The sequence below is a fragment of the Dama dama genome, chromosome 5 (genome assembly GCF_033118175.1).
Source record: "Dama dama isolate Ldn47 chromosome 5, ASM3311817v1, whole genome shotgun sequence".
NCBI classification, from domain to species: Eukaryota; Metazoa; Chordata; class Mammalia; order Artiodactyla; family Cervidae; genus Dama; species Dama dama.
In genome coordinates, this window is record NC_083685.1 from 65834537 (window position 1) to 65978715 (window position 144179).

At 42.4% G+C, this 144179-nt stretch overlaps 2 protein-coding genes across 2 annotated transcripts; both read right to left on the reverse strand.

The window, feature by feature from the left end:
* Positions 1-774: 774 nt before the first annotated feature.
* Positions 775-54056, reverse strand: RNF175 (ring finger protein 175). The gene is made up of 7 exons (XM_061142540.1): positions 53599-54056; positions 31554-31708; positions 19251-19358; positions 15779-15899; positions 11314-11447; positions 3920-4021; positions 775-1741 (listed from the first exon to the last, which is right to left on the reverse strand). The coding sequence occupies exons 1-7, from the start codon at positions 53722-53724 to the stop codon at positions 1621-1623; spliced, it is 867 nt and encodes a 288-aa protein (XP_060998523.1). The 5' UTR covers positions 53725-54056; the 3' UTR covers positions 775-1620.
* A 41281-nt stretch (positions 54057-95337) lies between these two features.
* On the reverse strand, positions 95338-103780 carry SFRP2 (secreted frizzled related protein 2). The gene is made up of 3 exons (XM_061142541.1): positions 103168-103780; positions 100691-100771; positions 95338-96520 (listed from the first exon to the last, which is right to left on the reverse strand). The coding sequence occupies exons 1-3, from the start codon at positions 103664-103666 to the stop codon at positions 96216-96218; spliced, it is 885 nt and encodes a 294-aa protein (XP_060998524.1). The 5' UTR covers positions 103667-103780; the 3' UTR covers positions 95338-96215.
* Positions 103781-144179: the final 40399 nt, after the last annotated feature.

Sequence of the window (144179 nt, forward strand, 5' to 3'; positions counted from 1 at the left end):
TGTATAAAGCACATGGCCAAAAATTTTTTAAAATTTATTAAGTATAATTGATTTATAGTGTTAATGTCTGCTGCACAGCAAAGTGATTGAGTTATACATACATGTACATTCTTTTTCATGTTCTTTTCCATAATGATTTATCACAGAATATTGAATATAGTTCCCTGTCCTATACAGTAGGACCTTGTTTATCCTTTCTATACATAATAGTCTGCATCTGCTAATCCCAAACTCCCAATCCAACAGTTCCCTGGCCCTCATCCCCACTGGCAACTCCAAGTCTGTTCTCTGTGTCTGTGAGTGTTTCTGTTTCATAGTCGGTTCATTTGTGTCACATTTTAGATTCCACAGATAAGTGATATCATAGGACATTTGTCTTTCTGATTTACTTCACTCAGTAGGATAATCTAGGTCACCTATGTTGCTGCAATGCGTTGCCAGTGTTTTGGCAATAGATGTGTTTCCTTTTTACTTCATTCAAGTGTAATATCTTCAAGTGTTGCAGATGTCTGGTGTGATGTATATTGGTGACTATTTAGTAAATGACCAGTAATTTAAAATGAATTAATTTGAGGGAGTTCAACATGGTAATACCATTCTTAGGTTAATTTGTTCTGACTTGTCTTCTCAATTCTGTTAATTTTTTCTTTCTTGTTGGATTGATTCATTTGTTCAGCAGATATTTATTGGTGCCTCTTATGTGTCAGGTGCTGCCCAAGTGCTGCAAAGATAGTAGGGAACAAAACATAAAATCCTCTGTCTTCATGGAGAGGAAGACAGACAGCAGACAACTGAGCCTGTGATGTGATTTCAGGTGTCGGAAAGGGCTGGGATGGAAACAAAAACAGCACGGCCATGGAAAGAGTGTGTGTGTGTGTGAGTGTGAACAGAGTGGCCCAGGAGAAGAGAAGGATGCGCTCCCTCAGTCACCCGTGGGTGGGCTGAGCGGGCAGCAGCCCCAGGGCACCCGCGCGGCTCTGGCCCATTGTGTGGATGGCAGCACCCGGCGCTAGAGGTTTTGAGAGCGATCTCTAATGGAAGGGCTCTGTGGTACCAAAGCTGCCATGGGGTAACAAGAACAGAGAACAGAAAAGACCGTGTCCTTAAACCATAGATTTAATGACTCTACTTCTTTGAAGATGTTGAACTGATAAGAGGGCATTTGTTGTAACTCAATAAAATTGTATGTGAGAAGTACTTTGCAAACCTCTGAAACACATCTCAGGTGAGATCACTGTAAGCCAAACTCGAGATGGGATGTCCACGGTGAAAGTGAAGTAAAGTCGCTCAGTCGTGTCTGACTCTTTGCGACCCCATGGACTGTAGCCTACCAGGCTTCTCCATCCATGGGATTCTCCAAGCAAGAATACTGGAGTGGGTTGCCATTTCCGTGGGTGGTACCATATGCGTCACAAACGAGGATTAGAAAATGGTCGTAATCAGAAAGATCCAAGGCCTCTGTGTTTATTCCATTGCTCAGCTTCTGTTTAAATTCTCTCCACACAGACACAGTGTCAGTTTTTATTCAGTTCTCTAAGTTCTTGGGATCTCTAAAAATTAAAAGAGTATTAGAAAATATTTCAACATGCAGTACATTGCTTCTGGGCTAAGTGTGCCATGCTATTCCAGCCCTAGTGAATAGTTAATGCCTTGAACGATTCCTATTACCATGGGTTGCCAGGCCACCAGATAACGAAGCCAGTCCAGGATCTGTCCATATAAAAAGTGTGTGCGCTCCCAGCTGAATCTCAATTAAGGAGGTTATTCTACATCTAGCCATGTAGCAGAAATAGTCATTGTTATTTATACTACATCTAATTTCTAAAAGTAAAACAGTCTACAATAAAATCCCCAAATATAATCCCCAACAAGAATAAAAGGTGAGGGTCACATACTAAAAGAAATAGGAAGTGGGGAATGATGAACGTGGAAAACCAAGGATGATGAAAACTACCGTTAAGTGAGCATAAACAGCTCTGTTCTATTCTGCCATCAGTTCACCAGCGGGAAGACATTAGTTCACGATAATACATATCCTATGCTGGTCCCTCGGCTGGACTGTACTGAGAGAACTTCATACATAGTATTTCTATTAGCCATGTCATACACGGAAAGGCAGACTTTTCATACGTATCATTTATGTTACACTGAATCTCAATAAGGAGTGCATGTGTTTCTGTAGCTGCCTTAGAAGAATGATGCTTGTTGTTAGGATGTTCCATTCAGAAACACAGTTCTGTATTTCACAGGAAAAAAAAGTACATGTAATATTCAAAAGCTTATTCTCTCAAGACCATTTCATTCTGTCAAAGAAACCAATTGTCTTTTATTATTTAGATGATCATTAAGGTGACATTTATGATCATGTTATCACCATTTTATAACAAAGACCTATATACTGAGGTTTCAGAAGTGAGTTATTAACCAAAAGCTGTTCTGGCTTCAGCCTAGTGAGGAGAGAAGGTGCATGGCAGCCTTCAGCCGTGGCTGTTCTTGGCTGGGTTCTGAGAGAAAAGCCAGCTGGGAGGGGAGCTGGCGGCCAGGAGTGGGCTCTCTGTTGAGACCCAGGGCCCACCTACGCTGCTGCCCCTGCTGCTCTACTGGCAAGTCTTTCCTTGACTTGCAGTTCTCAGCCACGGGGGTGTTTCTGCAGATCGCCATTGGTAAAACTGCACAATTAGGGTTGGTGAAGAGTCAAGGGGGCAGGGACGGGGTATCTGCTTTAGCACTGTGAAATTCAGGTGACTGGAACTCAGAAGGAATATGGTAAGTCCCCTACATATGAGTGAGCTCCGTTCAGAGAGTGCTTTCATAGTCCAACAAAGTTATCTAGGTACCCAACTAACACCATCGTCTATATACTCTACTTTTCACACAAATAACACATAAAAATCAAGCAAACAAAAAATTGACACATTTTAAATCTTCTAGTACAGTACCATGAAAAGTACAGTAGTACAGTACAATAGCTGAACAGACACATGAATTAACTTACATGACTGAACGTGCAAATGCACGTTCCCATCTCTGAAAGTTCACGACTTGGAGGTCCATACGTAGGGGACTGACTGCAGGGAGGCTGCTACTGAGGAGCTAAGAGGGAGTACTTGGCAGGCTGTGGCCATCCCCTCAGGGCTCTTCTGCTTAAGGGGATGCGTTTTAGTTCTGTTTACTCCCCTGGAGGAGACACTGTTCTTGGGCTAGTGGGGTGGAGGGCCAAGGCTTTGCAGTCAGCGCTAGAGGGGGACACTCTCTTCCTGTGACCTTAATGAGAGTGAGTGTATTTGGTTGGGGGTCCCTGCTGTCTATAAAAGTCCTATTGTTGCCATTCACTGACCAAATCTGTAGTAGGTCTTCACTCCTTTCAATATTATTATTACTTAGGTTAGTCTAAGAAAAGATGAGATACAGCAAGGAATTAAAGAAGCCAAAGTTCAGGGGGAAAAATTCTACTCATTTCTGGAAATAATACAATTTGGTACACTTTAAAAATACTTTTCTATATTCTAGTTCACAGTTTGGACTTTTAAATTTTCTATTCTATTTTTTCCCCCATCCACTCATCTTATCCACCCGTTATTTGTCATCTGTCTGCCTATCTATCATCTATCTATCTGCCTACCTACTTATCCTTCCATATACTCATATTATCCATATTTGCAATGTCCCATCACATTTTCACTAGAGCCCTTATAGTGGAATAAGTGGAATACAAAGAGTAGACTGTATCTTTTATGGCATTTAACCTCTTAACTAGAATAGTAACGCAGACATGGATGAGAAAAGGGACAAGTCACTTTGAAATAGGTAGTTAGGGAAAACGGTGTTTTCTGCTGTACCTGTAGTGATGACAAAGAAAGTTTAGATTAAAGAATGTATCACCAGAAAATAATATTTCATAACTTCATAAAAAGGATACGGGTTATTGATCATCCTCTTCAAATCGACCTTCTCTTTGCAGTAAGGGCACGTCTGCTTTTTACCAACAATACACCAACCTCGGATGCAGAATTCATGAAAGCTTAGGGATCTTGTTACGGAAGCTTTGGACATTGAAGGGCAAGTCTACTTCATGATGATGTGATGGAAGTGACCCCACCTGTTGGGTGGAGTGGTGGAGGCAGGAATGGCTCTCAGTCATGACTTGGTTGTGTCCATTGCTTTCCTAGAGACTCTGCAGGACCATGGAGCCACCACGGACAGTGAGCTTGAAGTCAAAGCTTATGACCCTGAGGAGTTTACTGATCGTCTTAGCCTTACAGGGTCTGACCTCAGATTCTGTGATTAAATTAGACAAAGAATGTGGATGTGCTTTTTTACAGGATGTCTTATGTAAACATATCCTCACTTTTTGTGCATTTCTTTGCGTTTATCATAGCATCTCCCCATTTAGCTTTTTGGGCACCCACCCATTACAATCTATGTAATGAGATTAGACAAGTTCAAATTATTTGTGATCAAATATTTGTACAAATATTTCCATTAGCTTCATAAGTTTTTTCTCAAGTTTTTATTCCTGATAAGAAGCCAGTTATTTTGAAATAGAATATATAGAATCTAGGCATTTACAGATTCATTTGTACACAATCCCTTGTACAGAAAGATCGATGCTTTGTCCCCAGAGTTGACAATGAACCATGTTTTCCCTCAGCACCAGGGACTGAGTCTTACAGAGCCTGAGCCACTCTGTGTCATGACTTTTTGTGTATTTACCTATCTCTCCTGGGCAATATGCTTCCTGTGGGACAGTGACTCATTCATCTCGGTGCTCAGCACCTTACACAGTGCCTCAGTGCCTATCTGGGGGCTTCCCAGCCGGCGCTATGGCAAAGAATCCGCCTGCCAAGGCAGGAGATGCAAGAGACTCAAGTTGGACTCCTGGGACAGGAGGATCCCCTGGAGGAGGAATGGCAGTCCACTCCAGCATTCTTGCCTGGAGAACTCCATGGACAGAGGAGCCTGGTGGGCTACAGTCCATGGGGCCTCAGACAGTTGGACATGACTGAGCGAGTAAGCACGCGCGCGCGCACACACACACACACACACGTGCCTATTTATTGAACGAATATTTGAATGAATCATTCAAAACCAATTACTATTGCAAACTTACTTTCCTCAGGTTCCACAGCTTATAGATTTGAGTAAGATCATTAACTGCGGCTTCCCAGGTGGCTCTGTGGTGAAGAACCCCCCTGCCAATGCAGGAGATGCAGGTTCAATCCCTGGGTGGGGGAAGATCCCCTGGAGAAGGAAATGGCAATCCACTCCAGTATTCAGCCTGGGAAATCCCATGGACAGAGGAGCCTGGTGGGCTACAGTCCATGGGGTCACAAAAAGAGTCGGCTATGACTTAGCAACTAAACAACAAACACAATGATTAACTATGAGATTCATCATGTTGATTGACTTCTATAGTCACTGATCCCAGCGTGGCTTTCCCTGATCTGCTAAGCACCCATGTAGAAGTTCCCTCACTAACGGAGGGCATGGAGGTGGAGCCAATCAAGGTCACATAGATGATTCCTCGGTATTACATGTGTGTGCAACCAAGAGTTCCCATTCTTTTATGTTCTTGGAACTGGGGTCACTTTTGCATGTTTGGGTTAACATAAAGTGTATTATAACAAAGATACTGAGTCAAAACCTGCACAGTTCTTCGTTCAAAAGAGCTGGAGGATAGCCCATACCCTCCAGATAGGTATGGATGGAGTTCAGGGGTCATTGAGCAAACATTGAGATGTTCATCTCCTCTTTAATATCCCCTTTTATCTTCAAAATCTCATCTGAAAAGCCTTTATCCCAGCAGAATTTCTGCAGAGCAAGACTCAGATTCCCACCCCTTGTTAACATGATTTGTGTTTGCCCACTCCTTGCTAATATGACTCATGCTAAAATGGGCCATTAATAATGCTCCCTGCAAAGCAAATTTAAAGGTGACTACATTTTCGATTACAATATGCACACATGTACAACAATCCCTAAGGGCTTTTAAAGGTGGAGAGAGAAAATATTTCCACTTGCAAATGGCAGAAGGGGCTCTATTCCAACATTTGAAAACTAAATCATATTTAAAACTAGGACCAGACTTGGAAAATTTCTACTAAGAATGATAGGTTTTTGGGAAATGTATCACACTGAAAAACCACATAGAATCCCACATGGGATATCTTTGTGTTTCTTACCTTAAAATGTTAAGACTTAAGTGTTGGAGTAAAGGCTCCTATTACATTTCAGATGCATTTGGTCCAGTTTTTTACTCTCAGGATTGAATAAATGGAATCTGTCCAGATTAAACAGAATCAAATCATGAGTGCTGCACGTCTATGGTATTACTGACTGAGTTCGGTGGGCTTCAGAGGCAAGAAGCAGATGGTTTGATCAGCTTATAATGCCAGAGCTTTGAACTGACTGAGTGCACAGCAGTATTATAAAATTGATATTGTACTATAAAATAAAGATAAATGATGCCTTCTTTTCCCTGTATTAAGAGAAGAATTAAAATACTGATTGTTGGTCAATGCAAAGACAACTGTGGTATCCAGAGTTACGTGCTCAGGCAGTGCAGCCTGCTTGGCCCAGGGCTCTTGATGCCAGCATCTTTCGGCACATGGAGCCCTTTCTCACCAGCCAGTAAGGATGCTGGTTTCCAGGGCCAGGCTGGCCTGGTCCCTAAAGATCCCTCTGCTGGTGGATAGTGATTTGGGGCACAAACCATGGGCCAGGGAATCAAACGGTCCAGAACCACGTGCTCCTGTTTTGGTCCCTTCCTGTGTAATTTAAGGTGTCCTCTTTCCAAGACCAAAGCTGATACTTGGCTTTCCCCATCACCACTGTTGACACAAGCAGGTTCCTGAAAATTATTTCCAGGCAAAACACACCACCATTAATACCGTAGATGTGCAGCACTCATGATTTGACTCTGTTTAATCTGGACACATTCCATTTATTCAGTCCTGAGAGTAAAAACCTGGGCATTGTCGTTCTTGTTCTTGTGAGTTTCAGACATGGGCTCCGCCAGGCAAGTCCCGAGTCCTGCCCTGCAGCTGAAACTACACTCAGTTCTTCGCTCCCCACCCTGTCTCCCCTGGTCCTCACTGGCTACCTGTGTGCTTAAGGTTTTTTTTTTTTTTTTTTTTATTAGTTGGAGGCTAATTACTTCACAACATTTCAGTGGGTTTTGTCATACATTGATATGAATCAGCCATAGATTTACACGTATTCCCCATCCCGATCCCCCCTCCCACCTCCCTCTCCACCCGATTCCTCTGGGTCTTCCCAGTGCACCAGGCCCGAGCACTTGTCTCATGCATCCCACCTGGGCTGGTGATCTGTTTCCCTATAGATACTATACATGCTGTTCTTTTGAAATATCCCACCCTCACATTCTCCCACAGAGTTCAAAAGTCTGTTCTGTATTTCTGTGTCTCTTTTTCTGTTTTGCATATAGGGTTATCATTACCATCTTTCTAAATTCCATATATATGTGTTAGTATGCTGTAATGTTCTTTATCTTTCTGGCTTACTTCACTCTGTATAAGGGCCTCCAATTTCATCCATCTCATTAGGACTGATTCAAATGAATTCTTTTTAACGGCTGAGTAATATTCCATGGTGTATATGTACCACAGCTTCCTTATCCATTCATCTGCTGATGGGCATCTAGGTTGCTTCCATGTCCTGGCTATTATAAACAGTGCTGTGATGAACATTGGGGTGCACGTGTCTCTTTCAGATCTGGTTTCCTCAGTGTGTATGCCCAGAAGTGGGATTGCTGGGTTATATGGCAGTTCTATTTCCAGTTTTTTAAGAAATCTCCACACTGTTTTCCATAGCGGCTGTACTAGTTTGCATTCCCACCAACAGTGTAAGAGGGTTCCCTTTTCTTCACACCCTCTCCAGCATTTATTGCTTGTAGACTTTTGGATAGCAGCCATCCTGACTGGCGTGTAATGGTACCTCATTGTGGTTTTGATTTGCATTTCTCTGATAATGAGTGATGTTGAGCATCTTTTCATGTGTTTGTTAGCCATCTGTATGTCTTCTTTGCAGAAATGTCTGTTTAGTTCTTTGGCCCATTTTTTGACTGGGTCATTTATTTTTCTGGAATTGAGCTGCAGGAGTTGCTTGTATAGTTTTGAGATTAATCCTTTGTCTGTTTCTTCATTTGCTATTATTTTCTCCCAATCTGAGGGCTGTCTTTTCACCTTACTTATAGTTTCCTTTGTTGTGGAAAAGCTTTTAAGTTTCATTAGGTCCCATTTGTTTAGTTTTGCTTTTATTTCCAATATTCTGGGAGGTGGGTCATAGAGGATCTTGCTGTGATTTATGTCGGAGAGTGTTTTGCCTATGTTCTCCTCTAGGAGTTTTATAGTTTCTGGTCTTACATTTAGATCTTTAATCCATTTTGAGTTTATTTTTGTGTATGGTGTTAGAAAGTGTTCTAGTTTCATGCTTTTACAAGTGGTTGACCAGTTTTCCCAGCACCACTTGTTAAAGAGGTTGTCTTTTTTCCATTGTATATCCTTGCCTCCTTTGTCAAAGATAAGGTGTCCATAGGTTTGTGGATTTATCTCTGGGCTTTCTATTCTGTTCCATTGATCTATATTTCTGTCTTTGTGCCAGTACCATACTGTCTTGATGACTGTGGCTTTGTAGTAGAGTCTGAAGTCAGGCAGGTTGATTCCTCCAGTTCCATTCTTCTTTCTCAAGATTACTTTGGCTATTCGAGGTTTTTTGTATTTCCATACAAATTGTGAAATTCTTTGGTCTAGTTCTGTGAAAAATACCATTGGTAGCTTGATAGGGATTGCATTGAATCTATAGATTGCTTTGTGTAGAATAGCCATTTTGACAATATTGATTCTTCCAATCCATGAACACGGTATGTTTCTCCATCTGTTTGTGTCCTCTTTGATTTCTTTCATCAGTGTTTTATAGTTTTCTATGTATAGGTCTTTTGTTTCTTTAGGTAGATATACTCCTAAGTATTTTATTCTTTTTGTTGCAATGGTGAATGGTATTGTTTCCTTAATTTCTCTTTCCGTTTTTTCATTGTTAGTATATAGGAATGCAAGGGATTTCTGTGTGTTAATTTTATATCCTGCAACTTTACTATATTCATTGATTAGCTCTAGTAATTTTCTGGTAGAGTCTTTAGGGTTTTCTATGTAGAGGATCATGTCATCTGCAAACAGTGAGAGTTTCACTTCTTCTTTTCCTATCTGGATTCCTTTTACTTCTTTTTCTGCTCTGATTGCTGTGGCCAAAACTTCCAACACTATGTTGAATAGTAGTGGTGAGAGTGGGCACCCTTGTCTTTGTTCCTGATTTCAGGGGAAATGCTTTCAATTTTTCACCATTGAGGGTGATGCTTGCTGTGGGTTTGTCATATATAGCTTTTATTATGTTGAGGTATGTTCCTTCTATTCCTGCTTTTTGGAGAGTTTTAATCATAAATGAGTGTTGAATTTTGTCAAAGGCTTTCTCTGCATCTATTGAGATAATCATATGGTTTTTATCTTTCAATTTGTTAATGTGGTGTATTACATTGATTGATTTGTGGATATTAAAGAATCCTTGCATTCCTGGGATAAAGCCCACTTGGTCATGGTGTATGATTTTTTTTAATATGTTGTTGGATTCTGTTTGCTAGAATTTTGTTAAGGATTTTTGCATCTATTTTCATCAGTGATATTGGCCTGTAGTTTTCTTTTTCTGTGGCATCTTTGTCTGGTTTTGGAATTAGGGTGATGGTGGCCTCATAGAATGAGTTTGGAAGCTTACCTTCATCTGCAATTTTCTGGAAGAGTTTGAGTAAGATAGGTGTTAGCTCTTCTCTAAATTTTTGGTAGAATTCAGCTGTGAAGCCATCTGGTCCTGGGCTTTTGTTTGCTGGAAGATTTTTGATTACAGTTTCGATTTCCTTGCTTGTGATGGCTCTGTTAAGATCTTCTATTTCTTCCTGGTTCAGTTTTGGAAAGTTATACTTTTCTAAGAATTTGTCCATTTCTTCCAAGTTGTCCATTTTATTGGCATAGAGCTGCTGGTAGTAGTCTCTTATGATCCTTTGCATTTCAGTGTTGTCTGTTGTGATCTCTCCATTTTCATTTCTAATTTTGTTAATTTGGTTTTTCTCTCTTTGTTTCTTAATGAGTCTTGCTAATGGTTTGTCAATTTTGTTTATTTTTTCAAAAAACCAGCTTTTAGCTTTGTTGATTTTTGCTATGGTCTCTTTAGTTTCTTTTGCATTTATTTCTGCCCCGATTTTTAAGATTTCTTTCCTTCTGCTAACCCTGGGGTTCTTCATTTCTTCCTTCTCTAATTGCTTTAGGTGTAGAGTTAGGTTATTTATTTGGTTTTTTTCTTGTTTCTTGATGTAAGCCTGTAATGCTATGAACCTTCCCCTTAGCACTGCTTTTACAGTGTCCCATAGGTTTTGGGTTGTTGTGTTTTGATTTTCATTCATTTCTATGCATATTTTGATTTCTTTTTTGATTTCTTCTATGATTTGTTGGTTATTCAGAAGTGTGTTATTTAGCCTCCATATGTTTGAATTTTTAACAATTTTTTCCCTGTAATTGAGATCTAATCTTACTGCACTGTGGTCAGAAAAGATGACTGGGATGATTTCAATTTTTTTGAATTTTCCAAGACCAGATTTATGGCCCAGGATGTGATCTGTTCTGGAGAAGGTTCCGCACCCAACATAGGAGCACCGCAATATGTACGGCAAACACTAACGGGTATGAAAGAGGAAATTAATAGTAACACAATAATAATGGGAGACTTTAATACCCCACTCACAACTATGGATAGATCAACTAAACAGAAAATTAACAAGGAAACACAAACCTTAAATGACACAATGGATCAGCTAGACCTAATTGATATCTATAGGACATTTCACCCCAAAACAATCAACTTCACCTTTTTCTCATGTGCTTAAGGTTTTACCAGCTCTTCCAGCCAGCCTCTGCTCAGATGCTGCAGCCCTCCCGTCTGTGTGGCCTGAAGACTCCTTTTAAAAAAGAAATTACTGGGGGAGGAGGAGGTTGGGAGGAGGAGGAAAAGAGGTTTACCGCCTGCTAACTAAGAGGAGTTCATTATTCATCAGGGATTCGGAGAGAGTCTCAATAAGAAAATGGACAGAAGCATAAAGGCTTGGAGTTTGGGGAAGGGAGCTAAGCAAGGCAGAAGGAAGTGGGGAGAAGGAGGAGACAGAGGAGGAGGGAGGTGATGGGACAGTCCTCCCTGATTTTCCATCTCCCAGCACTGGCTTGAGGAGGGCCAAATGGCCTCCCATGAAAAGGATACACATGCTTGCATGAAAGCTGGTAGGTGTTTTCAATGAGCCCTTCTTCATCGAGTTCCACAATGATCTTCTGCCCACACACGGCACAGATGTCGTCCGACAGACTCCTGGTGGGCATCCCACTGACGCTGTAGAACTATGGGGGACAGGCAGAGAGCACACGTCATTCTCCAAACACAGGGAAGCCACTGCCAGCTTGAAGACACGGAGGCTTTACTGTTTCTCTGCTGGTTTTTCCCACAGGAACAATGCTACTGTGGGGTAAAGGTTTCCCAGGCAAAACCCCACTGAACCCCAAAGCACATCACTAATTATAACCATCTAACTTCTCCACTGAGGAATCCTTTAGGAGGAACAATTTTATCGAGGGCTGTCGTTCAGAATGACATGGGAAGCTTTTTAAATTCACCCAGAACCTGGCCCTTTCCCTTATTCTCCTGAGACTCTGATTCCCAGATCTCAAGTAATCCCAGACATCTATGTATCTTTTAATTAATTTTAATATAGTTAATATTTTAATCAATTTTAATAAAATCCCATCTGACTACAGGGAGTACAAAGACTAATCACATTAGAAAGCAGTGCATTTAGAATTCTAACTTGGGACATTGCATCTCCCCAGGGGTGTGGATGAGGAGCGATTCTCAACATTGGCAGCACATTAGAATGTCTAAGAAGCTTTTTTAAAAACAAAATATTTATTTTATAATTGTTTTAGATGTAAAAGATGCAAAGATAGAATAGAGTTCCCATATCAGGTTTCCCCTGTGATTAACATTTTACATTTAGGGTGGTACATTTGTTATGATTAATGAACCAACACTGATGCATTATTATGAAATAAAGTCTATACTTTGTTCAGATTGTTTGGTTTTTCTCAAATGTCCTTATTTTGTTCTAGAATCCCATCCAGGATACCATTAATTGTCTTATCTCTTTAGGCTTCTCTCTTTTTTTATTTTTTAGGCTTCTCTTGGCTTTGGCAGTCTCTCAGACTTTGTTTTTTTCTCTATGATTGACAGTTTGGGGGTGGGGACGGTGTTTGTAGCATGTCCCTCACTTGGATTTTAGCTAATGTTTTTTTCTCTTGATTATGCTGGGCTTATGAGTTTTAGGGAAGAAGAGAACAGAGGTGAAATGCCATTCTTACCACATCGTGGCAAGGGTACGTGCTGTCAACATGATCCATCATTGCTGATGTTGACCTTGATCACTGAGCTTGAGGTAGTGTTTGTCAACTTTCTCCACTCTAAAACTACCTTTTACTTCTGTCTACACTGTACTCTTTGGAAGGAAATCGCCATCACCACGAGCAGTTCACACTGAGGGAGTGGGGGGTTAGCAGTTATGGTCCACATCTGTATCGGTCAGAGTTCTCCAGGGGAGTGGAACAGAGGATATGCCTGTGTGGTCGGGGGAGAGCGGGTAGAGGAGAGGGAGAAAGGGGAAGGGAGAGAGACTCTTAAAGACCTGAGGCTGGCAAGTCTGGGACCTGGAGGGCAGGCTAGCAGGCTGTACTCCGGAAAGAGTTTTCAGACTTGAGGCAGAACCCCTTCTTCTCTGAAAAACTTCAGTTTTTGCCCTTAACATCTTTGACTGATTAGCTAAGATCTATCTATGTTTTCAAGGGTATTTGCTTTCCCTTAAAGTTAATTATAGCTACAAAATACATTCAAAGCAATATGTAGACTCATGTTTGGTCAAACAACTGGATACCAGAGCCTAATCAAGTTGACACATAAAAGTTAACCATGCAACCTTCTTAAAGGTGGAATATCTCCATAAATTATGTGGAATTTGTCTGAATAGGAGACGTGTCTATTCTCATTTATTTATATATCTATTCAATCATCCATTTATTTCACTGTGGACTCACGGGTATTTACTCTACACTTCAGGTTACGACCCAGTACTGTTCACCACTAATACTGCTGCTACTTGTGTTACTCAGCCTTGTGTTTCAGTCTTGGCTTCTACGTCTCTTTGACATACCCTCATCATTGTGGGTTTTTTCTTGTGTGGGCTTGTTTTTGAGAACTTCCTTACTTTCTGGCACTACAAAATACTCTAGGTTCATATTGTATGTTCCCTAACAAGACCCAGAATCAGCCGTTTTCCCAAGGAACAGTTTCCTTTTATTATAGACTGGTATTAGAAAACAAGATCGCAGTATTTCGTGTGCTCACTGCTACTGAGCTGCCATTGCTTCTAGGGCTTCTTAGTTGACAAAGCAAGGAAATAAATCTGTATATCCTAACCCATGTGTATACACATATCTATAAAATAGTTCTATATGCATCATCTACATTAAGATACATATAATCTATGTTAAGCGAAACACGAGCTCAGACTGATGTCTTTGACTCTGATCCGTTACTACACAGATCATTCTGGCCTTTCCTCTGTGCTTGCATGCAGCTTCCTGAGAGTAAGAAACACAGCTTCCATGACCGGTCTTCCATTCACTTGGAGTCCAGTTCCACACACATGCAGAGAGGTGTCAGGGTGTACCCATACACCTGAGGAAAACTTACTTAGTGGAGTGCAGTGCTTGCATATAGTTCCTTTTGCTTTTAATCTCAGATCTCCACTCATTGCAAAGAGACTTAGGTCAGCACTTTTCCCCCCACCCACTTCAGAGAGGTTATTTCACACATTTGTAATACAGCTGAATTCCCTTGTCACAGTCCACATTCTATCCTGGCATTCCCTGACATCCTACATGCCTTGCTTTAGATTTGCACACGTTAAGGTTTAACCTTTCTGCTAAAAAGTACTGCTGATTTTTACAAATGCATAGTGTCATGCATTCACCATTAGAGTATCATAGAGAATAATTTCACCACTCTAACAAATTCCCTGTGCTTCACACACTCAACCCTGCTCCCTCCGTAACCCTCTTGGCAACCACTGGTCTCTTTAGCATCTCCATAGTTGTACCTTTTCCAAATTGTCATATAAGTGGAATCATATAGTACAGACTGGCTTCTTTCACTTAGCACTATATATTTACGATTCATCCAGCTTTTTGCATGGCGTAATAGCTTATTCCTTTTCCTAGGGAGCTTTTAAAACAAAGCAGATGCATTGGCTCCACTCCCAGAGTCTGACTTAATTAGTGTGGGGCTCAGGCACTGGTGTGAGAATGGAGATTGTGTCTCCTTTGCTTCCTCTTGACCTCTGTCACAAGCACATGAACAAGTGCACACACACACACATATATACACACACACACCATCAGCTGAAGTCACTGGTGGTTGTGCTAATGGCTTGAGACAGTACTTGGTGGTTGGAATGAGGATGACAGGAGATGACAAGATATCATAGACTGGTGGGATGGAATCAGGTGAGGAATCTCTATAAAGCTGGGGCTTAAAGACTTGGTTGTTTTGCCAGGTTTTTTCTTTTTTTCCTGGTCCACTGGAGAACAGAGGACATTCAACTTTTCCGCTCCTGTCCATAAGCAGGCACAAGAGGCTTTGCGAATTTTTAAAGGGGGGATGGCTCTGGTTTCTGTTGGAGGAACTGGGAGTGAAAATGCTCCCTTCTGTGCTCACCTTAAACCTTACTAGAAAGGCAGCCATCTTAGAGATGACACATGGCTGCCCATCCCAGCATTCCACCACAGAAGTTAGATTCCAGGCTCTAGAGAAACAGTAAGATGGAGTCTACAGAGACGGGGAAGGGAGGTTGGGGGATGAAATCAAGGCCTTGTCTACTCAGTCCTGGCCCATAAGTGGAGAGGGAGAACAGCAGTCCAGAAGTCCAGTCTTCCCTTGCTACTCACAACGGTTTTTCCATTTCATATCTGGCTGTGTGCCAAGACACTGGTAGAGGACAGAGATGTGGAATTTCTGAAACCACTGAGTCATACCCGGAACCTTTGGTACGTAAGTTTTTAAGAGATACACATGTGTTAGACACAGATGGTTACTCCTAATATCTGAATCTGGAATCCATCTAACCAGAAAGTGTGTCCATTCTGAGTTTTAATTTTAAGAGCATTAAAAAAACTATTAGGGATTTTTTTAATTCCAGGGAATAATATACAGTCAGAATACATTTAGCACACTTTTTATCTCGTCTATTTCTTCAAATGCTGTATAATGATAACTGATCTTTATGATGATTATTACCCTGAGGTATTGATTGATTCTAAAGTGCTTTATGTGCATCAAATATGACTTTTATTTGCATCAGCAGATAAAGGGTTTTTGTTATTGTTGAATTTTTACTAATCCTTTATTTTTATTTTTTAGATTAATTTTTACTAAACCTTTAAATGTTGGCAATTGGAGTATGCTAGATATGGTTACTTCCAGATAATTTGATGCCTGGAGAACCCAGGGAGCAGTTGGGCTGACAGAACCAAAAAACACCTATTTCTGAAAATGGGCACAAATGTGTCAGATGAGACCATTTTTCTATATACCAAAAATGATTTCAAAGAATGAAAGTAACGCTTACCCCTAGAGTAGAAGCCATGTAGTCCGAACAGATCTCTGCGAAGTCTCTCCCCATTACTCCATAGTAGAGGCCATAGAACAAGGACACGATGCCAAAATCCATGGAATCTCTAGCTTTGATTCTATTGAGAACAACAGCCAAGGGAAGTAAGAGTGGGCATCTTGGGGTGGGGGGGTGGGTCTCGGGAAGGACTGCAGCTTAGAAAGTATTTCTTGCCATGGTATCTAACATAACTTTGAGTGTATTTCCCCCCATTTGTTTGTTTAATGTTTCTTCTTTTTTTTAATGAATTTAAAATTCTCTTCATTCCTTTAAATTTTACCACTCAGGGCTAAGTGGACAAAATAATTCTTGAAAGAGTGTTTAACGTCTTCTTTGGACTGCAGTGCTGAGACAGGCCAACTCTAACCAGAGGTTCTCAAGCTTGGCTGTAGGTGGGCAAACCTGGGCAGCTTGTAAAGAACCTCCATCTGCAGGCTGCACCGTGGGCCAATTACATCAGCTCTCTAGAGGTGGGGCCCACACAGCAATATTTTTGGAGGCTCTCCAGACAACGATGATTGCAGTGGGCAGCTAACATTATTAGGAACCTCTTTAACAGTGCAATGGTTCTCAGCCCTAACTGTATGTTAGGATTACGTGGGGGAGATGTAAAGTATATACTAATACATGAGCCTATCTTCCAGGGCTCTAATTTAAGTGGCTTGGGGTGGGGTCTGGACAGTAGCTTGGGCTAAGAAGTTTGATCCCTGTGATCAAACTTAGATTTTATAGAATGCTTTCAAATACTTAATCTTACCTAAAAATATTGGAGATAGATATCATTAGCCCTACTTTGGTTTGAAAAATGGAGACTTAGAAAAAATGATTGCTTAACCTGACAATTGGTACTAGGAATCAAGCTCACATTTTGAGGTCATTTGTTACTATGCCATAGTTGCCATGTGTTAATAAAAAATTTTTTTCTTTGCAAGTTGGATATTTCAAATACACCAGGATTCTCTACAACAACCCCTATTTCTTTTTTTATTTTTAAATTTATTTTTAATTGGAGGATAATTGCTTTACAATGTTGTGTTGGTTTCTGCCATATAACAAACGTGAATCAGCCCCTTCCCCCCTCCCCCACCTTCTTTTTTTAAAGGTAAAACTTTCTTTAAAAAGTGAATGATTAGCTCCTGATGTAATATCTGGATCTTAATGATCACACTTTCTATTTGCTCCCTCTGTAAAAGAGTCTCTAATACTAGCAATGGAAGTAGGTGGATCTGACTGAGTCAGGAAGGAAGTGGAGAGAGGAGAGGAGTTGGTAGTCTCTCTCTCTCTGAAACTTTCTACTGGTTGTTTTTGTACTCAGTTAATTTGAGGAGGAAATGGTAAAAGCTGTGTAGACCTGGAGGGCAGAGATCTTTTGGTGTTGTGAACTGGGAATTCCAACACAGTGGGCAGCTTCATCCATCCAAGATCTGAAAATTGGGGCAGTGACGAAGAATGAAGATGACCTTCCCTCCATGCCCAGGGGAGCATGGATTTATAATCTAAGTGATAAAAAGTGGAGCAACAAAGTTGTAGTTCCACAGAAAAGAATCTCAATACAATTGTGCTCAGTGACAATTAGTGGTGAAAAAAATAGTTCCTTCCCACCCGAGGGCTTCCCTGTTGGCTCAGCTGGTAAAGAATGCGCCTGCAGTGTGGGAGACCTGGGCCCTGGGTTGGGAAGGTCCCCTGGAGAAGGGAAAGGCTACCCACTCCAATATTCTGGCCTGGAGAATTCCATGGATAGAGGAGCCTGGCAGGCTACATACAGTCCATGGGTTCGCAAAGTCGGACACGACTGGCGATTCTCACTTCATTTCCCATCTGAAGGGTTATGTTCTTCATACACCTCATTATAGGAGAATTCCTGGATAAGGATCTTAAAATCATACAGATAATAATTTGGGGGTAACTACAGTCCCAAGTGACTTCATAAAAGTAAAAAAACATTTTACATACATTAAAGTAATATAGACAGTATGCTGAAAGAATAATTCAGTGTCTTTCTATAGCTTAAACAAATAATAATAGATCTTTTCAGTTATATTCTATCCCTTTCCTCCTAGGGAATGGCAGGAGTTCCCTCTCTGAAAATTGCATGAGATATTTATGAAATCAGATTTCTTTGTTGCCACAGGAAGAGCCCTCCCCCCAGGGCTGGGTCTCCATCCAGTTTTCTTCCTTATTTTATGACTTATGGGTAGCTAACTTCTGCCTTTCAAATTTCTACGGTTCCAGAGATTTAGAGTAATTTTTTTTTGTCATGTGGCCTGTGGGATCTTAGTTCACTGACCAGAGATCGAACTTGCACCCCCAGCTTGGGAGTCCCAACCACAGGGTCACCAAGGAGGTCCCAGAGTTTAGAGGAATTTTGACGTGAGAGACATTCCAGGGATTTTCATTTGAGCTGCTTTCCACGGCTGGTATGTCCACCGTCCATGAGAGATATTCCAGGGATTTTCATTTGAGCTGCTTTCCACGGCTGGTATGTCCACCATCCATGAGAGACATTCCAGGGATCTTCCTTTGAGCTGCTTTCCACAGATGGTATGTCCACCGTCCATGGGGGTGTGTCTCGCACTCCCCCTCCAACACACAGGCTGAGGACACAGCCTCCGCTCTGCCCCTGAGCACCTCACTCACAGCACATCTCAGCGGCCAGCTTCCCGATGGGAACATGATTCTGAGTCACGGATGTTATTATCCCAATATCCTTTGTTTCTCCCTAGACTTTCTTGCTCTGTTACTGCTTCACTTCTCTCTCAATGTCTAAGTGCTCAGTTTCCTCTGTTACTAAATGCCTCCAGCAGAAGAGATTTAGAGCAGAAATAAAATTCTAGAGCAGTGCTGTCCAATGGAAATACAGATTGGACATAATTAAAAATTTTCTTATAGCCACAAATAAAAGGTAAAAAGAAACAGAAAAAATAATTTCACTAAAACATCCAGAGTACTGTCATCTCATGTAATCATAAAATTATTTTCTTATGCTGTCTTTGAAACTCAATGTGTATTTTAGACTTACAGCACCTCTTATTTCATATTTTAAGTTACATGGGTTGGCAGCTACTGTATTGGATAGCATAGTTTTAGGGGTTTTAAAGAAGAAAGATATATAGAAGGATATGACACTTAAGAATTTTGTAGAAGGGAACTTTTTAGTTCAATAAGAATTGCTCTAATAAATATAGGCCAACGTTTAATGATGTTCTTCTATTTAAAGCTTATAATTTTTTAAAAACTTTTAAGTCTGAGTGTCCTCTTCCTTTTGCTAGTCTCCTGCAGTGGCATCTATGATACCAATGATAGTACTATAAACAATGTGTCCCTGGAAAACTGCAGGGCCAAATGTGGCTTCCAGACACTGAGAACTTGACTGGGTTAATGCTACAAGTAAGTGCTTAGAGATACCAATATCTTAATTGGAGATACTTACCTGAAAAATAAATTGAATCCACACATTGTAAATATGATAGCCAAATAACCCACAACACCAAATGCATAGCTGAGCTTGTAGATTAAAAGAAACCATTTGTAAACCAATCTGTGGAGTGAAAAATGGGGAGAAGCACCAAACATGATATATTAGAAAATATTTTCTCTTTTTCAAATGTTGTTATAAGTCAGTCTTTAGTTTCTAAAATGCTATTCATTTTGCAATACACAGAACATGAATGTATCATGTCAGCTAAACTCCATGTAATCTAGAGTTTTAATATATAATCAACAAGCAATATATAGACAGTACTATCATGCACATGTGTTTCTATGCATATATGCATATATAAATTCGTTGTGACTTACGTCCTCATATAAAGGTGACCTTCAGGACTGGTTATTCTACAGGGGGCCCTGTCTACCTTCCTCTCTTCCTTTTCTCATTTGGCCCTAGATTGGCTTACAGTGGTTTTTGGCAGGAGTCCCTTGGAGGCAAGCAAGAGATGGGAGATGTCCTCCCCGAGTTTCTCCCGTCCCGCTCCTGCTGCCCCGGCCCTCGGACGGCCTCTCACTGCCGCAGCCCCTGCTGCAGGCCTGGAGCAGAGTCCTGCAGACTTGCTTCCTGTGCTACATGGACGGGCCCTGTGTGTGTCCCACACTCACCACGATGGCTTTAGGGCCTTTCCTTCCGCCCACAGGGTCCACATGGAGAAGTGAGCGGGTGGGGATGCAGGGCGAGGATGGAGCTGATCTGGATGGAACCGTGGACCCTGTCTGCTTCCCTCATTCCAGGCAGTAAAAGCTCTTAGGAAAACCGCCGAAAGGCCGCATGGCTGCCTCCTGCCTGGGAGAGCCTGGGCCGGGGACGGGGTATGGCTCCACCCCTGATTCGGGGCAAGGGCCCCTTGGAAGACAGAGGGGTGGGAGGAGGGGGCCTGCGGGCCAGCCTTGGTGCCAAGGAGCAGAGGGGGTGAACCGCGGTCAGGCCCCCCGTTTGCCCTCAGCCCTTTCCCACCTCCTTCTCTGGACCCCCTCTCCTGCACGTCACCCCAAACTTCATTCAGAATCTCCCTCCGGAGACAGGGCCCCACGCTTCGCCTCTGACCCCTGGAGCCCTGTCCCCAAACCTCACCTTCCCTGGATTCCTCCCTGTTGGAGCCATTGCACCAAATGCTTATGTTCTATATTATTACTGGTGCGATGTTTCAGCGTTATTTTATTTACTTATGAGAATTTTTATTGAAGTATAGTTGACTTATGATATTATATTACTTTCAGGTGTACAACATATGATTTGATATTTCTATGTGTTACGAAATCACCACCACTGTGAATCTAGTTACCATCTATTACCATACAGTTATTATGATTTTATCAACCATACAGGCAGACCTAGCTTTATCACACTTTGCAAATACTGCATTATTATTATTAAATGGAAGGTTTGTGTTAACCCTTTGTGGAGCAAGTCTGTAGGCACCACTTTTTCCAGCAGCATTTACTCACTTTGTGTCTCTGTGTCCCATTTTGGTAATTCTTAGATTTCAGACTTTGGCGTTATGATCATATTTGTTTTGGTGACCTGTGATTAGTGATCTTTGGTGTTACTATTATAACTGTTTTGGGGCACCACACACCACACCCAGGGAACGTGGCAAACTTGACTATGAACGTTGTGTGTCCTGACTTCACCACTCTTGGTCTTTTGCCCACCTCTCTCCCACTTCTCAGGCCTCCTTATTCTCTGGGGGCACAGCAATATTGAAGTCAGGCCAGTTAATAATCCTACAGTGGCCCCATTGTTCAAGTGAAAGGAAGAGTTGCATCTCTCTCCCTTTAAATCAAAAGCTAGAAATGATTAAGCTTAGTGAGCAAGGCATGTCAAAAGCAGAAATTGGCTGAAAACGTAGGCCTCTTGCATCAGTGAGCCAAGTTATGGATGTGAAGGAAAGTGCTTGAAGGAAATGAAAAGTGCTGCTCCAGTGAATACACAAATGAAAGTGAAACAGTTTTACTGCTGATATGGAGAAAGCTGTAGTGGTCTGGATAGAAGGTCAAACCAGCCACAACATTCATTCTCTAAGCCAAAGCCTAATCCAGAGCAGGGCCCTAACTCTCTTCAATTCCCTGAAGGCTGAGAGGTGAGGAAGCTGCAGAAGAAAAGTTTGAAGCTAGCAGAGGTTGGTTCATGAGACATAAGGAAAGACCCTGTCTCCGTAACAAAAGTGCAAGGTGAAGCAGTCAGCGCTGATGTGGAAGCTGCAGAAAGTTGCCCAGAAGATCTAGCTAAGATAATTAACGATGGTGGCAGCAGGAAATTGGGGCTTCTCTAGTGGCTCTGTGGCAAAGAATCCACCTGCCAAGCAGGAGACAGGGGTTCAGTCCTTGGGTTGGGAACACCCCCTGGAGAAGGAAATGGGAATCCACTCCAGTATTCTTGTCTGGGAAATCCCATGGACAGAGGAGCCTGGTGGGCTACAGTCCATGGGGTCGCAAAGAGTCAGAAATGACTTAGTGACTAAACAACAGATTTCAACATAGACAAAACAGCCTTCTATTGGAAGATGTCATCTAGGACTTTCATACTTAGAGAGGAGAAGACAATGCCTGGCTTCAAAACTTCAAATGACAGGCTGACTCTCTTGTTAGGGTCTAATGTGGCTGGTGACTTTCAGTAGAAGCCTAAGATTTGAATATCTTAGGGTCCTGAAGAATTATGCTTGGTCTACTCTGCTTTTGCTATATAAATGGAACAACAAAGCCTGGATGGCAGCTCATCTGTTTGCAACATGGCTTACCGAATACTTACTAACCCTCAGGGAAAAAGATTCATGATACTGCTGCTCATTGACAGTGCCCCTGGTCATTCAAGAGCTCTGATGGAGATGTAAAATGAGATGAGTGCTTTTATGCCTGTAACACAACATCCATTCTTCAGCCCATGAATCAAGGACCGATTTTGAATTTCAATTCTTATTAGTTAAGAAGTACATTTCATAAGGCTACAGCTGTCATAAATAGTGATTCCTCTAATGGATCTGGGCAAAGTAAATAAAAAGCCTTCTGGGAAGGATTCACCATTCTAGATGCCATTAAGAACACTTGTGATTCATGGGAAGAGATCAGAATATCAACAATGACAGGGGTTTGGAAGAAGTTGATTCCATCCCTCATGAATGACTTGGAGGAATTTAAGCCTTTAGTGGAGGAAGGAGTTGCAGATGTGGTGGAAATAGCAAGGCAGCAAGAATTCAAAGTGGAGCCTGAAGAATTGCTGCAGTCTCATGATAAAACAAATGAGGAGTTGCTTCTTATGGATAAGTAAAGGAAGTGGTTTATTGGGATGGAATCTACTCCTGGTGAAGATGCTGTGAAGACTGTTGAAATAACAAAGGGTTTAGAATATTACATAAACTTAGTTGCTAAAGAAACAGCAGGGTGTGAGAAGACTGACTCCAATTTTGAAAGGAGTTCTATGTGGGTAAAATGCTATCAAACAGCACCACAGGCTACAGAGAAATCGTTCATGATAGAAAGAGTCAATCGATGCAGCAGACTTCACTGTCTTATTTGAAGAAATTGCCGCAGCCACCCCGACATTCAGCGACCACCAATCTGATCAGTCAGCAGCCACCAACTTGGAGGCAAGACCTTCCACCAGAAATAAGATTATAACTCCTTGAAGGCTCAGGTGATGGCTAGCATTTTTTAACAATAGATATTTTAAAATAAAGAAATGTACATCATTTCTTGGATATAATTCTGTCACACACTTAACAGGCTACAGTGTAGTATAAACATACATAGTATAAACTTTTATATGTACTGGGAAACCAAATAACTTGTGACTTGCTCTGTTGTGATAGTCACTTTATTACAGTGGTCTGGAACCTGACCCAAAAGGTATGCCTATATATTACATCCCTGAAACTTCCTTTTTTTGTAACTTGATGTTTGTGCTTCTTAATCCCTTTCACCTATTTCATTCCCCCACTCCCTTCCCCTGTGGCAACACCTGTTTTGTTCTCTGTATCTCTGACTCTGTTTCTATTCATTTGTTTGTCTTTTTTTTTATATTCCACATGCAAGTAGTGTATGATATTTGTCTTTGTCTGACTTCTAAACTTAGCATAACCTTCTAGGTCCATCCATGTCCTCAAGATATGCAAACTTTGGTTCTTTTAATGGCTGAGTAATATTCCATTTTACATATATACCCCATCTTCTTTATCCATTAATCTATTAAGGAACATCTAGGCTGCTTCCATATTTTGGCTATTGTAAATAATGCTGCAATGAACAGGGGGGTGCACACATGTTTTTAAGTTGGTGTTTTTACCCAAGCCATACCCTAAAGAAGAACTGCTAGATGGTAAGGTAATTGTATTTGAACACTGTTTTTCATTGTTTTTGTTGTTGCTGTTTTTTAGGAATCTCCATTCTGTTTTCCATAGTGGCTCCAACAATTTACAGTCCCATCTGCAGGGCACAAAGGCTCCCTTTTCTTCACATTCTTGCCAGCACTAATTATTTCTTGTCTTTTTGATAACCACAATTCTGACAGATGTGAGATAATATTTCATTGTGGTTTTGATTTCCCCGGATGACTGATGAGCATCCTTCATGTGCCTGTTGGCCATTTGTATGCCTTCTTTGGGAAAATGAGGACCTTCAGGTCCTTGGCCCATTTTTACAATGAATTGTTTGGTTTTTCAATATAGAGTTGTATGAGTTCTTCATATATTTGGAGATAAACCCCTTATTGAACATATCATTTTCAAATATCTTCTCCCATTCAGTCGGTTATATTTTCATTTTTGTTGATGGTTTCTACTGCCATGTAAAAACTTTTTAGCTTGATGTGGTCCCATTTGTTTATTTTTGCTTTTGTTGCCCTTGCCTGAGAAGACAGATCAAAAAATATTGCACAGACTGATGCCAAAGAGTGTCCTGACTATGTTTTCTCCTGGGATTTTTATGGTTTCAGGTCTTACACTTAAGCCGTCAATCCATTTTGAGTTTATTTTTGTATATAGTGTAAGAAAATGGTGTAGTTTCATGCTTTTATATGTAGCTGTCTGGTTTTCCCAACACCATTTACCAAAGAGACTGTCTTTTCTTCACTGTATTTTCTTGCCTCCTTTATTGTAGATTAATTGATCACATTAGTGTGGGTTTATTTCTGCACTCTCTATTTCATTGATCTAAATGTCTGTTTCTGCCAGTACCATACTGTTTTGATTACTATAGCTTTGTAGTATGGTTTGAAATCAGAGAGTGTGATACCTTCAGCTCTGTTCTTTCTCAAGACTTTTTTAGCTGTCTGGAGTCTTTTGTGGTTCCATACAAATTTTAGAACTATTTGTGAAAAATGCCATTGGTATTTTAATAGGGATTGCATTGAATCTGTGGGTTGCCTTGGCTAGTATCGATTTTTAACCATATAAATACTTCCAGTTCATAAGACTGGTATGTTTTTCTATTTATTTGTGTCATCTTCAACTTATTTTATCATTGTCTTAGAATTTTCTAAGTACAGGTCTTTTACTTCCTTAGGTAGGTTATTCCTAGATATTTTATTCTTTTTGATGCTATGATAAATGGGACTGTTTCCTTAATTTCTATGTTTCATAGTTCATTGTTAGTGTATAGAAATGCAACATGTTTCTTTGTATTCATTTTATATCCTGCAACTTCACCAAATTTATTAATGACTTCTAGTAGTTTTCCAGTGGCATCTTTATAATTTTCTATTTATAGTACTATGTCATCTGCAAACAGTGGCAGTTTTACTTCTTCCTTTCCAATTTAGATTCCTTTTATTTCTTTTTCTTCTCTGATTGCTATGGCTAGGACTTCCAAAACCAAATTGTATAAAAAGGATGAGAGTGTGTATCCTTGCCTTGTTCTGATCTTAGAAGATAATTGTTCAGTTTTTCACTGTTGAATATGAGGTTAACTGTGGGTTTGTCATAGTGTTTATTATGTTGAGGCATGTTCCCCCATGCCCACTTTGTTGAGAATTTTTATCATAAATGGATGTAAATTTTGTCAAGTGCTTTTTTCTGAACCCATTCAGATGATCATGTGATTTTTATCATTTGTTTAGTTAATGTTATCATGTTGATTGATTTGTGGATGTTGAACTGTCCTTGCATTCCTGGAGTAAATCCCACTTGATCATCTTGTATGATTTTTTTCAATGTATTGTTGAATTGATTCCTAATATTTTTTAAGGATATTTGCATCTATGATCATCAGGGATACTGACCTGTAATTTTCTTTTCTTGTAGTGTTTTTGTTTGGTTTTGGTATCAGGCTAATACTAGCTTTATAGATTGAGTTTGAGAGTGTTCCCTTCTCTCTCTCTTTTTTTAAAAATAATTTGAGAAGTTTAACACTTCTTTAAATGTTTGGTAGAATTCCCTGTGAAGCCATTTTGTCCTGGATTTTTGTTTGTTGGAAGTTTTTTGAATACTGATTCAATTTCATTACTAGAAATTGGTCTATTCAGATTCTCTATTTTATATTGATTCAGTCTTGGAGGACTATATGTTTCTAGCTATTTATCCATTTCTTCTAGGTTGTCTAATTTGTTGGCATGTAATTGTTTGTAGTAGTCTCTTATGACTGTATGTTTATGGTTGTAATTTCTCCTGTTTCATTTCTGATTTTATTTGGGCCCTCTCTTTTTCTTAATGAGACTGGCTAAAGATTCATCAATTTTGTCTCTTTTCAAAGAAACAGCTTTTGGTTTTGTTGATCTCTTCTATCTTTAAAAGTCTCTATTGCATTCATTTTCACTTTGCTTTTTATTATTTCCATTCTTCTACTAACTTTTGGCTTTGTCTGTTCTTCTTTTTTCTGGTTCCTTTAGATTTAAATTTGTTTATTTGAGATTTTTCTTGTTTCTTGAGGTACACCTGTATTGCTATAAACTTTCCTCTTAAAACTGATTTGCTGCATCCCATAAGTTTTGGACCTTTGTGTTTCCATTTTCATTTGTCCTGAGGTGTTTTTTGATTTCCTTTTTTTTTTTTTATTGCTTTGTTGACCCATTGGTTGTTTAGTAGCACATTGTTTAGTATCTATATGTTTGCATTTTTTCCAGATTTCTTCCTGTAGTTGATTTCTACTTCTATACATATTATGATTAGAAAAGGTACTTGACATGATGTTGATATTCTTAATTTATTGACACTTGTTTGACATATGGTCTAGCATGTTATCTATCCTGGAGAATGTTCCATGTGCACTTGAAAAGAATGTGTATTCTGCAGTTTTTGGATGCAATGTTGTATATACATCTATTAAGTTTATCTGATCTAATCATTTAAGGCCCATATTTCCTGATTGATTTTCTATCTGGGTGATCTATCTATTGATATAAATGAAATATTAAAGTCCCCTGCTAATACAGTATTGCTGTCAATCTCTCCCTTTATGTCTGTTAATATGTGCTATATGTATTTAGGTGCTCCTATCTTAGGTGCATAAATATTGCCAAATGTTATATTCTTTTCTTGGACTGACCCCTTTATCATTTTGTAGTCTTTTTCTTTTGTTTTAGTCTTTGTTTTAAAGTCTACCATTTCTGATGTAAATATTGCTCTCCTAGCTTTCTTTCAGTTTCCACTTAGAAGGAATATATTTTCCATCTTTTCACTTTCAGTCTCCGTGTATTTTTGGATCTGATGTGTGTCTCTTGAAGCTAGCATATAGATGGGTTTGAGTTTTTAATCCATTCGGTCACCCTATGTCCTCTGATTAAGTATTTAGTCTATTTACATTTAAAGTTCTCATATATATGCTTACTGCCATTTTGTTCATTGTTTTTTGGTCGTTTTTATAGTTCCTTTCTCCTTCTTTTATTCTCTTCCCTTACAGTTTAGTGACTTTCTTCAGTGTTTGCTTAGAGTTCTTTTCACTTTATTTTTTTTGGTATATCTGTTGTGGGTTTTTGGTTTGTGGTTCATGAGTTTCATATATATGGACCTGTGTGTATATATATATATACACACACACACACATATTATATATATATACACACAGGGATTTGTTTTGAACTGATGGTCACTTATTTGAATGCATTCTAAAAGTATTACGTTCCTACTCCTCTCCAGCCCATGTTTTATGGGTTTGACATCATATTTTATATCTTTTTGCTTTGTGTATCCCTGAACTACTTATTGTAGTTATAATTTATTTTACAGATTTTGTCCTTTCATCTTCATGTTGGTGGTTGACCCACTGACTTCACCAGTGGATTTACCTTTACCAGTGAGTTTTTTCCTTTCATATATTTTCTTATTTCTAGTTATGGCTAGTTGTTTTCCACTTACAGAAAACCCTTCAACATTTCTTGTGAGGCTGGTTTAGTGGTGATGACTCTTAGTTTTAGCTAATCTGGAAACCTCTTTATTTCTCCTTTGATTCTGAAGGAGAAATTACCTTTGTTGGGAAGAGTATTCTTATTTGCAACTTAAAAAAAAAAATTCTTTTAGCACTTTAAATATATCCTGACACTCTCTTTTGGCTTGTAAAGTTTCTGCTGAAAAATCAGTTTATAGCTTTAGGGGGGTTCCCTGGCATGTCATTCATTTTTCCTTGTTGTCTTCCAAATTTTGTCATCATCTCTAACTTTTGCCATTTTAACTCTGGTTTGTGTTGGTGTGGATCACATGCTTTGGGTTCATCATGCTTTGGATTCTCTGTGCTTCCTGGACCTCTATGTGTTTCCTTTCCCTGGCTTAGGGAATTTTTCTTCAAAGAAGTTTTCTGTCATTTTCTTTCTCTCTTCTCCTTCTCAGACTCCCAAAATGTGAATGTTAGTATACTTGAGCTTGTCCCAGAGGCCCCTTAATGTATCCTCGTTTTTAAAAATTCTTTTTGTTGTTGTTCTGATTCAATGACTTCTACTGTCTTCCAGTCACTGATCCATTCTTCTGTATCATCTAATCTGCTGGTGATTCCCTCTAGTGTATTTTTTGTTTCAGTTATCATATCCTTCAGCTCTGATTGGTTCTTTTATGTTTTCTAACTATTTGTTGAAGTTCTCACTGTGTTAATCCATTTTTCTCCTGAGATTTGTGAGCATCTTTATGACCATCACTGAGCTCTTTATCAGATAAATTGCTTACCTCTGTTTCATTATTTTTTTTTCCTGGAGTTTTATTTTGTTCTGTTCTTTTGAAAAAAATTCCTTTGTCTCCTCTTATTTGACTTTTTGTGTTTGTTTCTGTGAATCAGGTATAACAACTCCCCTGCAGTCTTATAGGCGTGGCTTTGTGTACCAGATTGCTTTGTGGACTGTGTTTTCCAGGCAACCTGGCAAGCTGGCTTGGACTGGAGTTGGCATGGGCTGGGGATTTCCCAGGGTGTGCCTGTAGCCAGGGTTATTTTAAAAGACGCTGTGCTTCACTGAGTCCCAGTTAAAAGGGATCTTAGGAAACATTATGATTTAAACGAGGATTTGTGACCTTGTCTGAGAAATGACTTGTCATTTACATTATTTCTATGGTGAAATGCTTTCTCTGCTTCAAGCAATTGACATACCACCATTATCTAGACAGCATTTTCTATAGGTGTAATCCTGTCCCATCAGGGGATCAGCAATGGGGAGTCACCTGGAGCAGGAAACTCCCAGGGGCTGCAGAAGGTGTCTCAAATGACGGTGAGGTTGTGTCGTCTATAAAAGGGCAGAGAGGACTTTCGGGGTCTTTCTGCCACAGTGACTCCTTGGGCTACTGGTCCTTATGACGTAGTGCTGAGCACTGTGGAACACTGGTTAGTGCATGAGATAAAGGCAGAAGTTAATGCTGCCAAAAATGGCGATGCTGGGAAAAGTGGCTGCTCTAAGAGGACCTTCCCTCCACCTGCACAGTACCGTTAGCACCAGAGTGGGCTTCCTTCAACTCTCCACATATTCTCTGCCTTGAGAGTCTCTGCTCAAGGTTGTGCCAGCATTAGAGGTGTGTCTGCTTACTAACCGAACTGCAGGGTTTCTCTATGCAAAGCAGCTGGTTACCATAATTAAGCCGCAACATGCTCTTGGGGCAGGGGCTTTGCACTCCAATAGTCTGTGGCTTGATTCTGGGCTCCCTGGCTTACTGCCTACGGGACCGTGGCCCCCTGCCTAGCTTTTCTTCCTACAATTTCTTCGTTTATAAAGTGGGGGAGGGGGACAGGTAACACCAGCTCCTAAAGCCATCCTAAAGATTATGGGAAAAAATGTAGTAACATTTAAACGAACTGACATGTTAAACGTTCAATATGTCATATCATTGTAATAGAAGTGTTATGTTTTCCAAACCTATCCTTCCCTGCCCCCATTCAAGTCTTCCTGTTTGTTGGCAGTATGAGTTTGTAGAGCCCAGAACTCCCTTGCTATTCAAATTACACTGGAAACAGATATGCCAGATTAGAAACTGTGTTCGTGTCAGAGCAGCCTCCACAAAGGGAAGCTTGGCTTTGGGCTGGAATTGATGTGATCGGTCCCAGCTCTTTGTGGCTGGCCTGTGGCCTGTTTTTGAGCCTGAATATTGCTTGACAGAAACCTGACTGTAGTAGAGAGGAAACCCACTTCCCTTCCTCTGTTCTCTCTCCCACAGAGAGAACTCTGTGGAGAGGCGTACTCTGGGAGAGGAATAACCAGTTTTTAAACTGCACTGGTACGAGAGATGCCTCTCGGGTTTGCCCTCTGCACCATGCGAACCTGCTCTGACCAGCTTTCCTCACTTGCCATGCAGCCCGCCACTCCCAAATGGAACACAGTGAGACTCACCTATAACGTGAGGAGTAAGCAAGCACCCAAAGACCCATACGGCCCTTTCTCAGACCCGGAACTTCTCTGTCCAGATTGCTTTTCTGGAAGGAACAGAGCCCTCATATGATACCCCCGTTGTCTCCTAGAATGTTAGTAGAGCATCTTGGCTCTCAGACTGTGCCAAGGCGAGGAGCTGAAGGGCAGGAAGAAGTTGGAGGAGGAGCAGTGGAGGGCATGGGGCTCTGGCCATCTGAGGTATAGGAGCAATGAAGCACCATGAGCAGCATTTGGGTATTTTAGGCATTGGAGTTCCTCTTCACCAGCAGAGAAATAACTGCGTGTAGCTCAGTAGAAAAATGAAGCATTCTCATGGAAACAGAATGTGAATTGCATTCAGGAGATGAAAACTAGTACATTTAAATTCATCCAAAATGTAGATCTCTTTCACAAGCCTTAAACAATTTATAAAATGTATAGCATTTTGTAAGAAGGAGAAAGGGTACTGTATGTCCATTTACTGCTGGGTAAGCCAGGCCCTACAAAGGCTGTGTAAAACCCTAAACTGGCCAGCTTAGAAGGTTTCTTAAATCACCCTAAAGCTGTCCCTGAAGTGGGGTTAAACTAAAATACTCATAAACCTGGAATTCATTTACTTGAATGTCAGCTTTCATCATTACATTTATTTATCTGGTTTCTCTCACTGAATATATTTTCCTTTCTCCAAAGCAGAAGTAAAAGTTGATATCTGCCTCCCCCACTTCTCTAGAGAATTACAAATGAGCATGCGAATGGCTAAATAATCATAACAATGTATCATGGATACTTCTGATTTATTCTCCAACACAGATCAAAATCTGACATTATCTTTTTACCACTGAACACTACACATTTTCTCTTTATCTCATCAGTTTTATCTGAATTGGATTCAGATCTTCTCTATAGAACACAGACAGCAAGAACAAACTTGTGGACACATTATGAGATTATGAGATTATAAACACTTTGGAAAGATTAGTGAATGATCTGATGGAATTATATACATTTCAAGAGGTTGGCAGTGGTAACTAAAGTGAGCGTTGGAATATTAAAGCCTCATTTGTTATGTGAGTAATAGCTTGTCTGTTGCTTATGATTTATCAGATGTGAAATACGTACATAGTTGTTAGAAGTGCAAACTTCTAACTCTTATTTTATGATAAAATGTCTGTGTCCTAACTTAGCATAGAACCCTATAAAATGCTGAGCTAAAAATCAACATGCAAATAGTGCTCTAGAAAATTTAAACAATGGTTTCACTTCTCTTCCTCCTGGCCTTCACTAGCTATTGTCTAAAACAATAAGATTTACAGGCATGTCTGAATCCCCATTAAATATGAATGTGAACGCACAGCAGTAGAGCAAGTCTCCAAACAGTTTTGCAACAAAGGGTCAAAGAGGTGTAACACCCTACTCCCCATCAGGAAAAAGGAAATCAAATATACTTTCTCATGGTTGAACTGAAGGGTGTGCTGGGGAAGGAATGAACGGAATACATACCGTGGTGTTCTCCCTGAGAGGGGTTTTCGGGTGGCTCTGAAGAGGATGTAGCTGGTAATAACTGAGAACATTCCCCACATAGACAGAAATCGCCACCAGTAAAGTTTTATCGTGAAATACAAAGGGACAACCCACATCTGCAACAGGGTCACCAGCTGTCAGAAAGATGAACAGAAAGTCTCCTTCAATGACTGAGGGTCAGGCAGCATGTCTACTATTGACGATTCAGAAGCTACTCTGGGTTAGGGGTTGGGGGAGCCACCTTCACCACCCTGCCTGGGACATGGCGCCCGGTCACCACCCCACTGCAAGCTGTTCTGTACATGCAAAGCCCTGAAGGACACAGTTATTTGAACATTCAGATGGGAAATAATCCAAAATATCCATTTTCCATCACCTCCTGCAGATATTTCAGATGAGAGGAACTTTAGGCTGCATCAGCTCTGCGATGTTGGACAAAAGATTGCACTTCAGCTGTAAAGTTGGGGACCACAATGCCTGCTTTCCTGTGCTGACTCAAAGTGAGAGTGTTAGTCACTTCGTCGTGTCTGACTCTTTGTGACTCCGTGGACTGTAGTCCAGCAGGCTCCTCTGTCCATGGTATTTCCCAAGCAAAATTGCCGGAGTGGGCTGCCATTCCCTTCTCCAGGGGATCTTCCTGACCCAGGGATAGAACCTGGGGCTCCCGCATTGCAGGAAGATTCTCTACTTTCTGAGCCACCAGGGTGGGAAGCAAATGATATCACAGCAGTAAGGGCTCAAGAAACATGCTGGGCTGCAGGGAGCAGGGGCTATAGTTGCTCTCACGGCACAGATACACACGCACGGCGATGGCAAGGGAGGAGGTGGTGTCAGGGCACGTCCCGTCTGTCCCAGAGCGCTCTGTGGGGCTAACCCTCACATCCTGACTGTGCGGTGACCTTGCCTCTGATGACTGGGCCTGTAAACCACCGTTTGCTTCTTGTCTTTTTTCTTCATTACTGGTGCCCTTTCCAGGCGGTCCCAGGTAGGAATCAAACTCTTTCCTGTCCCTTCTGTGTCACCCCCTTGTGGCCTGTACCGCTGACCTGAGTCCCAGTAGCCTTCAGAAGGTCCCTCAAGTTGACTGGCCTCAGCTCCGCATGGCAGGAAGCAGGACAGACTGAACTGATGGGCTGTGGGTCAATGATTGCATACAGCTACCACAGTGACACTTTTACTCTACAGATCAGGCCTAATGCCAGCTACTCACCTCCTGGTAAAAAGCAGATTGGTCAGGGAAGGGAAAGGCTACCCACTGCAGTATTCTGGCCTGGAGAATTCCATGGACGAAGCCCATGGGGTCGCAAAGAGTCAGACACGACTGAGCGACTTTCACTTTCACTTTTTTCACTGGAACAGTAGCAATAACCCTTGGTCTTTTATGTTTTAGAACATGTGACTAACTGCCTATATTTGCTCAGCATTAATATATTAGGTGGACGGCAAAGGTGGTTGTCTCACGTGTGGAGTTAAATTGGTAATACTCTGTTCAGGGAGATTCTGAGCCTGGGTCCTGTCTGATCAATTGATCACGCCTGCCAGTGATGTGGAGTCATCAGAGCATACATGTCACATGTCTGTCATCTGAGTATAAACAAGACTTATGTTGTTAGTTTCTTCATCTTTGTGATTAAAAATAGGCGGCTTAGAAAGAAGTTTCTGGGTATACTTTTGGGTCCTTTAATAAGAATTTCGTTACAATAACCTCAAGGTCAATAATCAGAATTATTTGATAGAACTTCAAGATGTAAATGAACTGCAGCCTTTCTTCTTTCCATGTCAAATAAGAAGACATTTTCCAGGCTTTTTATTCTTTTTAATTCTTCTTAAATGGGCTGGATCTGAAGTCTTCTTAGAGTTGCTCTAAATTTTCTTTCAAATACACACAAGACGGCAGAGTAGAAGGACGTGAGCTCATCTTCTCCTGTGAGAACTCGAAAATTGCAACTCGCTGCTGAACAACCACTGACAGGAAAATTTTAGATCCTTTCTTTGGATCCCACCGAAAAAAGATACACCACATCCAAGGGTAAAGGAGAAACCCCAGCAAGATGGTAGGAGTGGCAAAATCACGTTTAGAATCAAAACCCCATACCGGCCAGAGATGCTCAGAGGGCTCAAACAAAACCTGGTGCACACCAGGACCCAGAGACCCCACAGAGACTGATCTGCTCAGTCTCTGGCTGAGGAGGCCTTACCAATAGCTGAGAAAAGAAGGGAAGCAAAAGGCAAAGGAGAAAAGGAAAGATATATCCAGCTGAATGCAGAGTTCCAAAGAATAGCAAGGAGAGATAAGAAATCTTTCCTAAGTAATCAATGCAAAGAAATAGAGGAAGACAATAGGATGGGAAAGACTAGAGATCTCTTCAAGAAAATTAGATACCAAGGGAATATCTCATGCAAAGATGGGCACAATAAAGGACAGAAATGGTATGGACCTAATAGAAGAAGATGATATTAATTAAGAAGAGGTGGCAAGAATAAACAGAAGATCTTCATGGCCCAGATAACAATGATGGTGTGATCACTCACCTAGAGCCAGACATCCTGGAGTGCAAAATCAAGTGGGCCTTAGGAAGCATCACTACAAACAAAGCTAGTGGAGGTGATGGAATTCCAGCTGAACTATTTCAAATCCTAAAATATGATGCTGTTAAAGTGCTGCACTCAATATGCCAGCAAATTTGGAAAACTCAGTAGTGGCCACAGGGCTGGAAAATGTCAGTTTTCATTCCAATCTTAAAGAAAGGCAATACCAAAGAATGTTCAAACTACTGCACAATTGCACTCATTTCACATGCTAGCAAACTAATGCTCAAAATTCTCCAAGCTAGGCTTCAACAGTACATGAACCAAGAACTTCCAGATGTTCAAGCTGGATTTAAAAAAGGCAGAGGAACCAGAGATCCTCTGGTTATTGCCAGTTAGCAATAGAAAAAGCAAGAGAATTTCAGAAAAACGTCTTCTGCTTTATTGATTATGCCAAAGCCTTTGACTGTGTGGATCACAACAAACTGTGGAAAATTCTTCAAGACATAGGAATACCAGACTACCTTACCTGCCTCCTGAGAAATATGTATGCAGGTCAAGAAGCAGTAGTTAGAACCAGACATGGAACAACAGACTGGTTCCAAATGGAGAAAGGAATAGGACAGGAATGTATATTGTCACCTTGCTTATTCAACTTATACGCAGAGACTGGACTGGTTAGCGCTGAAGAACTGATGCTTTTGAACTGTGGCGTTGGAGAAAATTCTTGAGAGTCCCTTGGACTGTAAGGAGATCCAACCAGTCAATCCTAAAGGAAATCAGTCCTGAATATTCATTGGAAGGATTGATGCTGAAGTTGAAACTCCAATACTTTGGCCAGTTGATGTGAAGAACTGATTCCTTAGAAAAGACCCTGATGCTGGGAAAGATTGAAGGTAGGAGGAGAAGGGGACAACAGAGGATGAGCTGGTTGGATGGCATCACAAACTCTGAGCAAGCTCTGAGAGTTGGTGATGGACAGGGATGCCTGGCGTGCTGCGGTCCTGAGTCGTAAAGAGTCAGACACGACTGAGCAACTGAACTGAACTGAAATCGTCTTTCAGAGAACACTACAATTGTTATTATACATATGAATTTGAGAGGAAGGCATGGCAACCCACTCCAGTATTCCTGCATGGAGAATCCCCATGGACACCGGCAGCTTAGTGGGCTACAATCCACGGGGTTGCAGGGTCAGACACGACTGAGTAAGTAAGCACAGCACAACATAGCATATGCATTTGAACAAAAATATACATGGTGAAGGGCTTTCCTGGTGGCTCAGATGGTAAAGTGTCTGCCTGTAACGCAGAAGATCCGGTTCGATCCCTGGGTTGGGAAGATCCCCTGGAGAAGGAAGTGGCAACCCACTCTAGTACTCTTGACTGGAAAATCCTATGGATGGAGGAGCCTGGTAGGCTACAGTCCATGGGGTCGCAAAAAGTTGGACATGACTGAGCAACTTCACTTTACGTTGCTTTTTTTATACATGGAGAAAATCTGAAGTAACTGTTTGGAGAGTTCAGGAAAAGATATCTTACAACATACTTTTTTTTTTGTTTATCAGGCAATACTTTCAAGGAAGAGTAAATATTCATTACTTCTGCCTGAATTAACCAGATCATTGCTTTCATTTTCCATCCTATTTTGTAGGTATGGTCAAAGCCAATGAATGAGTTTGCACCTTTATTTGTGAAACTGAGATAAATATGTATATGTGTATCCAAACAGGTAAAACAAGTTTTACTGAAGGAAGCAGAATAGTTTTCATGAGGGCCAGAAACCACATGCTAGGTAACCAGGACCTAAGATGTTTCATTTAGCACTCAGCATCAACAACTTTTAAGATTTTTATGTGGACCATTTTAAAAGTCTTCCTTGTGTTTGTTACAGTATTGCTTCTGTTTTATATTTTGGTTTTTTGAATGAGGTCTGTGGGATCTTAGCTTCCAACCAAGGATTGAAACCACACCCCCTGAATTGGAAAGGGAACTCTTAGCCACTGGATTGCCAGGGAAGTCTCTGACTCTACTATTGATAATGACAGTGTGCAGTCCCTCAAAAAAGTCTCCTCAGTATTTAGGTCATTCATTTCTTATAACTGATCACCAAGATTGTTATCTATGATAAATTATAGCCTCTGGCTTTTTAAAGTTCATTATTCTGGTATTAAAGAAGGAAATGGACATGAACCCCATCTTTCAAAATCTGATCATCTGTCACTTGCATTTTTCATCTTTTTGCTTTAAGTTATGATTCACTTTTACATTTACCCTGTAAAATGCTGAATTTTTAAAAAAATGAATAAGATTCAGTTCATTTTAATTTAGAGAAACTCTCATGCTTCTATATTTTATACTTTAGATTATAAGTAAAAATTTATAAAACTAATCCTTCTCCTCTAATCAGTGGTGCTATGTTCTAACTATAGTTTGAAGCAATGACTAGATTATATTTTTATAAAGCTAATTCTTTCCCTGTAGAGCTATAAGTTCGACCCATTTCTAGAAGATGCCAAATTTCTCTTACTTGATGCCTGGATTTAATGAACAATAAATAACAATGCTCAATTTATAGACATGCTACTTTTAAAAAATAGGCCTTGGAGATGAGAAATAAAAGGAAAGTAAAAAATCATTATGATGTATTATGTATGCAAATATTAATTTCTTGACTATCTTTAAAGTGGAATACTCAGAGTCATGTTTTCTCAACATGCAAGGGGAAAGGTCAGAAGTTTGCATTATGAATTCAGTAACTGCATGAGAAGTCATTTTGAAATGATGGCCACATTTCAAAGCAATTTAAAAGATTATTTATCAATTTCCAGAAGAGTTAGAACTGCTCATTTTTAATAGTAACTGCCACATGTGAAATGTAGGAATGTTGTGCCTCATAAGTAAGCACATGAAATATGTGAAACTGAGGCGCATACATGCAGAGGAGGAAGCCTGGCAGCTGGGACACATTAATAATGCCAGAGGGGTCAGCATCTGGGCATGTGTGGATAAAACACATCTGCATTCCTGGTGAAGGGCAGAATCCAGATCCCATGCATCTGGATCACATCACCCTGCCTTCCCCGCCCACACATCATGGCAGGAGGAACTTCCTGACTAAGATGCTGCTGAAAGGTACCATGTTTGTTATTGTAGCTACGCACATAATGAAAATGAAAAGAGCTGCTAATTGTGTCAAAACAAAGGAATCTTCTCATTTGTCTAGTTGTACAGGATGTTGAATGAGTCACACAATATGAAAGGAGAGAAAAAAAGGAAAGTTATGTGATGCTCTTTGCACTGCAAATCCCAAACTATCTGCAACCATTTGTACATGTGTCTGTATGTGTTTATATGGGTGGGGCTGGATGCAGAGCAGAGGTATGCTCAAAGGGAAGGTGAAAATTATCATGAGAATACCTGATGCCGGGAAATATTGCTGCTACCAGTTCAAACAAGTAAAAGTATGGAATCTTGGCATAGGAAGGGCTCTTAGAAATTCACTAGGTCCATATTTCTATCTTCAAGTCAGTTGACTTGATTTTGCTGTTTAAACTCTTAAAGGCGATTCTGCAGACGCATACATACATACATACATATATATATAGCGCTACTGGTAAAGAACATGACTGCCAATGCAGGAGATATAAGAGACACAGGTTCAATCCCTGGGTCAGGAAGATCCCTGGAGGAGGGCACAGCAACCCACTTCAGTGTTCTTGCCTGGAGAATCCTATGGACAGAGGAGCCTGGCGGGCTACAGTCCATGGGGTCTCAAAGAGTCAGACATGACTGAAGTGACTTAGCACACATGCAAATACAACTATGGATATATTAGTGTCTTGTCTCATTTTAAAAAGATTCAAACATAATACTTTATTGGTACAATAATATGTTCTAGTGTTTCACAGCTATTATTAATAGGCAGTATGTTTGATTTAAATAGAGCAAATTTTCAGTCTGTGGCAAAGTACTTGCCTGTGTATTGAGGCAAGTTAATGGTATGTTTGAAGACAAAATTCTGTGTATTTAGTCATCAGGCTTTCTACTGATTTGAAGAGCAGTAGAAAAATTCTTTTTTGGTGCCCCACCCTCATTTCTTACAGATATGAAAATTAGGATACATAAAAGAAGGTGGTGAGGGTGTTGTTGAATGAAACTTTATTTTTTTATATTGAAATAAATTGCTTTTATTAACAGTGTAGAGAAAGATGAATACTTCTGAAAATGCATACATAAATTTAAATATATTTTCAAAACATCAAATATTTAGCATTTCCCACTATTTCACTATGGTGTTATCAAGTCAATTTGATTTCCCAACTGAATGAACACTCTCACACCTTCTTTTTCATGCAATGAACTGAATGGACTGTAATTTATGGTTACACTGTGTATTGTCACCAGGGGAAGAAATAGAGCTATATATAAAAGCATACATTTTTTCTTTCCTTAAAACTCCATCCCAGTCACCTTCAATGAACATTAGATTCAGGCTATGTTACTATTCCTTGGGCTACATGAATGCAATGTGGAACTCTATGAGTTGCATGAATGGAAAAACAAAACTTCTTTTAAAATAAAATTAAAAGGAAATCATTTAGGTTAAATGAAGAATGACAGTATCATCTTGAAGAACAAAATCAAATTGTCCTAATGCACATTACTTGAAATGAAGATTTATAAACTATCAATTTGTTTATACCCTAAATACTATCTGCAGTAATGACATTATTAAAAAGAATGTATATTCATGGTTATGTTATCAGAAATGGGAAGAACTACCTCTCAAGAAGAACTCCTCAGAAGTGTTACCAATACAAGCATGTACTACTATCCAACAGCAGGCCAATAAGCTGAGAGATGGGATGTTGGAGCAAGGAATAGTAACTTTATTTGGAAAGCCAGAGAAGATGGTGGATTAGTGTTCCAAAGAATCATTTTATCTGAGTTATAATCCAGGCTTCTTTTATACACAAAGGAGAAGGGTGTGGCTGCTTATTGCAAATTTCATGGTGCTGGCTAGACCCAGGAAGAAATGTGATAATCCTTTGCTCTTGCCCTTGACCATGTAGGTCAGGATATTCCTGTAAACCTCCAACAAGACAAATGTTACTCTTTGTTTTGCAGTTTTTATCTCTGTATGAATGGAAATGTGTTATTTTTTCAGTCAAGCCTTGCAGGCATAGCCTTGAGAAAGTGCTACTATGTATATTTCAGGTTTTCAGCAACAACATTCTTTCATTATTTGAGGAGACAAAGTTGAAGAGTCAGCACGACTAAGCAACAGAACACAAAGGTTAGAGCTAAATGGAAAAATCCAATAGGAGTCAGGTTGTTTTCTGTTAAGAGATGGACCTTGCAAACACCAATTCCTCAATCATCTAGCAGATGACTACTTAATATGTTTGAATTTTAGGTTATCACCCAATAAAAAATGAGACCTTTTTTCCTTCTCCAAAGAACATATTCAAAATGCTTTAAAACTTGTTCTATTTAGGCATAAAATCTAGTCTGAAATTATGAGTATACTATTTTGGTCGTTAAGCAAAGTTATCTGGGTTACTAACACATTTATTCCATATTTAAAGTACCAGAAAATATTCCAGTTTTGGTAAAATATCATGATGGAGAGATGAAGTCACAGGAACAACAAACTGAGGCTCTGTGGTACTATGACTGGTGTTTCAAACTTTCAGTTCTTATATTACATGACCCAAGACTGATTCTCACTGCCAAGAAGTTAAAACCAATGTTTACCAAGTAGATGTGCAATTTGATATAAAAATTTATGAATATTTTGCTGTGTGCAAAATTTTAAATCATAATGCTGCTGCTGCTAAGTCGCTTCAGTTGTGTCCGCTCTTTGCAACCCCATAGACGGCAGCCTGCTAGGCTTTCCCGTCCCTGGGATTCTCCAGGCAAGAACACTGGAGTGAGCTGCCGTTTCCTTCTCCAATGCATGAAAGTGAAAAGTGAAAATGAAGTCGCTCAGTCGTATCCAACTCTTAGTGACCCAATGGACTGCAGCCTACTAGGCTCCTCAGTCCATGGGAGTTTCCATGCAAGAGTACTGGAGTGGGTTGCCATTTGAAACTTTATTTTTAATTAAATGCTGTTAAAAGCATTTGGAAGTAATTTAACTTTGAGGCTTTGCCTATGTTTCTACCATATTAACACTAGCAGATGGAAATAGAAAAATTCAAATATCCAGATGCTCAGTCGATACTGTGCTAAAAATACATCTGAAACTTTCAGATATTAAGCAGTATCTCTAACAAAATATCAAAACTTTTCTACTTTCTACTCACATGTTTTGGCATCACCTAGGAGCAGTTAATGGTATGTTTTCTTTTTTAAAAAATTTATTTGTTTTAATTGGAGGACAACTACTTTACAATATTGTGATGGTTTCTGCCACACATCAGTATGAATTGGCTGTAGGCATACCTGTGTCCCGCCATCCTGAACACCCCCACCTCCCTCCCCACCCCGTCCCTCCAGGTCGTCACACAGCACCAGCTCTGGGTGCCCGGAGTCACACACCAAACTCACACTGCTTACTGTTTTATACATGGGAATGCATATGTTTCAATGCTAGTCTCTCAAACCAGCCCACTCTCTCCCTCGCCCACTGAGTCCAAAAGAATGTTCTTTACATCTGTGTCTCCTTCGGCTGCCTTGCACATAGGATCACTGGTCCCATCTTTCTAGATTCTGTATATATGCATTAATATACGGTATTTGTCCTTCTCTTTCTGTGAATAGACATGGCCTATTCACTCTGTGTAATAGGCTCAAGGTTCATCCACTTCATTAGAACTGACCTAAACGTGTTCCCTTTTATGGCTGAGTAATATTCCATTGTGTATATGTACAACTTCCTTATCCATTCAATCTGTCAAGGTAGCTTCCATGTCCTGGCTGTTGTAAATAGTGTTGCAATGAATACTGGGGAACATGTGTCTTTTTCAATTCTGGATTCCTCAGGGTATATGCCCAGTAGTGGGATTGCTGGGTCATATGGTAGTTTTATTCCTAATTTTTAAAGGAATCTCCGCACCGTTCTCCATAGTGGCTGTATCAGTTTGCATTCCCACTAAAAGTGTAAGAGGGTTCCCTTTTCTCCACACTCACTCCAGCATTTATTGTTTGTAGACTTCTTGATGATGGTCAACTATGTGTAAAAGAATAAAATTAGAACACTTCTAACACCATACACAAAAATAAACTCAAATGGATTAAAGACTTAAATCTCAGGAAAACATCAGCAGAACACTCTCTGACATAAATCACAGCAAGATCCTCTGTGATCTACCTCCTAGAGTAATGGAAATAAAAAAAATAATAAACAAATGGGACCTAATTAAACTTAAAAGTTTTTGCACAATGAAGGAAACTATAAGCAAGGTGAAAATACAACCCCCAGAATGGGAGAAAATAATAGCAAACAAACAACAGATGAAGAATTAATCTCTAAAATCTACAAGCAGCTCATACAACTCAATACCAGAAAAACAAACAATACAATCAAAAAGTGGGCAGAAGACCTAAATAGACATTTCTCCAAAGAAGACATACAGATGGCTAATCAACTTTGCTTTCTTAATAACCTATTTCCTTTGCTTTAGGTAGTTATGATAAGCAGCTCTGATGTACACAGCTCCTACAGACAACACAACTGATCCTGTCTAGAGAAATTAAACGAGCACTTCAGAAGACAGACAAATTTGTTAAAAACTGTATCTGAAAAAGTTCTGAGCTTTTGGATTTGTCTCTTGCTTCTGAAGAACATGGTTCAAATTATGCAGGAAATAATGTGAAAGTAATAATACTTTATGCATAATAAATAATACCTTCAGGGCATAAATTTATCTAAAATAATAATACCTTCTGGGCACAAAGCTGTTCACACATATTATTGTGTGTACTTCCTACTTTTTTCCTAACTTCTTCCCCTTTTAAAAACAATCTGTAAACTCTCACTCCTGCCATTTTTCACTGATTTACAGAGTTGTCCATCCCAGTACACATAAATAGGACCATCAGAATTTTTTAACCCATAGCCACGGGAAACAACCTTGTCAACAAGGGATCATGTGCAGCTCCTCCTGCCTTCATCTCATGGACGCCTCCAGTTTCCAGAGGCAGGGTGATCTCGGTTGGTTTCCAAGACAAACCATCCAATATCACAGTGGTCCAAGTCTATGCTCCGACCACTGATGTCAAAGAAGCTGAAGCAGAATGATTCTATGAAGACCTACAAGACCTTCTACAACTAACACCAAAAAAAAAAAAAAAAAAAAAAGATGCCCTTTCATCACAGGTTATTGGAATACAAAAGTAGGAAGTCAAGAGATACCTGGAGTAACAGGCAAGTTTGCCCTTGGAGTACAAAATGAAGCAAGGCAAAGGTTAACAGAATTTTGCCAAGAGAACGTACTGGTCATAGCAAATGTCCACTTTCAACAACACAAGAGACAACTCTACAACTGGACATCACCAGATGGTCAATACTGAAATCAGATTGATTATATTCTTTGCAGCCAAAGATGGAGAAGCTCCACAGTCAGCAAAAACAAGACCTGGAGCTGACTGTGACTCAGATCATCAGCTCCTTATTACAAAATTCAAGCATAAATTGAAGAAAGTATGGAAAAACATAAGACCATTCAGGTATGACTGAAATCAAATCATTTATAATTATACATTGGAAGTAACAAGTAACAAGTCAATTCAAGGCATTAAATCTGGTAGACAGCATGCCTGAAGAACTATGGATGGAGGTTTGTAACACTGTACAGGAGGTGGTGACCAAAACCATTCCCAAGAAAAAGGAATGCAAGAAGGCAAAGTGGTTGTCCAAGGAGCCTAACAAATAACTGAGAAAAGAAGAGAAGCAAGAGGCAAAGGAGAATGGAGAGTTTGAGAGAACAGCAAGAAGGTATAAGAAAGTCTTCTTAAGTGAATAATGCAAAGAAACAGAGGGAAACAATAGGATGGGAAAGACTAGAGATCTCTTCAAGAAAATTAGGGATACCAAGGGAACACTTCATGCAAAGATAGGCACAACAAAGGACAGAAACGGTATGGACCTAACAGAAGCAGAAGATATTAAGAAGAGGTAGCAAGAATACACAGAAGAACTATATGAAAAAGATCTTCATGACTCAGATAACCATGATGGTTTGGTCAACTCACCTAGAAACGACATCCTGGAGTGTGAAGTCAAGCAGTCCTTAGGAAGCATTACTAAGAACAAAGCTAGTGGAGGTGATGGAATTCCAGTTGAGCTATTTCAAATCTTAAAAGATGATGCTGTGAAAGTCCTGCACTCAATATGTCAGCAAATTTGGAAAACTCAGTGGCCACAGGACTGGAAAAGGTCAGTTTTCATTCCAATCCCAAAGAAAGGCAATACCAAAGAATGTTCAAACTACTGCACAATTACACTCATTTCACATGCTAGCAAACTAATGCTCAAAATTCTCCAAGCTAGCCTTCAACAGTACATGAACTGAGAACTTGCAGATGTGTACAAGATGGTATCTTGTAAGCTGAATTTAGAAAAGGCAGATAAACCAGAGGTCAAATTGCCAGCATCTGATGGATCATAGAAAAGGGAATTCCAGAAAAATATCTACTTCTGCTTCATTGACTATGCTAAAGCCTTTGATTGTATGGATCACTACAAACTATGGAAAATTCTTCAAGAGATGGGAATACCAGACCACCTTACTTGCCTCCTGAGAAACCTATATGAAGGTCAAGAAGCAACAGTAAGAACTGGAAATGGATCAATGGACTGGTTCAAAATTGGGAAATGAGTACATCAAGGCTGTATACTGTCACCCTGCTCATTTAACTTATATGCAGAGAACATCATGTGAAACACTGGACTAGATGCATCACAAGCTGGAATCAAGATTGCCAGGAGAAGTATCATCAAACTCTGATATGCAGATGATACCACTTTAATGGCAGAAAGTGAAGAGGAACTAAAAAGCCTCTTGATGAGAGTGTAGGAGGACAGTGAAAAAGCTGGCTTAAAACCTTACACTCAAAAAACCTAAGATCATGGCATCCAGTCCCATTACTTCATGGCTAAAACATAGGTAAAAAGTAGAAACAGTGGCAGATTTTATCTTTGGTGGCTCCAAAATCACTGTGGACAGTGATTGCAGGAATGAAATTAAGATGCCTGTTCCTTGGAAGGAAAGCTATGACAAAACTAGACAGTGTATTAAAAAAGCAGAAACATTACTTTACCGACAAAGTTCGGTATAGTCAAAGCTATGGTTTTTTCAGTAGTTATGTATGGATGTGAGAGCTAGACCATAAAGAAGGCTGAGCACCGAAGAACTGATGCTTTTGAAATTTGGTGCTGGAGAAGGCTCTTGAGAGTCACTTGGACAGCAAGGAGATCAAACCTGTCAATCCTAAAGGAAATCAACCCTGAATATTCATTGGAAGGACTGATGCTGAAGCTGAAGCTCTAATACTTTGGCCACCTGATGGGAAGAGCTGACTCATTGGAAAAGACTCTGATGCAGGAGAAGGGGGTGACAGAGGATGAGATGGTTGGATGGCATCACCGACTCGATGGACATGAGTTTGAGCAAATTCCGGGAGATAGAGAAGGACAGGCAAGCCTGGCATGCTACAGTCCATGGGGGTCACAAAGAATCAGACGTGACTTAGTGACTGAACAAGCAAGCAAAAGTTTCCAAAGGTACCCAGAGCAGCACATTTCCCCCTAATTTCCTTCAATGAGGTTGTTTCATAAACTTGTGATGCACTTTCTCTTCACCATCTGCATTTCTTCCTGGGATTCCCCAACCTCCAAAATGATTTTTTTAATTTACATCTTTAAAATCTGCATTTTGTGCTGCACAGTTCAATGGGATTTGACAAATGCATAATGTCCTGAATCCAAAATTACAGTACCACACAGATCAATTCTATGGCCTTAAAATTCCCATTTCACTTGCTTAGTCTTATCCTTTTCCTTCCCTGAGCAGTTTATTTTCTGTGCTTTTGCATTTGGATGTCTTGTAATTGGAATCAGTATGTAGTCTTTTCATATTGGCTTGTTCCTCAGTGTCTCTTTGGGACTTGATAGCTTAAATCTTGTTTCTGCTGACCACCATTCCATTGTATGGAGGTGCCACAGTTTGCTCATTTAGTCATATTTTAAAGCAGCAGTGCCCAGGATTTTTGGTACCAGGGACTGGTTTTGTGTAAGAGAATTTTTCCATGGATAGAAGGTGGGATGGGGTGGGGATGATCTCAGGATGATTCAAGAGCATTACATTTATTGTGCATGTTATTTCTTTATTATTTCATCAGTTCTGCCTCAGATCATCAGACATTAGATCATGGGAGCCAAGGATCCCTGCTTTAAAGGACATCTTGATTGTTTCCAGTTTGGGGTGATTATGAATATAGATGCTGTAAATATTTTCATGCAGCTTTTTGTGTGAGGGTAGGTTTTCAGTTCAATTGGGTAAATACCTAGTAGTTCGATGACTGAATAATACTGCATTTAGCTTTGTGGAAGACTGCCCAACTGCTTTCCACAATGGCTCTATCATTTTGCATTCCCACTCAGCAAGAGTTCCTGCTGCTTCACATCCTTGTCAGCATTTGGTATTGTTGGATTTCAATATACCCTTATATTGGTAACTAATTGCAAGTTATTGTTTTAACTTGCAATTCCCTAATGACAAATGATGATGAGCTTCTTTTCATATGCTTATTTGCCATCTGTATATCTTTCCTTGATGAGCTGTCTTTTTAGATATTTTGCCATTTAACTGAGTTGCTTTCTTATGATTGAGCTCTAAGTATATTTTGGATAGCAGTCCTTTATTAAGCATGTGTTTTATAATTAGTTTCTCCCAGTTTGTAGCTTGTCTTTTCATTCTCTCAACAGCATCTTTCACAGAACACTTTTTACTTTAAATAAAATCCAACTTATCAATATTTTTTTTCCTGGATCTTGCTTTTGGTGTTATATCTAAAAACTCATCAATTTTTCCATTTTATCTTCTGAAAGTTTTACAGTTTCACATTTAGGTCCATGATCCACTTTGGGTTTATTTTTGTGAAATATGTAAGTTCTATGTCTAGATTATTATTATTTTTTGCAGATGAATGATCAATTTTTTTCAGTACCATTTAAAGTAAAAATATCCTTGTACCGAGTAAAAATATCCTTGCTCCACTGAATTGCCTTCACTCCTTTATCGTGGATCAGTTGACTATATCTATGGGGGTCTATTTATGGGCTCTCTACTCTTTTCCATTGATCTATGTGTTCTTCCTTTCACCAAAACCACACTGTATTCATCACTACAGTTTTACAGTAAGCCTTGAAGTAGGGTAGTGTCAGTCCTCCAACACTGTTCTTCGCTGTTGTGCTGTCTATTCTAGGTCATTTGCCTTTCCACATAAAGTGTAGAATCAGTTTGTCAATGTTCACAAAACAGTTTGCTGGGATTTTGAATGGGATTATAGAACCTATAGATCAAGTTGGAATGAATCAACATCTTGAAAATATTGAACTTTCCAATCCAGGGACACTGATTATATTTGCATTTACTTGAAACCTTCTCAGTTTTTGCATATGGCTCTTGTGAATATTTTGCTGGATTTATACATAAGTATTTCCTTCTTTGGGTGCTATTGCAAATGATGTTGTGTTTTAATTTCAAATTCCAATTATTCATTGCTAGCATATGAGAAAGTAATTGACTTTTGTATACTGACCTTGAATCCTGCAACCTTGCTATAATCACTTATTAGTTCCAGGAAATTTCTGTTGATTTTTTGGGAGTTTTCCATATAGACAATCATGTCATCCACAAACAGAGATGGTTTTATTTCTTCCTTTCCAATCTATATCCTTTTAGTTCCTCTTTTTTTGTCTTATTGCACTAAAGCTAGGACTTCTAGTACAATGTCGAACTGGGGTGGTGAGAGGAGACATTCTCACCTTCTTCTGTCTCTTAAGAGGAAATTATCCAGTTTCTTACCATTAAGTATAATGTTAGGACAGGTTTTTGTAGATATTCTTATCAAGTTGAGAAAGTTCCCCTCTATTCCTAGTTTGCTAAGAGTTTTTATATGAATGAGTGTTGGACCTTGTCAGACGCTTCTTCTACATCTATTGGATATAATCATGTAAATTTTCTTCCTTACCCTCTTGATGTGGTTGCTTGCATAAATTGATTTTTAATTGCTGAACCAACCTTACATACCTGGAACAAATTCCACTTGGTAATGGTGTATAATTCTGTTCATGCATGGTTTAATTCAATTTGCTAATATTTTGTTTAGGATTTTTATATTTATGTTCATGAGAGATGCTGGTCTAGAGTTTCTTTTTCTCATAGTATCTTTATCTGGTTGAAGTATTAGGTTGAAGTGCTGGCTTCAATGAATGAATTCTGATGTATTCCCTCTGCTGCTAATCTCTGGAGAGATTGTAGAGAATTGGTATCATTTCTTCCTTACATAGTTGGTAGAATGCATCAGTGAAACCATCTGGACTTGGTGCTTTTTGTTTTGGAAGGTTATTAATTGCTGATTCACTTTTTAAAAGCAGATATTATTCAGATGATTTATTTCTCCTTGTGTGAGTTCTGGTATAGTTTGAGTCTTTCAAGGAATTAGTCTATATGTGGGCATAGAGTTGTTCATAATATTAATTTATTTTCTTTTATGTCCATGAGATCAGTAATAATGATCCTTTCTTCTGATATTAGTAATATATATTCTCTCTCTTATTTTTCTTGGTTAACTGGCTAGAGGTTTATTAAATTTATTGATCTCCTCAAAGAACTAGCTTTTGAACCAGTCTTGAACTCTTCTCCTCTCAGCATGACTTGTAATTTTTCATTGAGAAGTTTTTATTGAGGCTCTTATTTGGTTATTAAGAACCTTTAGTGTGAGCTTTCGTGTTAATTTGGCTAGGAGTTGGACTATGTTTGATATTTGCTCTGTGTCAGAGTCTTCAATTTCCATTAGTACACTTGTTTGTGTCTCTCTTTTTGTCTTTGGTTTCCCTAAAAACTCATTGTAATTTGGGTAGCTTGCAGCCCTTTTAGCCATAATGCACTGTTATACTGGACACCATGTGGTGGTCCAATAGGAGGCAGTGGAAGTATTTTATTATTCTGTGTTTATCTTTCAGTGAGCTCTATCCCTGGAATATGACCTTCACAGGTGTTTTGTTTTCCCATTAGGTGAGACAGGAAGGCTAGAAGGGCCTGGGGTTGGGTCATTTCCCTTTCTCTCCATCAGCTAAGGCTCTGATAAATTCTTTTCCTTTGCCGTGTAGGTCTTTGTGGTGGCGAACACTTACTCAGAATGATTAACTTTCCTCTGCAAGCCTGTTGGAAGCACAAAAATTTTCCTTGGCTTTTAACCATGAGAAGACCTGTTAGGGTTCCAGGAGGTAAAATCTACAAAAATACGAGGGGTCCCTAAGACTGTGGCCCCTGGAGGTCTCGCTCTCACACTGGCCAAAACTCTGCTCCCAGGATTTCTTCCAAGTTATCCATTGAGCATTTCCTCCAGTCTATGGCTCTGGCAGCTTCTGTTCCCAATAAGCAGATCTTGGTTATGATTCCCTACATGCATCTGTTTTTCCAGATTTAGGGGTGATGACTTTTCCTGGGAAACAATGGAAACAGGGACAGATTTTATTTTGGGGGGGCTCCAAAATCACTGCAGATAGTGACTGCATCCATGAAATTAAAAGATGCTTGCTCCTTGGAAGAAAAATTATGACAAACCTAGACAGCATATTAAAAAGAAGAGATATTACTTTGCCAAAAAAGATCTGTATAATCATAGTCAAAGCTATGATTTTTTCAGTAGTCATGTATAGATGCGAGTTGGACATAAGACTGAGCACTGATGAATTGATGTGTTTGAACTGTGGGGTTGGAGAAGACTCTTGAGAGTCCCCTGAACTGCAAGGAGATCAAACCAGTCAATCCTGAAGGAAATCAACCCTGAATATTCATTGGAAGGATTGATGCTGAAGCTGAAGCTCCAATACTTTGGCCACCTGATGTGAAGAACTGACTCATTGGAAAAGACCCTGATGCTGGGAAAGACTGAAGGCAGGAGGAGAAGGGGACGACAGAAGAAGAGGTAGTTGGATTGCATCACTGACTCAATGGACATGAGTTTGAGCAAGTTCTGAGAGATGGTGGACAGGGAAGCCTGGCATGATGCAGTTCATGGGGTCGCAAAGAGTGGGACATGACTGAGAGACTGGATAACAACAATTTTTCCTATGACCTCTGTTCTCTGAGAGGTCCAGGAAAAGTCACTGATACTCAGCTTGTTCAGTTTTTTCCCTTGTAGAGAGTGATAACTTTCAAGATTTTTACGTATCAGAGCTGAAACCAGAAGGCCTTCCTATTTTTAAAAATGCCATCTTTTTAAAGATCAGAAAACTGAGGCTCACTGTGCTAAGCTGAGCAGCTAGAGTTGTCTAACTCCTAAGCCAGGCTCTTCTCTTTACAGCCTACCCCTCATTCCCATAACACATCTCATAGAACCAGCCCAGGGAACACTCCCAGACAAAGCAGATGGCAGAGCAGGAGGGTGTGGCAAGGCAGGATAAACAGATGTGATATTTGAAAAAACAATACATTCAAGTCTCTTAATGGAGAATGTAGATTAATGGGGGGGTGGTGGTGGTGGTATTCACTTTAGCTTTACAAAAGCATTCAGAAGAGCATTCTTTTATTAGTAAACTGCTTTTACAGTGTATGGTTAAATTTACACAAATGTTGTTTACAAGTCATATCCCTTCAATGCATTCAGAGCCAACTGTTGGGACTGAACATTCAGTGTGTGTCTAGAAATTCTCACAGGGAAACGATCTGAGTCCCAGGTTGGGAAGGTGGGCTCTTACTTGCATGCCTGTGTGCTAAGTCGTTTCAGTTGTGTCTGACTCTTGGCAACCTACCAGGCTTCTCTGTCCACAGGATTTTTGAAACAAGAATGCTGGAGTGGGTTGCCCTGCCCTCCTCCAGGGGATCTTCTTGACCCAGGGATCCAATTTGAGTCTCTTAAGTCTCCTGCATTGGCATATGTGTTCTTTGCCACTATCGCCACCTGGGAAGCCCCTCTTATTTGCAGTGCTTACATTTTGCAGATAAGGAAAGCGTGATTCAGAGATACTGAAGGAATATCAATATCCTTGATATAAGGGAAAATAACTAATGAGGTTGGATTTTTGTTTCCTCTCTGCAACTAATTAGTTATGTGACCTTGACCAAGTTATTTAATTTCTCTGAACTATATTTCACAAAGGGAGTAAAAAATTATTACCTTCCAGGGTAAGTTAGATAATGTACAAAAAGCACTTAATCACAACTGTAATAATATGTAATAGTTACATATAAATTTATATATGGTATTTCATATATATTTTATAGTAATATAATTATTATGGAGTATATTATCATATTATACTATATTATAGTAATAATAGTTAATATGTTATATATAATGATATATTATTAATGTATTGGTGAAGGTTACAGCATCAGTTCGTGAAGTTTCATCAAAAACCTCACTATACTTGTAAAACTTTCCTTGTAAAAAGAGCCGGGAGCTTCCTGAACCTTATGAACATGTTAAAAGCTCTAGTTCTGGTGGGTCCTACATAATCTTAAATGCCAAGAGAAACAAGTTAAAAGTGCTGTGCTGTGCTTAGTCTCTCAGCGATGTCTGACTCTTCACGACCCCGTGGACTGCATTCCGCCAGGCTCCTCTGTCCATGGGATTCTCCAGGCAAGAACACTGGAGTGGGTTGCCATGCCCCCCTCCAGGGGATCTTCCCAACCCAGGGATCGAGCCCAGGTCTCCCGCGTTGCAGGCAGATTCTTTACCATTTGGGCCACCAGGGAAGCCCAAGTTAAAAATTAGGTTATATATTAAAAAAAAGTTGGGTTATTTTTGGATGATAAGGCTGTTTAGGTCAGGTTTTATGGGAACATGTCCATCAAATTTCATACCAAAGATGTTAACCTGAATAGGGCGTTAGATCCAGGTTTTGGAAACAGTTCATGCAAACCACAGTAAAAGAGTTGGAACCCAGTGCTGGAGTCAGCTACAGGCGCTCTGGGAACCATTTCCAGCCCCAGTATTTGCAGATGTCACCCAGAGCTCCTGAGATGGCTGAGGTCTGATGACGGCTCTGGCAGTGAAACTCCAAGAAGGTACACACGGCAAGGGGTAAAGCCAAAGCAGCGGCATGGGAATGGTCAGCCTCACATGCCGGATCTTACCTTGAGCCAAAGACTGTCATCAGAGACACACAGGGTCTCTCCACCTGTTCCTTTGGGGCCATGCAGTAACAGTAGATGGACTATGATGGGCAAAGAAGTAGAGAATATTCTAGAGGCCAGCTATATCTTTGTGCTAACACAGAACAGTTCCTTTGAGACCACCACAAGACCCATATCTGTGCTTGACCACTGAAGGCATCCTTAGGCTCCTGGCTTTGTCAAAATGGGTCACCCCAAGAGATGCAGCACTCACAGCCACTTGGTTACCTCCAAGGCAGCCTCAGGACCACAGAGCACATGTGAGTAGACGTGCAATGTGCGGCTGTGTGGCAGGACACAGTCACAGCGCCTCCGGGGGAAGGGGGTGACTAAGGGAGCCCCGTCCTGGGGGGCAGAGCACAGTCAGAAGCAAGGGCCCTGGAGAGGCGTTCTGGGCAGTCCAGCTTGTGCAGTGAGCTGGGGAGACCACCCCGCCATCGAGGCTGAGGACCGCCGGCGGCAGCAAGTCCTCCAAGGGGCCTCTGACTGCTCATGGGCGGGCGTGTCGGTGGTGCAGCCAGTGTGTGAAGCCCCATGCTGATGCAGGCAGCGGCAGCTTCAGGTTCCATATGAGCAACTTCGTCACACACGAGGACGGATCCTTTCTAGCATGGGGTACCTCAAAAGTCAGCAGATTGAAATGGCAGAGGAGTGGCGGGGTATACTTCAAGTCAGCTGGCTCACGTGGTGTTCCCTTTCAAGGGGGATTTCTTTCTAAGCAAAATCCACATCTGTGTCGTCGTGGAAACTGAACTCAGACAAACTTGGAGCTAATTATCAGTTATCAAGGAAGGATGGAACAGGGCTACAAACCCTTTCCTGAAGAATCCAGGTTTCCTTTTAAGGACTCTAGCAATTCTATGCTAGGTATTTCCATTTTGAAGATAAGGAAACCATATATTTAAGGGGCTTTTTCTTTGATATGAGCGAGAATAACTAATGAGGTTTGATCCTACTCTCCTTCATTGAAGAAAATTGGTCCAAGTGGAATACAGAGGGTGTTCATTTTAACTTACAAGACAGTGGTGACAGGGCAGCACAAGGATGCATCTGCTTAAAAAACAAACAAAAGTCTCCCAAGATTCCCCTTTCTAAATAGAATTCTCAAAATTAACTTACATTTACATATTAGAGGAAACTTAGAAGAATCCTTTTCAGTCCCATGCTATGTAGGAAATAATTTTTATGATGGGTGACAAGAAAATAAAATGCTCGTCTAAGTCAGCACTTCATCTGTCACAGGCAAGTTTTCTCACACAACGAGCCTCCCGGGACCCAGAGCCGCGGAGAGCGTGAGCTGCGGGACGTTCTCCTCTGCAGCGTCTCGCCACTCAGCCCATCTCAGGTCTGCATCGGTTCAGAGTGCCATCCCTGGACCAGTAACTCTGCACCACTCGGGAACTCGTTCAACGTGCAAACTATTTGGCCTACGTGGAGTGAAAGAACTCTGGGGGTGGGACCTGGGAGTCTCATTTAACGGGTCCCCCGCTGGTTCTGCTGCGCCCGGAGCTGTGAGCAGCACTGCCCTCAGCATGGCAGCGGTTGGCTCAGGCCCCACACGCCCAGGCCAGGACCGAGGCGTGAGGTGGGAGGTTCCTGTGGGCGAGCTGGGTGGGACGGGTCTGTGAAACAGGATCCTGCTCCCTGCGGAAAAGGTCAGCTCAGAGTCTGCTCTACCACGCCCCCTGGGAACAGAAACCATCCACGCCAGGACAGCTGAAAGCTGATGAAGCAAAGTTAGACAGCCTCAGCCTTTTGTTTCTGCCATTCCTAATCCTTCTGTCCTGGGCCACTGGCAGAAATAGTTCATGCCCAAAAGGAAAGGAGGTTTACTTAAGCCTGGGTTTCTCGGCCTTGGCACCATTGGTGTTTCTGTCATGAGGAGCCGTCCTGTGCCTGTGGAGCGGCATCCCTGGCCTCTACCGCTCCATGCCAGTAGCTGCTCCCCTCCCCACTTCCCTCCTGCTAAGGCGTGACAATCACAAATGTTTCCAGATGCTGCTCAGAGTCTCCCGGGGGCAAAACTGCACGGGGCTGAGAGCCACTGACTTAAACCAAACCTTTTCCTTCAAAGTGCTAACAAAGGAGGGATGTGTTGGGAAGAGGAGCAAGCTCGCAGCGGCCCCGGGGGTGACTCACGTTGTAGGAGCGGCCGTGCCTCTGTCTCCACCGCACCAGCACCACCTGGGCAATGACCAGGGCGCAGAGGAAGACCAAGATCATCTCCACGTGCATGGACTCGTGTCCCCGGTGCAGCTTGTACATCCTCTCCTGCTGCAGGCTGCAACCGGCAAAGGAGGTCAGCTGAACAAGCCCTCAACTCGGTCGGTTTGCAAAACAAGAAAAATAGGCAGGACTCATGAGAAGCAATTGGGGATTTCAAACGTAGGGTTTTCAAAGCTTTGATTACAAAGTTTTCCTAAGTTCTCAGTTTCCCCCTTTCCCCTGGGCTTGGGGGAAGGACAGCAGAGAAGAGGAGCCTGAGTCTGTCAGTGAAGCCAGCTCCTCTCTGTCCTTAGCTTGCCCACATGCTTTTGGCCTCAGCCTTGTCCTTTCAAGGTGATCAATGGGGACGAAAGCTCATTGGTGGGCTCTGAAGACCTGGGTTCCAACCTCCCATCTGCCACGTCATCCCCTTGGCAAAGTCAGTTATTCTCTCTGCACCTCAGTTTCCTCATTTTCACATCTAAAATAATGATCTCTCTGTACCTTACAGATAGGTGCTCTATAACTGTAGAGCACATATATATGATATTTTATTTGTGTCTGTATGAACAATAGTCTTCCCTGGCGGCTCAGATGGTAAAGAATCTGCCTGCAATGTGGAAGACCCAGGTTCGATACCTGGGTTGGGAAGATCCTCTGGAGAAAGAAATGGTAACCCACTCCAGTATTCTTGTCTGGAAAATCCCTTGGACAGAGGAGTCTGCTGGGCTACAGTCCATGGGGTCACAAACAGTCAGACATGACTGAGCAACTAACACTTTCACTTTCACATGAAGAATAATACTTACTATTAGGTTGTATCATATGAAATTGCCATTTCTGAAAGTAAAAAAAATCTCCAATCAAATATTGGCAATTTCAAGTAATTTCTAACATTCTTAAGTAAAAGGATATCTGGCAGATGGTGTCTATGGAGAGAATATTATGTGTGGGGCTAGGAAAACCTCTGAGTTCTAGAAATTATTTTCATTATAAGCAGGAAGAAGAGGCCTAAGTATTACCTTAGGCACAAACATTCAGAGGATGACTAAACGCTTTCGTGTTTAGTTGGACTTTTAATTTTATACAGTGGTAGACAAAACCACTGAAGTAGTATGTCACCTGGTTTAATCTCCTACAGAAGAAGTGGCCTCCAAGAGAATCTAGAGCAGAGCTGCTTGACCTGGACTGTGACCTGGAAATCACTGAGAAGCTTTTAAAAATCACAGTGTCCAGGCTGGACCCTAGATAAATGAAGTGACCATTGCTGGGTGTTCTAGGCTGAACTGGGTTCCCTCAAAATTCATAATTCATAAGCTGAAGTGCTAACCCCTGGACCACAGAATGTGACTGTGTTTGGAGAAAGGGTCTTTAAAGAGGTAATTAAGGTAAACGGGGTCATTAGGACGGATCCTAACCAACATGACTGGTGTCCTTATGAGAAGAGGAGGTGAGGACACAGACTCCCCCAGGGAAGATCATCTGGATACACAGGCGGAAGCCAAGGAGACGGGCTTCAGAAAAACCGAAGCCTGCGGCCCCTGGGTCTTGGACTTACAGCCTCTAGATCTGTGAGAAAATAGATTTTTGTTGTTTTAGCACCCAGTCTGGGTGATCTGCTACGGTAGCCTGAGCAAACGCATAGAGATTTCCAGGATGCGATCGAGGCATCAGTAATTTTTACAGTTCCTCTTATGATTCTAAAATGCAGCCTAAATTGGGATCTACTGGCCCAGAGGAAGAGAGAGTGGTTCAGGAATTAGGTAAAAGTGGGATAGTATTTAATATGAACCTTGACAATTACTTTATAAATATTGGTTAGCATTATCTTCTACCCCAAGTGAGGCACTATCAGTCACAAAATCTCTTAGTTTGCATTTAGTTAGGGCACTGATCAGAAAGCACCCTAGGGTAACATCCTGTGACCTTTTAAAGCCACTTATTAGGTACCTGGTTTGAGTCCCTCTCTACCAACATTTCTACAGAGCTTCCTCAGCAAGGGCTCCATCCAAATCCCAGGGGTGCCCCCTGCTGGAAAATGCGCAGAAATGAGCCCACAGAGCCTCCTAAATATTTCTGCTTGCTGCTGCTGACTCTGTGTGACCCCATAGACGCAGCCCACCAGGCTCCTCCGTCCCTGGGATTCTCCAGGCAAGAACACTGGAGTGGGTTGCCATTTCCTTCTCCAATGCATGCATGAATCCTAAGTCGCTTCAGTCGTGTCCGACTTTGTGTGACCCTGTGAACTGCAGCCCACCAGGCTCCCCTGTCCCTGGGATTCTCTAGGCAAGAGTACTGGAGTGGGGTGCTTCCTTCTCTATTGACTTACTAACTTATGCTGTTAATAAAGCACTGCACTGGTTGAACCTCGTGTGCGCCCAGCATTTCCATGAATAATTAATAATTTCTCAACTATTCTCAAACTTCTCAAAAATCTATCTTCTTAGATAGAATCTGAGACTGTCACTGCTGGGAGGTACCATAAATGTGCTGAGACCCCTTCATTGATCAAGTGGAGAAGCTGAAGCCCACATCAGCTAAACAACCGGAATAAAATTATGTGGCTATTGGTCTCTGTACTGGAAGCTGAGCTTAGGAGTCGAGAATGATTTCTAGAAGCTCTTTAAAAAATATATTCATTCTTCTGAAGAAATGGGAAGTGAAAAAAATAAAAGGGTACGAGCACTTAGTTGTAGTTTTTACATTCCAGGTCCAAAATAACTATTTAACACTCTGTGTAATACATAGATAGAAGAGTGGGTTTGTCATCAGTTTAAAATAGGACTTGCATGATATCAAACAAAATATACTTTGTAACATTAATGATTTTGTGAATATAGGGTGAAAATGCATCTCAGATGGTTAACCTATGTGGAAGTACTTTGGAAAGTATAAACTAGTGTAGAATGTAACAGATATCTTCTATTTTGATTAGGAATACATTCATAATTGGTGACCATAATGCAGAAAAAGGAGGAACAGTTTTATTTTATTTCATTCGGTGCCCATAGGGGTCCAATGGCCATAGGTACCATAACACAGAAGAAATAGCCTAAAAGGAAAGCCAGATGTATCTTGTGCCTGAAAGGACAAGGACATATAAGGACATATATTGAGGGACATATACATTCGTGGAACAGCATGGAGCCCATTGCAGAAGGCAGATGAAACCCCTGCAGTTTGGTCTATACAATCATTGTGCATACATGGCTTTACTAACCCACCTTCTATGCTGGGGAATTTATAAGTAAAATGATGGCTGCATTTAATTTCTCAAACTATTAAGATGGAAATCTAATTTTTAGTATACCAGCTATTAAAAAAATACAAGTCACTTACTTCCACTCATCATCCGCAGAAAGCTTTGTGTGAGAGATCTGAAAAACATAAGAAGATCCCTTCTCAAAATTTTCTTGTTTCCTTAGCTTCCATTTTACAGCATTACATGAGAAACTCAAACCATGAAAAATACTGATGTTTCCTAGTACTGTAATAATTTAGAATGAAAGCCCTAACAAAATATTTAATTACAGAACTAAACACACACACACATACACCCAAACAAAACAGCAATCAGGTCACTATTAATAAACACTTGATTCTGCTCTCTAAGGTCAGGAAACAAAACCATTCCGGTGGTTTTGTTTGGCAATTTAGTCAAAGTTGTAGGAAGTGGCCTCCCAACAGGCAGTGTCATCTTGGCTTCTGGTGTAATCTATGAATTGGAGAACTTGTGAAAAACATTTGTTTTGCTGGTGTCTTAAACGATGTCAGTGAGAACTTGGAGATGACATTCTCCAAGTTCAAGGATTTAGAGTCAGAGCTGACCAACTTCTCGTTTGGAGCATTGTTGTGTCCTCCTGTTCGTTTAACTTAAACCCTGATCACAGGGAAGGGGGTAATCTGGCCCAGCCGGTGGGCTGGGTGGGAGAGCTTAGAGACCGCTCCCAGGAGAGTGCCTGAGACTGACCGACAGAGTGATCCACATTGGGTCATTTGAAGCTTCTAAGGCTAATCTTTGGAAAGACATTTTCTAACTTTCATGGAGAACACAGACAGCTTAACCTCTAGTCCAGTAGCATCAAAAGCTAAAATCCCCAATGATGACAAAGAAGAAAAGGCCAATAAAGCCTTTATTACACAAATCAGACATTAAACAGGTTTTTCCCCCCTTTGTTTTCTTGAAATCAGTTCAGTCGCTCAGTCGTGTCCAACTCTTTTCGACCCCATGGACCGCAGCATGTCAGGCTTCCCTGTCCATCACCAACTCCTTCAGCCTACTCAGACTCATTGTCTTGAGATGGCAGAAGCAGTTCCTGTGTGTGTGTGTGTGTGTGTGTGTGTGTGTGAGAGAGAGAGAGAGAGAGAGAGAGAGAGAAGCAATTCTGACAGATGGAAAGAAACAACACTATCCATAGTTCAGCTAGGGTGCCTCTGATTCAAGGTCAACAGTTTCCATAAGACATGTATGCCTTCCTTGGTCAGAGACTGGAGGGGTTCCCTTATAAGGGGGATGAAAGCTCTAGGAGACAGCTTAGCTGAGGTTTAGGCAGGTTTAGGACTTTCTGGGTGATGGTGGAGAGGAAGTGGGTGGGGCAGCAGCTACCACCTGCAGCTTCCCTGGGGCTCTCCTGCCACTGGCTGATCCGACCTGGTGGTCCCTGATATCCAAATGAAGGTTGCGGCACTTGGGCTCAAGGCTGCCTTCTAGGAGCAAAACCTTAGTGGCAGCCCTCAGGGAAGAGCAGCGCCAAGTCCCCTCCTTAGTGGGATGTGGCCAACTTGACTGACTTCTGCTTTGGGAATACTGAACACTGAGCTGATGGACTCTGGGTGACCCAGGCACATCACCAACCCGAGTCTGTCCCCATTTCCTTCTCAGAGGCTGGAGACTGAGGTGAAAACTGCTCTTATCCACTTCACTGCAATAGTGCGAATGTAAATAAGACGCTAGATGAGAGTTTTCTAAGAAGGTGCTTCATCCAAGGGCCAGTCATCTCAGTAAAAGTTAAAACCAAGACTCCATGGGTCCCCTTTTTGCTGTTCAAGATCTTTGGCTTCACAGTGCTTTTTGTTTAAATTAGCTTAAAACAGGGAATTGGGTTTTTAGTTGAGAAGATATGCTTCCTTTGACTTTTACAAGTAATGTAGCTCTGGGTATAAATGTGTAACTACCCACCAGATTCCAAGTCTTTTTTTTTTTTTTACTGAAGTATAGTTGATTTACCATATTATATTAGTTTCAGGTAGACAGCATAATGATTCAGTATTTTACAGATTATCCTCCTATAAGTTATTACAAGATAATAGCTGTAATTCCCCGTGCTATACAATATAGCCTTGTTGCTTATCTATTTTATACATAGCAGTTTGTATCTCTTAATCCATACCCCTAATCTGCCCCTCCCTACAACCATCAGTTTGTTCCCTATATCTGTGAGTCTGTTTCTGAAGTCATTTTAAATGAAGTATGATAAATTGTTCTACTGAAGACAGGAAAGCTTAGGGAGTGGAAATTGCAGCTGAAAAGATTTCTGCTAAATACAATTAAGAACTTCCCTAGATCAAGTGATATTGAAACGGCATTCTTATTCCTGGGGAAAAAGCAAACTATGATGATGATACAATTAGAGATATCTCTTTTCTAGTAATAGTTTCCTCTAGTACAATTTTTTTTTTTCCTAGGGTGGAATCTATTTTTTGAAAGATTTTTTTTGTGGTATGTTATTATGTAAGGCCATCCAGGGGCTTAAGAGGATTTGTTTTGGAAACTGAAATGACACAAAAATTCATCTGAAGGATAAGCATAAGGATATCCAGGAAAATTCAGAAGATGAGTGAAGACTAGGGATGTGGTCTATCAGCCACTGAAACCTACAGTACAGCCACGGAAATTACCTGATAGCCTTACAGGCCCAGGAACAGGAAGAGAGCGAGTGAGCAGAAGACAGAGTCTAGGAACAGACCTAGCTACAAATGATAAGTGAGCTACTTCAAACCGGTGAGAAAGAAATGGATTGTTCAATAAATGATGCTGAGACATGGAACTCTACTCAATGGATGGGAGGCAGACTGGGGGGAGAGTGATATTTATTATGTACGGCTGAACTCCTTTGCTGCTCACCTGAAATTATCACACCATTGTGAATTGGCTGTACCCCAATACAAAATTAATGAAGAAAAAGCGGTGCTGAGACCATTAGCTAGTCATCTGAGAAAAATGTAAAGCTGGATCCACACCCGGCTTCAAAATAGATTCCAAAAGGATCAAATATTTGAATGTGAAAAGGAAAACCTGAAAAGTGCTAGAAGAAATAGTTAAGCATTTTAATAATACCTCAGTGAAGAAGGCATTTCTAAGTATGATATGGAACTCAGAAACTGTAAAGTAAAAAATCAATAAATTTTGAGGACACAAAAATCAAATAGATTAAAATCACCTGTACTTGAAAGATAAACTGGAGAAAATATAACATATGTGAAGGCAAGAAGTGATTAACCTGAATAGAAAAAGAGCTTTTACAATTTAATCCAAAAGAGATAAAGCATTTGTAAAGGGCAAAGCACATGAACAAGAAATTCATAAAAGAGGAAATACAAATGGCTCATTTACGCAAAGATGGTTCAACTCACGAGTGATAACTTTGGAAAAGCCTTCCTGAAAGCAGACATTCCATGCTGAAGACCCTCGGGAGGGCGGAGGGGAGGCGGGAACCTAGCGCTTCTAGAAGTGTGGGTGCAGCTGTGTTGAAAATAGAAGGTTCAGTCAGTGTGAGACTTTGTGTCATTCTCCACCCCACCCCACCCTGGGGGGTTCGATGGGGCTTAGAGACAGAGGCACTGGCAGGGAGGGGGGAAGTATTTAAAGTCCTAGTCTGGAGGGGAGATTCCAGCCTGGCCTTCCATCAGGCCCCACAGGCACTGCCTTGCTTTAGAAGCCTCCCCTCTACCACCCATGCATCTCAAATTTGGAAACACAAAGGCTTTTTCCCCCCTCTTTTCTAACTCAAGAAAATATTTTGAGGGAATTCCCTGGGGGCCCAGTGGTTAGGACTCTGTGCTTTCACTTTGGAGGGTGCCAGTTCAATCCCTGGTTGGGGAACTAAGATCCTGAAAAAAAAGAGGAAATATTTTGAAAGCCTGAGTAAAAACTGACTGAAGATGGCTGGTGTAGGGCTGATGCTCTCAGGTGGACTGGGGAAAAAGGGGAGAGATAAAGAACAGTCTGAGCCCTGGAAAATCAGAGATAGAGTTTTTAATTTGCACTCCCCTCTCTACCCCCGGCCATCCAAAGCTGGTGTCTCAGTGGACCAGGCCCCCGTCATAACCACACTGCCTCTCTCCATCCAATGGGTAGTCTGGAAGCAGCCATGAACTGCCTGGAAGTCCTGAGTCTGAGGAGTGAGGAGGTGAGGTTGCCTCCTATCAAGAGTCCTTGGGGCATCTGATGGGACCAGTCCTAGCCTTGGTTTCTGTTCTGCAGGGGGATGAACCTGTCCGTCCCTACCCAACCCCCAAAGATATGGCCTATTTCTAATCTCTGGTCCCTACGACTGTGATCTTACTTGGAAAAAGAATCTTTACAGATGTGATTAAGTTAAGAATTTGGGGATGGGATCATCCAGGATTTAGGGTGGGCCCTGAACCCAGTGGCTGGAGTCGATAGAACAGAAAGTCAAAGGGAGATCTGACACCTGGAGACACACAGGCGTGGAGACGGAAGCCACGCTGAGACAGAGGCAGTGACTGGAGGGAAGCAGCCACAAGCCCAAGACACCTGGCATCCCCTGAAGTTGGGAGAGGCAAGGAAGTTTCGCCCTAGAGTCTCTGGAGGAACCATAGCCTTGCCTACACACAGGTGTTAGACTTCCAGCCCCCAGAACTGTAAAAGAGTAAGGTTCTATTTTTTTCTTGTTTTTAAAGATTGACTTATTTATTTTTGGCCATGCTTAGTGTTCACTGCTGAGCGTGGGCCTTCCCTGCTTGTGGTGAGCAGGGCTGCTCTTTGCCGCTGTGCATGGGCGTCTCCTCACACTGGCTTCTTGGGGCACGCGCTCCAGGCATCCTGGTTCCAGCAGTTGTGGTGAGAAGGCTTAGTTGCTCCTGGGCATGCAGAATCTTCCCAGACCAGGCATGGAACCCCTGTCCCCTGCATTGGCAGGTGGATTCTTATCCACTAGACTGCCAGGGAAGCCCTATTTTTTTGTTTCTATTGTTTTCTTTTCTATCAATATTTAAAAAATTTTCTCTACTTAAAAAATTAATTTTTATTGGACTATAGTTGATTTACAATGTTGTGTTAGTTTCAGGTGTACGGCAAAGTGAGTCAGTTATGCACACACATATTCTTTTTCAGATTCTTTTATCATATAGGTTATCCCAGAATGTGGGCTTTCCTGGTGGCTCAGATGGTAAAGAATCTGCCTGCAATGCAGGAGACCTGGATTCGATCCCTAGGCTGGGAAGATCTCTTGGAGAAAAGAACAGCAACCCACTCCAGTATTCTTGCCTGGAGAATCCCATGGAAAGAGGAGCCTGGAGTGCTACAATCCATGGAGTTGCAAAGAGTCAGACATGCCTGAGCGACTAACATTTCATTTTCATTTATTTTTCAGAATGTGGAGTTCCCTATGCTATACAGTAGGTCCTTATTAGTTATTGATTTTGTATATAGTGCTGTGTATAATAGTCAATCCCAATCTCCCAATTTATCCCTTCAGTAAACTCCTATTGTTATGGCAGCTCCAGGAAATGGACACCTGCACGTCCAGCCCCAGCAGATAGCTACCACACTCAGGTGTGCGGGTGGGGAGGGGGTGACTGCTGTAAGCTCTGGGTCAGGGAGGCGGCACAGGTCCTGGGTGGACCTGCAGGCAAGCCTGTAAGAGCAGCTTGGCTTATAGTCTTTAGACACAAGGCTTGTGGGCCTTTATCTGTACTCTTGCTCCAGGCCTGCCACTTGGCTGGGGATGCTGGCTGCCAGGAAGCACAGAGAAGAGGACTTCTCTGTGTGATACCGTCCAGGCCAAGAGAAAAGACTTACAGTTAGGGAACGGCATCATCCCTCCTGTGAAAAGGCCTAGCTAGGTCCTCCTCCAGTGCAGCCTACCCTTCCACAAGCTCTCCCTGCTTCTAAGAACTTCCAAACAGTGTTTTAGTGTCTCCCCTTAAACACAGGCAGACGGCCAAAGATGACAGGAGTGGGCTCTGCATCCATGAGGACAAGGACCCCAGGCTGTAGAAATGGAAACAAACAAAAATCTTAGAAGTGAAAAATTTGAGAACTGAAAATAAAAAATCTAATGGAAATCTTGAAGATAAATAATGAAACTGCTTCAGAAAGGAAAAAAAAAAAAAAAAAAAAAACCCAAAGGAGGTAGAAAAGAAGAAAGAAAATATATGAAAATTAGAGAATCTGTCCAGGAAATCTCATATCCAAATAGAGGATTTCCAGAATAAGAGAGCAGAGATGACTAAAGGCAAGAAATTTAAAAGAAATTATACAGGAAAATCCCCACGGCTTGAAAGACACCTGTTTTCGAAGGAAAGGACTCACCAGGTGCCCAGTAGAGTAGATGAAAAAAGAGCCACATCAAATTACATCAGTAGGAAGTCTGAACATTGTGGTTCAGAAGGAAGAACCTATGCAGAGAGAAGGCAGAGGTCAAATGCCAAGGATCCAAGCTCAGGAGTTACAGGAGAGATCCGCTGACATGCTCCAGCATGTTGAGAAGAGCCTGGCAAGTGAGTTTGGGGATAAGTCCCAGTCTGGCAGTGAGTTTGGGGATGAATGGGTGAATGGTGCACAGAAAGTGAAGGAACCAGAGCATGGAACTGAAAGGGATATAGAGTAGTTCAGGGTGTACACGTGGTGTCCGGCTTCGAGTGACGAGCATTGGCTCAGAGCCCCTGACACAGGCAGTGAATGAAGCCTTAGCTAACATGTGATGTAACTAACGTGAGAGGCTGGAAGAAAGCAAGTCACAGGTATGGGGTGGGGTGGACAGGTTGGTGGGAGAGAGTGTAGTTCTTATCCTCCATAGCAGGGAATCGATCCAATAGCACTAGTGACTAAAAATCAAGAAGTGTTGTATGACTGCATTGTTGAAAATATGGAGCATAGACCAGAAAAAAAATGACTGAAAAAGCTGAAAATCATTGCCTCTGGAGAGTGGAAATCAGAAGTGGGGAAGGGTGAGTGGAGTGGAGCTGCTGTTTTTGTGTTTTAAGTCTACAGAATTATCTGACTCTTTAAATTTTGGATGTATAAAACATTAATAATAATAATAAAAGCCCACCGACCATATTATCCTCCCCCTGGCCACCAAGGTTAATGTCCCTCCTGAAGTCCCATGTCCCTTTTCAGCCTCACCTCCCTCCATTACCTCAGCACACCCTCTGCTCCAACCAAGCAGAACTGTTTGTCCCCCAGTGCTTTTCCTGCACCCCCAGCCTCCCTTCTGGGCTGCCCTGGGCCCACCTCCTCCAGGGAGCCCTGCAGGATAGGCCCCTCCACTGGAGGAAGTTGAGACACTGGACATCTTGAGGGACATGCAGTTTCCTTAGAGCTTCTTCATTTTGGACACTAACTCCCAGAGGCATACCTAGCTCTTTCCTTTATCTTTCTCCCTTCTTTAAGACAAGCCTTCTGAATTTCTACCAGGGTCACAGTGAGTGCCGGTCCCTCCCCCCTTTCCCCATGCTCACCACTCCCCAACAATTTTCTTCACCTCCAAAAAGCTGGTCCTGCTGTTCCCTCCATCTGGAATTCCTATCCTCCCTAGTCCTCACAAGGTCAGCTCTCACCCACTCTCCAAGGCCAAGCTCAATGCCATGCCCCTCACTAGCCTTGCCCATCCCCGCTGCCAATTGCAATCCCTTGCTTCTTAGAACTCTTACAAAGCTTCACTTGAACCTGTTTTGGGGACAGTAATTTCTTCCTACTCTCTGAGTTCTTTTTTCACTGCTCTTCCAGAATGCGAACTCCCAGAGGAAAGGCCCTCCTCTAATTGCATGGTTACTCCCTCCCCTCCCCCAGTCCCCAGTACCTGGTCGTGGCCTAAGAGCTGTCAGATGAATGAAAAATAAATCAATGATAGGGTTTGAAGCCACCACCAGGAGGAGGAAGAACGAGGCAGCCCCGTGATTCTCAGAGCTCAAGCAGCAGCACCCCCCGGGAACTGGTTAGACTGCAGATGGTCAGGGTCTACCCATAAGTGAGGTCTGGAGACCCTGGGGGTAGAAACCTACATCTACGGGCCCGAGCCCTCCAGGTGGCTCTGCCCCAGCCTCCTGAGTGAGAACCACAGAGTCGAGCCTGATGTACCCCCAGCATCCCTCAGCTGTCCGCCTCAAGGCCCCGGCCTTCACCGGGCCGTGGGGCCTTCTGCCAGCGAGCTGGGAGCGGGTGGGCGGCCAGTGTGGAGGGCAGGGAGCCGGCAGGGCCGAGCAGGATAAGGTTCATCCGAGAAGAGACAGAGGTGGGGGAGAGGGAGAGGAAGGAGCGGGGGAGGACGGAGAGAGGGGAAAAGGAGGGGAGAGAGAGGAGAGACCGAGGGAAACGGACAGGAACTCTGCCTCCCGGAGTGGGGAGAAGCGCGGACAAGCCACAGCATCTTCCAGAAGGTCGTTCGCCCCTCCATCCCCGGCGGGTGCACACCTGGTGAGCGCGCGGGAGGGGGCCTTGGAGACCGATGTGTGTATCGGGCAGCCCCTGCGCGGGCCTCGGGACCCCGACCCCGTGACCCCCGCCCGCGCCCGCGCCCGTACCTGCTCGTGCTGGGGGGGGCCCTCCAGGCCCGGGGCCGCCCCCGCGGCCATGCCTCCGGCGCTCACCGCCCGCTGCTGCCCCGGGTCTCCGCGTCCGCGGGCAGGGGCCTCCCCGCCGCCCCGCCCCCGGCCGTGCGGGCCGGATACCCGCGCGGGGACCTCCTGCGGAGCGGGGACGCTCATGCGGGTCCCCGTCGCCGCTGAGGAAGCCCTCTGGGCCTCGGGACCCTCTGCAGGGAAGCCATTCCGTCAGGCACTGCCGCCGGGAAACCCGGCGCTTCCCTCACCGCGCACCCCGCACCCCACCAGCCATGCGCGGGCTGGACCCAGCGGCTTTGCTGCCGGGAGACGAGGCGGGAGGAGGTGGGAGTCTGAGAGTGAGACACCGAGGTGAGGGGGGGGGGGGGGGGCTTGCTTTCTCTTCAGTTCTCTCCCTCAGCGGAAGACAAGAGGTCAGGCGCCGGGCCCCATGCGGGGATACCCAGTCTCTGCGGCGCCCAGTGCCGAGCCTCTCCCCGGCCTGGCCGATTCTTGCTCAGCTCTCTGCAGCCTCAGGCACTGGGACAGCTCCTGGGCAGAGTCCCATTGGCCCCTCCACAGCCTCTCCGAAGAAGAAGTCTTCCCTGTGGGAGAACGTGCGCCCCCTTAGCCCCCGTGCTGCTGCAGGCCCGCCCCCCCTCCCGGGGGAGGACCCCCCACTTGTCTTTGTCCCCTTCACCTTCTGGGAGACCCTCCTTTCCGCTCAGCGTGAGGCTCGCAGCCTGGACTCACGCAGGGACAGCCGGAATACTTCCACAAGGCTTTAGGGACGCTTGGGTGTCAATTCAGGGCGAAGAGAGGACACCTGTGGCTTACAAAATGTGACGTACTCGATTCCAGCTGGTGATGGCCCCGGTTTTGTGTGATGGCACGTGCAAGGAGCTGCCAGGGACACGGACCACAAGATATGGACCCGTGCTGGCCCCTGTGGACCGACAGCCAGCCCGGGGAAGAGACAGGCATGCAGCACAGTTACCGCCAGAAGTGCGTCAGCGCTTCAGCCTGGGCGCCTCAGAGCCCTGGAGGGGTTGTTAAAACTCTGTGGCAGGGCTGGACCCCCTTTTCTGGTGGGTCTGGGCTGGGGCCTCAGAATCTCCCTTCTTCACAAGTTTCCTGTGGTGGCTGCCCACAGCCGCAGGCTGCTTTGTAGTGTGATCCGGGTGATGCAAAGGCCTGGAGGCTGGAGAAAACTTTGTGCCCTGGAGAATCTGAAATAAAAGTAACAGCTGGCGCGGCTGTAAGGTGACTAGGCACCAGGACCTCTTCCGAGGACTTTACTGCATTAACTCATTCAGTCCTCACAACACCCCTTATGGAAGGCAATGTTATCTCCAGATGGATAAAGTCGCCTGTAAATGGTGGTGAGAACACTCATACACAGGGAGGGGCAGGCGTTTGCTCAGCTTTCAAAGCTGGTAGGCAGTGCGGTGGGGGTTTGGACCCAGAGAAGACTGACTGACTCCATGGCTGGGGCCCATAACCACTCAAGGAAGGTCCTGGGGGACCAGCCCAAAGTCTATGTAATTCATATTAAACAGTGTGCACTGTAGCCCAAGGAGCATGGGAAACCATTTCAGAGTAGTAAGAATGTGACATTTCTAGATCAGCCTTTTGGCTGGGGAAGGGAGCTTAACGAGGACCCAATGCAGGACAAACCAGGAACCTGTTGCTGTAGTTCTAGCTAAAGGTGGCAGGGGCCTTGTTGGTATATGGGAGTCTGTGCAGGGCCTGGGTGAAGAGAGACAGAGGCCCGTGGGTAGAGCTGAATGATTTCAGTTCAGTTCAGTTCAGTCTCTCAGTTGTGTCCTACTCATTGTGACCCCATGAATCACAGTACGCCAGGCCTCCCTGTTCATCACCAACTCCCGGAGTTCACTCAAACCCATGTCCATCAAGTTGCTGATGCCATCCAACCATCTCATCCTCTGTCATCCCCTTCTCCTGCCCCCAATCCCTCCTAGCATCAGGGTCTTTTCCAATGAGTCAACTCTTTGCATGAAGTGGCCAAAGTACTGGACTTTCAGCTTCAGCATCAGTCCTTCCAGTGAACACCCAGGACTGATCTCCTTTAGGATGGACTGGGTGGATCTCCTTGCAGTCCAAGGGACTCTCAAAAGTCTTCTCCAACACCACAGTTCAAAAGCATCAATTCTTGGGCGCTCAGCTTTCTTCACAGTCCAACTCTCACATCCATACATGACCACTGGAAAAACCATAGCCTTGACCAGTTGGACCTTTGTTGGCAAAGTAATGTCTGCTTTTTAATATGCTATCTAGGTTGGTCATAACTTTCCTTCCAAGGAGTAAGCGTCTTTTAATTTCATGGCTGCAATCACCATCTGCAGTGGTTTTGGAGCCCCAAAAAATAAAGTCTGACACTGTTTCCCCGTCTATTTCCCATGAAGTGTTCAGACCAGATGCCATGATCTTAGTTTTCTGAATGTTAAGCTTTAAGCCAACTTTTTCACCCTCCTCTTTCACTTTCATCAAGAGGCTTTTTAGTTCTTCATTTTCTGCCATAAGGGTGGTGTCATCTGCATATCTGAGGTTATTGATATTTCTCCTGGCAATCTTGATTCCAGCTTGTGCTTTTTCCAGGCCAGCATTTCTCATGATGTATTCTGCATAGAAGTTAAATAAGCAGGATGACAATATACAACCTTGACGTACTCCTTTTCCTATTTGGAACCAGTCTGTTGTTCCATGTCCAGTTCTAACTGTTGCTGCTTGACCTGCATAAAGGTTTCTCAAGGGGCAGGTCAGGTGGTCTGGTATTCCCATCTCTTTCTGAATGATTTAGGCAATCAATTCTCTAGGGCTTAACTGATCTTCAAGGACGGTGCCCAGGCAAGTGGTTTGAGCAGCAGGGCACCTGCGGAGACAGGGCTGCCATCTCTGACAATGGAAACGTGGAAAGTGCAGCAGATTTGGGGGAACAAAGATAATGAGCTCATTTGCACATGTTGTCTATCTGGCTCCTGGCCTCTCTTCAAGTGGCAAAGGTCACTTTTTCTCTCTAGCCCAGCAGGTCCTCAAATTCTAGATTCTTCTAAGTCTGCTCCCCTCCCACCTCCAGAAAAGACCAGAATTTCCTGTCCCTATAGAATTCTGGCCCATTATCATAAGTCTTGGCTCTCTGCTGTGAGACTCTCTTCCCTGGTTGATTGACACCAGAAATACCCACCTATTTCACGGGTGACACAGGTAAGCACAAAGGCATTCATCTTCTTTCTGGCTTCAGCTCCACCATCAAAAAGTCTTGTTTCTCACCTCTGGCAGGTAGGGGCAGATTTGCTGTGATTTATTCTGTCACTGGAGCCTCCCTGGGGGCTCAGATGGTAAAGAATCTGCTCGTAATGCAGGAGGCCTGGGTTTGATCCCTGGGTGGGGAAGATCCCCTGGAGAAGGGAATGGCAACCCACTCCAGTATTCTTGCCTGGAGAATCCCATGCACAGAGGAGCCTGGCGGGCTACAGTCCATGGGGTTGCAACAAGTTGGACACCACTAAGTGAGTGACACTTTCACTCTTCTTCATTCTCCTGTCTTACTGGGTTCCCTCTGTGGCCGAATTCCTGGTGGCCAGAACCAATCTCTTGTTGCTCAGTCAGTGAACACTTTGGAGTAGTTCGCCTGATCAAATTATGTGATTTGCACCTTTGTTTCCCAGATCAAATGGTTGGCAGCTGACTCTGTCATCACTGAGGAAAAGAGGAATCTGTTGTTTAGCTGTAATCTCTCCAGCTTGTTAGCCCTAGTCTGCCATCTCCTGTCATCTTCTGGTCTAGAATGTGGAGGTGAGTGCAATGATGTAGAGGAAATGAGCTAATATCATAAAGGTGATTGGAAAACCAAGTGGAGTCAAGACTAGCTATAGAAATATGGTATATGGTGTAGAAAGAGGCAAACAGACCCATGGAACAGAGTAGAAAGACTCCAAGTGGACACACACACTGGAATGATGAATCAGCAGGGAAAGGATGGACTAGTTACTCATTAGCTTATCCATCTGAGAAAAAGTGACCACATATCAAGACAAAGCAGATAGTTTAAAAGCAAAACTTTAAGATGATTTTAAAAATTATCTTTGTCATCTCAGTGTAAAGACTAGAAAAAAAAAAAACAAGACTCAAAAGAACAAACCATAAAGGAAAAGATTCACAAATTAGCTTATACTAAAATGTAAAATTTCCATATGTGCATTTATCTAGCTGCTAAAGATTAGTGCACAGAATAAACAACATTGTTAGAAATAAGTTTTTAAAAATATTTTAATAGAAAATGGTCAAAGGATGTAAACCAATTGGAAGAGATAAAGTTATGAGATACTTTTGTAATTTAAAGAAAATTATCGCATTTGTGTATATGAGTTAAACTAGAGTGTATGGTTCACAGGAATGCCTTGTATAGATTACATTACCAAATGCAAAGTGGGTCCCTTCAGCTTTTTACCCATTCTGTGTGTGTGTGATCAGCCCTGCCTGACTCTTTGTGAACCCATAGACTGTATCCCCCCAGGCTTCTCTGTCCGTGGGATTTTCCAGGCACGGATACTGGAGTGGGTCGTCATTTCCTCCTCCAGGGGGTCTTCCTCACCCAGGGATGGAAACTGCATCTCTTGGGTCTCCTGCATTGGCAGGAGGGTTCTCTACCACTGAGCCAGGGAAGTCCTCCATCCACGCTGTGTGCGGGCACGCTCAGTCGTGTCGGACTCTTCCACCCCATAGACTGTAGCCCACCAGGCTCCTCTGCCCATAGGATTTTTCACTGGCCACCTGTTCATTTTCCCCCTTTCTCAGCTGAGACCAACCAAACTGCCTTAGGCTGATGGTGCCACCTAGTGGTATGATCTTGCAAAAGACCTCTGCATTGCTTTATAAATGATCTTTTCCAAGTCAGTCTCTTTTCCCCCGGTGCTCCTTTCCTCTTCCTCATACCCTCTCCATATGGATGGATAGAACCCACGCTTCACCCTTATTACTACAGCTAAGACGGGCGGCTCAGGGTGTCTAACCAGATGCAGTGTGCCGTGTGGAGGACGGAAATGGACGGGCGGAGTCTGGGCTCCTGTTGGGGCTCTCCTCTGTGCTAGGCTGGTAATAGCAGATTCAGCCTAAATGGGGGGTCAGGTTCAAAACCCTCCGGGCATTGTGAGTAATCAGCAGCTTACCTGGTCTCAAAAATCAGTATTAAAAGAGGCACCAAAAATTCTGCCTTTCAACGATTCTTGGGGTCAGAGGTAGCCTGAGGCATTGATGGGGGGCAATCATTCCTTAAAGGAGAGGGACCCCAAAGCGAGGCTCTACCTTGAAAAATGGTGTGGCTGCCTAGAGAGAATTAAGCCAACTCCCCAACCCAGCACTTCAACCTGCGTTCCCCCAGCTCCCTCTGGATGATAGGTTAGTCTTCAGGTGTAGACACTGGCCCCTTAGAATTGGCAGAAATCATGCAATTTCATCTGATTGCCCACTGCCTATGTTCCTAACTCTAGTCAGTGTTTCCTAGTCCCTTGCAGGGTAACCTTTACTTTCTCCTGTAATTAAATCTGCTTTTGCTTAATCATTGTCCTCAAGACAAATGAAACAGACTCAACTTTATTGTTTATCTCACTCTTTAATTATTAGTATTGAACATTATTGACTTCTACTTTTTTTTTTTTTTGGCTAAAATGTGGAGTATTTAGCTATATCATGGTTAAATGGAGTTTTATGAGCTGGCCTGTGGCCCTAATCACCATTTATAACATCTTTTCTTTGGGAAAGTGTATTCTGCCTTTCAAACCACAGCCTTCCAAATGCGCATTTGGAACACAATCCATTTGTGAGTTGGGAACTCTGTACTGATGTCTCTTGGCCCAGGGCAGCCCCACCACCAAACACATGTGGTTTAAAGTTCATGTAACAGCTGGTTCATTTAAATAATGTTAGCTGGAGCTCAGCTTTCAGGTTCTCAGGTTTCTGGTTAATTTAAAATCGAGGAGGCAGCAGAGTGGCAGTGCTCAGACGACAGCATGTATGGGGCTCCCGCTCCCCGTAGAGAGATGGCACATCCCCCCTTTTCATGGTTTTCCCTGCAGGCTTTAGAACTCAGCCTCTTCCGAGGGCAAGCTTCTCAGTTCTGCTGAACAATTGATCCTGAAATAGAAGAACTCCTTTTAAAAACTAACTATACTTCCAAGCCTGGAAGTTCAGCTAGGGTCATTCTAGTTTATTGAGTGCAGGAGCCCTCTCAGCAGGAAGAAAAACCACATTTAAATCCTTGATGGGGATCCTCCCCCAGCCCTCCTTGTTTTCCTTTCCCGGTGCCTCTGCTAAGAAGTCTCATCTTTACTAATTTAGAAGCCAGACAGCCTGTCCCAGGCAAGCCAGCCTCTCCACTGTCCTATGTAAAGAGTTAATATTTATCAAACACCTCCAGTGTGCCAGGCACAGGGCTAAGCAGGCTACTTGCCTAATAATGACCTCCAATGGAGGGCATCGCATCTCTATTTTGCCAATGAACCCATTTATAGTAGAAGAGGGTAATTGTTTTATCTAAGAATGCAGAGCTGTTGACATTGCCCCACCAGTGCACTCATCCCTGGGTGGGGCAGGAGGCCCCCCGCTTCATGGGGGTACTCCAGGAAACCCCATCCTGAGGTGGAAATTGTATTTGTCATTTCTAGTTAAAATCCAGGTATTGCCATCATAATTCCTCTGTGTATGTGTGTTAGTCGCTCAGTCATGTCTGACTCTTTGCAACCCTATGGACTGTAGCCCACCAGGCTCCTCTGTCAATGGAACTCTCCAGGTAAGAATACTGGCGTGGATAGCCATTCCCTTCTCCAGGGAATCTTTCTGACCCAGAGATTAAACCTGGGTCCCTTGCATTGCAGGCAGATTCTTTACTCTCTGAGCCATCAGGGAAGCCTCATAATTCCTCTATTTCAGGTTAATTGCCAAGATTGTGTTGTACCTTTGTTCCACAAAAGTCACATTCCCGAGAAAGAAAAGCAGTAACATTCCTATTTTCTCTTGACTTCAGATATTTGTCCTATTTGGAAGTTTGGAGCAAGATCAGTTATAGAAGCAATGCCAAGTGAAAACAGTTGTTATTTTCTGGAAAACAAAGATTGCCAGTGTGCCTTCTGGCCTTATGTACTTTGCTCTCTACCTGCCCTAATAGCTAAGACTTATTCTAGTGCCTACCAGTGCAAGGAACTTTACATATATTTAATCCTCAAAACTGCCGTGTGAGATAGGTGTCCTATTCTTTACTGTCACTTGCAATTAAGGACAAATAAGGGCTTTTAGGAAGATCCCCTGGAGAAGGAAAGGCTACCCACTCCAGTATTCTGGCCTGGAGAATTCCATGGACTATAGTCCATGGGGTTGCAAAGAGTTGGACACAACTGAGTGACTTTCGCTTTCGCTTTTCAAGGGCTTCTGGGTCATCCCTTCTGTTTACAGTGCCTGTACCTTTCCTCAGTTGGATCTGCCCAAGTCCCACCCCTCAGCCTAGGGCCTGGACAGCACTGTTCTCTCACCAGGCTTGCCCAGATACCAAGGCATCGGGGTGGGGGGAGCACAGCTTTCTCAACCCTGTGCTCTCAGGGCGTTTTTGCACCTGCCTCTTCTAGACAGCTTTGTTTTCAAGGTGCTGGCTTGAATGTGTCTGTCAGTCACCGACTGCAAATGCTTGAAGAGTAGAGACCCATTCTCATCATCTTTATTCCACCTTTGTATCTTGTACCATGCCTGCCCTGGAGCCACGTGGAATTAGTGGTTTGGTCACGTTTCCAGGACAGATGTTTTCCCTTAGCCCGTCACCTGCAGAGGTTCCTTCAGGAAGGGGACGAGCTGTTGACATTGTGGCCATAGACTTTGGCCATCTCCCCATCATAGGACATTGACATGGATATAAAGTAAAAGGCCTAAATTGTGCCCTTTTCATATCTCCATGCAGTTCAGAATGTGTGCCTACTACTTCTTGTTTAATGATGAGGCATTTTTTGCCAGATGAGGACACACTTCTGCCATCACTTAGAGATGCTACATGAGATTGGAAGAAGGAAAGTTGTATCAAGGTTAAGGCTTGAGTCTGTTCCATCCTGCCTGTTATTGTATTTTATGCTTGTCTTGAAGGAATGTAAGTTTTGGTGTTTAGCCACATAACTGCTGAAAATATGTGGCATGTGAGTGTTGGTGATATGGTTGCTTTTTTAATTTATTCCATAAATGCAGTAATCCTAGCACATCATATAATAGTTGGAATAGTGCATAGATGAAAATAAAACACATATTTACAATATTTTAGAGTATCAGAGAAATGGAATATCGGTATTTTTGGTTGGTTGTTGTTGATTTCACCTTTCTTTTGGTTGGAGGAGGAAGGATTTCAATTACACCAAGTAACTAGATGGTTATAAACAAACATTAGGGGCTGGGCCTGTTGTCCAATTATGGCTATTTTAAAATTTTAATATCTTGGCATGAAATTACTTATGTATGTTTAATTTTTATGGCAAACACATTTTGCTGGGTTCTCAAGAAAAGGAAAATTTTAGAAGCTGCCCTAGATACAATAGTTAGTGGGTTATTTGGGGTATAGTTAAACTTTCCCAGTTTAGGATTTTCCTGAAGATATGGACCAGAATGGCTGTTGTCATGGGCCATGGTCTTCAAAGGCAGCTTCACGTGGAGAAGGGCATGTGTGAGCTCAGTGCACGCCAAGACTTGAGTCCAGGTCTGGCTGCCACTGCGGGCACGCTAGCAACGTCTGGAGGCAGGGTCTTTCTCACTGCCCCTTAGCTGCTGTCGTGTCCTTATCCCAGGTAAATGTTTAAGGCATTATTAGTGTGACATGGGCATGAAAAATCTCTTGGGAAGATGTCATCTGAGGGAAGAGTCAGCAAAGAGAATGGTCAGAACTGGTAACCTGAGCCTGAAAAACTTGATCATTTACTGGCTTTGGGGGAGGTTAATTATCCCTTTTTTCCAAATAGCCCGAAGAATGGCAAGGATAGCAACTAACGGGGAACAACTCCCAGGGAGAGCTTGTTCGTAAAAGGAAGAGGAAGCTGCGGAAGGTAAAGTTCAGTTGGTTTAACACATGTTGATTCTGAGGCCTCGCTAAACCATGCAGGCAGGGTTGTCCACAGTGAGAGACAGGCTGCCTCAGAAGAGTTGGGGTTACAGACAGAGAGCTGGTGTCTGGCCAAGGTCACTCTGTAGGGTAAATGGCATTGTCTAGAAAGCCTGTGATGTGAACAAAGAAGGTGGCCTGGGAGGATAGTTGATAGTTAAGACAATGGGATTTAGAATAAAAAATGCTTCAAGTGTTGTTTGTAACATACTTGCTGTATTGCCTTAAGTCTTGACATATCTGACTTTAAAAAAAAATAATAGACTTGAGGTGTAATTCACATACTGTATTTATCCTTTTAAAGGATATGATTCGCCAGTGTGCCTGCCACCACTATATAATTGCAGCACATTTTCATCACTCCCAAAAGAAAACCCATATTCCTTAGATGCCACTCCCTATTCCCCCCTCCTCCATCCCTAGCAGCCACTCATCTGGTTTCTGTCCATATCACATTGCTTGTTCTGGATGTTTCATGCAAATGGAATCATACAATGTGTGGCCTTTTGTGTACAATTCATTTAGCGTAATGTTTTCAAGGTTCAGTGCTTTATTTCTTTTCATGGCTAAATGATATTCCCTCATACAGTTATACCGTATTTTGCTACCCACTCATCAATTGATGGACTTTTGGGTTGTCTCCACTTTTGGGCTCTTATGACTATCACTGCTACGAAAATTCAGATACCAGTGCTTTTGTGAATGTGTGTTCTCAATTCTTTTGATTATAGACATCTAGTGGTATTAATACAACTGCTCTGTCATATGATAAGTCTCTGTTTAAGCTTTTGAGAAACTACCAAATTGTTTTTCAAGTTATCAGTACCATTTTACAATCCCACTAGCAAGAGGGTCTGACTTCACATCTTCTGACTTTTTGATTCTAGCCATTCCTGATGGGTATGAAGTGGGATCTTATTGTGATTTTGATTTGTATTTCTGGGTTGGGAAGATCCCCTGGAGAAGGGACAGGCTACCCACTCCAGTATTCTAGCCTAGAGAATTCCATAGACTGTGTAGTCCATGGGGTCGCAAAGAGTCGGACATGACTGAGCAACTTTCACTTTCACTATCAATTAACAATAAGGGCTTCCCAGGTGGCTCATGTGGTAAAGAATGTGCCTGCAGGGTGGAAAACCCAGGTTCAATCCCTGGGTTGGGAAGATCCCCTGGAGAAGGGACAGGCTACCCACTCCAGCATTCTGGCCTAGAGAATTCCACGGCAGAGGAGCCTGGCAGGCTACAGTCCATGGGATCATAAAGAGTCAGAGTAACACACACAAGACACACAGTGACTAATAACATCAAATATCTTTTCTTGTGATTATTGTCCATTTGTATATCTTGTCTGGAGAAGTGTCTAGATCTTTTGCCCATTTTTAAATGGGTCATTAGTCCTTTTTTGTTGAGTTTTAAGAATTCTTTATATATTCTGGATATTAGTCTTTAGCGGATATGTGACTTACAAATATTTTCTCCCATTCTGTGGGTTTCCTTTTAGTTATTTTGATGGTATGCTTTGAAGTGCAAAAGTTCTTAAATTTACCTATTTTTTTCTTTTGTGTTATGTTTTGGTGTCATGATAAGCAATGGTCATATATAAGAAATCATTGCTTATTTTCAGATTGTGAAGGTTTATTCCTATGTTTTCTTCTGAGGGTTTCATAGCTTTAATTCTTATATTTAAGTCTGATCTATTTTAATTTTTGTGTATAGTGTGAAGTAAAGGTCCAACTTTATTTTTCTTTTTTTCATGCAGATATCCAGTGTTCCGGATACCATTTGTTGGAAAGACCATTCTTTCCCCATTGAATCATTGTCTTGGCACCCTTGTCAAAAATAAATTGACCATAAATATAATGGTTTATTTATGGATTCTCAGTTCTATTCTTTTGATCTACATGTTTATCCTTATACCAGTACCACACTGTCTTGATTGCTATAGCTTTGTATTAAGATTTATTTTTTAAAAAATTTATTTGTTTTTTAATTGAAGGGTAATTGCTTTACAGAATTTTGTTGTTTTCTCTCAAATCTCAACATGAGTCAGATAGGTATACATATATCCCCTCTCTTTTGAACCTCCTTCCCATGTCCCTCCCCATCCCACCCCTCTAGATTGATACAGAGCGCCTGTTTGAATTTCCTGAGCCATATAGCAAATTCCTGATGGCTATCTATTTTACATATGGTAATGTAAGTTTCCATGTTACTCTTTCCATATATCTCACCCTCTCCTTCCCTCTCCCCACGTCCATAAGTCTATTCTCTATGTCTGTTTCTCCATTGCTGCCCTGTAAATAAATTCTTCAGTACCATTTTTCTAGATTCTGTATATATGTGTTAGAATATGATATTTATCTTTCTCTTTCTGACTTACTTCTCTCTGTATAATAGGCTCTAGGTTCATCCACCTCATTAGAACTGACTCAAATGCCTCCTTTTATATGGCTGAGTAATATTGCATTGTGTATATGTACCAGGACTTCTTTATCCATTCATCTGTCAGACATCTAGGTTGCTTCCATGTTCTAGCTATTGTAAATAGTGCTGCAATGAACAGTGAGATACATGTTTTATCAATTTTGGTTTCCTCAGGGTATATACCTAGGAGTGGGATTGCTGGGTCTTATGGTGGTTTTGGAGGGACTGATGCTAAAGCTGAAACTCCAATACTTTGGCCATCTCATGTGAAGAGTTGACTCACTGGAAAAGACCCTGATGCTGGGAGGGATTGGGGGCAGGAGGAGAAGGGGATGACAGAGGATGAGATGGCTGGATGGCATCACCGACTCGATGGACATGAGTTTGAGTAAACTCCGGGAGTTGGTGATGGACAGGGAGGCCTGGTGTGCTGTGATTCATGGGGTTGCAAAGAGTTGGACATGACTGAGCAACTGAACTGATGGTGGTTTTATCCCTAGTTTTTAAGGAATCTCCATCTTGTCTTCCATAGTGGCTGTATCAACTTACATTCCCACCAACAGTGCAAGAGGGTTCCCTTTACACCCTCTCCAGCATTTATTATTTATAAACTTCTTGATGATGGCCATTCTAACCAGTGTGAGGTGAAATCTCATTGTAGTTTTGATTTGCATGTCTCTAATAATGAGTGATGTTGAGCATCTTTTCATGTGTGTGTTAGCCTTCTATATGTCTTCTTTGGAGAAATGTCTGTTTAGGTCTTTTCCTCACTTTTTGATTGGGTTTTTGTTTTTTTGGTATTGAGTTGTATGAGCTGCTTGCATATTTTGGAAATTAATCCTTTGTCAGTTGTTTCATTTGCTATTATTTTCTCCCATTCTGAGGGTTGTCTTTTCACCTTGCTTATAGTTTCTTTTGCTGTGAAGAAGCTTTTTAGTCCGGTCCTACTTGTTTACTTTTGTTTTTATTTCCATTACTCTAGGAGGTGGGTCATAGGGGATCTTGCTTTGACTTATGTCATCAAGTGTTCTGCCTATGTTTTCCTCTAAGAGTTTTCTAGTTTCTGGTCTTATATTTAGGTCTTTAATCCATTTTGAGTTTATCTTTGTGTATGGTGTTAGGAAGTGTGCTAATTTTATTCTTTTACATGTAGCTGCACCATTTATTGAAGAAGCTCTCTTTGCCCCATTGTATATTCTTTACTCCACTGTCAAAAATAAGGTACCCACATGTTCATGGGTTTATTTCTGGGCTTTCTATCTTGTTCCATTGGTCTATATTTCTGTTTCTGTGCCAGTACCATACTGTCTTGATGACAGTAGCTTTGTAGTATAATCTGAAGTCAGGAAGGTTGATTCCTCCAGCTCCATTCTTCTTTCTCAGCACTGCTTTGGCTATTTGGGGTCTTTTGTGTTTCCATATGAATTGTGAAATTCTTTGTTCTAGTTCTGTGAAAAATTCCATTGGTAATTTGATAGGGATCACAATGAATCTGTAGATTGCATTTGGTAGTATAGTCATTTTCACAATATTGATTCTTCCTACCCAGGAGCATGGAATATCTCTCCATCTGTTTATGTTGTCTTTGGTTTCTCTCATCAGTGTCTTATAATTTTCTGTGTATAGTTTTTTTTGTCTCCTTAGGTAAGTTTATTCCTAGATATTTCAATTCTTTTTGTTGCAATGGTGAGTAAGATTGATTTCTTAATTTCTCTTTCTGATTTTTCATTGTTAATATATAGAAATGCAAGTGATTTCTGTGCATTGATTTTGTATCCTGCAGCTTTGCTAAATGCACCGATTAGCTCTAGTTATTTTCTGATACTATCTTTGAAGTAAGTGAAATGAAGCCTGCTCAGTCATGTCTGACTCTTTGCGACCCTGTGGACTGTAGCCTACTAGGCTCCTCTGTCCATGAGATTCTCCAGGCAAGAATACTGGAGCGGGTTGCTATTTCCTTCTCCAGGGGATCTTCCTGAACCAGGGATCGAACCCAGGTCTCCCACATTGCAGGCAGATGCTTTAATCTCTGGGCCACCAAGGAAGCCCTATCTATCTTTAGGGTTTTCTATTGTACAGTATCATGTTATCTGCAAACAGTGAGAGCTTTACTTCTTTTCTGATCTGGATTTCTTTTATTTCTTTTTCTTCTCTGATTGCTGTAGCTAGGATTTCCAGAACTATGTTAAATAATGGTGAAAGTGTACACCCTTGTCTTGTTCCTAATCTTAGGGGGAATGCTTTCAATTTTTCACCATTGAGAATAATGTTTGCTATAGGCTTATCATATATGGCCTTTACTACATTGAGGTAGGTTCCTTCTATGCCCATTTTTTGAAGAGTTTTAATCAAAATTGGGTGCTGAATTTTGTCAAAGGCTTTACCTGCATCTATTGAAATTATATGGTTTTTAATCTTTCAGTTTGTTAATATGATGTATCACATTAATTGATTCATGTGTATTGAAGAATCCATGCATCCCTGGAATAAACCCAACTTGATCATGGTGTATGAGCTTTTTGATGTGTTGCTGAATTCTGTTTGCTAAAATTTTGGTGAGGATTTTTGCATCTATGTTCATCAGTGATATTGGCCTGTAGTTTTCTTTTTTCGTGTTGTCTTTGTCTGGTTTTGGTATCAGGGTGATGGTGGCCTTGTAGAATGAATTTGGGAGTGTTCCTTCCTCTGCAATTTTTTGAAAGAGTTTTAGAAGGATAGGCATTAATTCTTCTCTAAATGTTTGATAGAATTCTCCTGTGAAGCCATCTGGTCCTGGGCTCTTGTTTTTGGGAGATTTTTGATCACAGCTTCAATTTCAGTGCTTGTAATTGGGTTGTTCATAATTTCTATTTCTTCCTTGTATCAGTCATGGAAGATTGAACTATTCTAAGAATCTGTCCATTTATTCCAGGTTATCGATTTTATTGCCATATAGTTGTTCATAATAGTCTCTTGTAACCTTTGTATTTCTGCATTGTCTGTTGTAACCTCTCCTTTCTCATTTCTAATTTTGTTGATTTGATTCTTCTCTCTTTTTTCTTGATGAACCTGGCTAAAGGTTTGTCAATTTTGTTTATCTTCTCAAAGAACCAGCCTTTAGTTTTATTAATCTTTCCTATTGTTTCTTTCATTTCTTTTGCATTTCTTTCTGCTCTGGTCTTTATGATTTTTTTCCCTTCTACTAATTTTGGGGATTTTTTTTTTTTTTTTTTCAATTTTGGGGATTTTTTTGTTCTTCTTTTCCCAGTTGTTTTGGGTGTAAAGTTAGGTTGTCTATTTGATGTTTTTCTTGTTTCTTGAGGTAGGACTATATTGCTATAAACTTCCCTCTTAGAACTGTTTGCTGCATCCCATAGGTTTTGAGTTGTCATGTTTTCATTGTCATTTGTTTCTAAAATTTTTTTCCCCCTTTGATTTCTTCAGTAAGCTGCTGGTTATTTAGAAATGCATTGTTTAATCTCCATATGTTTGTGTTTTTTACAAATTTTTTCCTGTAATTGATATCTAGTCTCATAGTGTTGTGGTTGAAGAAGATGCTTGATATGATTTCAATTTTCTTAAATTTACTGATGTTTGATTTGTGACCCAAGATGTGGTCTATCCTGGAGAATATTCCATGTGCATTTGAGAAGAAGGTGTATTCTTCTGCATTTGGATGGAATGTCCTGAAGATATCAGTGAGATCCATCTCATCTAATGTATCATTTAAGATTTGTATTTCCTTATTAATTTTCTGTTTTGATGATCTGTCCACTGATGTGAGCAGGGTGTTAAAGTCTCCTACTATTATTGTGTTACTGTCAATTTCTCCTTTTATATCTGTTAGTGTTTGTCTTATGTATTGAGGTGCTCCTATGTTGGGTGCATAGATATTTACAATTGTTATGTCTTCCTCTTAGGTTGATCCCTTGATCATTATGTAGTGTCCTTCCTTATCTCTTGTAATCTTCTTTATTTTATGTCTATTTTGTCTATATAAGGATTGCTACTCAAACTTTCTTTTCTTCTCATTTGCATGGAATATATTTTTGCATCCTCTCACTTTTAGTCTGTGTGTATCTTGAGGTCTGAAGTGGGTTTCTTGTAGACAGCATATATATGGGTCTTGCTTTTGTATCCATTCAGCCAGCCTGTGTCTTTTGGTTGGTGCATTTAATCCATTTACATTTAAAATAATTATTGATATATATGTTCCTATTGCCATTTTCTTAATTGTTTGGGGTTGATTTTGTAGATGTTTTTCTTCTGTTGTATTTCTTGTCTATGTAAGTCCGTTTAACACTTGTTGTAAACCTGGTTTGGTGGTACTGAATTCTCTTAATTTTTGCTTGTCTGAAAAGCTTTTTATTTCTCCATCAATTTTGAATGAGATCCTTGCTGGGTACAGTAATCTTGGTTGTAGATTTTTTTCCTTTCTATGCTTTAAACATATTCTTCCATTCCCTTCTGGCTTGCAGAGTTTCTGCTGAAAGATCAGCTGTTAAATGTATGGGGTTTCCCTTGTATGTTATGTGTTGCTTCTTTTAATATTCTTTCTTTGTGTTTAGTCTTTGTTAGTTTGATTAGTGTGTGTCTTGGCATATTTCTACTTGGGTTTATCCTGTATGGGACTCTTTGAGCCTCTTGGACTTGATTATTTCCTTTTCCATGCTGGGGAATTTTTCAGCTATAATCTCTTCAAAAATTTTCTCATACCCTTTCTTTTTCTTTTCTTCTTCTGGGACCCCTATAGTTTGAATATTGGTGTGTTTGATATTGTCCCAGATGTCTCTGACTAACCTCAGTTCTTTTCATTTTTTTTTTTTAACTTTATCCTGCTCTTCACAAGTTATTTCCACCATTTTATCATCTAGCTAACTGATTCGTTCTTCTGCTTCAGATATTCTGTTATTGATTCCTTCTAGAGTATTTTTAATTTCAGTAATTGTGTTGTTTGTCTCTGTATGTTTATTCTTTAATTCTTCTAGGTCTTTGTTAATTGATTCTTGCATTTTCTCCATTCTGTTTTCAAGGTTTTTGATCATCTTTACTATCATTATTCTGAATTCTTTTTCAGGTAGTTTGCCTATTTCCTCTTCATTTATTTGGACTCCTGTGTTTCTAGTTTGTTCCTTCATTTGTGTAGTATTTCTCTGCATTTTCTTTATTTCTTTTTTCAACTTATTGTGTTTGAGGTCCCCTTTTCCCAGGCTTCAAGGTTGAATTCTTTCTTTCTTTTGGTTTCTGCCCTCCTATGGTTGGTCCAGTGGTTTGTGTAAGCTTCATATAGGGTGAAATTTATGCTGAGTTTTTGTTTGTTTGTTTTTCCTCTGATGGGCAAGGCTGAATGAGGTGGTAAGCCTGTTTGCTGATAATTGGGTTTGTATTTTTGTTTTGTTTGTTGTTTAGATGAGGCATCCTGCACGGGGTGCTACTGGTGGTTGGGTGATGCTGGGTCTTGTATTCATGTAGTTTCCTTTGTGTGAGTTCTCACTATCTGATACTCCCTAGGGTTAGTTCTCTGGTAGCCTAGGGTCTTGGAGTCAGTGCTCCCACTCCAAAGGCTCAGGGCTTGATCTCTGGTCAGGAATGAAGATTCCACAAATGGTTTGTTATGGCATTAAGAGAGATTAAAGCAAACATCCCAAAACAAGAAACCAAAGATGAACCCCAGACAAATGGCAGTTACAAAATCAGGCACATAATAATTAAAATAATGGAATATACACATACACATATACACCAATAAGCAAAATCAAAACAGTCCAACAAAAATAAAGTACAATAGATTGACCCGGCAAACAAAGGAAACCAAAAATTATACCTACCAGTTACAATAGATTGACCCGGCAAACAAAGGAAACCAAAAATTATACCTACCAGTTAAGAACAAAACTAAAGCACAAACTGGAAACCAAAACTAAAGCAAGGTGCCAAGTGGGGAATAAAGCAAAGAAAATAAAACTAACAAATATGTTGAGAGGAAAGGAGAGAAAGGAAAGAAAGACAAGAAAGAAAGAATAGATATACAAAGTTAAATGGAGGTAGATGAAGAAGATTTATATACATTAAAGATTAACTACAAGGGGAAAAGAACAATAGGAAAAGCAAACAAAGGAATAAATGTAGAAAAAATAATAATAGGTTTAAAAAAATTAAAAATTAAAATTAAAAAAGAGAAAAGAAAAAAAAGGAAGAAGAAAGAAAAAAGGAAAACTCCACAGAACTGCAAAAGCCCCACATAGAAGTAGAGGTTTATAACAACAATAAAAAAACGTGACTGAGAGAAAAAAAAAGCAAGCTCAAAAGCTTAATTAGATTTTGTAGTTCCAATAAAATTGACAACTACAACAGAGGATGGGGGAAAGGAAAAAAAAAAAGAAAAAAAAAATCCAAAAGAATCTACAGAACAAGTCAAAACATAAGAATAATAAATGTTTTTCTTGAGTCACTGCTGTAAAGAGTCCTGTCCCTTGCTGGGAGTCACAGTCCACCTCACCTCCCTAGGATGCCCTCCAACACTGTGCTGATCTCTGGACCTGCTGTGGGGGCAGCTTACATTCTAGTCTGGTCCTGCTCCTGTGTGTTCTCGCCTCCAGTGTCCACAGCTACCAGAACTAGTGCATTTTCTTTTGTGGGAGCTTCAGTGACCTTTTATATATTCCATAGAAACAGTCTGCCTAGTTGATCGTGTGGATTTAATCTGCAGCTTGTGCAGCTGGTGGGGAGGTTTGGGTCTTCTTCCTTAGCCATCTGCCCCTGGGTTTCAATTGTGGTTTTATTTCCACCTCTGCATGTGGGTCGTCCACTGGGATTTGCTCCTGAGGCTGTACTGGAGGACTTGGATCTGCCCCAGTGAGGGCCAGGTGTGGAGGTGGTGCAGCTACTTGGGTCGCGGGGGTTCTGACAGCACCAGGTACTCAGGGGGGTTGGCGGCTAGGGCAGCAGGAAATATAATGCTCTAGAAGGGTATAGCAACCAGTATTGGCCAATACACTCCAGTATTCTTGCCTGGAGACCCCCCCTGACAGAGAAGCCAGGCAGTCCACAGGGTCGCAAAGAGGTGGACACGACTGAAGTGACCCTGTGTACATAGATGCAAGACTTTTTTTTGCCTGTGGCAGCCCTGCCCCAGTGACAGTTGAGTGTGAAGGTGGCACAGCTGCTTGGCTTGCGGGGACCCTGGTGGCACCAAATGTGCAGGGGCATGGACGGCCTCTGCTGCAGGAGTTATGGCCCTATCAGAGTCTTTTTTTAGGCCTCTTGTAGCTGGTGATCAGACGACGTCGTTGACCAGTCTTTCTCCATAGCTCCACCTGTTCAGGCACTTAGAGGGCTCCCTTGTCTGGGGTCCTTCTCGGTTGTTTGGCGCGTCAGGCACATAGAGGGACCCCCCTCCCCCGCCCCCGACTGGGGTCCTACTCTGTAGACTGGCACGTCAGACACTTAAAGGGGCACCCTGGGTGGGGTCCTACTCTGTAGTTCACTGCATCAGGTGTTTGATGGGCCAGCCTCTCTATTGTTCAGCTGCCCATGCTGGGGTGTGGGGAGAGAGAGGCTATGGTGATGGCTCCACCCCCTATGCATGACTCAGCAGTATTGCCTGGCTTCCATGGCTGCCTGGCTTTCCTCCACAGGGATTTCCCACCACAATCTCCTCCCTCACATCCCCTCCATCCGCCTCTCCACAATCAACAGGAGTCCTCGCCCCGGGATTGCTCCACAATCCCTAAACTCCAGCTCTACCACTGAGCCTTCTAGGGGACCTGCATCCCTGTCCAGGATATGTATGGCTGCAGCAAGGACTGTCTGAGTCTCATTCCATTTAGGCTGCCACAGACCAACTGTTTCACCCTCAGCTTTAAATGTTTCTCCTCTGACTCAGACAATTGCCCTGATGTGGATTGGACTCCTGCTTCAGTTCCCCCACCTGCCAAGGACAGGTCCAGTCCTACTAACACTTCTGTTTTCCCCCCTAGTTCCTTCATCCTACCGAGTTTTGCGTGGGTCTATATGTTCTTTTCCGCTGGTCAGGTCCTCCTGTCCGCTCTCAGCTGGTGTTCTGCAAGCACTTCTGTGTCTGAAGGTGTGTTCCTGATGTATCCGTGGAGAGAGATGTACTCCACATCTGCTTACTCCTCCGCCATCTTGTTCCTCTCTCTGTATGAAGTTTTGAGATTGAGTCCTCCAACTTTGTACTTCTTTTCCAAGATTCTGTCAGCTATTCATGGTCCCTTGCATTTTCATGAGAATTTTAGAATCAGTTTGTCGTTTTCCACAAAATAGTGGCTGGAATATTGATAGAGGTTTTATTGAGTCTGTAGACCAATTTGGGGGAGTATTGCCATCCAAACAATATTATGTCTCCCTATTCATGAACATGGATGTCTTTTCATGTATTTAGTTCTTTCGTTTCTTTCAATGATTTTTTAAATCATTTTCAGTGGAGAAATCTCACGCTTCATTTATTAAATTTATTCCTAAATATTTTATTTTTAAAATCCTTTGGTAAATGAAATTGTTTTCTTAATTTCATTTTGGATTGTTTAATTAGAGTATAGAATTACAGCAATGAAATTAAAAGATGCTTACTCCTTGGAAGAAAAGCTATGACCAACCTAGACAGCATATTAAAAAGCAGAGACATTACTTTGCCAACCAAGGTCTGTCTAGTCAAGGCTATGGTTTTTCTAGTAGTCATGTATGGATGTGAGAGTTGGACTATAAAGAAAGCTGAGTGCCAAAGAATTGATGCTTTTGAACTGTGGTGTTGGAGAAGACTCTTGAGAGTCCCTTGGACTGCAAGGAGATCAGCCCTGAGTGTTCATTGGAAGGACTGATGTTGAAGCTGAAACTCCAATACTTTGGCCACCTCATGCAAAGAACTGACTCATTGGAAAAGACCCTGATGCTGGGAAAGACTGAAGGTGGGAGGAGAAGAGGACGACAGAGGGTGAGATGGTTAGATGGCATTACCGACTCAGTGGAGATGAGTTTGGGTAAACTCTGGGAGTTGATGATGGACAGGGAAGCCTGGCGTGCTTCAGTCCATGGGGTAGCAAAGAGTAGGACACGACTGAGTGACTGAACTGAACTGAACTATAGAATTACAATAGATTTTTGAATGTTGATCTTGTATTTTGTAATCTTATTGCACTCACTTATTAGTTCCAATAGTTTTTAGTGGATTTCTTGGGTTTTCTGTATACAGGGTCATGTCATCTGCTGAGAGAGGCAGTTGTTTTACTTCTTCCCTCTGACCTGGACTGTTTTGCTCTTTCACTCTCTTCTTTTCCCTTCCCTCCACTCCACCTTTCTTCCTTCCTGCCCCACTTCATTTTTTCCCCCTTGTTTGCCTTGTTATGCTACCTAGAATTTTCAGTAATATGTTGAATAAGATTGCTTAGGGTGTATATTACTTTTTTTCCTGATCCCAAAGAGAAAGCATTCATTTTTTCCCCTATTAAGTATGAAGTTAACTGTGGTGTATGTAGATGATTTTACAAGGTTGAAGAAGCTCTCTTTGACACCTAATTTATTGAGTGCTTTTATCCAAAAAGGTGTTGAGTTTTGTCAAGTGCCTGCTTGCATTTATTGATAATATCATGTGGTTTTTGTCCTTCAGTCTATTAACAGAGTGTATTACATTAATTGATCTTTGTATGTTAAACCAAGCTAGCATTCCTGGGATGTGTCTTGCTTGATCACAGTGTATAATCTTCTCAGTATAGTGCTAGATAGTTGAGACTTTTTGCTTCTATATTCATACAGAACATTGTTTGGTAACATTTTTTACTGAGATTTCTTTGGTTGTGGTATCAGGGTAATACTGGCCTCATAGTATGAGTTGAGAGGTATTCCCCTCCTGTTCTTTTGGATGAATTTGTAAATGACTGACATTAGTTTTTCTTTAACAATGTTAGCATTATCTAATTTATTGACATAAAATTGCTCATAGTATTCCCACATAATCACTTTTACTTTTGAAATGTTGGTGGTAATAGCTGTTTCATTCCTGATTTTAGTAATGTGGGTCTATCTCTTTTTGTTGGCTTCCCTGGTGGCAATGGTCAAGAATCTGTCTGCAATGCAGGAGGTCTGGGTTTGATCCCTGGGTTGGGAAGATCCCCTGGAGAAGGGAATGGCTACCCACTCCAGTATTCTTGTCTGAGAATTCCATGGACAGAGGAGCCTGCCAGGCTACAGTCCATGGGCTTGCAAAGAGTTGGACATGACTGAGCAACTAACACACACACACACATGCACACACAGCTAAAATTTTGTCAATTTTGTTGATTTCTTTATACAATCAACTTTATTTTCATTTATTTTCTGTTATTTTTCTGTTCTCAATATTGTTGATTTCTCCTCTGATCTATTTCCTGTGGAGCATTTCTTTAACTGCATCTTATACATTTTGGTATGCTGAGCTTTCATTTTCATTCACCTAAATTTCAAACACACTTAGAAATGCGGTGTTTAGTTTTCAACATATTTGTGAATTTCCCAAATTTCCTTCTGCTATTTATTTCTAATTTCATTCCTTTGTGGTTGGAGAACATATTTGGCATGATTTTGGCCCTTTCAAATGTACTGAGGCTTGTTATATGGCCTAACATATGGTCTGTCCTGGAGAACATCCCATGTGCATTTGTATTTCGAGTTTGAGGATTTGGGGGCTGATCAGGGAAAGATGAACCATGGGATGGCCATGGTGTACAGTGAGCTTTTGGGGCAGTATTTGGACTTGTTTCCATGAGAGTGGAAGAGCCTTACAACAGAAGGCCTTCCAGAGACAAGGGCCACCATCCAAAACGGGAAGAAAGGATGTGAATTCCCAGGGAAGGGAGAAATGGAGAGAGGGCTTATGTGTCAAGATGCTGTCCCTCAGCAGCAGTGGCAGGGCTCAGATGCAGAGAGCTCCACAGGGCAGCAGTAGTTTGCAGTTTTTTACACCCAGTGTTCGTCTTCTCTATGGCTTGCAGATACTGGGTGCAACTTTGCAGGGTATGCAAAGCAGACAGGCTCTAAATGGCTAAATATACACTTACTTTAGATATATTCAAAGTAATTGGATATGTAAAAATTTGAGTTTGGCATTGAGTTGATGGTGTCAGCCTCTTGTGAAAAAGTAAATAATGTAAGGGCCAATATACAGCAGCCATCTTTGGGCCACTTACAGAATAATTTGAGAAAAATGTGTATGCTGCTATTGTTTGATGGAAAGTCCTATAGATGTTTATTTGTCTAGTTGGCTTATAGTGTATTGGGATCTTCTACTTGGCTTTCAATCCTCTAGCTCTTTGTCCACCCCCTTGCTGAAAGTGGGTTTTGCATCTTCTATTATTTTTGAGTTGTCCATTCACTTACTCCCTCCCCCTTTCTCCATTGCCTAGATAGCTCCTTCCTATACCATAAACAGTTGTTCAGGATTCATGTCGATGGTCTGATCTGCTAAGCAGGGGTCACTTTACTGGTTTCAGTTGGTAATTTTAGTTCAAATTTTACTTTCTAGTCTCTCATCATAGACCAGTGCACACATTCTAATCCTCTGAAGAGCAAGAATTTAAAGGAACGGGGCCAGGAAATATGAAGGGAGCATCCTCCACTTCGAACCTGTCCACTTTCTATATCAGCAGTGGGTGTTCAGATTGTTAGAAGCCCAACACACTAAAAATATTGTTCATGGTTTCCCCGCATCGCCCCCCAGGTCTTATTCTGAAAACAAGCAATCACTAACTTTATTTATTTTATTGGAGTGTAGTTGCTTTACACTGTTGTGTTATTTATGCTGTATACCAAAGTGAATCAGCTATGTGTGTAGGTGCATATGAATCAGCTATGTGTGTAGGTGCGTGCCTCTGTTTTGGATTCCCTTCCCATTCAGGTCACCACAGAGCATTGATTAGAGCTCCCTGTGTTGTACAAGAGGTTCTCATTTGTTATCTGTTTTACACACAGTAAGACACTAACATATTTTAAAAGGTGTGAGTAAGCACATACTGGTTTGGCTTTCTTTTGTGGTGACTACTTTAATGCTTTATTAAAAAATAAAACCCAAAAGCTTTCCCTCCCATTGTCCTGTTGTTGGAACCCTTGCTTGTCTAGTACCCTAGACACAATGTGTTGCCCATCATAGGATTAAGCACTAACAGTGTGCTTTGCCCCTGGGACCTGAGTGGCAAGCGTCTGAGACATGGCTACTGCTCTGTCCTCCAACACCCAGAGCAGATACTGTCAAGACCATGTGTATATCCTCTTAGGCCAAATGTCTGTTAATGTCTTTCACCCATTTTCGAAATTCCTTGTTTGATTCTTTTTTTTACTGTTGAGTTTTTAGAGTTTTTTTGGTGGGGGCAGCCAGACCATGAGCCATGCAGAATCTTCCCCGACCAGGCATGAAACCCCTACCCCATGCATTGGGAGAGAAATCTTAATCCCTGGTCAGATACGTGGTTTGCAATTATTTAATCTCGAATTTACCTTTTCATTCTCTTAACAGGGTCTTCCATCACCCCTATGTTGAGGTATGATTGACAATATAATTGTATAATATTGAAACTGTACAATGTGATGATTTGATATACATTTAACAGGGTCTTTTGAATAGCAAAACTTTTACATTTTGAAGAGGTTCCATCTATCAGTTTTTCCTTTTATGGACTGTGCACTGGGTATCAAATTTAAGAACTCTTTGCCAAGTCCTAGGTCTTTACATAATAAATTTTCTATTTATTCAAAAACTTCAATGGCTTTACATTTAAGTTGATGATCCACTTTGAGTTAGTTTTTGTATACCATGGGAGGTTTAGATTCTGTTTTGCCTATGGAATATTCAGTTTCTCCAGCACCATTTACTGAAAAGGCCATTTCTACTCCACTGAGCTGCTTTTACATCTTTGTGAAAAAACTAGCTGGGTTCATTGATGGGTTCTGTGTTCCATTCTATCAATCTATATGTCTGCGCACAGCCCCACCCCACCCCCACCCCCCACCGGCCCCAGTACCATAGTGTGTTGATTGCTGAAGCTCTATAGTAAGCCTTGGGGCTTCCGTGGTAGCTCAGCTGGTAAAGAATCTGCCTGCAATGCAGGAGACCCTGGTTCAATTCCTGGGTTGGGAAGAGCCTTCTTGGGATTCCCTGTGGCTCAGATGATAAAGAATCTGCCTGCAATGCAGGAGACCTGGGTTCAATCCCTAGGTTGGGAAGATCTTCTGGAAGAGGGCAGAGCAACCCACTCCAGTATTTTTGTCTGGAGACACCCCATAGACAAGAGGAGCCTGGCAGGCTACAGTCTATGGGATTGCAAATCATCAGACACAACTGAGCAAAATGATAGGAATAATGATTTTTCTTGCTTTATTCTTTTTTATAATCATTCTGGATACTCTATGGTCTTTGCCTTTCCATACCAATTTTAGAATAATGTCCATATTTACAAAAAAAGCTTGCTGAGGTCTTGATAGAGATTGTGTTAAACATATAGATCAGTTTGAAGAGAGCTGACATCTTCACCATGATGAATGATTCAATTAATGAAAATGGTATGTGTCTCCAATTATTTAGGTCTTTTTTGATGTCATTCATCAGCATTTTGTAATTTTCAGCATACAGAATATTTATACCTAAATATTTTATTTTCTTTGGAGCAGTTGTAAATGGTATTGTTATTTTGTTTTGATTTCTTCTTGTTTGCTCTTAATATATATAATACAGTTGATTTTGTATGTCACTCTTATATTCCAGGGCTTCCCAGGTGATGCAATGATAAAGAATCTGCCTGCTAATGCAGGAGATGCAAGAGACACAGATTCAGTCCCTGGGTGGGGATGATCCCTTGGAGAAGGCAATGGCAACCCACTCCAGTATTCTTGCCTGGAAAATTCCATGGACAGTGTAGCCTGGTGGGCTACAGTCCAGGGGGTCGAGAAGAGTCAGACACGCACGTGCGCGCACACACACACACACTTGTATCCTAGCTCCTATCCATTCTTAGTTTGCCAGTAGATTTTATTATAAGTTTGGTCAAATGCTTTTTTTTTTTTTGGCATCGGCTGACATGACTATATGATTTTTTTCTTTCACCTGTTAGTATGGTGGATTACATTGATTGATTTTTGAATATTGAAACAGTCTTGCATAACTGAGATAAACCCAGTGTGGTTGTAACATGTTATTGTTTTCACACATTGCTGGATTCTATTTGCTAATATTTTGTAGAGGATTTCTGTGTCTAAATTCATGGGAGATGTTGGTCTATAGTTTTCTTTGTCCTTTATTTGGTTTTGGTATTAGGGCAATATTAGCCTCATAATGAGTCGAGAAACACCCCCTCCTCTTCTATTTTCTGGAAGAGATTATGTAAAACTGGTGTCAATTATTCTGTAAATGTTTGGTAAAATTCTCTAGTGACACTTTCTGGCTCTAGAGATTTTGATTCTTAGTATTATTTTAGTGTGAATTTATCTGTGCCCATAAGGACAAATGGAAGGCTGTGTTTAAGAAGGTCTGGAGAGTTTGGGGTCTCAGTTCACATTATATGTCACGTGTGTGTGTCACATTAGACTGCCATCACACTAGAGAAGCCACTGTGTTCTGGTCATTGTTGGGACCTCAGCCCTGACGACAGCACCTGGCACATAGTAGGTGTTCAAGGTAAGCTTGCTGAATAACTGAATCGACTCAGCACTCTGCTGTAGATTGGAAGCCGGATGCTGTTAGAGGGCAGCATGGAGGCTCCGGAATCCTCTTTGTGCGAGGTGGAAAAATCTTTTGGGAGGAGAGGAAGAGTACCTAGTACTTATGGTTCCACTTATCCCTCTTTGCTTAAACTACTTCCGATCAGGCAGTGGTGGGCTGGTGAGCTGGTGAGACAGAGGGGTGTGTGGGGTAAGACTGATTGCTGCAGGCTGCTGCAGACTGATACGCTTTCCTAATCTGGGTGCCTCCTCACACAGAAACAAGCTCTGAGAATCACACTTTAAACTAGAGGATACACAGGAAATGAGAATGGATTGAGCATAAGCATACTTTATAGAGTCGTAATTCTTGATTATGCATAAGTAGTGTCAGGCTTGCAGAAACTATTGACTTCTTAGGTGTCTCTGAACTTCAAAAGCTACACCAAGGTACTTGCCACTAGGACTGTAGTTTTTAGTCGGCTGAGTTGTTTTAGACAAGAAGATTTTCTGTCAGAGCTCCATTTGTGTGTGGTGAACAAGAAAGCATGTTCATGCATGAGAGAGTGCATAGGTTTTTAGGTGAATTTCTACTGGGGAGCCGGTTAGTGACGCTAAGTTCTCATGCTTTGCTCGTTTCATAGTGTAACAGACTATCTGGGTTGTTAAATTAGTGATTATTATAACTGTATTCTGGGACATCTTGTGACAGCTAAACTCATTGATTTGTTCTTCTAACACTATATTAATTGCTATCTTTATCAATAGACCTTTTTTTTTTTTTTTTAGCAGCTTTTTACCTGCATCATTCTCTGGACAATTTGTGAACAGCTTCAAAAATATTTTATTATGTTGAAGGCTATTTATTTCTGAGCCAAATGTGAATTCATTTGTTTGTAATTTGAGAATATGGGGCATTTATTGATTATAAAGGCAATGTGCCTTATGCTAGGTTTATTTGTAGTGTCTGGAAATCACCATCAGCATGGTAGTTGTGCAGTGTTGATTGGTCAACACGTTAAACTGATGATAAACACTCTCTCCTCTATGCCATCCCTGGGCTTGTCTACACTCCCTTTTAACACAGCATGTTGGGATGATTTGTCTGCATGTCTCGCTCCCTCACTGGATTCAGAGCTCCTTTGGGGGATGAACCGTCTCTCTTTCTAGGGCACCGAGGACAATTCCTGACTCTAGTCTAGAAGCTGAAGGAGGGAGGTCACTGTGCATCCACCACCTGGAACTGCACCTGGGCATGCAGGTGAGCACTCAACACCTATTGAGTAAATACATCAATAGTGACAGTTGGTGCACAGAAAAATCTTTGCTGAGTTAATAAATTAATTTGTATTTGTGCAGTGAGTTTCAGGGGCAGAAATCACATTGTTCCATAACCCAGAAGCAGTGATTGCACCCTGAAATACATATGTCTTGACTTGCTTTCCAAGATGACCCTTCCCCCATCAAGATCATTGAAAACCAAGTAGTAAGCAAGATTTGAAAGGCAAAAAATCAAATTATCATTTGATAAGAGAATAGAGAATGAAGACTGGACGGTACTGTTAGATAAAATGGGTTCCTTTGTCCTTTTTAACCCTATGAACTTCACTGCACATAGACAGGACCTTCGACACTTAGGAAATGTTGCCCCACAACTCTTATAAATGTGTTCCTGTAGAACAACTCATTTCTCAAATTATGTAGAAAGGGAGGAGGAATTACATGTGCAGTAGATACGTAGCTTTTATATCTTTAAACTTTTCTGATCTCCTATGTGGGATATCTTGGCAGTTTATTAACAGGTCATGAATCATCTTAGGAAACTAAAAAATCCAATGTCTTCTGATTCCTTGCTTTCTTCCCCAATAATGGATGAACATTCATGTTTTCACCTGTCTACAAAAGAAATCTGATAGTTGAAAAACTAAGAAAGAATACAACAGTCATGATTATTTCAAAAAGAAATGAGACATATCTATATTTGAATCATCATGCAAAAGAAAACAATGAAACAAAATGAAAGATGAACCAAAAATCTACGTGCTCTTCCAAGCATGTCTTGTTGGCTCATAGCCTTGAAAAAGATGGGAACAAGAGGTATGGGGGGATTGGGAAATCCACAGAGAGGTATGTAAGGTGGCAGGCAGGCACCGGAGTGCCTACCTTCTCACATCATGACCTAAGGAGGCGATATCTGGCAACAACTAGCTCTCCAGAGCGCCAGGCTCTGCGTCCTTTAACATGGGCAGGCGACTTCTGTTTTGATTGGAGAGGGAGCGTTCAGATAGATCAGCATCTTCCAGTTGTTTCTTTCCACTGCTTTTAGATGCATTGTACCTATTTCCACTTTCTAATTCCTAAAGTGTCTGCCTACTGTTCTTTTGTGTTTTATCTCCTCTCTCTCTCTTGCCTTTCCCAGGGGCCCAAGTTTCCGGTTTCAAATATTTACAATGAGTCATGGCCTTAATCATGAGTGTCCCTCATTTAGTCCATGGGTGCCTTGTAGGAGGAGGATGGTGTTAGGAGTCTGTAGACTCGGATGAGAAGCAGAGTCAAGTGGTAACCCAGAAGACGAGGAAAGAGATTGCCTGAATTGTGCAGCTCAGGTAGGCAGTGGGGCTCTGTTGCCTTTTGGTGCCACCAGAGCTTGAAGCGCTGTAGAGAGATCATGACTGTGTGTGCAGCAAACTTTTCAACTAAATCAACAAAATGCTGTCACATAAAGGCTGCGCAGGAACACCACTCAAAATTTCAGATTTGTTGAGGACACTGTTGATCTCATGTATTACCTGTCCTTATATTTCATGTAACTTACGTTATAAATATGTCATTGTGATTGTTTCTCTTTTACTCTGTCATGTCAGCTCCATAAGGACAAGGAGCTGATAGATGTGTCCCCAGCACTTAGAATGGGGCCAGACGTGTAGTAGATGTGCAGTGCACATTTGTTGAATAGACATGTGGCACTCTGCTCCTATAATCCACCCTGGATTGAACAGAAGACAGAATTTGTCATCTGAAAGGCCTGAATTTCAGCTCTGAATCAGTCTCATGTTAGCCATGGTTCCTAACCCCTTTGAGCCTTAGTTTCTTCATGTGTTTACTAGAATTTCTCTGGAGCTTCCTAAAATAAAAGAATGAAGCATTTGGATGGATGTTTTATGGATGGATGCCCTTCTCATCTTCCTGTTCTCTTTTCACCATCCCCTCCCTACCCACTGCCTTTCAATGGCTGCTTTTCAAACCATGGCTCTATTTATCTGAGGGTTAGAGTTTAAGTGGGGAAAGAATGAACATTTTTGCAATAGTGACTCTTTTTCATTATAAAAATCTGCAGAAATGAAAAGCACAACCGCCAAGCTCGTGAAACTTAGGTTCAGGCTTCTGTTGCCCCCAAGCTGCCACTGGATGGCTGAAACCAGACCACAGCAGGCACACCTCTGCCTCCCTTCAGAGTCTGCAGTGGTAAAATCTGTGTGGGGTGTGAGACACAAGCAGGAGCCAGGAGATGGGTGGTGGAGAGGTGAGGTGCTTTCTGAGTCACATAGGAAACAGACACTTCAAACCACAGGGAGGCTGGGCCTCGGGAGTAAGGAGGTGATGACTCTCATTCAGCTCCCTTCCCAGTTCCTCCCACTAAGAAGATAAGACAGAAGACAGGGTTTGGTAAAACAGGATGTAAAGTTTATATACAAGAATATATTGTTTATCTGAAATATTTACAGTGTTGGTTAAAGCAATATTTTTACAACTTTTTGGGGTCAACTACTATGTATATTACAGGTAAGCTACAATGGTTTAATCTGCAAAATTAAGTAAAAAAGTGTTTTAAACAAAGTTTAAAGTACTCGGGTCAATCATAAAATTGGTCTGTTTTGCCTTTTATTTGAAGAACTCATGCTACGGTGGTTAATGTGGTTTTTATAAATGGAAGTACTCTACCTGGAAATGCAAAATGCAATACATGCTACAGTTGTTAAGTTCCCAACAGGGATGTAAAATGACAAATGACTTGTTACACGATTCAGGTGCTGAGTTTCAGGCTGCAGCTGAGAGAGGTGCTGAGATAACAGCCAGCTTTATCTCAACCGGGTTTTGGACCCACAAGAGGAAAGGGGAAGTTCGGGCCACACAGAAAAGTGAAGCTGTTTGCACGCTAAGGCAACCTCAGTGGAAACGGACCCAAACCAAACCACCAAACAAATCAAGCCAGAGTCACAGTTGCACCTATTTGAAAAAGCTCTTAAGTGACCTTTTTAAAAACTTCATAAAAATCCTTGTGATTTTATTAGTTGGAATATTTCTACAAGATTTGGGTGGGTTTTTCCTTTATGTGAAGACACCTATCTGTTCCTGAGGCCTCCTGGGGCCTTATAACTCAGGAAATGCTGGGGGTGCAAACGTGCAAAAGGCAGGGGAAGCTGCTCCAGACTGGAGCCAGAGCCGAGGGAGTGTGCTTGGGAACCCGCGCTGAGGTCCCAGAGCAGCGGGGGAGGGTCGGCGGGCCCTGGGAGGGGCCGGCAGCGAGGCCGGCCTGGGACTAGCACTGCAGCTTGCGGATGCTGCGGGAGATGCGCTTGAACTCTCGCTGGCCTTTCTGCCACCGCTTCACGGAGGTGATGACCAGCTCCCCACCGAGCTTCTGCCCCATGACCAGGTAGGGCGCGTTGATGTCGTTCATCTCCTCGCACGTGCACTGCAGGCTGTCTTTGAGCCACAGCACCGACTTCTTCAGGTCCCTCTCGGACACTCCGTTCAGCTTGTAGATGGTCTTGCTCTTGGTCTCCAGGATGATTTTGGTGTCTCTATTGATGTAGGTGATCTCCTTCACTTTTATCTTCAGTGCTGTGAATACAAGAGGGGGCAGGGTCACACCAGCGAAGAGGAGGGCACAAATCCCCCTGCACGTGCTAGAGGCAAGAGGAGCCCCTGGAGTTGACGGGACTGTGGTGGGGCCGCAGGAAGGGGGTTGGGAGCTGAGGGCAGCAGGTGGATCCATTTCTAAAGCCTCAAAGGGTTGACCAGGCACTTTGTTTCAAACCAACCATCCTGTAGAAACTGCCCCTGTGGACTCAATTGATTTTCCCTCCTTGCCCTGTGTTCCTGTGTCTGTACGTAGGCTGCATGTGGAGGGTGCTCTCGACAAATGACTTCCCCTATTGGAAAATGCACCATGAAAAGAAATGCCTGACTCTTAGGTGAAACATGATCTTTCTGTGGCTGTAAACTTTAAACTCAATTTATGACGTCGGAGAGGTTTTTGGACAAACCTGTAAGGAAATTATATCACACAATCATTGTTTTCTAAAGAACAGACTACAGGGATGGAGAATTGATCTTACAGCTGCATTTGATTTGGTAAAGTAACTTGGAGAAAAAATATCCAAGACTCTTTTTAAAAGCACAACATGTTTAGCTGTAAAAGTGTTTTTCTGAAGACCTCATCCTTATATGCTATCATTTGCCTGTCCAAGGCCAAGGCGTTTACAGATCATATATGTACTGCTTCCAAGATGGATATGTAGACTCATTAGAATGCTAAGACCCAAAGTAAGTGGTTTACTATAAAAGACACATTTTATAGTCATGAACAGTATGCTTTGGGAAAGAAAACCCTACAAACATACATGCTGGATTTAAATTTCAAGACTCCATGAAGTCAGGGAAGGGATAGAATTTTAAGGTGGAAAGGGATCATCTAGCTAAAATCTCTTATTGGTACACCAAGAATCTGAAATCCAGAGAAATTCAGTGATTTACAAGAGGTCACCCAGTTATGCTGTGCCCTAGCTGAGCCTAATTCTCAGAACTCGAGTCCCCGAACCTCTACCTGTAACACCACTGGGATCTCAGCCACAGTATCAAATTTCTTGTCCTGGCTGGTGCATTCACATGCCCAACTATGTGTTAACGATGGTTCCTTATATATTATATGCAGGTGTGATTTCCTGACTCTGATGGAGTTCAGTGCATTGTTTAAGTTAGTAATAGAGGAAGAGGTTTTTTGGTGAGAAATCTCTGCTCTGGAGATTTCTTTCTTTCTTTCTCTGTCAGAAAGGGAATTCTACTAAGTATGGCTTTTCCAGTCAACCAGGAAACGACCGAAGCTCAGCCAGGTAAATCAAGGGTGCTGAGACTTGGCCAACCACTGTTTGTCTGAGGTGCATCTGGGTCATAATACTGGGTGCTCAGGGTTTATCGTGAGATGAGTCACATGGCAATGTTACACGTTTCTACGGGCTCTGCCTAAGGGCTGGGAGTGGGGAAGGTATATGGTGGGAGAAGTGATTATCATGCTACCTGGGACCCTCATCAACAGCACAGACAGAGCATGTGGGGGATTTTGCCTGGTCAGACTAAACATTCTTGAGCCCAAAACATCAGAAAAATCCTTTTAATTAGAGGGAAGACTTATGACACATCTTTCTCTAGCTATGAAATAACTGACTTTGTAAGAGCTTACCATGGGAAAACTTCTGATGTTTCCTCCCTGAGTTTCCTGCTGGGACCAAATATAGGGAATCAAAGCTCTTAAATAACTTTTCCTGCCCTGGATGGAAGGTATGAGGGGGGATGCAGGGTGTGGTAGAAGGCAGAGGTGATGATATTGTGTTGGCTAAAAAATTTGTTCAGGTTTTTTCCATAATATGTTATAGACAAATCTGAATGAAGTTTTTAGCCAACCCAATACTGTCTGGTCCAACAAAAGGTTGCATACAGAGGCAGGCAGTTCTGATCTTTTCTTTCTTCACCACTATGTTCCCAACTAAAATCAGGAGGTCTTCTCCATCTTTCTCATTCTTCAGAAGTGCAGTGGGGAGACTGTCATACTTTCATGGATGATTCAAGTTAAATACATCAGATTTCTACCCTGTTCCTTCTACCCTTTCATTACTCCCCCAAACTACATAGGCAATGTGGAAAACCACTTATAAACCAGTATAGAACTCACCCCATACAATTTACGTTTACTCTCCCCCTTGGGACAAAATGAACATGAAGAGATAGAAAACTTGTGAGGTATCTGCATGTGTGATATCTTAAGTGTAATGACTTCAAGTTGTTCTGAAAGGCTTTCTCCTCTAAGGAAAGAGAACACTGGGACAAACAGACACACACACACACACACACACACACACTTTTTTCACACAGGTCTGGATGCAGAATCTTTAGGAAAGAGATCTTACGTAAGGTGAACCACTAAGCAAGCAGGTGATGTGTGTGTGTGTGTGTGCGCGCGTATACCTGAGCCCTAATTTCAATTTTTTTGGAGCTTCACTATATCATGGAAGTCAGGAGAGAGATCTGTACTAAAGCTAGTGCAAAGGCTCTAAGCTGCCAGAATAAAATGATATACATTTTTATATAAACTTTATTTAAATTATATTAAAAAAAATTTGCCCTTAAATCCTGAGCATGGAAGCTAAGAACCATGTTTTGGATAAGGCTCTGGAGCTTTGGGATTGCTGCTGCCAACATGCCTGGCCATCTTCTACTCTGAGAGTTTTTTGCCTTTGAGTATAGACATGGGAAACCCCATCATCCACTTGTGGCTCTTGCTGAGGAGCAGTGGCTCAAACTGAGTTGTCTTCTTCTTCCCCTTCCTCAGCTGTGTGAAGCTTCTCCTGTAGCTCCGGATGTCCTAGGAGCAGCTAAGGTTATGCAATGACACTTCCTGGAAGTGACCCGGGGTTGTAAGGGGCAGTGGTTGGTGGTCCCCAGTTTTGGGGACCTGGCCAGGTCTGAGACTTCTGGCTGGAAGTTGTAAGGGGAGGGTGGGATGTTATTCCTCCACACAATGCACTGGAGTGGTTTCTGTCCCCAGGGTTTAGCTGAGTGTGTAAAAGTGTTCCTAGAGGTCTGTTAGAGTCTGTTATTGTTTGCTAGGACAGAGACCACATCTGTTTACCAGTAAGTTCCTCCTTCTGCTTGAATAAATACTTTTAAAGGGCATCAACCCTTCAAACACACCAGGAGGTGCCTGCTCTTGGAAGGGGGGGAAAGCATGAGTGTCTCAGGAATCTGGGTGAAGCTCTCTGCCACCCAGCTTTGAATTTACTGCTGATCTTATGTCCCGCTGGCTCCTTCGCTCCCCACAGAGGCTGGAGGACTCAGATGAGGTACTACTGAAGCTCTGGGTGGACAGTCTCCTCTTTCCTCTTAGACTTCTTCCTTAAGGGAAGTGATCTGCACGCCATGGAGCTTGGGATTTCCTGAGCACTCTGTCATCTCAGCACCTTGCATGGATTTTGCCAAAGTCAATTCCTAGCTTTTTTTCCCCTTCAATTCAAGGAAACTCTTTCCACCAAATTATTAACTAGTACCTTGGATATACTCACTGACAGTGGAATATGAGAAGCAGAGCATCATGTTTGGCACTGGACTAAATTTCTATTTGGGGCCAACTTAATGTCTTGAATCTGTTTTACTGACGCTAATATTTACATGTTTCCATCCCTGGGACATATGTTTAAGTGACTAAAAGAGAACATCGGCCAGGATTATGCTTGCTGGCAAGAAAAAGCCAAAGTGAAGTGAAAAATGTGCTATTTGAAATTCATGATATGAACAATTCTCATTATTTGATTATTGCTTAACAGAGCAATGACTCTCACCTAGGAAAAGATACAATTCAATACAAGATAGTTAATGTAGAGAGGAAACTACGATAACCCGTTAGACGATTAACTCAAGGAAAGATGAGCTGTGATGCTATTTTACCCAAACTTTATCTAGTAAAGGGCTGCCCTTGGGGCTCAGCCGGTAAAAAATCCTCCTGCAATGCGAGAGACCTGGGTTGGATCCCTGGGTTGGGAAGATCCCCTGGAGAAAGGAAAGGCTACCCACTCCAGTATTTTGGCCTAGAGAATTACATGGACTATATAGTCCATGGGGTCGAAAAGAGTCAGACATGACTGAGAGACTTTCACTTTATCCAGTAATAGTAACATCTTAATGAATTGTATCTTTAAGCTGTACTGGAAAATAAAACTTTTGTTGGTGGTGTTTACTTACCAAAATCATTTTTACAAAGAGTTTCCATTATGTCGTTGTCATCTTCGTTTTTAGTTTTGCAGGCTTCACATACCTTCGGAGCTAGAAACGTGAAAAATTAGTAACTTTGCTTGAAAGGAAACAGCAGGTGGCATTTGTAAACAACTCACTCGCAGGGACTTCTTCAGGCAAGAAGAATTATCCTGTAAGACCCCTAACTCTGCCTCATTTATAAAAGAAGGACCACTCATGCCTAAGGAAGTGTCCCATGCCTCCCATTTTTTTTGACAGGCAAAAATGCCCACATACTGTGTACAGGTATTCCCAGTGGTGGGGTGTGGGGGTGCGGCTGCAGGTAACTGAGACAGGCTGTAGCTTTGCTTTTCCTCTCACTCCTGGGACACAGTCTCTGAAAAAGTTAGCCCCAAGGCCTCTCTGAGGAGAAAACACTAAAAGACCCTTGAAGGATTTTGGAAAACTAGCAACCACCAACGATGGCCAAAAGATCATCTTTTTCAGCTGCAGGGCACCAGTGCAGCCTGGCCTCTGCTGGCTCTTCAGCCAAGCTGCTTCTGGGGGGCCGGGGGGCGGGGAGGGAGTTATTTCAAGGGAGTTTCAAGTCTGAGCTGGGCGAGGTGGCTAGTGGTAAGGCTCACATCTGAGCGCTTCCCCTTTGGAAGCACACCTGGCTAGCAGCTCCAGCCTGCTCTAACTGGGCCTGCATCACCTTGTGCTTTCTGCCAAGCTTGTGCTTAAGTTAGGCAGCATTTACTTCACTGTTATCTTCCTCCCTGGTGCAGCTTCTTCTTTGCTCTCTTTGCCTGTTTCAGACGCTTGAAAACAGACAGACAAAACAACAACAACAAAACCGAAACAAACAAAAACCCAAAGGTTTTCCAGAAGCCAAAGAAAGTTGAAGCAAACTGTCTCTGGGGTCTGACCAAACCCAGGAATGTGCACTAGCTCAATTATGAGAGACCCGGCTAACGGCTCTTCTAAAAGAGTCTGATTCCTTGGGAAAGGGGAAAGAAGAAAACATTCATTTTCTCTTACTTATAAATGTACTAATACTGTCTTTAAAATTTAGGTGAAAGTTCATTAATATGAAATTGCGTTTTCACAGGAAAGAAAACCTGCATGACTTATTTTGGAAGTTATTTATCAATGTGGAGAAAGTGCAGAGCAGATTTTGAAAAATCCAAACTTTTATTGTGAAGGGGGAAATGATTTTTTTTTTTTTTGAGAAATGTAGTATATAAAGTTGGTGCAGATTGTGAAAAATAAAAACAAAAGCAACATACATAAAACTGCCCTTAACTTCCCTCTCTCAAACAAAATGAAACTTTTCCAATTAGGAGCTCTAAGAATGTATATAAAATGTTACTAACCTGTATTGGTTGGTCTGTGGTATATGTTGGACAAATGTTTGAAATATGCCAAACATTTGCAATAAATTATAAATCTAACCAATAAGATGATTGCAGACTCATGGTGCCTGCCAGGAAAGATTGCTAAGCAACTTTGCATTTTCTTTAACTAATGATGGCTGTAGGAAAACAATTAGAGATTGAAAGGGAGATGCTGCTGGAGCCCTGAAAGGGATTAGGAAGCCCCCTTTCTGTCCCCGGGGACCTAAATCAGCTCAGACACATTGTATATGTTTTCCTTTCAGGAAGAATATCAAGAGCCCATGAGGTTTTCATTGCTTTGATGGTTTTTGCGCAGGAACTCCCCCTCTGTTTTCTAAAAAAACTTGGGAAACTCTTTTGCACGATTTTCTCCAGTTAATTAAAACCACTCCTAAGATAAAAGCTGATTAGTGATAGAAAAATGAGTTCTGGAGATTCCCTTTGTGCTTCTTTCTTGGACACCTGGGCACTTAGAACCAAAGCTAAATTTTCAACACACATGAGCCAGTTCTACTTTTTATTTTCAAAGCCTGAAAGGCAAACAGAGAGTGCCTTAAAAGACTATCTGTTTGCACATTTTGGCGATCGTGGCTGTAGGGAATGTCCCTGCGTCTAGAATCCTGCCCAGTGGTAAAAACGTGCTGCGTGAGATTCAGGCCAGGGTGCTCTGGCCAGGGTGCTCACCGGCCAACTCCTCCACGGAGGGCCACTTTCAACTCTCTCAGTTGCGGCCCCCGTGCTAGCATCTTTTAAAAGAATTGTGCATGTATCTACAAAGGAAAGACCTCTTTCAGTTCTACATTTTCTCCGCTCCCCCCTACCCCGCCCCGCGCCTCCCTTTTCAACTGTTCCTATGAAAGAGCAAGTGGTATAACAGGGGAAAGGAATAAAAGACTTGGGTGTGTTTTTTTTTTTTTTTTGGTGGTGGCGGCGGAGGTGATTATCTCAGTTTTGTCACGCTGACACATTAGGGCAAGGAGAGCGTCTGCCCCGCCTGGGACTGGCACCCCAGTCCCGAAGACCCACGCAACGGGATGTGGGGGTCTTCGTGGAGCTGGTGGTGGGGGTGTAGTAAGGAGGAGGGCTTACCTTCCTCGGTGGCCGGCAGGAGGTGGTCGCTGCTAGCGAGGGGGATGCAAAGGTCGTTGTCCTGGGGGAAGCGGTCGCACTCGAGCATGTCGGGCCAGGGGAAGCCGAAGGCAGACATGACCGGAGCGCAGCGGTCCTTCACCTGCACGCAGAGCGAGTGGCACGGCTGGATGGTTTCGTCCAGGTCGTCGAGGCAAACGGGCGCGAAGAGAGAACACAGGAACTTCTTGGTGTCCGGGTGGCACTGCTTCATGACCAGCGGGATCCAGGCGCCCGCCTGCTCCAGCACCTCCTTCATGGTCTCGTGGCCCAGCAGGTTGGGCAGCCGCATGTTCTGGTATTCTATGCCGTGGCACAGCTGCAGGTTGGCCGGGATGGGCTTGCAGTTGCTGCGTTTGTAGGAGAAGTCGGGCTGGCCGAAGAAGAGCCCGCGCGCAGAGCCCAAGCAGCAGTGCGAGGCGAGGACGATCAGCAGCAGGGAGCCGGGGCCCTGTGGCATCGTGGGTGCGCGACCCCCGGGGGGCGGAGGGAGCCGAGCCGGGGAAGCGCGAGGCGGCGGGGGCCGGAGCTCTTCCCGGGTCCGCTCGCAGCGCTTGGCGCGGCTCCGGGGCCTGGAAATCGAGCGACGCGAGCGCCGAGACGCCGGGCGCGCGGGGACTGCGCGGGCGAGGTGTTCTGCGCTGGGCTCGGCGCTGCAAGCCCGCGCGCAGCTCCAGGTGGGCTCCGACCGGGGGCAGCAGAGTGAGCCGCGGCTGGGGCCCCGCCAGAGTTTTCTTGGCCTTTTTTATGCAAATCTGGAGGTGGGGGGGGGGGAGCAAGGGAGGAGCCAGCGGAGAGTAATCCGAGGAGGCTTGGTCACTGCTCTCCGGGTCTGGTTTTCCGTTGAGAATGCCCCTCACGCGCTCCCTGGAAGGAAATTCTGGCGGCGCCCCACCGACCCCGGTTCCCCCGCCCCCAGGACGCTGCCAAGCGCGCGCGCTAGGACTGCTGTAAACAACAAACAACAAATAGAAGAGCCTGGCAGTGGCGCCCCAACAGTGAGCGTGCAGGGAGCGGGCTGCGGGAGATGGAGGGACGCGAACGGCGGCCTCGTAGCCAAGTCCCGAGGGAACGCGCACTGCCCCCTCCGCGAGGCCCGGGCGGGGGTTGTCTGACCCCAGCCTGAAGTTTCTGCTGGGCCCGGGGCTGCGGGGCGGAACTGCATTCCCGGCGGCCGCGAGCCAGCTGCCGGCCCTCTCTTTGTGCCCGCAGTCCACGCTAGGGTCCGGCCCGCCCGAGGCCGCTCGGCGAGGCTGCTTTCCTCTCGGATCCCCGGCCGCGGGTCCCGGTCTGGCCCACCCGTGCTGAGCGCTCCCGCCTGCGCTTTCACAGGCAGAGAATTTATACAAGTAGAGTCGTCGGAGCAAAACTTTTGCATGAAAAAGGGAAATGTCAATAAAACGTTGGGGGTGTTGTGTTGGGGGTAAGTCTAGAAAAGTTTGTCACTGTGGAAGCGCCTCTACAGAGTCTCATCCATCAGAATCACACATGACTGCCCACCATTTCCCGGTTTGGGAGAAGAGACCTGCCTCCCCTTCCGAAACGAACCGGAAGACTCAAGGCCCGAAAGCATCGCGCGCTCTAACCCACTCTGTGCCTGGCGGCGGGCACCCAGGGCTATGTGCCTTCAGGGTACAGTTTGGGAAGGCTGGTGCTGGGCACAGGGGGCTGGCAGAAAGTGAGCAGGTGGGCAGGCAGGGAAGGGGTAGGGGGCAGAGGAAGAAACCCTGCCTAGACACCCACGAAGCCTTGGCAGAGGTCGCTCCTTCGTCCTACACAATGCCAGCGGGCACCGTGCAGGGCGCCAGGTGTACGGAGGCGAACCAAGAGGTCGGTCTGTGCGCCCGCGGAGCTGGGGGCTCTAGCTCGTGGAGGACTCCAAACAGTAAGTTCACAGCTGTAACCGGGACTAGGGGCCTTAGGAGGAAGGGGTGTGTGTGTGTGTGGGGGGGGGGGGCTCCTTTCTCCTAATCGCCCCAAGTTTCCCCTTGGGGCTGGTTGATGGTCTCCACACCCTAAGCCCCCCTGGCAGTTTGGCGGTGCAGGTCCAAAGAGAGAATCCCCGGAGAGCGGGCCGCCACGGTTCTTTCATATGGAAGGCGGGCGCATTGTTATTCCTTCCCAGCCACCTAGAACCATCAGTAGGCTCCTTCCTCGCCTATTTCCCCCCTTCCGGAAGATGCTTTGGCTTTGGCGGCCTCCCAGGCCCAAGTCGCCCGCCACTGCTTAGAGGAGGGGGTTAATGTGTGGGTGGCGAAAGCCCACTTAGTGTTTTCTCCTGGCCGTGAATACAGCAGGAAAATCGTCACCTCTAAGGAGAATATCTTTTGATTCTGACCCAAACATCTGGGTCCCTAAAAGACCAGTTTGCATCTTTTCTCCTTTGCACCGGTGCTCTGCAGGGGAAGAGCCAGCCGCGGCAGCAAAAGGCTCCCCTCCGCGGGAAGGGCCCAGGGTCTTTTCGAGTCTAACTAAAAGCCCCGCTCCCCAGTACAAAGTACTTTAAAAAATAAACCTTAATAAAATAGAAGCACACTGAACCTAGCAACTTAACTTAGAAGCCTCAGTTCTAAGAGATGTTAGGACTTGGGCCCGGGGCTGGGATGATGGCCCTCCCATCTCCACCGCCCCAAGCCCCAACGCCCTCCCCTGGATCGCCGCCGCTTCTCAGACGCCCTCGGCGGTCAAGAGCCTGGGGAACAAGGAGCTGGAAGCCAGTGGGGGTGGTTCGGGGCGGTGAGCGGCCGAGTGCCCGGGAGAGGCTGGAGACCCAGGCGCCCCTCGGCCCGCGCGGTCGGAGGCATTGTTTCGAGAGCCCGCGCGGCCACATTGGCCGCCAGGGGGCGCCGGGAGCCGCCGGAGGGTCTGCATCGCCGTGCGCCTAGCGTCGCGCTCCGGCCTGCCGGATCCGGGGTCGCGGCCCCTTCGCGCATCCCGCCACCCCGCCCATACCTCACCCTCGCGGGTTTCCTCTCCCGCGTCGGGTGGCGCCCCGCTCCCTTTCCCTTCGGCCACTAGTTCGCGCCCGGCCTCGCGCCTGTGCGCGTGCCAGTGGAGCTCGCTGGACAAGCAGATTGCCGGCGAACGGGGAATAACCTCTCAGCAAGGCCGGGCCGCGGGCGCTGCCCTTTGTGTGAAAAACGCACGAACACGGACGCTCGGTGACCGGGGCGGCGCGCTTCCCCAGCCCGGGTCTCTGTGCCGCCGCAGAGAGAGGGGCGCACGAGGGGCAGCCCGGCGGCCCCTTCCGGGCCCCGGACTCCTCTGTGCCCCGTGCTGTCTCTGGGGCCTACGGGTCTCCTCCTATCCATGCAATTTATAAAAACACGTCAAAGGCTTTTCTTTTCTTCACACGGATTGTCAATGTTACCTTCCTCACCAATCCACAACCCACTCCTCCGAGGTCCAGTAAGTAGCTGTCGGTGTTAGGAACGGAAACTGTTCGCCCAAACTCAGGGTAAGTAATGGTGGATGTCCACTCCTCAGAGGGCCTCCCCACCCCCGCCACAGACACACACACCCACACCCACCCACACCCACCCACCCACATCCCACCCTAATGCTGTAGGCCTGAGAACCTGGACAACCCCGTGTTCTGGACTTGGTACTCTTTTTCCGCTAGTTTTCTGTTGTCGAGGCACTGAAGAATGTTGAGGCACAAAAAAAGTTCCTGTCAGTCTTGCCAGAACAATTCGGCTGCTTGGTTCAGCCTGTGATGGCTGAAAGAGTTTCTGGGCAAGCAGGACCCTCACTCTGATGCTTAGAGCTTCTGCCCTGGGGCGAGGGGCGGAGGAGGCTTTCTTCCGGACCCCTGCGTCTGCTCTGCCTCCGCGGGGAACCCGGGAAAATGAGCCCCCCCACCCCACCCCTCGAGAACAGGAGAGTAAAGGTGTTCGGACGAGAGGGGGTGCGGGCAAGAAGCGGGAGAACGAATACTTGTAATAAGCCGACGTCTTAGTTTCTCCCGATCTCGCACCGGTGGAGGGGAACCTCGAATTTAAAACAAGCTTCTTTGCCCCCAGTGTCCACACCACTGACCCACTCTTCCTCAACACTGGGGAGCTTGGCTTTCGACTCTCCTTGTTAAAATGCACGGCATCTTGAGACTTTAGCCCTTACACCCATTCGAGAGTGGGGAAGAATGCAGTTACAGAAGGCAAGCCCGGAGGGCCCTGGAGAAGCACGAAAAAGGACTCCCCGCGCCGACGCCCTAAACAGGCCGGCTGAGTGCCACCCCGTACCCGGAAATCTCATTGCCACTCGGCAGGTGGGTGTGATTCGTATCATTTTGAAAATGGGTAGTCACGAGGGAACTGAGGCACGGAGGGGTGAAGTAACCAGAACCGGGTCACACAGCTCGTGGCCCGGCTGCTGGAGCTGCAGGGGCCCCGGCGGCTGTGGGGATGCGCGCGGACCGATCGGGCGTCCGGGGCTGAGCGGAGGTTTGGCTTCGGCCGCGCGCCTGCAGGCCGTGTGGGTGACGTCACCTTCTCCGGGGACCGGGGTCCCCGGGTGGGGTTCGCGGCGGCCACGTGGGGGCGCCATTTCCAAAACAGATGGTTTCCCCTTGAGGGTTGCGAATCGCCTTCCTTTCCTTAGTTGGCTCAGTTGAGAGCTATTTTATATTTTTATACGTTGGGCGTGACGTTGTTTTCTTTTTTAAAAACTGTGCAGCAGGAACCGGAATTATTGGGTTCTTTCGCCTTTGGGGCTGCCTTGCACCTACCGTTGGGACGCCGACGGCCGCGGACTGGGAAGGGCCCGGCGCAAACGCGCGCGGGGCGAGTACCCGCGGCTCGACTCCCGCGCTCGGAGCCCAGCGGGTCACTGGCGAATTTCCGATACCGAGGGCCCGGTCTGCGACAGCAAAGCCTTCCCTCTCGCCTTTTAAGAAAAGTCAAGTCTGAGAGCGAATAGTTTACCAACTGCTAACCCGAGCTCTCGCACGTATCTCTTTCTTTAAGGTCTAAGGGGCCAGCGGGCCCCAGATCGGAGCTGCAAGGGCTAGCCAAAGGCCTAGGGAGGCTCTGACCCGGCGAGCTGGCAGAGGAAGGCAGCTGGAGGGGCGGCGGAGACCAAGACTGCGGTCGGCGCTCTGCCGGGGCCCTGGCGCAGGGCTCGGGGTGACGGTTCTTTGGGGACGAAACAGGAGTTGTCCCCCGGCCCTACTGGGCCGCGAAGCGAGACATGTAATTGCTGGGATCTGCGTGAACTCTCTGTTTTGGGGGTGGGGGTCCAAAGCCAATGCAACCCCTGGTTCCCGAGGTCTCTTGGTATCAAGTACAGCGAACTCGTTCTTTGAGAATCTGAAGGCAATGTGGATGGATGCTTTTGGAGCTCCATAGAAAACGATTGAAAAACATTCGCTTCAAAATGGTAAAACAAAAACAAAAACAAAAACCAATTACACCTACAGTGATCATCTACTAATGCAACAGATCCTTTTCTTGCTCTTCCCCAGTCCTGGAGGGGAAAGCCGACTTGGGATGAACTGAGGAAGCTGTTTGACGGTATGCTTTTTCCAGGAACAGCTAGAGGTTCATTACTGAGACTGCTCTGGGAGAGACCACTTTCCATTTTCCTTCTCTTCTTCCCTCAATGGGAAAATGAGTCTAGACATTTTGGGTATTCTAAAAATGGAATTAGCACATGGTCTGTCCTACTTGCATCCCTGGTCTGCCTCAAAATACAACAAAACAAAATCAAAACAAAGAAATGTAACCAATGAAACCAAAAGCGCCCTGGGTGTTTCAGTGGCTGGGCCTCTGGGAAGGAGGTTCTGTTTCTGTTCAGGGCAGGTGTCCTCCCCAGAAACTTTTTGTTTATAGTAGGAAGTCTCACATTTGCTGGACCAGTAGTAATTCCTTGGTCTCGGGGCTTCAGAAACTTGGAATTTGTGTCGCTAGTGTACACCTAGTCCACTGGGTATTCCTACTTAAAGAAATACTGAGCACCGCTGGTCTGCAAGGAACCTTGTGGATACTTTCCCTTGCCTCTCCCTTGTCTCTTTCTTCCCAATTTCCCCCTCTCTTCCTGGGGTCCAGTAGTTTATTGTTCACTGATGTGTTGCAACTGTGGATGAGACTCTTGGAATGAAGCATCTCTTAATTGCTCACATTAGGGAATCCTGAATGGAAAGTGCAAAACCCCAAGGTCACTCGTAGAGGGCAGCCCAGAAGCCACAGTGTGTTTCTGTTAAGAAAGGCATGCTCCATAGTCTGATTTGAACAGCAGGGGTCACTGGCTAAGCTGGTGTTCACTCTGGTGGGAATTTATTGCCATCAGATAAGACACAAAGTCAGTACAATAAAGTCTGTTGAGGCTAAAGCAACAGATGGAATCTGAGTTCCTGCACGCATGCACGATCTTTCCAGGGACAAATCCCCCAATCAAAGGCCCTTTGTCATTCTTACTGAAATTACTTTTAGGGACACCTTTTCATACTCTGTGTGTGTTTGTCTGTTAGGGTCTTTCTCTATGAGGTAGATTTTTATGTTTCCCCAAATAAGACATTTGTCAGACTCATTAGAGTGATTCATTCCTTTATGACATACTTAGTAAGTCATAGGTATTCACAATGATAAATCTGTAAATTAGAGAAAAAACACTTGTTTTTAGTTGATTTAGGGTTGATAGTGTAACCTAAAACTTCAGACTACAATACCCAGCATACACAGATTCAGCACTGACTGAATTTGTTAGCACTGAATTATTAACAAAATTTCATTAGCAAGCCTAGTATTTCTTAATAGCTTGTAAATCTCCAGTGATCAGGGGCTTCCCTGGTGGCTCAGGAAAGCGTCCGGCTGCAATGTGGGAGACTCTGGTTTGATTCCTGGGTCGGGAAGACCCCCTGGAGAAGGCAATGTCAACCCACTCCAGGACTCTTGCCTGGAAAATACCGTGGATGGAGGAGCCTGGTGGGCTACAGTCCATGGGGTCTCAAAGAGTCAAACATGATTGAGCGACTTCACTTTCCTTTCCTGTAACTCTCCAGTGGTACAATGGGGAGTGAAATATTACATAAAAATAACATTTCCAAATGTTAAATTGGGTTTTTGAGAGATGGCCAGTCTGTGGAGTGTCTAGTGATCATCTTAGCCATGTTGTCCAGAGCTTTGCTATTTTCCCTTAGTTTCCTTGAAATCTTAATTAATTAAAGAAATTCATGACAAGTTTTTCCCTGGAAGAAAATAAAGAAAAAAGAGTTCTTTTATGAGGACAGCTTATTATTTGTACTATTTCAGAACCCTTTCCATGTCCAAGTTTGTATTAGAGCTTCAAAATGAGCAAGATTATGATGTTTTATCAGTTCTCCCCTGGAATAAATACTGAAAACATGTTTTTATGCTCTTTGGTATTATTGAGACTTCTACTTCTCATGCTAGTTACTGCTGCTGCTGCTGCTAAGTTGCTTCAGCTGTGTCCGACTCTGTGTGACCCCATAGACGGCAGCCACCAGGCTCCCCCGTCCCTGGGATTCTCCAGGCAAGAACACTGGAGTGGGTTGCCATTTCCTTCTCCAATGCATGAAAATGAAAAGTGAAAGTGAAGTCGCTCAGTCGTGTCTGATTCTTAGCGACCCCATGCACTGCAGCCTACCAGGCTCCTCAGTCCATGGGATTCTCCAGGGGAGAGTACTGGAGTGGGTGCCATTGCCTTCTCCATGCTAGTTACTATTTCATTCGAAACAGTTGGGTGTGGTGGAAGAGTGGAATGGTGGGGGTGGTTATCAGTCATGCTTATACCCTGCTTCAAAACAGATTTCTTTTATTTTTGGTGAGAGAATTTATTATTCCCTAGGATATTCTCCTGGTATATGGAAGACTTGGGCAGGTAGTCACTGAATTATTTCCATAGAATGTTACCATGTCATCAGAGACAGGACAAATACTCTTGTTCTTCTCTTTAACCATGGATGATGTAATTAGCAGCCTAACACCTTAAAGAAGGAATTCCTCAAGTTCCTTGGGATTTAATTCCATTCGTCCAATCAAAAGATTAATGGGCCTCTACTACATACTGTGGGAGTAATCAAGAGGTCCCCACCTTCAAAGGGTTTATGGTTTAGTATTAGTAGGTAAAAGTAAAATTTCCACTTCCTTGTACTTCCACTTACTTTAAAGGTGAAGATGGCACCTATTTCTGAGGATAAACACTTTTCCCACTGCATTTGGATAAAAAGCTGTGAGGATGACAGAGTTTCTCACAGAGGGAAATCTGTGCTGTGGGTCATGTTTGAGAATCTGAGTTCCCTTTTATGACAGAATATAGTCATAAACCTTGTTATAAAGCCTCCTGTAAAAGATCTTAAGAGGAACAGATGTTCTTTGTCCTTACATAGGACCAACTCAAACTATTAATAACAAAAGGAGGTTGCATTCTGTGTAGTTTATGAGCTTACTATCAGAAGAATATTCAGTGTCTAAAAAAGCCCTGAATTATAATAGGTACATGGGAAATTCTCATTAGCCACCAGATAAATAATGTATCTTTCACAGCTGCATTTCCCAAACCGATAGCAGACAACTGAATGGACGACTAAAGGAATGAATTGAAAATTAAATCAAGTTAACATGAAACTTACTCATAAACTGCTCTCCCACTCTGACCAATTCCTGTGGTTTGTAAAGGTAATACATGTAAAAAATACAGGCAACACAGAGCATTATAAAAAGGAAAGTGGAAATCTTTTAACTTCGCTGCCCAGATTTACCAAAAAAAGGAAATGTAAATTTTGTTTTCCTAACAGAAATTTTGTTTTCCTATCTTTCCTAAAGATAAAATGAATACACACAAAGCTTTATAAAGATGCAATCATACATGCATACTGTTCGTAACAACTTTCCATAGGTCAACAAATGCTGATCTATGTCAAAGTAAGTTACCTTTGAATATAATATTTGGACCATGTTCAGTTTCATGAGGGAGTTCCTCTGCACTGAGGTTTCCTCTCCGGTTTCTTACCAGCTCGTACGTGGCACTGCTTTTGTAGTGGCTGAACTGTGCTTGTCATGATAAACATGGGTCTGGGTAAGCTCCTCACTGTCTAGATTTTTTTCAACTTAGAAGTTTGATCATAATGTCTTCTGGCATTTGGACAGGTTGGCCACAACTCAGAAACTGTTTTTCTCATATTTCCCAATGATATTTCCCTTATCAACTTGGTTGAAAAGAGGAATTTGAGATTTGCAGTGAAAAAAAAAAAAAAGCAATTGATCTTTTCTCTTAACCTCAACAATTGCAGAATTCTTAGAATTTTAGAAGGCTTAGCTCTTTTTTTCTGAGCTATTTTCCACATTCACATATTCCAAATATCTCTGTGCAGAGAAATGTACTTTGGGAACCAGAACTTTTCTTGGAGAACATCCTTGGAAGGCTTAGTTCTGCCTACCACAAGGGTGATACGCAGGGAAGATGAGGGGAGGGTGAGTTCTGGTTGAGAGTTTCTGTTCCATGAATTGATGCTTTTGGGAGAGGAACATGTTCACTCTTTTAAATTGAAGTATAGTTGATTTACAATGTTGTATTAATTACTGTTGTACAGCAAAGTGATTCAGCTATACATTTATATATACATGTTCAGTTATACATATATGTATAATGTGTATATATATACATTCCTTTAAAAATATTCTTTCCATTATACTTTATCATAGGATATTGAATGTGGTTCTCTGTGATACAGCAGGATCTTGTTGTTTATCCATTCTACATGTAAAAGCTTGCATCTGCTGAACCCCACCTCCCACTCCATCCCTTCTCCAGCCCCTGATCCTTGGCAACCATCGGCCTGTTCTGTTTCAATTTCATAGGTAGGCTCATTTGTGTCATGTTTTAGATTCCACATATAAGTGATATTAGGAAGTATTTGTCTTTCTCTTTCTGATTTAATTCACTTAGTATGGTTATCTCTAGTTGCAGGTACATTGCTGCAAATGACATTATTTCACTCTTTTATGGCTGGGTATTATTCCATTCTATCTATCTATAAATATCATATTTTCTTTGTCCATTCATCTGTTAGTGGATATTTAGGCTGTTTCCACGTCTTGGCTATTGTGAATGGTGCTGCTATGAACATAAGGGTGCGTGTATCTTTTTGAACTAGAATTTGTCTGGAAAAATGCCCAGGAGTGGGATTATTGGATCATATGGTAATTCTATTTTTAGCTTTCTGAGGCACCTCTGTATTGTTTTGCACGGTGGCTAACTTACGTTCCCACCAACAGTGTAGGAGGGCTCCCTTTGCTCCTCTTGGGCGGGTGTGGTTTCGGAAGGAAACAGTGTCAGAATAAGTCTGACACACACATGAGTTCACACAGTGTGGGCCCACAAGTCCTCTAATCAGGCTCTTGATGCTGGCGTGAAATAGCTGGACACTGGTATGTTGTGTCTATCTGTGTTCTACTTCTAGAATCAATTTAGCTAAAATAGGTTTTTGGTTTATCAGATATTATGAACTGTTATTTATGGTCAAGAATGGTCCTATTGAGTATTAATTAGTAAGATATGTGTCATCACTCACTTTTATAGAAGTCAAGGAAATGTACACTTATTTATGCAAATTATCTTTCTCAGTTTTCCTTGTAAACACACATTAGTACTTATTTTCAAGAAGGTGGGGTTAAAATGATGTTTGGCCACTGACAAAGCAAATTGACGAGTTCACTCAGGAATTACACACACAGCTCTGGCTTCAGTATGATGCAAATCATGAATCACATACAATGCTATATTAGTCAGAATGAGCTACATTTTACTGCTGTAAAAATCATCACCAACAACAGAAGTTTGTCTTTCTCTAATGCAGTTTGTTGTGGGTCCAGGACCTTTCAGGGAAGCTGTATTCCCAGATGCTTTAGTTTATGGTATTTCCATATCAAGATGTGCTCTTAGAATCACTTAACAAGCAAAGGGCTGGTGAATCCATTCCTGAAAGTTAAATACTTCCATTGGAAAGTGATCCATGTTGCTTTGATTCACATTCCATTGGCCAAAATGAGGACAAAGATCATCCCTAACTTTAGAGGGGTTGGACGTGCCCTTCCGTTCTGTGTCTGGAAGTGGAAAATTGTGTGTTAGGGAATGGTAGCAACACTGATCACATGTATGTACGCATTCCACGTCTAATTCCATGCTTTGTACTGTGCTTAGGCCTCTACTGTTGATCAGTAAATGTCAAGGATGAGTACTAGCAAGGTTTGTAGACTGATATCTGTAAAGTTGGGGTGCTGCAGGCCATGGGGTGGCAAAGACTTGGACACTACTGGGCAACTGAACGACAACAAAAGCTGGGCTTAGTGAAAAAACTGACAACTGAAAAACGTCACATGAACTCTTTTCTGTGTTATATTTTCATATGATTTAGAGCAGAATCTACATGACTGCAAGTTAGGTTATGATCTGAGTCCTTTGCATTTGTAACTGTCATTGTTACCTTACATGAAGAAATAAAAATAGGCCACTGTTAGGAGGACTAGGGAAATATAAACCTACTCCCCGGGACTGAGAGGCCCAAGTTGATGGGTGCTACATTTACTACATTTCTAATTGGCAATTTTAATGAACTCCTATGACTTCCCTGGTGGCTTAGATGGTAAAGCATCTGCCTACAATGCGGGAGACCGGGTTCAATCCCTGGGTCGGGAAGATCCCCTGGAGAAGGAAATGGCAACCCACTCCAGTACTCTTGCCTGGAAAATCTCATGGATGGAGGAGCCTGGTGGGCTACAGTCCATGGGGTCACAAAGAGTCCGACACAACTGAGTGACTTCACTTTCACTTCCTTTCAATGAACTCCTGTAGATGTTTCCCATAGTAACATCTATAGGAAATAAGAGCATTACCTAATGGACCTATTTATGGAAAATTGCTTTTTTCCCTTGTATTAACATTTTATTTATTTATTTTCTAGTTTTTGGGGAGAATAGTTGCTTTATAATGTTGTGGTAGTTTCTGCTGTACAGCAAAGTGAATCAGCTATAAGTTTACATATAACCCCTGTTTTAAAAAATTTTCTGTCCATTTAGATCACCACAGAGTATTGAGTGGAGTTCTCTGTGCTGCACCATAGGTTCTCGTTAGTTATCTATCTAATACATAGTATCAATAGTATATGTGTATATATAGATATATATACACACACATATATATGTCAATCCCAACCTCCCAGTTCCTCCCATCCTTCCTTTCCTCTTTGGTATCCATACATGTGTTCCCTACATCTGTATCTATACTTCTGCATTGCAAATAAGATCATCTATGCCATTTTTCTAGATTCCACATATATGTGTTAAGAAATCTGCCTTAATAAATGTTTCCATTATGTAACTTAGAGAATGCATTCTCTGAGAGAATGTAACCTTAAAAAATTAAAACTCTTTTAAAGAAATAAAATGGTTTCGTGAATTAATTTCTTTTAATAAAACAAAATCGTTGAGCAAATTGAAATGTGTCAGGACTATAACCAGCAATACATATGATGATGCATTTTGTGTAACATGCATTACTGGTCTTCATGAGGTAGATTCTTTTGGTAGCATTTTGAGGTGATCTGGCTAAAATATGTACAATGAAATGTAAATTGCCAGGAAATTAGATAAAGATGGCAGATTGAGGGAAGACAGAGAAAGGAACCCTCTGCGCTATTTTGATGCTCTTGTTTTCCAGGGACTGAGGAATGCCAAAAAGAATAGGCTTTGAGACTCCCCAGGGGAGGGGAGTCAGTGTCTTTCCTGTCACAGAGAGGGAATGAAGATTGCAGATGTTTTCTTAGACTCTAGCAACAGGGTTGCAACCCAAGAAAGCAAATCCTGCGGCTTAATTTGAGCTATCCATTTGGTACTGGGAGAGAGCAACTTCTCCCAGGGTGATTCCTGGGGCAGGCTAATGGTCAAAATGCAGACTGTGTTCAAATCTAACCTCACTGTTTTCTAGCTGAGAGGTCCTGGGCAGGTTACCTGAACGCTCCATGCCTCAGTTTCATGGGATACTAATGCTCATTTGTATCAACGTGCACCAGTTGAATGGATACTAACGCTCCTGGTGAAGGAATAAAGCACTTAGCCATGCAATTAAGTACTTTATGTAAGTCCTATTTATTATTTTTGTTCTATTTGGTAGTCATTAGTGCGTGATGTCAGCCAGCTCTAGCCACAGAGGCTTCCTCTGGGAACTTATCATGTGGACGTAATGAAGTGTTAAGAGACTTGCCCAGGTCACAAAGAAAGCCCTGGATCATTAGGAAAGTTGGAGCGCCACTCAGCTGTGAAAGGCCAGGTCAGGGGCGACCTTCACACTGCACCCTGGGAAGGGGCAGGCAAATCCAACTTACACTTTACACAGGTTCAAAAGGAAATCAGACTGACTAAGCTGGAAAGGGAACTAATTATTTTAAAAATGTTGTCACTGTTGTTGGAATTTGAAGTCAAAATTGTATTCCAAGTTAGATGACAAGCAGTTGAAATATTAACTGAGGGAAATGGTTTTGGCACTTCAAGAAAAACCCTTGTAATTAATCTTCACTGGTAATCTCCTCAGGGTAACCATTAAGAATTAGAAACATGCTCTGTCAGCCCGTCCAGAGTCTAGGCGTGGGGATGACAGGAGTGTATTTTTTGGGTACTGCCAAAGCCCCAAGACTAAGTGGTATGTTTTGTATACAGCAAGTGTATAATCAGTGTAGTTTGTTACTGCTCTGCAGTGATAGTAGGACATAAAATCCTGGACTTTAGGCAAGTACAGAACAGAAGGGTGTCCTGGAGCACAGCCATTCCCTTTTCCAATTGCCTCCCTTTGTTGAGAGACGATCCGGGTGGAGAGTGAGCTTGGGTCTGGCAGGGTGAGCCGCACACCGGCCCTTCACGCTGGCCCTTCCCCTGCTTCCAAAACAACAGACAGTGCTCAGAGCAAAATGATTCAGACAGCCTAAGATGGTAACCTTGTACCATCCGCCAGGGCAAGGCAACTACTATTTTGCAAAGTTCATGCTGAGCATTATTCTTAGCACAGAGACTTCAAGTCGCTATGTGTACAGATAATACAGTTTCCAACTCTCCACTCCTGTCCACATACCCCTGTGTGAACCAGCACCGTTCTACTCACCAGCCACCTACCCTCTTAGAGGACTAACAGGCTTAGACATAGAATTTTATTCCATGACTCTAATCTAAACTTTACCATTTAATCCTCTTTAAAGTATACAGTTCAGTGACATTAAGGGCATGTATCAGCTATTTAATCAAAGTGCCGTTCCACATTTCGGGGAATGTACTGTTATCAGCATTTTTACCAAAGAGAGGGTACAGAAGAGCAAGAACAACCTTATTAGTTAAAGGGTTCTCTCAGCAACAACTTTGTGAAACACTCTGTTGGTATAGGAAATAGAATTTACTGACCAAGATGAAAATATTGTCTTAGCAATAGCCACTGTTCTTGGAATTCTTTTCTCACAACAGAATTAGATAGCCTGGCTAATAATAACTTAACACAGGTCACAGTCCCCTAAGGCAAGTTGACTCTTCACAATTGGCAAGAGTGGACACAGATCTGCTGACTCTTGAGCCTTGTGGAAGATTCTAGAATATGTGTAACTACAGCTGATCAAGGACCATCTCACTTCTGTGTGACCCTGACAGTAAAGACCCAGATTCATCCCCCTCTTTCCTCTCATCTGGGAAGACAACGGCATCCTTTCCCTCTCACCTGGTAAGGTCCCATCGGTCCCTCAAGCTCCATTTCAAACACTCATCTCCGAAAAGTGGGAGAAAAATGGTGTCAGCAGTAAGACACTGTGTGTCTGAGGAATTAAGGAGTCAAATGAAGGAGAGGCCACAAAGGATTGAAATGTGTTTTTATTTTGTTTTAAATTTCTAAATAGGAGACCCCAAATATATATGATGATGGAAGGGATAATTGTCTTCCATGAATAAGACGAAGCTTATAGAGAAACATGATAGAGATGTGATATCATGTTTTTCAAACCTGGTCCATTTTCCCACCCAGAGTGATGTCCCTGATGGGACTCACCCAGTTTCTCCTTGAACACACACAGAGATGAAATTTTTCAAGGTCATCTGTCTCCCTTCACTGTCCCTTGGGGACATCAAGTGACCCAGGTCCAGGGAAGGATGTGGTGTACTGGTCTGCCAGAGCTGTCATAACAAAATACTATAGGTTGGAGGCACTTAACCCACACAAACTTACTTTCTCACAGTTTTGGAGGCTGGAAGCCCAAGATCAAGGAGTTAGTAGGCTTGATTTCTAGATGCCTCTCTTCTTGGTTTGCCGATGCCACTCTCTTGCTGCCTGCTTACATGGTTATCCCTCTGGGCATGCCCACCCCTGCTCTCTCTTTCTCTTCCTATGGCATTAGTCATATTGGATTAGGGCGCCACCCCAGTGGCCTAATTTTATCACCTTTTGAATGACCGTATTTGACTGGGAGCTCCTGAATGGCAAGAATCCTGCCTTCTTCCTCTTGGGCTGCCAGCTTCTAGCAGGGTACCTGGTACTAGTAAGCACTCAAGTCTCAAATGAACCCCAAGAAAGTTAACTGAGATGCATCTCTTTATTCTTTGGGCTCTTCTCTTGGAAGACAAAGCAGGATTAGACTAAAAGATGGGAGATGAAAAGATGCTCAACATCACTCATTATCAGAGAAATGCAAATCAAAACCACAATGAGGTACCATTACACGCCAGTCAGGATGGCTGCTATCCAAAAGTCTACAAGCAATAAATGCTGGAGAGGGTGTGGAGAAAAGGGAACCCTCTTACACTGTTGGTGGGAATGCAAACTAGTACAGCCGCTATGGAGAACAGTGTGGAGATTTCTTAAAAAACTGGAATTAGAACTGCCATATGATCCAGCAATCCCACTTCTGGGCATACACACCGAGGAAACTAGATTTGAAATAGACATGTGCATCCCAATGTTCATCGCAGCACTGTTTATAATAGCAACCTAGATGCCCATCAGCAGACAAATGGATAAGGAAGCTGTGGTACATATACACCATGGAATATTACTCAGCCATTAAAAGGAATTCATTTGAATCAGTTCTAATGAGATGGATGAAACTGGAGCCTATTATACAGAGTGAAGTAAGCCAGAAAGATAAACACCAATATAGTATACTAACGCATATATATGGAATTTAGAAAGATGGTAACGATAACCCTATATGCAAAACAGAAAGAGACACAGATGTACAGAACAGACTTTTGGACTCTGTGGGAGAAGGCGAGGGTGGGATGTTTTGAGAGAACAGCATCGAAACATGTATATTATCTAGGGTGAAACAGATCACCAGCCCAGACTAGATGTATGAGACAAGTGCTCGGGCCTGGTGCACTGGGAAGGCCCAGAGGAATCGGGTGGAGAGGGAGGTGGGAGGGGGGATTGGGATGGGGAATACATGTAAATCCATGGCTGATTCATGTCAATGTATGACAGAGGCCACTGCCGCGTTGTGGAGTGGTTGGCCTCCAACTAATGGAGATAGATGAAAAAAAAAAAAAAGAAAAAGGAAAAAAAAAGTTTGACACTAAGAAAAAAAAAAAGATGGGAGAGATGTGAGAGAACAGCCTCATGGGGGCGCCTGCGCTCATCAGTACTCATGCTGCTTTGGAAGCGAGATGCTTCTCCACGTGACTGCCCACCTGATGCCTTCAGGTGGGTCTTAGGTGCATGGTGTCTTTTGAGATTTCATACTAATCTCATTAATGCAATATAAGTAATGATATATATATAACATATATAATAATATATATATATCTCAATAATGCATACTTATCTCAGTGACACAATGAGTTTTTATTACAGTTGAAGGACATTCTTATTGGAAATAGGTGCTGATTATACTGTGATTTCTTATTTCTCAATGGCTGGTGGCAGATAATTGCAGCTATATGCCAAAGCCAACAGATTCTCTCTACATGCTTTAGTGAGCTGCTCTTTCTAGTCTGTGTAGACAAATGATATTTATTTACAACCTTCAGGCCGGTTATTATATCCTAGATTACTTATATTCAATGACATATCCTTGTTTATTATTATTTCTTTGATCTTCTCATTTAAAGATATTTACAAACTCTTGGGTGTAATACGTTTTTATTTAGCAGCAGCTTTGTCCTGGTTGAACACATTGCTCAGTTTCACCCATCACTGACTGCTCAGTGACTGGAGACTGCATCTGGCTTCCTTGTTTCTTGTATTGTACATTACTTCTTAATGTCACAAATGTCTTATGTGGTGGGCACTTATATTCTGTCTGTGCTTCTGGCTTGATGTTCCTTCCTTTATTTCAAGTTGCTATTAATTTGGAAGGTCAGTTGTTAAAAGTACATCTACCTCCATAAAATAAATATTTCAACGATTGTGTTATTTTCCTGTCCAGCACCAATTTTTGCATTTGGACCTACTTAGATGAATGTGGAGGATAAAGGTTGTCTTTATTTGGCAAAATATAGGGGTGATTACTCTCCTTGGCCTTTGAATATCACACATCTGAGGATAACGGATTAAACCTGTAGAATGGAGTAAAAGACACAAGTACAGTCACAAACTGTATTGTTGATTCAAAGCTGTAAGAAATTATGTTAATGATCAAAAGAAAGACTGACAGTCATGGGAAAATGGCACCTATTATTTATGCATAATAGGACAGTTTCAGTATTATATCCTGTGTGGCTTGTGGTTCATAGATCACACTGCCTAATCCCTGGAGCCACAAAGGACATCTGTGAATCCACTGTTTGTCTCCTAAGCTAGAGCCACAGGTAAAGAGACCATTTGTTGATGGACAGATCATTACACAAATTCAGTTCAGTTGCTCAGTCCTGTCCGACTCTTTGCAACCCCATGGACTGCAGCACACCAGGCTACCCTGTCCATCACCAACTCCCAGAGCTTGCTCAAACTCGTGTCCATAAAGTCAGTGATGCCATCAAACCATCTCATCCTCTGTTGTCCCCTTCTCCTCCTGCCTTCACTCTTTCCCAGAATCAGGGTATTTTCCAATGAGTCAGTTCTTTGCATCAGGTGGCCAAAGTATTGGAGCTTCAGCTTCAGCATTAGTCCTTCCTAAGAATATTCAGGACTGATTTCCTTCAGGATTGACTGTTTTGATCTCCTTACAGTCCAAGGGACTCTCAAGAGTCTTCTCCAACACCACAGTTCAAAAGCATCAATTTTTCTACACTCAGCTTTCTTTATAGTCCAACTCTCACATCCATACATGATTACTGGAAAAACCACAGCTTTGACTAGACAGACCTTTATCAGCAAAATAATGTCTCTGCTTTTTAATATGCTGTCTAGGTTGGTCATAGCTTTTCCTCCAAAGAGCAAGCATCTTTTAATTTCATGGCTGCTGTCACCATCTGCAGTGATGTTGCAGCCCAAGAAAATAAAGTCTGTCACTGTTTCCATTGTTTCCCCATCTATTTGCTATGAAGTGATGGGACTGGATGCCATGATCTCTGTTTTTGAATGTTGGGTTTTAAGCTAGCTTTTTCACTCTCCTCTTTCCCCTTCATCAAGAGGCTCTTTAATTCTTCTTCACTTTCTGCCATAAGGCATCTGTATATATGAGGTTATTGGCATTTCTCCCCACAATCTTGATTCCAGCTTGTGCTTCATCCAGCCTGGAATTTCGCATGATGGACTCTGCATAGAAGTTAAATAAGCAAGATCACAGTATACAGCCTTGACACATTCCTTTCCCAATTTGGAACCAGCCCATTGTTCCATGTCTGGTTCTAACTGTTGCTTCTTGACCTGCATACAGATTTCTCAGGAAGCAGATAGGTGGTATTCCCATCTCTTGAAGAATTTTCCACAGTTTGTTGTGATCCACACAGTCAAAGGCTTTAGTGTGGTCAATGAAGTAGATATTTTTCTGGAACTCTCTTGCTTTTTCTATGATCCAGTGGATGTTGGCAATTTGATCTCTGGTTCCTCTGCCTTTTCTAAATCCAGCTATACCATATGGAAGTTCTCAGTTCACGTACTGTTGAAGCCTGGCTTGGAGAATTTTGAGCATTACTTTGCTAGCATGTGAGATGAGTGCAATGGTACGGTAGTTTGAATATTCTTTGGCATCGCCTTTCTTTGGGATTGGAACGAAAACTGACCTTTTCCAGTCCTGTGGCCACTGCTGAGTTTTCCAAATTTGTTGTCATATTGAGTGCATCACTTTAACAGCATCATCTTTTAGGATTTGATATAGCTCAGCTGGAATTCCATCACCTCCAATAGCTTTGTTCTCAGTGATGCTCCCTAAGGCCCACTTGTGAAATTTACTCTCATGTAGAGAAAGTTTAATGTTGGGGTATCCAAAAATGACAGTAATTCCCATAAACACTTTATGAGATTAAAAAAATGAGACAAACCTCACACTGGGTATGAAAATAAAATAATTATGAAAAATAAAAGGAGTCACAAGCTGTCAAAGTTATAGCAGTGAAATACTTTTGTCAAAGGAATAGGAAATGCTTGATAGAAATATTAGAAAAGATCATAAGCAATCTTACTTTAGGGAATAATTAATGATGACCAATGTTTTATAACATACAACTAAGTAGGGTTAGAATGATTATTTGAAACTGCTTCTCCATAGGGAACCTACCTATCAAACTTTCAGAAAATACTCTGCACAATACGTTGCTAATCTCTTTTCTAGACTTGTGCATTTCTGACTTTTTATACCTTTATCTACCATATAAAATACGGGTGCAAAATATGTATACTTTTCTCAGAACTGATAACATGATAGTTTTCATATGGGAAGGGTGATTTTGCGTAATTTGGAACCCTGTTGCATTTATTTAGCTGTTGGCATAGGTGAGATATATGGTTGATGGTGGGGAGGGTGTCATTGAAAGAAAGGATAGAGACTCTCTGCCTGTAATCTCCTTATTGAATTTTGTTTTGGTTATATAACTGAGTATTGACATTCAAACCCTGTGTTCCTAAAACTGGCTGTGGATTACCAGGCTCCTGTGAGGAGTTTTTTGTGGGGCCCAGAACTTTGCTGTCATAGTTAAATGATGGCAACAATACCATTAACCCATGAAGCCTGTAAGAAACTTGTGGCGCCCCTCATGGACAGATACATAGGTTCTCCCACTCTGTCCTTTAGGTGATGATTTGGGGACATTTTCAAAGAGGGATAGGCTGCCAAGATTAAGCCTTCCAGTGAGTTACCTCACTCTTAAGAAATTTCAGCAAGTTATTAAGCAATTTCATTTTTTTAACAAGGAAAGTTTCAATTCTCTATTCCTAGGCTGTTACATGTTACTTGGCAGCATCATTTTTTGCTTAGACTCAAGAGTGCTGTCACTACTGGTGACAGGCTGAGCTGAGTGGCAGCCTGGAGTGATAGTGCACACATAGATCTAACCAATTTGGCTTCAGGGCCTACAAAATATTTCACTGGCATGAGTTTTCCAAGAGAAGCCAATATTCAGATTAACTGAATACCTGAAAAGATCTGTGCATCACCTAGCGTCCTTCCGGTTGGCACTGGAGGTTGGGGAGGTGACCAGATGGCCATATTATGCAAAGCATTTATGTTCTTCTCCGATGACCAGCTTGCCTCTGGGCTCCTGGGAGCAGTTTCCACTGGAATGGAGCAGAGAGAATCATAATTATGTCTCAGCCCTAGTTCATCACCCAATAGGGACCTGTATTTCTCCATGTGCCCTTATAAATCTTTTAGCTAAATCAGGACTCAAATGTAAAACCCAGTTCCCAAGGGAACTTTTTAATATAAACTAAAGTCTGGTTTAGGCTGATTTTTTTTAACCTTTGTGAAAAGTATTTACTCATGATAGTTCCAGATTTAGTACAAAGTCTTACTTATTTTTCATGACACTAAAAACAAAAACTCCAAATGAATGAAAAGCAGAAACATCCCTCGAACACTGTACAACATATAGATAACATTCATTTAAATTATGAAAATACAGTTTAGAAGCTGGTAGAATATTCAGAGGAAGCATATTTCGGACAATGCTGCCATTGCTATTTTGCTTGGTTTTACTTTTCAACTAAATAATGTTTTTGTCTTCTTATAGTAGAGCCCCATAAAGGGATAAAGTAGTGGAAATATGACAAACTTACCCTTTCTGTTTTTATCAAATCTAGTTGTTTTTACATCCTGTGATAATCATAGAACCTCATCCTGGTTCTAGAGGGTTAAGCACAGGTTAAATCCTGAGTAAGTAGTTTTCTAGAGTAATCTCCTAAGAAGCACTATTCTGAGCATCCTTGAAAGAGGAGATTCTGTCTGGTCAGCACTCCGGGAGCCAAGTACTCTTTTAAAATCTGGATTTGTTGATGCTACATGTCAAAATCCAGACAGAGTGATAAATTACTCATAAATGAAAAGAGAGGCAATTGTTGCAGTGATGGTCACTGGCTATGATCTTGGTAACTCCAGTTCTATAGCTTTTCTTTTAGCTACAGATATTTTTTATCCTGAACATCTGATTCCCAGTTTGAACCTGTGAATAAGTTACTGGAAGCTATTAGGAAAAAAATTATGCTGTCTGGAAATGAACCTTGGTGTTTTTTAGAATCCTTCGAAGAAATAATAGAAAACCCAGGGACCACTAAATGCCCTGTGAACTGCTGGGAAAAAAATAGCTTATATTTTCTGGAGGAAAAGTGACTCTCTGTATTTATGTAATCATTTCAGTTATGATTCTGCTTATTAGCTATAAACCCCAGAAGTCACGAGGTTAATAGGAACCTTTCCAAAGACACACACATTAAACTTGGGGAATAAGGTCATACATTTGTAGAATTCAGGGTTTATTGGGACGGGTATCTGTCTCACATTAGAGATTTTGCAGGGAACACTGGCTCCTGGCACACACTCTCTTGGCATCTGTATTCCTTTTGTCTGCATCAAGTTCTGCTTGTTCCTCAAACCATCAGAAGCTATTTAAGTCGAAAGGGGTGGATGCCTCCTATACCCGGAATCATGCAAGCAGTAAGACATGTGTTCTACTTACCCAGTTAAGAGAGGGCTTCAACAGGAAGGCTTGTCGTATTAGTGATACTTCTTTATATTTTAGTACATTACTTACACTGGAGTCATTTTTGAGTTTTTCGTTGACTTGCTTTGAATTTCTATCTTTTTTATTAAATTCAGTTCAAAATTTCTTTGTTGTTTTCAGTATGTGCTGAGTACCATGTGCAAACGCTATAGAGGATGCTGTAAATAAAACAGAAGAAATACAGTAAAATAATTAGCATATGAAAAATTTCAATCTCATGAGTAATTGGCAAATATCGAAGTAATACTTTTCACCCCATCAAATGATCCAAGATTAAGAAAAAAAGAAAGTCGGTGTGATGATGAAGCCAGGGCATTTTTTTGTGCTCTACTGGTAGTGAGTGTTGTAAGAGAGATACAAACCACAAGCCCCCTGGGAAGGATCACAGTTGGAAACATCAGGGAAAGTTTCTGGAAGGATTTTGGAAGAGAAATGGAATTTAAACAGATGGAGGATGGAAATGAATGCAGGGCACAGAGCTTGATGAAGGTTGGTGTTTTTCATTTCCAAAATGGAAATTTTTCTATCTTGAAACATGAGCTCTAGCTCATTTATTTTAATGTTTTCATAGTATTCCAATGGATGAATACGTAATTTATGCACCCATTCTCCTACTGATGGACAATTAAACTGCTTCCAAATTGCTGTTGTCACAAACAAAGCTATCATGACCATCTTAGTTTCTATTATCTCTTGTGCGCTGAGAAGATTTTTTGCAGGACGTGTGCTGGGGGAGAGGATTGCTGAGGCTTGAGATGCACTAGACAGTCCAAATCGCCCTCTAAGTGTCTATGCCAACTGAAACTCCCACCAGCAACGTTGGAGGGCTCCAGCTTTCCTTCACCCTTGCGTTTAGTATATTTAAAAAATATTTATTTATTTATTTGGCTGCATTGGCTTGCGGGACCTTGGTTACTGCTTTTGGGATCTTCCTGGCGGCATGCAGGAACTTTCTTTCTTTTTAGTTGAGGCATGTGGGATCTAGGTCCCTGGACAGAGATCAAACCTGGGCCCCCTGCACTGGAAGCATGGAATCTTAGTCACTGGACCACCAGGGAAGTCTCTACATTTAGTACTGACAGGCATATGTTTTTCCTGATTTAATGGATGTGAGTGAGCATTGTATTAATTTTTTCAATCCTCTGATTACAAGTGAGGGTCAACATTTATTTTGTATATTTATGGGCTGTTCAGATTTCTTCTTGAGTCTATTACACATTTCCCCCTATTTTTGTCTTTTCTATTTCTTTAATTCACTTATAGATCTTCTTTATATTTTATTCTGGATGTCATTCATGTTTTTAACAAAATCAATGCAGTTAACTGCAAGCATTTTCACTTTCTCTGGGTCTTGTCTTTTAAATTTTTATTATTGTCTCATTTCATCTAGAAGTAATTTTAATGTAGTCAAAGTTATACTTTTTATGTTTTGTATTTTCTATGGCTTGTTTAAGAAATCCTTTCTTACCATACTTCATAAGTGTGTATCCTAACATTATGTCTAGAAGTTTTGTTTTTCACAGTTTCTAAATGACCCGAAATTGATTTTTATATATAATTTGAGACTGGGTTATAATATTTTTTTTCAACTCTCCAAGTCCATAAATAATTCTTCTCATATTTTATTTTTATGTGTTTACCACATACCAGGCAACCTTATATGGACTTGAGCGAGCAGACATTGTGAGCAAATCATCTCGGTGGCAAAATGTGCCCAGGTGTCTCCCCGGGACACAGGATTCCAGAAGCAGCTAAGAAGTGGCAACTGCAGATCTGATTGAGTTTGAATTCAAGCTCTCTTCCTTATAAACAAGGCAGGGTACAAAGAATGTCAACAAAATGAATCAGTTTGAAAAAAGTTGGTCTTGAAATAAATAGAACTGGACAGAAGTTTGGGATAGAAATCTGAACTGTCCATATCAATTCGAAATGATTGGAAGAACTGGACTCTGAGGCTCTCACTGGACTCTAAGGATACTGGAGTGAAATGAAGAGGACCCTTCATTACACCCATCTCCAGAGCCTGGACTAAATAAATGGAACAAAACAGTATTAGTGAGGCGTAAGTTTCATGAAAACCATTTATTCTTGGGAAAAGAGCTGTCAGCATATAACCCCAGGGCTCGGCCATTCAACCCCATTCCCACCTGGCTGTCCCTTGTGTCTCCTCTTGAAAGAGGCCAGGCTGCTCAGCACTCACTTTTCTCGAACACACTCTGCCTGGGGTGGCCACATGGCTCGGTGCTGACCTGGGATGCAGGTGCCCAGCTTGCCTTCCCAGGCAAAGAGACCAAGCTGCTGGGGGAGAAGGTCGGTAGCTCTCATGCCTTGCTTCCTGTAAACTGGACGTGGCGTCTGGAAGTGCAGGGGCTGCCTTGTGACCCTGAGCACAGAGACTTCTGGCATTCTGAGCTCCTCTGCCAGCCTGGCGTTCCTATCCTTAGATTCTAAGTGGCCAGAGACTAAGTAAACCCATATCTGTGTAAAGGCCTTATAGTGAAAGTTTTTATTTTTTACATTCATGTATAGCTAAACATCAGAGAAGGCAATGGCACCCCACTCCAATACTCTTGCCTGGAAACTCCCATGGACAGAGGAGCCTGGTAGGCTGCAGCCCATGGGGTCGCTAAGAGTCGGACATGACTGAGAGGCTTCACTTTCACACATTGGAGAAGGAAATGGCAACCCACTCCAGTGTTCCTGCCTGGAGAATCCCAGGGATGGGGGAGCCTGGTGGGCTGCCATCTATGGGGTCACACAGAGTTGGACATGACTGAAGTGACTTAGCAGCAGCAGCAGCATAGCTAAACATATGTCTGATACAGCTTTGATAACTCATTCATTCATTCACTTATTCATTTTTTCATTCAATATTGGTTATCACTGAAAACTTATGGTAATGGGTGTGTGTTAATGAGGTTAGAGAGAATCCAACAGAGGAAGGGAAAAGACAAGATGTCACGTATTTCTTGTGTTCCCAGAATTTAACTTCTAGTAGGAGGAATAAAATATGATGGACTGAAAGGCAGTTTATGATTGGTGTGTGCCCCATGTGCCAACAGTTGGTCCCAAGTTTTCATCAGATGATCCTTCTACAAGCATCTGGGATTCACTGTGGTGGCTTGGGTACCACACGGACAAATTTTTGTTCTAAGAGCATATGTCATGTGCTGGTAAAGTCACATTATGAATAGTCACAGGACTGGTTTTAGCATGAGATGTCCAATCATGTATTTTCTGCTACAAAACAATCCATAAAAAGTTTCTTTTGGAGCCCTAAGACATTTGGTTCAAGGGACACAAGCATTCCAATCCACCTATTGTGGACACTGGATGGTCTCTGTTCTGTTGGCATGGCTTTGAAAGAGACAAGCATTCTGTTATCATTCTGGGTCACCAACCCGTGCCGCCACACAGGAGACCAGGAGCTGGAGAAAGCACTTTTACAACCAGGGGTCAGAGTTAGGATGTAAACGCCTGGCAGCTTGCTGTTTTGCATCTTGGTATCCCTCATCATAAATAATTCCTTGTTTGCATGTTTCAGGGGATCAAAGCATGTTTGCTCTTTCTGATTGCATGTAGTTTTATTTTCTGGCCATAGTTGAACTTAGAGTATACAAAGTTATCATCTGACTTCTTGCATTACTGACCAGTCGCTAGGTTTAGATTTTGCAGTAAACACTTAATCCATTTTCTGGTTGCCTCACCCAGATGACTGAATTCCCAGCAAAGAGAGGTCAGGCCACCTGCCTTTCCACAGAGTGTCCTTTGGTTCATTTCAGATCAAGCACTGAAGACAGGGTAGCAGGGAAAGAGGCATGGTTAAAGGCATGTAAGAACCTCCAGGAGGATCTTACAATTGGGGGAGCACTTAGAATCGGCAGTCCTCCTCAGATTTCACAGTGTTCCTGTGAGGCTGGTATTAAGGGCTTTGCGGTGATCCTGATCATGGCGTTGAATGTGTGGCTCATGACTCAGGCTGCGCTATGGTCTACCCCTGGCAATGTATGTCTGACCAGGCATAGGACAAGGCTGTAGAAGAAGCAATTGAAAGTATCAGGGTGCAGGGTTGAGGTTAGGGGAGGTTTGCCAACTCATTTCTATGGCACTGAAATGTCTTCCCTTGGAAAATCCTGCAACTAAGATTTCCATGCCATACTCTGCTAGGCTTCTCATACCAAAATGGTTTAACTGCGGGGATAGGATGCTCTGAGGCTTGAGGCTTTGATCTCTAGCTTTTGGAAACACATTTTGGGATGATGTGGTTTTAGCCTATTTGGCTTTTCCACCTTTTTTTAAAGAAAAAATGCCGTGTTTGTAAGATTGAAAGCTGGTGATAAAGACTGTTAGTCCATATAAAGTCATTTAAACTGTTTTTGTTTTTTTCAGAGATTGCTGAGTCCATCTGTGACTGCCTCAGTGCAGCTTTCCTTGATAAAAACAGAGGCTTTAAAAAACTGGATGAATGCCAGTTTTGGTTAGCATTAGAATTGGCTCATGTTGAAGTTCACGTTGACCTCAAAGTGAAAGTTTATCTTTTGAGGTCATTTTGACCGTGGGGAGGTTAGATATTGTAAATTTACACGAAGTGTCTTGGTTGACTGGATTTTCTTCTCCCTGATGTTCGAAAGAAAATCCCCACAACCAGAAGGCTTGCTTCCTCAGCCGAAGTGGTGGTCCATCTGCAGAATTGCTGGCTGTATGATCCCAAGATGAGTCCCTGTAGCACCCAGTCCTAGGCTAGGAATTTATTGTGTTAGCTGTTTTAGAAGTGTTGTTCCTGAGGTGCCAAGGGGGTCAAGCAGCTGAACTAAATCAATAGGAAATGAGGTTGATGGTGGTGTGGCGATGCAGTGGATGTGAGATGGGGGCAGGTCCTAGGATTCCTGATTCGAATCCACAAATCCATGGAAAGCTGGCCTCGTCAGCTTGTCCAGCGCTCCTGGGGCTGCTCTGTGAGAATCTGAGACTGAGGACCAGTCAGGATGGCGAGGGAGGCAAAGCTGGTCTTTTCTCAAGCCACCCCTTGTCTTTCAAAGTCTTATTAAAATATGAAAAAGTAATCCCTACATTTTTGTATTGCTCTTCATCCTGTTTGTGATGCCAACTGTCTCGCTGGGCACACTGCACGCACTGTTCACTGAACCCAGGGTCGGCGAGGCACGGGCTAAGAGGTTGGAAGGAGACTTGAGGAGCCGCAGGAACTGCAGAGACGTGTTCCCTCCTGGCAAACACGGCGGCAGTAACACAGCCTCTCTCCTGCTGACGCAGCGTCCGCAGCATCACCATGCTATAGTAATAACAGAGCCATGATGCCACTCCAGCGTAGCCCGATGCCCCAGCAGCCAGGGCCTTGTGGTGGAGCTCTTACAGACGGGCGGCACACAGCGCCTGGGGGCCGGCGAGTACCTCGGACACGCATGCGCCGTGCGGGAAGTGCGCTCAACCGCTACAGAGGCATATTCACAACACGTGGGGCGAGGGCGCGACGCTGTGGGGCGAGGCAGCCTGACGGCGCCATCTTGGCTCATTTCCTCTTTCCCTAAAACTTTAAGACTTGGTTCAGTCATCTTCCATGGCTTCTCCACTGACCCGTTCTTTAGTAATCTTCTCTCTTTTCAGTATTTCTAGTCTCTCCTTTTCTGATGGGTCTTCCCTTCTGTTTACAAACAGGTTCAAGTTCTTTCTATATTAAGAAAAAGACCTTTTTTCTGCATCCCCCACTGTCCTTTTTTTCTTTCACAGTTTAGCTTCTTGAAAGAGTTGTCTATGCATTTTTTTTGTATTTAAAAAAATGGAGATATATTTAACATCACATTGTATAAATTAAATGGTGTATATATTGATTTGATACATTTATATTTTGCAAAATGACTGCCATTCTGGTGTTAGCTTCTATGCTTATTTTCCACTTCTTTATCGTTAATTCATGTTAAAGCCCACTTTAGTCCTTGCCTAGAGGGTTTCACTTAACTGTCTGTCAAAAGTCACCATGATATCCTAATTATCAAGTTGAGTAGATTCAGTTTTGGATCTCCTTATTTGCCTTCTCTATGACAATTAACAATGGCACCTCACTCCAGTACTCTTGCCTGGAAAATCCCATGGACAGAGGAGCCTGATAGGCTGCAGTCCATGGGGTCACTAAGAGTCAGACATGACTGAGCGACTTCACTTTCACTTTTCACTTTCATGCATTGGCGAAGGAAATGGCGACCCACTCCAGTATTCTTGTCTGGAGAATCCCAGGGACGGGGGAGCCTGGTGAGCTGCCGTCTGTGGGGTCGCACAGAGTCAGACACGACTGAAGCGACTTAGCAGCAGCAGCATGACATTTAACAGTCTTTTTTTTTTTTTTTTGAGGGTTGTGGTTCATGTAGATAAATTATAAATTATAGCATTTAAGGTGTGTGCTGTGTGCTAAGTTGCTTCAACTCTTGTCTGACTCTTTGTGACCCTGTGGACTGAAGCCCTCCAGGCTCCTCTGTCCATGGAATTCTCCAGGCAAGAATACTGGAGTAAGTTGCCATGCCTTCCTCCAGGGGATCTTCCTGACCCAGGGGTTGAACCTGCATCTCTTAAGTCTCCTGCATTGGTAAGTGAGTTCTTTATCACTAGTGCCACCTGGAAAGCCCATAAATTACAATATTTAAAGTAATGTTTAGTATCGTTTTCTGTTTATCTTCATTCATTAGCAAGCATATTAACTGAAGTTAAGTTACTAAGTCTTAGTTTTACAAATATAATTAATAGATTTTTTTTTTAGAGCAGTTTTGGCTTACAGAAAAATTGAGTGGAAAGTACAGAGAGAGTTCCCATATACCTGTTCTTTCTCCTCTCACAGTTTTCACATCTTGCATTAGTGTGGTGTATTTGTCACAACTGAGAAGTCAATATTGATATTGAAGTGCATAGCTTACATTAAGGCTTGCTCTTTGTGTTGTAGATTTGTATGGGTTTTTTTTTTGAAGGGATACCTACTTTTTAATTAAACATACATATGGTATTATCATGAAACACTTTAACATATATAACATTGATTTGATACATTTGTATATGGTAATAGCACCCTATCATGTCACATAATTGTCATTTCTTTTTTGTGATGGAAATTATTAAGATCTAGTCTCTTACCACTTTTTATGACTATAATAAAATATTTTTGTCTATATTTACTATATTGTGCAACAGATTTCAGCACTTAATTATCTATTACTTGCAAGTTTGTGGGGCTTCCCTGGTGGCTCAGATGGTAAAGAATCCACCTGCCAATTCAGTAAACACAAGAGATGCGGGTTTGATCCCTCGGTTGGGAAGATCCCCTGGAGAAGGGAATGACTACCCATTCCAGTATTATTGACTGGGAAGTCCAGTGGACAGAGGAGCCTGGCGGGCTACAGTCCATGGGATCTCAAAGAGTCAGACTCGACTGAGTGATTAACTCAAGTATGTACCCTTAAACAACTTAACTCCTTTTCTCTCAGTCCCTGTCCCTTGGTAACTACCATTTGATTCTGTTTTATGAGTTTGGCTTTTTCAGATCCACATGTAAATTATACAGTATTTGTTTTCCTCAATCTGACATCTCACTTAGCATTGATAACTGTACAATGTTACATACCCACTATTACGGTACCACACAGAGCAGTTTCACTGCCCGAAGATCTGTGTTCCACCTGTTGATCCCTCCTGCGATCCCCAGACCCTGGCAATGATTAATCTTTTTTACTGTCCCCATAATTTTGCCTTTTTTCAGAATGTTATATGCTTTTGAGTCACACAGGATGAGCATTTTCTGGTTGGCTTCTTTCACTTAGCAACATGGATTTAAGTTTCCTCCATGTCTTTCTGTGGCTTAATGAGTCTTTTCTGTGTTATCACTCAGCAGCATTCCATGTGTGGGTGTGCTCAGTCTGTCTGACCACGCTCCTGTTGCAGGACACTGTGGTTGTTTCACATTCTGGCAGTTGTGAATACAGTTGCTAACACCCATGTGCAAGTTTTCTGCTCAATGAATTGGATCATGGTCCCTCAGTTTTGAAAACCTGTCCTCCCCGCCTGCCATGGTGCCCTTCTCCTTTGATCATCTCTGGTTCCGCTTTGCTGTTGTTGCTGCTGCATGCCTGTTTCCCCAGGGTTCTGTGTCGGACCCTCTTCTCTTTTCAGTATCTCACACATGTTTCCTGCATGATCTCATTCACTCCCAGGACCTCAGTCATCACCTCCCTGTTGTGCCTTAAACTTGCATGTCCATTGTAGGTCTTTCTTTTGAAACCTGGACCTGTGTGTGCATTTCCCTTCTTGAATGTCTCCTGCAGGGAGCTGTGGGCAACACCCCAGAGAAGAAGGCCATCCAGTTCTGGGGACCGTTTCTCATGTGGAAGGAAATACATACATGAGCACCAAGACTTTTCTATCATATTTCCTCTAGTGCAGGCTTTCTCAGCCTCAGCCTTGTTGACATTTTGGATCAGGTAATTTTTCACTGTGAGAGGCCGCCTGTGTTTTGTAGGCTGTTTAGCAGCATCTCTGTCCTCTACCCACTTGATGCCGGTAGCACCCCCTGCCCCTCCAAGTTGTGACAATCAAAAATGTCTCCAGAAGTTGTCAACTACTTCTCCAATGGATGACGCTTTCACTGCTCTGTCTTTGCTCACATTTTTGTGGCTTTCTTGATTGCCTTTCCTCAGAGTGAAGTTGCTACTTACTTTTTAAGGCTGGGCCCACCTCGTCTGGGGGCTTTCTTGATGGCTGAGATGATAAAAAATCTGCCTGCAATGCAGCAGACCTGCGTTTGATCCCTGGGTTGGGAAGATCCCCTGGAGAAGGGAATGGCACCCGACTCCAGTATTCTTGCCTGGAGAATTCCACGGACAGAGGAACCTGGCAGGCTACAGTCCATGGGGTCGCAAAGAGTCAGACATGACTGAATGACTAACATGCACACACTACCTCATTTACAAAAAGGTTTTCTCATGTCCCATTCCCTTCCTTTCTCTGTAGAATGCTCTCTTCCTGGTGCCCTGCTGGCCTCCCGTGGGCAGGTGCTTGCTTGCTTACCCACGTGAGCGCTCCTCTGCACAGTGAGCTGACGGGATTGACATCATGCTTGGGTCTTTGAATCCTTGGCACTTTCACGGTGTGTGGCAATTCATGTGCCCAATTAATACTGTCAAATAAATGAACCATAACGGCCCCTCCTGGTCAAAATCCTGTAAGATGAATTCTCATAACACTATATATATTGCCTTCAAAGCACTTATTACAGTTTCAAATTTTCTTCTTTAAAGTGTGATTATTAAATTAATGTCTTTACCCCTCACTAGGCAAAACTTTTGAGGACAGAAGCCATGGTTGTTTTGGTCATCACTGAATCAAGCAGTGCTTGGCACTTCTTAGGGGCTCAGAACATATTTGTAGAGTGAATATATGATCTCTGAAAAGAGTAGTGTTGGAAGGTTCTATCTGGGCTTATTAACAACCACAACAACTACAACTAATGTTAGTTTAAAAAATATTTTCATTGGTATTATTCTCACTTAACAGTCACAAAAACCCTGGTAAAAAGGTACTGTTTCTATATTACAGATGAGAAAACTGGGGAAGATTGGAAAAATTAAACAACTTAAGGTCTCATATGCTATGATCATTGTATTACAAATTTTAGGCCCCATTATTTCTCATCCATACAGCCAGATTTGGGGTGACGAGTAAGTGCTTTAATGGCATATTAAGTAAAAGAGTAACTATGTGATTGGTCTGTATTTTTTGCATACTGGTTCAGAGAACAAGCGTGTTTACATCTAGATGAGAAAACATTGCTGAAATTCATATTAACTGCTCATGCCCCCTACCAGTCCTGGAGTAACACAAACATTGTCTTTAATTTGTATTCCAGAGGCAGCCAGACAGAGTCAATACAGGGAGTTTTATAGGTCCAGTGGTTGCAAATACCAAATGGGAGAAGCATTTTGATGTTTGAAAAATAAAACACTTTCTCTGTATTAACATTAATATGAATAATTGACCATCTGAATGAGATAAAGGAAACTTGATGGAACCAAGATTAATACTCTTCATGCCATTTTTTTCTTACCACCAGAAACATGGGGATTATAACCTTTATCCCCACTAATATAGAAATAGTGGAAATAATGGGATTTACAAGTCTGAGAGACTATTATGGGTAAATTATTAATATATCCCTGAAATCAAGTAGAGAAATGAGTACATTATGAGCTTGAATGCTATAGAACTCTTGCAAAACACTGAAATTCCCAGGCTGCATCTAAATGTCCCTGACTAATCATCCCAGACTTTTTACTCAAGAATGATGTGTTAAGCCTTGAAAATGTATGTACATAGAAAAGGTAAAAACAGATGACAAATTTGTACTAATGCCCTTTAGAAGATGTATTAGAAATGAGAATGCATTCTTCATGGGGTGGATAATCATTACTACCAAGTAACACTGCTTGCATCACCATGCTGGTTCAATGGAGGCATTCACCAGTTACTGGTTGAATAAAACAGTGACTCTATCCTATCATATGCATGTCTGACTAGAGAAAAATTTCACAGGCCATTACTTGGAATAGCCTCTATTCCAAGTAATGTGTCCTGGGGTGTACAGGAGGTTGTCTTGATGATATGAATGCATCATCTATACTGCATCACTTTACATGTGACAGAAGAAGAATGGTATCAGGGGGAATGGGGGAAGACATGTGGGATTCCAGTGGAACTTTCTTGACATTTGGCCAACCTTTGAGACAAATGGAAAGACTGAAGGTAAACGAGAGTGAAGGGAGGTGATTCTAATGATAACAATCTGGAAACAGGAGGTATTGATCTTTGGGGTACTGATCATTGATTGAGTTTTTGGTGAAATCCTTATCAAGAAATGACCTTGCAGCTGAAAGCTATAATATTGGGGAATTATACAACCGCTGATAAGAGCATGTGAGATTTGCTTTATGTGAATGTATGTGTCTATTAGTTAGGAGGAGCTATTGTCACTCTAGCAAGGCAACCATTTCTTGTTCTTGAGTCAAGAATATAGTGGAAACCCAAGGGAATTTCTCCTTAGCCAGAAGAGAGTTTTATGTTGTCTGTTGTGAACTTGTTTTCACACTTTTGACCACCCACAGGTGAATCCAAGACAACTAGAGATCAGTTTCATAGACTGGAAAACCAGAATGAGTTTGTGTACATTTCAATTTAAAAGCTCCTTTTTAAGGGAATTAACATTGTGATGTTGGAAGGTGTTATTTAAATCACAGAACATTTGTAAGATCTATTATGTGTGAGATAATCGCATGTAAATATTTGGTAGAAGTAAAGCAAAATGGACCCGGTGGTGGGAATGAACCCAATGAGGAGAAGCCATGTTTCACTTTTCTAAGCATCATCAACAGAGCTGCTTATTCTCTGAGTTTGGAAGAGATCCAGTGGGATTTAGTTTTATGAGGTTTAATGTAAAGGTGTTGTATTTCATGAGATGAAATCATAACACAGTGGGTTGCAAGAATTTTGAGAGATTATTTTTTCACAGTGTTGGCAAGCACCATCCTCTAGAGAATTTTGTGTCTAAAAGAGAAATGCAGGTCTTCTTTCACAGGATTGAAATGATAACTAATCTTTAATCCTTTTTGGATGGCCAGGGTTCGACTGGTTAGGCTGATTTAAAATGTATGTAGCAGGTCTGGCCTCTCCAATCAACCTTTTTGAATCTATGACTTCCAATGCATCCTAAAATTTTAGGGTACATGGACAATGAATTTTGGGGGCCCCACTTCTAACTCATGATTAAGAATTTTTGTATTACTTACAGCACATTCTTTACCTTTAGGCTTTGCACACAGTTTGAGTCTCTATGACTTTCGACAATCCAAATGAACATTTGGCCAAGTAAAAACAGAATGCTATTAAGCTCCCTCTCAGGTTTCTTTCCTCTCCTGCAATTATGTTTTCAGCTGAGAAAAGTTCTGTCTCCATTTTAGAGAGAAAGCTGAGCCGTTCCCCTGACTTAGGTTTGACCTTTTTTTTACTTTGTTCTGGAACACATATAACTGTCCTTAGCTAAAAATCTCTTCTTTTGTGACCATTTCATCTCCAATTTCCTTGCAAGGCAACATCTTGGACCAGGTTTTTCATGAATGGCAAGAGAGAAACAAGACACTGTGTGGGGGGAAATCTGGTGCCTCTTCTGATTTCCTGATTTCGGTGTGTATGGAGGGAGTTTTTGTTCTCCGTAGCTGAGAGACTTCTTGAAATGTGCATGGTTTAGGCAAGAGTGTTTTGGAAGTGCAATTAATTCAGCATGGGCATCTAGCAGAAGTCACATATGCCCCATTCTGTGCAGCTCTTTTCCCAGGGAGATTTCTTCCTCACTTGTTTCAGAAATAATAAATGCAATCTTAAGACTTTAAAAACGTTCTGCAGCGGCCCGCATATCATCTGTAATGATACAAAACTGCGCACTAGCACAGATGTGTTTGTATCAAATCGTGTGGGTGATGAACCTCATGTGAGCCTCCAGTGACTTATCACGGCCACACGGATGGAATTAGTGTTATGAAGGAAGGGAGGGGAGGTTCTGAGTTATTACCATCAAGGAACAAATGTTACATTCCTTATCTTTCTCACATGCTTTCCTGCAAATGCATGTCTGTGCGGGCTGTCATCCGGAGAGAGGCCAGCTGAGGGAGGTTACCGCGGGGCCGTGATCAACCCGAGGGGCAGGCTCATCTGCAGGTGGGGGCTATCCCCCACCACCTGTTTCCCAGGCTTGTCTGCTCACCTGAGGAGGGTGTTCACTGTGGTGATTCCTGCAGACTCATCAAATCGGAGCCTGGGAAATGGATGGCTGATGGCTCTCATCAGGCAAGTCTGGGAACTACTCACCTCTTATAACTAGGATGGACATTGTAAAAGGGGTGGGTTTTGTGGCTCGATGTGTGTGGAGTTGGGGGAGTGGGGATGGTAAACAGCAGTCAGAGGGACCATCCTGCCTCTGTTGAGACTATGCTGGAGGAACTTGTCTTCCTGTTTCTTGAAGCTCTCTGTCATGCCTCACCCTGTGTATTTCTCTCACAGTTGGTCCAAGAAAAACCTTTGTCTTTCCTAAGGAACTTTTATTTTTTTCTATCAGGATTTTCCTACTGAATTCCCTCTTTTCTTCCCTTCCCAAGTCTCAGTTGCAAGGAAATGTGATGCTGGTTCTATGCTTGGTCATGGTTACTGTATCCATTACAATGATTGGCCTTCAGATTTCCTCTTGCTACTGTCATGTTACCTTCGTTTTCATCCCTATTTTGAGGGATTTTAAGATATTTGTTTTATAAGTGACCTCTAATCTTTTTTTCCCTGAAAAACAGCAGAATATGAATATACTAAATGGAACTACTAATTACCAGTTGGATGCAAGGAGATCCAATCAGTCCATCCTAAAGGAGATCAGTCTTGGGTGTTCACTGGAAGGACTGATGTTGAAGCTGAAACTCCAACACTTTGGCCACCTGATGTGAAGAGCTGACTCATTGGAAAAAACCCTGATGCTGGGAAAGACTGAAGGCAGGAGGAGAAGGGGACGACAGAGGATGAGATGGTTGGATGGCATCACCAACTCAATGGACATGGGTTTGGGTGGACTCCAGGAGTTGGTGATGGACAGGGAGGCCTGGTGTGCTCTGGTTCATGGGGTCGCAAAGAGCTGGACACGACTGAGTGACTGAACTGAACTGAATGGGGGGAAGAAAGATGATGATTTAAATAGTTCCCTATTTAAACCACTTTCCTTTGAACTCTGATTGCAATTCTGACATTACCACACAGATAATGCATTTCATGGGTTTCATCCCCATTCCTACCAACAATAAGGTGGGTTAGTGAGAGAACCATAGAGGCCAAGGCCCATTGTGGATATTCAGGAGAACATATGCCGCATTAATTGACGGACTTTGCTTATGCAGATAAGAGCTCTCTAAAGACCTCTTATTCATAATTCACAGATATGGGTTTGACTAGAAATATGGTACATGGCACTTCTACTTCTTTTGTTTTCAAATTAAAATAAAAGTGCATCAAGATGATACACGAAACAGGAAACACAAAGTAGATAGAGCAGTTCTAACGTAAGGTGAGTCCCCACCTCACCCCTCCCAGCAACAGTCCCTATCAGAGGCAGCTTTCAGTTTTGTGGGCGGCTACCTTGATGATTCACCATCTGAACCCATCTTCTTGTACTCTGTGCAGTTTTGGAATTTCATGATGCTGTCTTAGCCCACTTAGGTTTTCTGTGTGTACTCCATGGGCCCTTAACAATCAGAATATGCCCTTTCTTCGGTTTGGGGTATTTGATTATTATTTCTCTAATTTCCTGCTCTCCATGTTCTCTATTTAGGAAATCCTACAGGATTCCTCTTAGTGCCTTACTCATTTTTCCTTTTGCTGTTTCGGGACGAGATCGTCTTTTTCCTTGAGGGTAAACACTGGCTGCCCTGTCACTGGGAGCCGGGTAGATGGAACAGCTTTCCCCCTCATAGATGCCCGCCCAGTTCCTTGTTTTCAGCTCCATTTCCCAGACCTGTCCCCCAGCCTCCCTGACATCCTCTCTAGGTTTTGGTGGGAAGACCCTCCCCCAACCGCAGCCTCATCTTGCGTGTCCCTGGGGCTGTGGCTCTTCTGTTTCTCTCATCAGATGGCCTCAGCCTTCTCTTTTTCAAAATGTGTTTACGGGTTAATTCCTATATAGACTCCTTTACATTCACTAGGGCCTTGGTGTATTAGGCAGAGTGGGTTACACTGTGCTCTAATAACAAACAAACCCTGACATCTCTGTGGCTTAATGTTACGAAGGTGTATTTCTGCTTATTCCAAGTCTAGTTGGGTGCTCCTGTTGGGCGTATCTTCTGGTCGGCTGTCCTCCAAACTGAGTCCTTCACCTCCAGCCATACAGGCAGGAAGAGACGGATAGCTAGAAGTAGAAAGTTTTATAGAGAGGCCTCGAAGTGTGGTATCATCTCGGCCAATGTGAAGTGGCTGGATGCATGAGGAAAAGCTGAGAAATGAGGTTTAGCTGTGTGACGAAGGCTAGGAGAACTGCATATGATGGCCTGGATCAGTTTCTATTACATTCTGTCAGCACAAAAGGCAGGTGTGTGTGTGCATGAGTGTATGTTCAATTTATTGTCTTGAACTAGGATTACTTTCTTTTAACTGATTTTCCCCCCAGTGAGAATCAGAAGGCTATCTTTCAAGAAGTAGGCAAGGATGAACCTGGTGAGCAGACTTCTCCAGACATTTTTTGATTTCTAGATTTATTAGCCTGAAAATAGATATAGCTTATAGATGATTTCTTTTAAAGTATACTTAAAAGGTCTATAAATAGAATACCTATTCATCATGGATAATATCAATTAAAAAGGAGCAATCACTATTAGCTTCATCTCTCAGAGAAAACAGTGCTAACGTTTTAATGTATTTCCTTCCATTTCTTCTATGCATAATACATGTATATATAAACTTTTCATTCTGTTTTACCATTCTATTAAGTGTATATATCATATTTCTCTAAAGTGTTCTTTTTATTGGATCTTTGGATTTGTCAAACATTTTGCTCTTATAAGCATTGCTGCTATAAACTTTAAAAATCTTATTTTTTTCTGTATTTAGAATTTTTCCCTTAGAAATATAATTACTTATTAGACAGTATAACTTCTTATGGCTATTAGATATGTTTTACAAAATTGCTTTCTAAAAGAATTTCTTAATTTACTCTAGCACAACACTGAGTATTATGGTTTTCTTCCTCTAATTTTGTGCAAAAACTATGTTAATTTCATTGAACCACTAACTATGTAGAGAGAGATCTCTTTTTGTGACCAATTACATTTCCTATTTTTATATTGCTTATTCATATAACTTTTACATTTTCCTATTGAAAATCACTGATTTTTAAAAAAAATGAGTTTTCTATATATTAAACCTAGTATTCTTTCACTAACTAAATTTAGCCTGTACTAGAGGCTTGTTTGAAAACACATCGACTTGGTTTCAATTAACCAAGAATTGACGGCACTTTGTTTTCTCTCCTTTGCTTTTTTATTGTAATGGAGGAATAAGCTGTGAACTCACTTCAGGGAACTTACAGTTTCTCTGTTCTCTTTCAAGAGGTTTCAGGCAAGAGATAGCTTAGAAAGTTTGCTTAACAATTTTGCTTATAGCTAGAGAAGTGAGTGGAGAGTATAGTTTAACGAGGGAAGATAAGGCAGTTTTAGGGTTGAGCCATGGTGTGTGTGCACGTGTTGGGGACAAGCAAAGTAGCTGGCAGAGCATAAAAGGAGAATCTTTTTAGATATTTAGAAGTGAAATGGCTGGGGGATGGAGGAGGGGAAAGGCTGTGCTGGGCCAGATCAGAAGATTGGGAAGCTGGTTTTGAAGGAATGACCACGAGAGTTTATTGCAGACAGAGGCTGGCAGAGGTCTGCCACAATCAGAGCTTCAGCTAAAACCAAACAAAAGATTTAATGATTGTTAAATTCATTAAGGAAAAGCACAACCTTGTCAGTCATTTGCACTTCAGTCTCAATGAACTAATAATAATGACTGGTCCCCATTACTTCCTGAGAACAGACTCTGAGAGGAAGGAGGGAACAAGCTCACAGCCCCTGGGCTCTGGTGATCAGGAGAGGATGACGATAAGAAAAAGGCAGAAAGAGGGAGGAAGTGGGAGAGTCAAAGACCTCTTTTCCGTGTCTGGTTGGGGTGTGACGATTCGGGGCCATGACTGGGGACAGGAGGAGAGGGGCGAGTGTCAAAGACAGGGTTTCTGCAGAGGCTGTAAGCTGAGGAAGCGCTGGGGAACGCACCCAGGCTCTGGGAGAAGCAGCGGTTTCTGGGGCAGACGGGATGCAGGTGTGTAGGAAGGCCACGCCGGGTGGAACCGGCTGCCTGAGCTGCTCTCTTTGGCCAACAGCATCTCAACAAAACCTGTGGCTCTCCTGCATTTCAGACGTGAAGACTGCAGGGAGCTGTCAACAGTGGGACGGTCAGGGATGCCTCTGCTCTGAGGCCTTTCTGTGTCAAAACTTGGCAACTCTGCCAAAAGAGTCCCAGCAAAAGATACAGCTGATTTACTGCATCTAGGTTCAGAGGAGAAGTTTGTATATTGGTCAGTGATCCAGAGAGAGCCAAAAATATGACAGCAGGGATTAAATGTCAAGCCAATGTGACCATTTCTGGATGATGTTAAATAGTGCTGTATCTTTGGTTTGGAAGCATATTAACTTATTTGGACTTTTAAAAACTTGAGTGATAAACTCTGGTATTGAGGATTACATTATAAATTGAGAATTCAACTTAACAACTAGACCCCATGCAGGGTGAATCTTTTTTTTTAAGTTTTTGACTGTGCTGGGTCTTGTTGCTGTGAGTGGGCTTTCTCTGGTTGAGGTGCACAGGCGCTTCATCTAGGGGAGGCTGGTCTTGTTGTGGGGCGTGAGCACTAGCGTGCATGGACTTCAGGGGTTGTGGCCCATGAGCTTAGTTTCCCCGTGGCATGTGGGATCTTCCTGGACCAGGGATCAAATTCACGGCTCCTGCATTGACAGGCAGAATTCTTTACCGCTGAGCCACCAGGGAGGCACCGCAGTCAATCTGTTTTTTAATATACGACATAATATATGACAGCAGATAGTAATTTTTTACACTAATTTCCTGATTTCCAAATTCTGTAGACCTCGTATAGCCATCAGTACTATTACCCCCTGGAAGAGGCTTGGTGAGTCACTGGATTTGAAAGAAGTGAAACAATTAATATTAAGTACCTCCATGTTGGATTTCTTCCTTATTCTTTTAAAGCTCCAGTAAATCTTTATAATTTCTTTTCTGTGTGTTAAAATTGTGAGTATACTCTTGAAAGGATCTCATCATGAAGCAGATATAATACTGTCTAATTTATATTAAAAACTTTTAGGAACCATTCCTTTTCAACAACTGTTATGCGTATCAATAATTTGTACTCAATAACCTAAGTTCAGTTCAGTCCCTCATTCATGTTCGACTCTTTGTGACCCCATGGACTGCAGCACACCAGGCTTCCCTGTCCATCACCAACTCCTGGAGCCTGCTCAAAACCATGTCTATAGAGTCGGTCATGCCATCCAACCATCTCATCCTCTGTTGTCCCCTTCTCTTCCTGCCTTCAACCTTTCCCAGCATCAGGGTCTTTTCAAATGAGTTAGTTCTTTGCATCAGGTGGCCAAAATATTGGACTTTTAGCTTCAGCATCAGTTCTTCCAATGAACATCCAGGACTGATCTCCTTTAGATGGACTGGTTGGATCTCCTTGCAGTCCAGGGGACTCTCAAGAGTCTCCTCCAACACCACAGTTCAAAAGCATCAATTCTTCTGTGCTCAGCTTTTTTTATAGTCCATCTCTCACATCCATACATGACTACTGGAAAAACCATAGCCTTGACTAGACGGACCTTTGTTGGCAAAGTAATGTCTCTGCTTTTTAATATGCTGTGTAGATTGGTCATAACTTCTTCCGAGGAGCAAGTGTCTTTTAATTTCATGGCTGCATTCACCATCTGCAGTGATTTTGGACCCCAAAAAAATAAAGTCTGTCACTGTTTCCATTGATTTCCCATTTATTTGCCATGAAGTGATGGGACCAAATGCCATGATCTTAGTTTTCTGAATGTTGAGTTTTAAGCCAGCTTTTTCACTTTCCACTTTCATCAAGAGGCTCTTTAGCTCTTCTTTGCTTTCTGCCATAAGGGTGGTGTCATCTGCATATCTGGTATTGATATTTCTCCTGGCAATCTTGATTCCAGCTTGTGCTTCATCCAGCCCAGTGTTTCTCATGATATACTCTGCGTATAAGTTAAATAAGCA

Excerpts from the sequence above, each read along its gene's own strand:
- RNF175 (XM_061142540.1), bottom strand. The coding sequence starts at position 53,724 with ATGTACAAGCTGCACCGGGGACACGAGTCCATGCACGTGGAGATGATC. Across the intron at positions 19,359-31,553 it reads CTCTCAGGGAGAACACCACG|ATTGGTTTACAAATGGTTTC; the intron begins GTATGTATTCCG and ends TTCACTCCACAG. Across the intron at positions 4,022-11,313 it reads CAGCTTTCATGCAAGCATGT|CTTTCATGAATTCTGCATCC; the intron begins GTATCCTTTTCA and ends AAGATCCCTAAG.
- SFRP2 (XM_061142541.1), bottom strand. The coding sequence starts at position 103,666 with ATGCCACAGGGCCCCGGCTCCCTGCTGCTGATCGTCCTCGCCTCGCAC. Across the intron at positions 100,772-103,167 it reads CCTGCCGGCCACCGAGGAAG|CTCCGAAGGTATGTGAAGCC; the intron begins GTAAGCCCTCCT and ends TCACGTTTCTAG. Across the intron at positions 96,521-100,690 it reads TCTTTGTAAAAATGATTTTG|CACTGAAGATAAAAGTGAAG; the intron begins GTAAGTAAACAC and ends TTGTATTCACAG.